The sequence below is a fragment of the Bufo bufo genome, chromosome 8 (assembly GCF_905171765.1).
Source record: "Bufo bufo chromosome 8, aBufBuf1.1, whole genome shotgun sequence".
Lineage (NCBI taxonomy): Eukaryota > Metazoa > Chordata > Amphibia > Anura > Bufonidae > Bufo > Bufo bufo.
Window position 1 is genome coordinate 24,610,984 of NC_053396.1, and position 139,537 is coordinate 24,750,520.

A 139,537-nucleotide genomic window follows, 5' to 3' on the forward strand; every position below is an offset into this window, starting at 1 on the left:
CTCTCATGTCTCCTGGCGCATTGTTATCTCGGTACATGTCGCCCAGCACTTATTTACAAGGCGCTGTCAGGGCTCAGACATCAGAGCTCTCGTCCCCAGAGCTGACTTCATTCCTGACATTCCTGCGACTCGTTCTCCTGCTGCGTCACCGCTTCATGTTTGTGCCATCTCCTCAGGACGCCATGTCCGCCCTCCTGCTCTGACGTAAATAAATTGGTGTCAGACAGCATAGCAGCCTCCACAGATGTAAAACCGGTACTACCAGTGCTATAGAACAAGAAAGGAATGCTGCGACTTGTAGTTCGTCACCGCAGGCCGCTCTCTGGGGTAATTACAGGCAGCGGCCGCTAGATGGCGCAGAGTGTATTGAGAACGCAGGTCACCCTGAATGGGGGGCAGGTTTATGGCGGGAATTATTAGTGGCCCTCTGAGGTAATGTATGTATGTGAAATATATACCAATGACCTAGTATACATGATGGATAATGCCAGAATACCCTGCTATCAATGAGGTAAGTTGACAGAGTTGGCATTGTTTGGGTGTGTCCCATTGAAATCCTGATATATTTGATTTACATCACTTCCGATATTTTACCTTCCAGGTTGTATAAATGAAGAACAGGAATGGTAGAGGCACGCTGCAGATTTTCAGATACCACAGTGCCCCCATAGCAGAGCCATAATGGGACAGAAGCCTCAAAAACACTAACCTGTGCCAACAGTGCCCGCCATAGTGCCTCATGAGGGCAAGTTCACAAAAGCCACCATCGTATGACGTGGTCACATGTGACTGCTGCAACCTGTGATTGGTTGAGCAGCTACTTCCTGTGTGTCGAGATGGACAAGGAAGTAGAGGGCGGCGGGGGAAGTGTAGGAACGGGAGCTGCGGGGGAATCGGGAAGTGTAGGAACGGGAGCTGCGGGGGAATCGGGAAGTGTAGGAACGGGAGCTGCGGGGGAATCGGGAAGTGTAGGAACGGGAGCTGCGGGGGAATCGGGAAGTGTAGGAACGGGAGCTGCGGGGGAATCGGGAAGTGTAGGAACGGGAGCTGCGGGGGAATCGGGAAGTGTAGGAACGGGAGCTGCGGGGGAATCGGGAAGTGTAGGAACGGGAGCTGCGGGGGAATCGGGAAGTGTAGGAACGGGAGCTGCGGGGGAATCGGGAAGTGTAGGAAAGGGAGCTGCGGGGGAATCGGGAAGTGTAGGAACGGGAGCTGCGGGGGAATCGGGAAGTGTAGAAATGGGAGCTCAGGTAAAGTGGAATGGGGGTCATAAATGTGGGCTGCCGCCTCTCCATTCAACTCTATGGGGCTGCCGGAGATAGCCCAGTCCTTGTATTCTGCTGTCTCCAGCAGTCCTATAGAGTTGAATGGCGCTGGGGAGCATGGGCCCCCTTTCTTGTAATTGGCCCCTGCCGATCAGACACTGAGGGGATAAGTGGTCTTAAAGGGACAGCCGCTTTAACTGCAACGTAATCGTGCAACTGTATAGCTGTAGCCTAAGAGCAGGGGCGGATTTGGAATGTCTGGGGCCCCAAGCAAAGTTATGAATGTGGGACCCCTCACAGTGGCGTACATAGAGAAATAAGGGCCCCATAGCAAGGATCAAACCAGGCCCACCACACAGGACAGAAGGGTTTCCGCCTAAACCCCTTTCAGTGACCCTTGGGCCATTTTTCTACTGCCTCATTTGCTAAAAGTTGTTCCTTTTAGACCAGGCATCCTCAAACTGCGGCCCTCCAGCTGTTGCAAAACTACAACTCCCAGCATGCCCGAACAGCCTACAGGTATCATCAGCCTACAGCAGGGCATTGTGGGAGTTGTAGTTTTACAACAGCTGGAGGGCCGCAGGTTGAGCATCCCTGCTTTAGAGGGTAGAGTCCTGACCAAGTTTTCACCTCCAGTAGAAGAGGAGATATTCCCAACACTTTCACACTTGTGTTATTCTTTTCCGGCGCTGAGTTCCGTCCTAGGAGCTCAATATCGTATAAGAACTGATCAGTTTTATCCTAATGCATTCTGAATGGAGAGTAATCCGTTCAGGATGCATCAGGATGTCTTCAGTTCAGTCGTTTTGACTGATCAGGCAAAAGATAAAACCGTAGCATGCTGCAGTTTTATCTCCGGCGAAAAAAAACCTGAAGACTTGCCTGAATGCCGGATCCGTCATTTTTTTCCATAGGAATAGATCCGTCCTTCCGGTCTGCGCATGCGCAGACTGAAAAGAAGGTGAAAAAAGTCAATGCCGGATCCGTTTTGCTGGATGACAACAGAAAGACGGATCCGGCATTTCAATGCATTTTTTTTCACTGATCAGGCATTTTTAAGACTGATCAGGATCCTGATCAGTCTTACTAATGCCATCAGTTGGCATACGTTTTGCCGGATCCGACAGGCAGTTCCGGCGACATTGCGGGATCACTCTGCTGCAAGTGTGAAAGTAGCCTAAGGCCCCATTCACACGTCTGCAATTCCGTTCCGCATTTTGCAGAACGGAATTGCGGACCCATTCATTTCTATGGGGCCGCACAATGTGCCGCCAGGATACGGAATTGCGGACCCGCACTTCCGGGTACGCAATTCCGTTCCCGAAAAAAAATAGACCATGTCCTATTCTTGTCCGCAATTGCGGACAAGAATAGGCATATTCTATTAGTGCCGGCAATGTGCGGTCCGCAAAATGCGGAACACACATTGCCGGTGTCTGTGTTTTGCGGATCCGTGGATCCGCAAAACACGCTACGGACGTGTGAATGGACCCTTAGACTGGTCCCCCTCTTGTCCTGGGCCCCATAGCAGTCGCATGGTCTGCCGCTATGGTAGTTCCGCCCCTGGCCCTCACATCTGTAAGCTGTCACATGGCTAATCCCCACTTTCATTATCAGTGCAGCCCTGGCACTTCTGCTCCTGTCCTACAGCTGGGCCCCTGCAACTGAACCAGCCCCACAGGCCGTACATCCGCCCAGCCTGATCTCAGGGGCCCCAAGCATTTGCCTGGCTTGTATGGTGGTAATGTCGGAGGGGGAGTCCTCTGCGGGTTCACATAGACAATAACAAAGGGGATGCGTGGAGCCCCCTTTTCTCATGGGGCCCCGTGGCAGCTGTCTCTATGGTTCACAGACAAAGACCATAAAGTGCTGCAAAATGTCACATAATGTCAGCGTGTAGGGGCAGCCTGGGAGAACCGAAAAAGTTTCAGAAGGGTTTGTGGTGAGGAACAGGGAGGGGAGAAGGACTGAAGGAGTGTCGGCACAGGGAGGAGGCAGCCAGGGGGCGAGAGGAGCGAGACTGCTGGGTGTGTCACAGTGCACTGCGAGAGGCAGCCAGAGAGACAGGCTCCCCGTGCTAGGTAGGTACTGCGGGCTACTTACTGATGGGGGGATACAAGGACGCTATGGTGGAGGTGTTATAGACAGTGGGTATGGTGGCGGCAGCACGCAGTATACCGGACGTGGGACTGTACAGAGTTGCGTCCAGTGTCTGTGATTCACCTCCAGTCTAATGGCTTTGTGGACGGGGAAGAGTCGGGGATTGTCCCGTACGGACTGCGTGATGTAAAGACTGTGCGTACGGAGCCCAGGAAAGAGTCAGACAATGAATGAGACAGCCTGGGTGTGGAGGTCAGACACATACTGCTCTCAGCCTGTCTCTGGGAGGCAGCCAGACCCGTCTCCCCCCTGACTCCCAATTGCAAGCCATGCTAGCTCACGTTAACCCTGTGAATTGCACGCTCGGCCCTCGCCATCCCGGCGCTAGATCTAGGTTTATTATTTCTGTGCCTACGTTTGGCTAGTAGGGGGTTAATTACTTGCATATTGCAAAACTAACCTAGCACATGTAGCATGCAGGGGATATAAGGGGCGTTCCCCTCGGCATTGGTGCCTCCTTCATGGATTTAGCTTTAAAAATGTTTTAATAAAAGGCTGTCACCATAGCGCAGCTATTTAGAAAATGATGGACACCATTGAAAACAATGGAGTCAGGCATCGACGATGGATCCGCCACGTCCACGTTCTGCTCCTGTAAGGGTGCCCGATTTCCAGTCGCAGAAAATTCAGCAATTTCAGAACAGCAGAAATGATTCGCGGAAGCGTGCGGCCAATGTGAATGAACCCTGAGGCTGTGTGTACGCGGTATTTCGCCGGATTTTCGTGCAGAAGATGAGATTTTCAAAATTTTGTGTACTCGGTGCAGAGGCTTTTTATATCCGCAGCATGTACGGATTGTCAGCGCAGGTTTCACCCTTTGCAATATAGATGATGAAATCTGCGGTTAATGTGCAGAAATGCGGCAAAATCGGCACAGAAAATAAGCTTAAACCGCACTGCGGTGTGCCCGTCTGTCTGGCATGGCCCGAGTGCCGTTCTCCTGATGCATTCCTGTATAGAAGTACTGGACGGAGAAGGGTGCCATGTCTGGAGCGGTCATCAGCTTGGGCGAGCCTCCCGCAACCATCTGAACCTCTAGCTCCCAAGGGATGGGACCAGGGAACCAGTAGTGGCCCCTGGCTCGCTCATAGCAGATAAGATGGCTCCGGTTATCACTAATTCCTCTGTATTTGCCCATGTGATATATTTAACTCTCTAACGCCTGTCTTCTTCTTCTGTTTATTTCCCTGAAAATCTGCGATTCACTTTCCCCTTGCCATCTTTTCGTCTTCAGTGCCATGACAACTCGCTCTTCTCTCCCATTCACACCCACTTCTCACCACCGTCCTCTGCTAATCCCACCTCTCCGCACACCCTCTGATCTCAGCACTGGTGCCTCCTCTAAATCTCAGCTTGTCTCTCCTAGGCAGGACCTGCGGTGATCACTGATAGTAGGCCATGGGGGATGTAATATCAAGTCACCTGGATGAAGGAAGACGCCAGTACATTGCAGGTAGGTAACTCTGAAGAGGGTAGCCATGCCAGCATGGAAAGCGGAGGAGGATGCCTCCCTGCGTCTCACCAGACTCTTGCACAACTCTTTCCTGCTTTGCATGGGTTCCTTGTGGGAAGTAGTGCTGTCTTGTAAGAACATCTTTCCTTAGGGAATGAGTGGGTGCTGGCTGTCTTCAGAGATTCATTAGCTGAACGTCTTCAGAAGAGCAGGTGGCTCTATGTATGCGAAAGCTTGTCCTTGATTTTGTGGCACAAAGCTTTCCAGCTGATTTGCTTTATGTTAAAAAATGAGGGATTTAAAGGTGTTGTCAACCCTCACCTCGGGTAACCTCAAGTAAGCATCCAATTGGATGTGTCCAGCGTGGAAATGTCCATTAGGCCTCCTGCACATGACCCTATGTATTTTACGTTCTGCAGAATACGGATACCGTCCACGTTTTTGGTGGATCATTGGGTTGGTGGTTCACATTTTGCGGCCAATTACCTTTTTACAGATGCAGAAAGCATCGGGATCATCTGTGTGCTTTTCACATCCGTATGTCCGCCCCGCAAAATGAGAACCATGGACCCAATGAAGTCAATGGATCCGCAAAATGCAGACTGCTCATGGACCATATCTGTACTTTGCGCTGTCCTTTTTTTAAAAAAAAAATTAAATTTTAAAAAGTTTTGTGCACCCATAGAAATGAATGGGTTTGTGTGCAATCCCAAAAAATGCAGATCGGACACGGATACAAAATAGGGTCTTGTGCATGAAGCTAGGCTGAAAATTAGTTTCCAGCTCATCTCCTACCAGTGGTCCGTGAAAATCACTGATAGAACCCGGATGCTATCCAGGTTGTGTCCACAGTTTTCACTGACCCATAGACTATAATGTGCATGAGGGATCCGTAATAACGGACAAAAACAGGACATGTTTCCGTGGTGTCACCACGGTCCATGGACAATCACCAATGTATGAAAACGCACATTAAGGGCTCATGCACACGACTGTATGTATTTTGCGGTCTTCAAAAAATGGATCCACCAAAAATACGGATGACGTCCATGTGCATTCCATATTTTGTGAAACGGAACAGCTGGCCCCTAATAGAGCAGTACTATCCTTGTCCATAATGCGGACAATAATAGGAGATGTTCTATCTGTTTGCGGCACGGACATACGGAAACGGAATGCACATGGAGTAACTTCCGTTTTTTCCCCGGACCCATTAAAATGAATAAAATACGTTCGTGTGCATGAGCCCTAAAGTCAGTGGGTAAGGGGACCATGTACAGCACACTATGCGATTCACTGACGTGTGAAAGCGGCCTTAGGCTAGGGCTACACGACAACCTATGTCGCGCAACATATTTTGTAATGCAACATACTGCGACACATAGACTAGCATTACAAAATAAGTTGCACGATACATGTTGCAGTGTAGTTGGACGCTATATGTCACGCGACACATGTCGTCGTGTAGCCATAGCCTTGAGCCTCATTCACATGTCTGTGTCCATGCTTAAATCCGTGAAAAAATGGTCAGTGATGCAGAACCGTGTGTCCGTTTTTTTGCTGTCCGTGTGCCGTCCGTGTTTCACTGAATTTTAGTTTGGCATACGCCATACAGTTACATCGTATGGCGGTAAGAATGTCAGTGCAGGTCATTTCGCTGCTGGTTTTCTTCTCCAAGCCAATAATGGCGAGGCTGGTGGCGGTGTAATGAGGCCTGACATCGGAGAACAAGGCTCATCCTGTGAACTGAGGGGCAAGAGCGTTCTTGGAGACTTTGAAACAAATCTTGGGATGGGAGGATTATGTGTCGTAATTACTTGGTGCCATTTCCCACGTGGGAACCTATTACAAGCGGAGAGGTTTTGATGGCTGTGTGTCATCCGCCTACAGGGAATATTTCATGACGAATGTAATCATTTCAGGAAAAGAGTAGGTGAGCGCTTAGAAGTTACAGCAGAGCTAGTGCTGGTCGGAAGTACCCATGTATATGTCATTCATATTACCTGAGGAGGAGCTGCCTCAAATTAAAAATGATCCCTACATCTATACGCACCGCTAGAAGGGTATATTTGTCTTGCAGCCGATGAATGAGGTATGCATAGTAAATGTCTCTAAGGCCCTGTTCACACTTGCGTTGGTTTATTTCTGATTCCCAGAATAGGGCTGTGCCCAGTGGAAGGGTATGTTCATATGACGCAGGGATGCCCAACCTGCGGCCCTCCAGCTGTGGGGAAACTTCAACTCCCAGCGTGCACCATTCACTTCTATGGGAGTACCGAGAACAGCCAAGTAAGTTTGCATGGTAGTTTCACCACAGCTGGAGGTTGCTGATTTCTGGCCTACAGCTATAAGGACATGCTAGGAATTGTAGTTTTGCAACAGCTGGAGGGCAGCAGGTTGAGCATCCCTGACCTGATGGCTTTTGAGTCAAAATTTTTCAGCGGTTTCTGCCGTGGGTTTTCAGGTGCGGTCCCGAAACTCAGTTTGAATTGAATGGCGCCAAACGATGAGCAGGCTCCCGCTGCAGCTTTCTGAGGCTTCTGTGCGGTTACTGCGCCAAGAATGGAGAATGGATGTGTACATTTTTGCCGCAGTCCAAAAAACTGCACGGGAAAAATACTCAGCCACATGAACTGCGGCGTGGCCTCCCATTGAAAACAACGGGAGGCGGTTTGAGCGCTGATTCGCCGCGGTTTTCAGCAGGTCTTGTTCTTGTCCGTGTCTGCAGATGTGAAAAGCTCTTTCTATTGATGGGAATGTATTAATTTTTCGTAGAGCAGAAATCAGACCCGTTGTGTGCATGAGGCCTAATTTTGTATGGTTTTAGCAAGACGACCAAGGTGTGTGAACCCGAGCCAATACAAAAAACAGCCCAAAACCAGACACACAGTCTATGCACGGTCTCTCCTGTCATACGTTTGCTCTATATGGGTGTATTCACATAGAGCAGTGTTGTGACGTTTCGTTGCTGTGGTATCTGGCAGAACTGTAGAAACTCCAATGTGATTTTGAGAATGTTTGCCTCGGTTTATCAAAATTGGGGCAAAATATTGTGTTTTAAGCTCTTAGGGTACTTTCACACTTGCAGCAGAGGATTCCGGCAATCCAGACACAAACTGATGGCATTTGTCAGACGGATCTGGATGCAGATCTGTCAGACAAATGCATTGCAATACCGGATCCGTCTCTCCGGTGTCATCCGGTATTATTATTTTTTGCATTTTTAAAGGTCTGCGCATGCCAGATCCGTTAGCACTTAATAACGGATTCGGCACTAATACACTTCAATGTAAATTTGTGCCGGATCCGGCATTCTGGCAGGTGATCAGTATTTTTGGCTGGAGATAAAACTGCAGCATGCTGCGGTATTTTCTCTGTCTAAAAAAACGTAAGAGGGACTGAACTGAGGAATCCTGCACGGAATGCTCTCCATTCAGAATGCATTAGGATAAAACTGATCAGTTTTTTTTTTTCCGGTATAGAGCTCCTGTGACGGAACTCAATACTGGAAAACAAAAACGCTAGTGTAAAAGTACCCTTAGGCCCGTTTCACACGGGTGAGTATTCCGCGTTGATGCGATGCGTGAGTTGAACGCATTGCACCCGCACTGAATCCTGACCCATTCATTTCTATGGCGCTGTGCACACAAGCGGTGATTTTCACGCATCACTTGTGCGTTGCGTGAAATTCGCAGCATGCTCCTCTTTGTGCGTTTTTCACGTAACGCAGGCCCCATAGAAATTAATGGGGTTGCGTGAAAATCGCAAGCATCCGCAAGCAAGTGCGGATGCGGTGCGATTTTCACGCACGGTTGCTAGGAGACGATCGGGATGGGGACCCGATCATTATTATTTCCCCTTATAACATGGTTATAAGGGAAAATAATAGCATTCTGAATACAGAATGCATAGTACAATAGGGCTGGAGGGGTTAAAAATAAATAAATATATAATTTAACTCACCTTAATCCACTTGTTCGTGCAGCCGGCATCTCTTCTGTCTTCATCTGTGCTGTGAGCAATAGGACCTTTGATGACGTCACTGCGCTCATCACATGATCCATCACCATGGTGATGGATCATGTGATGGACCATGTGATGAACGCAGTGACATCATCAAAGGTCCTATTGCTCACAGATGAAGACAGAAGAGATGCCGGATGTGCGAACAAGTGGATTAAGGTGAGTTAAAAAAAAAAATTAACCCCTCCAGCCCTATTGTACTATGCATTCTGGATTCGGAATGCTATTATTTTCCCTTATAACCATGTTATAAGGGGAAATAATGCAATCTACACTACAACTAACCCAAACCTGAACTTCTGTGAAGAAATTCGGGTCTGGGTACCACAGTCGGTTTTTTATCACGCGCGTGCAAAACACATTGCACCCGCGCGATAAAAAACGAACATCGGAACGCAATCGCAGTCAAAACTGACTGCAATTGCGTTGCTACTCGCGCGGGTTTGCCGCAATGACCGGGACGCATCCGGACCTAATCCGGACACGCCCGTGTGAAAGAGGCCTTAGCCCTCTTTCAGACGGGTGTTGCGGGGAAATGTGCTGGTGCGTTACGGGAACACCCGCGATTTTTCCGCGCGAGTGCAAAACATTGTAATGCGTTTTGCTCTCGCGTGAGAAAAATCGCGCGTGTTTGGTACCCAAACCTGAACTTCTTCACAGAAGTTCGGGCTTGGGATCGGTGTTCTGTAGATTGAATTATTTTCCCTTATAACATGGTTATAAGGGAAAATAATAGCATTCTGAATACAGAATGCATAGTAAAACATCGCTGGAGGGGTTAAAAAAAAGAAAAAATTGAACTCACCTTAGTCCACTTGATCGCGTAGCCCGGCATCTCTGTGCAGCAATAGGACCTGTGGTGACGTCATTCCGGTCATCACATGATCCATCACCATGGTAAAAGATCATGTGATGACCGAAGTGACGTCACCACAGGTCCTATTGCTGCACAGAGATCAGATGAAGACAGAAGGAGATGCCGGGCTACGCGATCAAGTGGACTAAGGTGAGTTAAATTATTATTATTTTTTTAACCCCTCCAGCGCTATTTTACTGTGCATTCTGTATTCAGAATGCTATTATTTTATTTTCCCTTATAACCATGTTATAAGGGAAAATAATAATGATCGGGTCTCCATCCCGATCGTCTCCTAGCAACCGTGCGTGAAAATCGCACCGCATCCGCACTTGCTTGCGGATGCTTGCGATTTTCACGCAGTCCCATTCACTTCTATGGGGCCTGCGTTACATGAAAAACGCTGAATATAGAACATGCTGCGATTTTCACGCAACGCACAAGTGATGCGTGAAAATCACCGCTCATGTGCACAGCCCCATAGAAATGAATGGGTCGGTATTCAGTGCGGGTGCAATGCGTTCAACTCGCGCATCGCATCCGCGCGGAATACTCGCCCGTGTGAAAGGGGCCTTAGAGTCTACCTTTTAGAGAGTAGTTACACAAGTCTTTTTTATGCAGTTTTCCTAAGCCTGTCAAAACCGCAATATTTTTTTACGGCGCTATGCTCGGTAGCTGTGAGGAGACGGCGTGGGACCCCCACCAATCTGACATTTTGTCATCCTGGGTAACCCCTTTAAGGCTACATGTACACAGCAGTGTAGTTCATGTCGATTTTCGTGCAGATTTCTCTCAGTTTCCGCACCAGATCTGCACCAAAATCTGAAAGTGCTACTTGCGCATTTGCCCCAGATCTGAACCTTTGTATCACAAAGGGTAAATCTGTGCTGAAAATCTGCACAAATCCCCACCGCCTGTCAATTCTCATGTGGGAACTTTCCACCCCATGTAGATGAGGTTTTGAAATCTCTGTATATTTCTGTATTATGCTGTGAATTTTCTGCACGTAATACCATGTACATGGAGCCTAAAAATCACTGCGGTATTGCCGTGATCGAGTCAAACGCGCTATTTGTGTCTCTTTAAATCTTTTATTTTTATTTTTTTAACCTATTGGCCCATGACCACAATGGGAGTCTGCTTACTTGTTTTTCTAATGATGCTTTGTACCTTTTTATCAGCACGATAGCGTAACAGCATAAAAAAACAACATAAAGATCCCGTCTGCGGCAGGTGAGAAGGGAAATAATATGCTATACCGAAAATTCTGCTTTCATACACATGGCTGATCAAAAGCCGACCTTTATGTTCTCATGCTCGTGTTAATGGTGGGCAGTGGATTCTGGGAATGTGCATTGAAGAGCGTTCTCAGCAGGTTTGATCAAAGAGGTTACATGTATACAAGTCCTGTCTTTCATCAGGTTTCGTGAGATCACCCGTCTTTCTTCTTATTTACCTAGTGCTGTACAAGTTGTGTATCCGGCTCGTGCCGAACTATGTTTCCCAGCATGCCTTCACAGTTGAAGTCTGGTTATGCTTCATCTGAAGTATTCTAGGACCCAGGGAAAGAGTGATATATATGTGTAATTGTTATTACAATTTCCTTGCAAGACTGGAAACCTTATAATTGACCATCACGAGGAATGACTTTTTCATTCAAAACGTACTTGTACTTTCAAAAACTTTTCATGTGTCATAAGGACCTAGCAAAGGTTTTGGTCAGGGGGGGGGGGGTCCTAGTGCTTAGACCCTTGCCAGTCACTAAAACAAGCGATCACATAGAGCGCGGTCTCTCCTCGCTGCTGATGACTGGCGCACTACAAAGTCTACGAGCCCGTCTTCAGCTGCGAGGAAACTCAGCTCTCCATCTCTTTGTTTTAGCGATCACCGGGGGTCTCCGCACCCCGACCTCTCACAAATCACAGCCTTTGACATATCTACTGGGTATAGTATGGTTGTATATTATCCACAATCACGGCTAGATTTTTCACAAGGGGGAATTTTTGAAGTCCGTTTTTGCGCTGCCATAATTTACGCCAGTTTTAACAAACATCGTGATTTTATTTTTTATCGGAAGATATCATTCCAGTTTTTACTCCACCCCCTTACTGGGGTGCGATTGTGACCTTTTTTTTTGCCATTTTCCTCTTGAGAAATCAGGTATACACCTAATTAAAGGGGTTGTCCAGCTTTGGGGGTGGGAGAGGGACACTTTCTGCCAGACCCCAGCCGCCTCCTTGCTGGACCCGCGGAGGGAAGCATACTTACCCATTCTCCGCCGCTGGGTTATGACTTCTTGGGTCCGCCGCTGCCTTTGGCGCATTCTTGTCCCGGATCATAAACTTCCCATTGGACGGGGGGTCACTTGTGCCGCTGCAGCCAGTGACTGAACACCTATGCATGACACAAGAAGGACATGTCACCATGACTGGCTGCAGCTGCACGTGACTCCCATCAAACTGGGATTTTATGATTGGGACTGGAGTGAGGCAATGGCAGCGGGGTACCGAAGGAGCAGGTAAGTATGCTTCCCTCTAGAGGTCCAGAGAGGGGTGGACGTCTGGCAGAACGGCCCCAACCCCTTTAACAGAGCTAATGATGCCTGCATTTGCACCCACTTTCCAAAACTGGCAAGCGTGGCGTAAAATCGGAAAAAGAGGAATCTTCTGCCGAAGATAATCAATGTTACGCTGCTGTACAAATGACTGCAAGATTTTGGAGCTGAATATACCCCAGGGTGTGTGTCTATTAGAGATGGGGCTCGTTGAAGTATTGAAGAGTACCACGTAGTCAGGGAGAGATTTGTAAGGAGGGAAGGGGAGGGAAGGAGCCAGACGTTTCCATGGGTTAGGGCAGGATGCAGGGGACGGAAATTCCAGGGTATGGATGGGGAGGGGGAGGTGACTGCGTGCAGACTAAAGTAAAGTCTAGGCATCCCCAGCACTTTTGCCCCTTAATACTTGTCAGTCGAGGAGTTTGTGCAGCTGCAGAGTCCTCGGCCCCTGTGTAGGTGTCTAGGATTATCACATTTACATCTTGCATACTAAAAGAAGGAAACCTGTTTATGCAACATTAAGATTTGGAAGGAAAGTAAAAGGTTCCCACATTAAGGCTAGGGCTACATGGCGACCCTGGGCGCGGCCAGGATCGCCGAGTAGAAATGGGATCACCCTGGCAGTCGCGATAAATCCAGCCGCGACTGCCGCGGCTAGCCCATGTATTTCTATGAGATCACTGCTACACTCGGCGATCCTGGCCGCGACCAGTGTCGCCGTGTAGCCCTAGCCTAAGGGCTCATGCACACAACCGTATTTTGCATCTGTATCTGATCCGTGTTTCTTCTATGGGTCCACAAAGAGAAAAAGGACACGCATGTCATCTGCGTGCAGTCCACATCTGTATGTTTCTCCGATTATAAAAAATATCCTATTGTACGTATCGCGGACATGAATAGCCATTTCTATTGATGGGAGCGGGAAAATTGTGCAATACCCAGGGAAGGTATCCGCATTTTGTGGATCTGTAGTTTGCGGACCGCAGTAGGGACGCGGTTGTGAGAATGATGCCTAAGAATGTGTCACAGAGGCAGATACCTGTCAGGTGCCCTAATTACCCAGACAGAGCAACAGTGATGCCCCAAACCACAGATTAGGGGCGTCCGTTATTCTTCAGGTATGCTGACGGACCCCTAATGAAGCTGTCAGCATGATGGGAGTTATGATTTCTCAGCGGCTGGGGATTCACAGGTAGGACCCCTGACTTTAATGAATAAGATCCCTGTCGGCCTGTCCTGCTGACATCCACCCCCTTATACATGCGAGTGTGTATGTGTTCTCACTTGGGAGGAGGAAATCAGCTGCTGCCAGACTCCTGTGGAGGTGGCTTAGCTCCCGTGCAAAATAAATAAAGGGGTTTTCTGTCCTCAGGATAGGGCATCAATATCTGATCAGTGGGGATCCGACTACTGGAACCCCTGTACTCCGGTGAACACTGCGGCCTCCTCACAGCTTACCAAGCACAGCGCCGTACATTGTATAGTGGCTGTTCTTGGTATTGCAGCCCAGGCCCATTGATTTGAATGGCACTGAGCTGCAAATAGGGCATGTGACCGATGAACGTTATGTCACTGGTCTAGGTAAAGGCCACAGAGCTCACAGGACTGCTGTGAGCTAATCAGCAGAGGTACTGGGAGTTGGACCCCCACCAATCAGCTATTGGTGGCCTATCCTGAGGATAGTCCATCAATATTGTACTGCCGGAAAACTCTATTAAAGGGCATCTGTCAGCAGATTTGTACCTAATAACCTGGCCGCCCTGTTACGTGTGCACTTGGTAGCTGAAGGCATCTGCACTTTGACAGGATCAGGCAGTGTAAACATCATCACACCCGGCCCTGTCAATCAAAGTGCAGAGGGCGCGGCAGTTGCAGAGAGAGCAGAGTCTCTAGGTGTAATGGTAACGCCCCCGTTGCGCCTAGAGGCTCATTTGCATATAATAAAACATAATATTTCTCAGCAATGAGGGCACATATGAACATGGGACCAACACAGATGCCTTCAGCTGCCGAGCGCACGTGTAACAGGTCAGCCAGCGTCAAAACTGCTGACAGATGCCCTTTAAAGAGGAATTACTTGCATAATTCTGGAGCATCTTTTGATGTATCTATCTGTTGTGAGGTCAGGGGTCCTCTTTAACATGTCCAATCCTTCTTCAGCAGGCGTCAGGGAAGTCTCGGGGCTCCTTTACACACATTAAATAGTTGGGGCAGTTCCCCAGGTTTGTCCGGCATTCTTTGAACGGGTCACCTTTACGATTTTAGCCCAATCAGAGCCGTGTCCTCGACAGTGTCACTTGTCACAGGCTTTTGGAAGGCACTGATTCTCCAGCTAGTCGGGCGTCATTTTTTGCAGTTCTGCCTGGGGAAAAAAATTATGCAAAAATGCTCTTCTCGAGAAGGGAGTAACGTCTGTTTACACAGACTGATGAAATCAGGAGATCAGTCATTCCCATCATCGCAGAATAAAGCCTTCTATTCCCGGCACTGGTGTGTCACCGTTTTATTACCCCCCTTCTAATACCACAACTATAGCAGTAAGAGTGATAAGAAGATTGTAAAGCTTCTTATCACCTAAAGTCACCTATCACATTGTACATTTACATATAGCGATGTTTAGTCCCATCATACTGAAGCTCATTGATAGCATATTGCTAGGATATGCCATCAATGTCAGATAGGTGCGGGTCCCACATCTATCTCTAAAACGGGGCCCCTGAAGTGAAAGAGAGAGCACAGTGCATGCACGGAAGCCCTCCATTCACCGCTATGGGAGTGCTGGAAATAGCTGACCCAGTGCAGGTAAACGGCGGGTGGCCGCGCATGCGCAGCTTCTCTCCCTTTACTTCGGGTGCCCAGTTCTGGAAATAGGTGCAGGTCCCAGAGGTGGGCCCCACACCTGTCTGATATTGATGGCATATAATAGTGATATACCATCAATGTCCAGATGGGAATACCCCCATTTAAATAAATCTGTTGCACCTTCTGCTGTCCAAGTGCCAGAAACGGAAGTCTGCTCCACCTAGGAGGAGCAGGAGGAGATCTTCATTATAATTTATGCCAGTTTTGTGGCATAAATTATTGTAAATATGCCCTGCAGAAAACTTAGGGGGTCATTTATTAAACCGGTGTAAAGTAGAACGGGCTTAGTTGCGCATAGGTGGCATCTGATTGGTTGCTCTGGGCAACTAAGCCCGTTCTACTTTACAGCAGTTTAATAAATGACCCCGTTGTAAACATTCTTCTGTAGAAATTTGGGGATTTAATTTTTTTTATGAAAAAAAAACAAAAAAAAACGGGCATGAACCGTTTGTTAATGACCTTAGTTAACTCTTTTGAGTATTTAATTTTGCTACTAGTATTTGATACGGCTCGTATCATATGTCCCATCATTGCTCTGTTAATTAGTAATGAAACTGTTACTGCTGTTCCTATGGTAACGACACAAGCTCAGAAAAAAAGAGACAAGTTAATTGCCCTCTTCCTTTCATGTTTTCATTTTCCTTTGATTGAAAGCAACGTGGTAGATTGTGCTTTAAGTCGGTACCAGAATTTCCAGGGGTCCGGTACAATGCATGACCTACTCTGTGATCGCTGTATATACAGACCCTGTGGGGCAGTGCATTGCCCCTTAGACTCTCCCTACTGTACCACCATATGCATTCTTCATGAGGGACCTAGCAGAGGGGTAGAGAGGTTTCTCTTCACCTGGAGCGAGCATTCAGCTTATTGCCCATTCAGCAGATAGATACATAATAAGATGCTCCAGAATTATGCAAGTAGTTCCTAAAACAGACGTGTCAGCAGAGGAGACAGGTCCTCTTTAAAGGGCATCTGTCAGCAGTTTTGTACCTATGACACTGGCTGACCTGTTACATGTGCACTTGGCAGCTGGAGGCATCTGTGTTGGTCCATATGCTGAGAAAAATGTATTTTTTATATATGTAAATGAGCCTCTAGGAGCAATGGAGGCGTAACCATTACACCTAGAGGCTCAGCAACTGCCGCGCCCCCTGCACTGTGATTGACAAGTCCTGGCAGGCGTGATGACGTTTACACTGCCTGGCCCTGTTAAAGGGAACCTGTCACCGGGATTTTGTGTATAGAGCTGTGGACATGGGCTGCTAGACGGCCACTAGCACATCCGCAATACCCAGTCCCCATAGCTCTGTGTGCTTTTATTGTGTAAAAAAACCGATTTGATACATATGCAAATTAACCTGAGATGAGTCCTGTCCCTGACTCATCTCACATACAGGACTCATCTCACGTACAGGACACATCTCAGGTTAATTTGCATATGTATCAAATTGTTTTTTTTTACACAATAAAAGCACACAGAGCTATGGGGACTGGGTATTGCGGATATGCTAGCGGCCATCTAGCAACCCATGTCCTCAGCTCTATACACAAAATCCCGGTGACAGGTTCCCTTTAATCGAAGTGCAGAGGTCACAGCAGTTGCAGAGAGAGCAATGCCTCTAGGTGTAATGGCAACGCCCCCGTTGCTCCTAACACATCATTTTTCTCAGCAATGCGGACACACATGGACATGGGACCAACACGGATGTCTTCAGCTGTCAAGCGCACATACAAAAAATCTGCCAATTTCATAGGTGCAAAACTGCTGGCAGATGCCCTTTAACAGCCAGGCCAAGACAGATTGTGGCGCATTCCCTGGCACCTATCAACCAGTACATGTCCCACCATCCCCCTTCCCAAGCCCCAAAACATACCTGTAATGCAGTGTGCATGAGGCCTGGGCTAGGGGCACATTCTGCTGTGAAGAGGATCATGAAAGGGGTTGACTCCTGCGCTGTGATGTTCATATGCCCTGACAGAGCACATGGACAGGGGCTGTGCGGATGAGGCAACCCCTTTTTAACTTGCTATACGTTCTGAAAATTGCCTCCAGATTTGGTGGTTTGGCGTTAAAGTCCAGCAGATGCTTTCAAAATTTTTACGGATGGTTCCTAGTACAAGAAAAAATTAAAACCCTCTGTGTGGCAGGATAATGTGATTCTTCTGGAGATGATTCTCACAGTAGTGCTCTTTACACTTTCCTCGGATGCATCTGCCATTGATGCCACTGAAGCGCTGTTTTTGCAGTTGACAGTCCTCCGTTGTATGATGGTAGTACTGATTTTACAGGATTTGTCCATCGGGGTTTGAGCAGTGGGGGTCCAGCCCTCTCTGTGGCCCTTTGGTGGGGGCCCATGGAAGATAGACCCCCATAGATTATAGACTGGATTCTGGCTATATCCATACTTGACAAAAATTCTGCAGATTTTTCGTTGGCAGACCTGCAGCGTTGTACAGTCCCGGCAAAGGGAATGAGGCTTCAAGAAATATCATCCACACGTTGCGTAAAAAAAAATACAACGCAGCGTAAATGGACTTTCCGTGCGGATTTCAGATCATGTCAACCTATGCTGCGGATCTCCACCACAGATTTCACTCTTTGCAGTGGAGAGGGTTAAATCCACCGCCATGTCCGCAGCAAAAAATGTGCGTTGAAATGCCACTTGTGGACATGGCCTTAAAGGGATTGTCTCATCAACTGAGCGCAGTGGGCAAGTATAAAGTTGTCAGCTGATGGAACAGGTTCATCTGGGACCTACTAGTTTGAAGGTTATATTCACACAGTGCAGTCAAATCACGGTTTGACTACTGGTCACGCTTGCTTATGGGACAGACTGGCCAAATTATCAGCAAGAAGGAAAACGTGTTTGCAGAGCACATGTTCTCCTTGCAAGCCAGAATGCACCCCCACCACTAATACCGCCGTATCTTTGAATGCCCCCCCCCCCCCCCATGGCATTCTGTATCTACTGTACGTGTACATAAAATCTGCTGCATATTCTGTATTGAAGACATCTGCTCGTGTTTGTGAAACGCTTGGCGGCGACTGAATTCCAGTGAGCCACGCTGTCAGATGAAATGTCAGCGCACACAAAGAACATTAACCTTCAGACATCCAGAGTGACACTGCTGTGCCATGACATTGCTGAATACTGAGGGTTGTATTCCTTTGTACCTCTCTGATATGACCTGTTACCCAATGGGTTTTGCAGATTTTAGGTTTTGCAGATTTCGATTATTGCAAAATTAGACTACTCTCGACACAAAATATATCACCTATTTGGCTCTCTTGCTATGAGGACACTTGTGGTTCCCCAGTGAAGACGAACTGGTGGATAACACCCAGTAGGCACCCTCATTATAGACTGGTCTGTAAGATGAGAATCCTGGCCGCTAAAACGAAGGACCCCGTTAGACTGCATGATTTTTGGTTCAGTTACTGGGAACCATATGATCAATCAGCCCATGAACAACCGAAGGCAGTGGCCAGGAAACCTCAGTGCCACTTAACATCCTAATGGCGCCACACAGCATTTTCGGCTTAAAGGGGTTCTCCAGGAATGGAAAAAAATGAAAATGCTTAAATATTACTTTATAATAAATATATTTCCAAATACCTTTCATTATTTATTATGGCTCGTTTTGTCGGGGGAGCAATCATCAGGGAAAACAAAATGGCCGCTGTCCTATTAATACACACAGAACCTGTCCTAATCACACAGCAGTACAAGTTACTTCACAACACTGAGGTAAAGAGCTGCCTCATCCTCCTCTCTACTTGTCAGGGATCATGATCCTGAATACAGATGATAAGAACTTTAGCCAAATCTCTGGGAAATTTAGTTCAGAGGAGACGAAGTACAGAGAGGAGGGACAGGACAGACTGTGATGATATGGAGCTGGGGTAATGGAGACTGCCTACAAGAGCTGCTGCTCATTACCCCCACCTCTTCTCTCCTCATAATTTCCATTCCCACAGAGCAGAGAGGAGGATGAGGCAGCTCTTTACCTCAGTGTTGTGAAGTAACTTGTCCTCCTGTGTGGTTAGGACAGGTTCTGTGTGTACTGGTAGGACGGCGGCCATTTTATTTCTCCTAGTGATTGCTCCGCAGACATAGCCATTCTAAGTAATGAAAGGTATTTGGGAATATAATTATTAAAGTAATATTTAAGTATTACAATTTTCTTAATTCCTGGAGAACCCCTTTAAGGCAAAGTCGTGCAACATTTTTTGTGATGATAGTCAATGGTGTTGCCCTGCAACGCGACAGCCAAACGTTCTGTTCGTATTTCTGTTCGCAGGGAGCTTCCGTCAGAAACTACGCTATTCTTCCATTTGATATCATGATGGAAGCCCAATGGACCAATTATAAGTCAGTGGGTCTGTTGGGCGTTACTAGTGTTCGTCATAGGACAGATCCAGCACTCCCGTTATTTTTGTTTTTGCGCTCTTGTAGCGGGTAAGTGTTCCTGTAAGCGTTGCAATCTCTTCAAACAGCTAATTGACGGGGATGCCAGTATTCGGACCCCGGCCATTCTGATATTGATGACCTATCCTCAGGACAGATCATCAGTGTAGGAAAGTGGACAACCCCTTTAATTTGTCCCTCTCTGGTGTGAGATGCGTCACAATTATTGAGAGGCGCATGTCGGGCCACCCATGTGCCAGCGGAGCTGTAGTAGATTTCTGGTGTAATGTGTGTCAGTATTCTGGCACACATGTTGTTAAATGAGTAAGACCACGGAGGTCACACCCGCCTCCTCCCCTCCCATTTTTGGAAAAGTGGCGAGGGTGCCGCCCTTGTCTATAGCTGTGCAACTCAGCTCCATTCAGTTGAGACTTTGTTGGTCGGCTGCGTAGTGGGGAATGGCCGCCCATAAGATCGCCCTAAACATTAGATGTTGGCGGAACCTGTTTTCAGCTGGACGGACCGAACAGCTACTTGTATGGGGGCCTCCTGACTTTGCCTCAAGTGGATTGGGCTTGTGGAGTTCTACTTGCCTGATCCGTTTGTTCTGTGGAGGTAGATAAGCTGCCTGGAAGCAGGTTATTCTCCTGTCCTGATTTAGCACACTTGGCTTGGCCAAGCATGCATCTATATGGAGGGGAGGGAGGAATAGCTGGAGCTTGTGGTGAGATGTAGGCTGTAGTCAGATCTTATCTAAAACTCTCTCTGTATATTGAAGGCAGTGGTCAGTGATTGACCTGTGTAGCCAAACAGAGTAGTCAGGAGACCTTCAGGAGACCTTCAGGAGGCCTTGAGGAGACCTTCAGGAGGCCTTGAGGAGACCTTCAGGAGGCCTTGAGGAGACCTTCAGGAGGCCTTGAGGAGACTTGTTGCCGTAACCCAATAGTCTGTGGCTGACCATATAACTGCCAGGAAAAGCTGATGTGACAACCTCTTTAAGACCATTTTTCTTGGTTAATCACACTAACGGCCAAACACTCTCTTCATATTTTCGTCCGGAGGGAGTTTCCATCAGAAACTGCGTCTTCCAGTCAATATGACGGACCCCTGATGGAAGCTCAACGGACCAATTATAAGTCAGTGGGGTCTGTTGGGCGCTACTAGTGTCCGACATAGGACAGATCCAGCACTCCCATTATTTTTGCGCTCTTGTGACGGAGCAGGAAAACAGAAATTTTAGCGGACCTGTGAACAGAGCCTTGGGTAGCAGCTGGCCTGCCAGGGTCACGGAGAAACAGTTTTCTGCATTTATTTAACTTTTAGCATTTTTCTTCCTATACCTATACGATCTTCTGGGCAGACTCCACGGATGCGCTTTATGAGCAGCTACATCCATGCTTTATAGATATACACGCCGGCATTCATAACCTGTACACAGACGCTCCTGTATGCACAGATCCCGGCCAGCGAAGAGGTTAACTGTAGAGCCGGTGTTTGGTGTAAACTGGTTATGTTTGTTTTATGAGTGCTTCAGATATCTGGAGGAGGTGGCCGTGTCCCCGGGTCCTGCCCACTGGGCCCGTCACAAGTTCCCTTGTACACGGCGTCACAATGACACCTCTGTTGCACAGAGCAGCTCCCTGTTTGTGTATGTTTGGTATAAGACGATGAAGACATTTTGGGGAGTGGTGGAAATATTTAGTAATAGAGTCATTTTTTTTTTTTCCCCCCTGGAACTCAAGGTGTAGCTGAGATTGCTGCTCGGTGAGATTTTGTTGACTGGTAACATGAAAGAAAGATAATGGGAGATCTGTACGGGGAAAGCAGGCGGGCGGCCTGTGTATTCAATGAACTGTGCCCGGGTCTCTGCCCATGACATGATTCCAGGGAATCGCGGTGGCGCGGGGACCACTGAAGGTGTTACGCAGCGAGGTGGTGGTCACGTCCTGAGAACGCCATAACATTCCGTGCATGATATCACGCTTTCTTATTGTTGGATTTTGGCCATCACCCTTTTGAATATCTCTGCGGATTAGCACGGGTGAAGCAAAGGGCTGAATTTTGTGGTGCCGTTCCTGTAAAGGAGTGGATTGTTCAATTTTGGCATTCGCATACCATCGGCGTCTTATTACGGTAAAACTCAGGGCGTCAGTCTGAGCAAGTACTGCAAAACTAAATTTAAAAGGGGTGTCTCCAGATCAGCATTGATCGCCTATCCATCTGGGACCCCCACTAGTCACGCCTCCTTTTTTTTTGGCGCAATACCTTGGGGTCATCTAACGCACATAAAATAAGATTTCATCAGCTTTCACTGGAAAATGTCTACACTTGTTCTCATTTGCCTAATATAGCCAAGCCCAGCTGGGCAGTGCTTATTGGCGCCAGGATTTGCTCGATCATCAATTTTCTTGACCGGTTTCATCAAACTAATATTAATTCTAAACGGCACATGCACTGGGACACTGTGGGCATATATATATGCCAGCTTTCTGCTGTGTGCCAACTCACATAGCAGGTGCCAAGAACTGAGCTTTGACCTTGAACCGATACTGATTTCCAGCCTGGATAGTGATCCAGAGTAGAGATGAGTGAATCAATTCATTCACCAAAAACAGTCCCTGAGCTGATTGATTGACCGGGCCGGACATCTTGCGCTTGCACCTCTTCTCTGGGTAGCTGTGCAAGCGCAGAGGCGCTGCTGCTGCTACTGAGCAGCTGCTGTGCTTGAAATGGGCAGGTGTGATCTCCGGCCCTGTCAATCAAGCAGCAGCAGAGGGCAGCCTCAAGCCTCGGGGACAGCCCCTCGCTGCTGAAGAACTCTTTTCGATAAATGATTTGATTTTCTCTCATCTCTAGTCAAGAGGTAAAGCTCTTGGGATGTGTGTACTTTAAATATGGAGCATCTTTTCTTATAACTTGTTGTGCTGTTCCTCTGATATTCCTCCTAGAAATGTATGAGAAAGTCAACCCCAGTGGCACTGGCAGCACTGATTGGACTATGTCAGACTGTATAGGAACACATTCCCCCCCCCCCCCCCCCAGCTGGCAACACACCAAAGATAATTCATTCATAAATTTTTTTTTTGGAATAGTAGATGAACGGTGCAATGTGGAGTTTAAGAGAAGATGCTCTGGAATGGATCACCACATCAGGAGAGTTTATAGGTCCAGGTCAAAGCTGTCGGCCTAGCTGTATTAAAGGGGTTGTCCGCGTTAATAAATAAAGTCATAAAATAAAAAAAATCCGCCTGTTTCTCCCCCGCTGAATCCAATACCACTGCTCCAGTTCTCCTCGCGGTGTCTACAAGGCTGCAGCGGTGACGTAGCCATATATTGTATGTGACGGCTGCAGCCAATCACTGGCCTCAGTGGTATATGTCACTTGAACGTGTAAAAGGACCCAGTTATCGGCCTTCCGATTAATGGATTGATGTCCGTTAGATGGAGCCGCTCAGTTTTTTACCATACAGGACATCATTGGATAGTATGAGGCACCACGTTTACAATGACTGGCGTCACCATGCCGGTCTGTTTCCCCTTGCGCTGCTGGAGGCGTAACCTAATTTATGATGAGGCACATAAATGTACGTCTCTTTCCAGGGCTGCATGTTAGTAAATTTGCCACGGATGGAGTCACGACCCGGCTCCGCCCCTGTGCCACCCATCCGTCGAAAACTGTACGACACTGCCCGTACAGCTTAATATTGTCGCATGGCTGGTCAGAAAAGGGACTTGCGACTGTTTTTACGACTAAAATAGTCGCAAGACCCTTTTTAAATGACCCCCTATGTGTGTAGACATTTCGAGAGGGCTGAATTACAATGTGGATTAGGCCTCATGCACACAACCATATTTTTGGTCTGCATGCGATCCGCTTTTTTTTTTTTTTTTTGTGGGGCTGCAAAACATACGGACAGCTGACCGTGTACTGTCCGCCTACTTATGTCCAGAACATGTCCTGTTCTCGTCCATTTTGAGGACAGGATAGGACATTTCTACAAAAATTTAAAAAAATGGCACCATGCACTCGCCCGGGATCCGCGATTTGTGGACGACAAATGTGTGCACGAGCCCTTAGGATGAGGAGCAGGTAAGGGAGGAGCTCAGCATTTTAGGAAGGAATCGCAGGTCACCTTGATTTCATAAGGAGTTGTGGGAAATCATATGAGAATGAATCCGCTGTAGGAAGTAGGGATTATATCGGAAATTGCTCTGAGAACAGAGAAATGAGGGGTATTTTTTCATCATGATTTCGGTTTTCTCCCCAGGAACTGGGCGTGGACAATAATTGAGGGCTGTCGTCATTTAATGAGCAGGCGTGTGGTCGGGTATTGGCACAGAATGTGCTTTTCATCTCCCGGTGACAGGATTCAGGGTGGAGAGCTGATCTTGGCTCAGGGTTTATTTGTTTGCATCCAGGTCTGGTTGGGCAGGATTCCTGTGCTGCATCTGGGCAGCAGCGCCGTGAGGTGCCAGCCCTGCTGGGCAGCGGATGCGCAGGGTTTCCTGGACACTTAGTAATAATGACTTGTGGAGTTTATTTGATTGCACTTCACTTGTCCATGCCAATCAGCCCAATTCGGTGCTATGTGAGGAATCTAGTAAGGTTGCTTCAAATATGATGCAATATCTACAAGGGCAGTATCAACCTCCTCCTAGTCATCAGCGGCCGAGGGCATGAAAAGCCACCACCCCAAAATGCACATGCTAGTTCAGACCTAGGAATGGACAGAGAGCGGTCGTGTCGGCGTCAATTACCTGTGGGGTCAAATGAGCATGCGCTGATGTCACCCTGTGCAATCCAGAGGATGAGATCTGGGACGAATCTGCGTCAAAATCCGCAAGTAACACACTTGGTTATTGATGTGGATTCTGTTCAGAAAAGCAGCTGAAAATGAGCATAAACGGCACCGCTGTGAGCATGCGCCCTAAGGGTATATGCACACAGCAGTGTAGTTTATGCTGATTTTCATGCATTTTTTGCATGCATTTCCACACCAAAATCCACGTTACTTATGTCTTTTGTCGCATGAACAAATGACATGCTGTGGACGTCAATATTCACTCCGCGTGGTCATTTTGAACACGGAAAATTTGCGTATATGAGATTTTGAAAAACTTATGCATTTAGTTGATCTGTATTTTTTGCGGTTTGCACGCGGGCATATTTCCATGGGTCCGCCTCCGTGTGACCATTCCACAAGATATAGAACATGTCCTATTGTCTGCTTAGTCTAGTAGAAAATTGCGTAATGCAAGTGGCCAGTATCTGTATCTTTTTTTTTTTCTGGATCCACGGTTTGCGGACAGCAGAAAAGATGCAGTCGTGTGCACGAGGCCTTATGCGGTGGATTTTCCACATGAAAATCTGCACACTAAAAATCCATGGGTATTAAGGGTCTATTTACACTGATTTTCTGAGCGTAGTGAGCGCCGTTCGAGGTTGAGTGACGCTCGTTTTTACTCTTCTTTTTCTTCACTGCGCAGTGATTGGAAAGCGGTGAACGAACAATTGTTAATGCGCTCGCTCGTACACACATCCTCTCAGGTCCTGATGACGTAGTAAGTCGATCTGGACTAGCTTGGACCTTTTGCTCCAGCTGATGAAAACTGAACAGGAAACAAACAACCGTAGTACGATCATTCGTCCCCATTCATTTTGCAGCACATGCCCTATTTACAGATATGTTCATGGAGAGAAAGCATTTTTATGCCCACATAAAAGACTCGAGCCAACAAGCAATCGTTGTCCTGTTTAGGGTACGACCACATGGGGCATTTGGGACGCGGCCACGCTGTTTAAGTCAGTCTGCATTGTTAATGGCCACTAACAATGTAGACCAGCTAAACAATACAGTTTAATTAGTGCCTGTTCGGCCACGCGGTTGCACTAGACAATTGAGACAGGTCTGGACCTGTGACAGAAGCCTGTGGCAAGTTATTCTCCTTCACTAGTGACAGAGGACGCCTCACAATGGAGCTACTTTACCGTGACAAGGACGTTTGTCTTTAGTAGTTACACACAATGGGATTTGCTTGGCTTCCAGAATTGTACCTTGTAGTCGCTTGTCCTGTGCAGCATAAAGAACATAAAGCCGGGGGCCCCACAGCCCACGATTTTCACTAGTGTTACCCTATGGGGGCAATATTTAAGATTGCACAATAGCATTGGTACAAAAGGGTATATTCTGGGAATATGCCACGTACTCTAGATGTCCACACCAGGACGGTGATCAAGATGTGCGGTTAATTATGTGCGACCAAAACGATTGGTTCCAACAGATGGAAATTTCATCCCTTGGCCGTTACTGATTGAGAACTTGCTTTTAATTTTTTTCTTGACCATTCCAAATTAAGGGGGTTTTGAAATGCTAGGAAAAAAAAAAAAAATCTGAAAAACTTTGCAGGACACTAATGCACACAGTCATATTTTGTATGGGTCTATAACAGGGCTGCCGTAGAAGTACATGAGCTTTCTACTGTACCTCTGTATGGCTGAGATGTCCTAGGTCCGGAGGCTTACGGTCCTTTTACACAGATCGATATATATCGGGCCATTATTAGGAACCAACCAAGCGTTCCTGATAATGGCTCTAATCGACAGCGGTGATGAAGCTGCATTTATATACAGCGATTAACTGTGCAGTTTATGGACGAGCGTCCGCTGCAGAGATCTCTCATCCTAATAGAAAATCATTGTTCCTGGGCCGCAGAGAAATAATGACTTTTAGGTGCCGGCCGAAAGACATAATCACCCAATCGCCAGCACCTTTTACACAGGGCAGTTATTGGGAACGAGCATTTCTATGAACTTTCATCCCCTTTAATCGGCAAGATTTTTTTCCCCTATGTAAATAGTTTTTTTTATGTCAGATTTCGTACAAATATAAAAGACAAAAACGCGTCACCCTACACTAGAATGTGGAATGTATGTATGGAGGTATTTTCACCTATGAGCATTGGGGTTCATTCACAAAGACCGGCTCTTTACACCTCTGCGCCGCCGTCATAAATTAGGCGCACCTCCGGCAGTCCTGCGCCTGGAGTAAAAACTTCTCCAGCCCCTGACAGTAGTAGTTTTTATTCCTCTTTTACGTTTTCAGGATGCAAAAAAGTCACACTAAAAACAGACAAAGAAAATTACCCCAGTCCTGGGGTGGAGTATAAATTAGATTGTTTTTGCGACAAATTTAGGTGCAAAAAAAGGCGCACCTGCATAAATAGGTCAGAAAAAAGTAGCAATAATTAGTCAAAAAAATCAAAATAGGCAAACAAGATGCAAAAGCCTCCAAAACAGGAGCAAAGTCTAAGGCTACTTTCACACTAGCGTTAGGTTTGTCCTGCAGGGGAGCAGCCTGCTGGATCGGTACTAATGCTTGCACACATGTGCTGCCGGAAGTTTGACCCGGCCCCATTCACTATAATGGGGATGCAAACATGCCGAGAGGCGGCTGGACAAATATCGCAGCGTGTGAGTGCAAGCGTTAGTACGGATCCGTCAGGCTGTTCCCCTGCCGAACTAACCTAATGCTAGTGTGAAACTTTAGTGAAAGTAGCCTAAAAAAGCCGTTATTACACTAAAAACAAGCCCAAACACTTTAGTAAATGTGCCCCAATGTACTACATTAATTTTTTTTGCTGTGGATTGCACCCTCTCCATTGCAAAGGGGGAAATCCGCAGCTTCAATTAACATGCTACAGATTTCAGGTCAGACTCCACTGTGGTTTTCTTACACAGCGTGCGGATGAGATTTCTGGGTCTGCGATCCGGCCGTTCCGCAAAAAGATAGGACATGTTCTATCTTTTTGCAGAACGGAAGTACGGGACGAAACCCCACGGAAGCACTCCGCAGTGCTTCCGTAGGGTTCTGTTCCGTGCTTCCATTCTGCACCATTCCGCATCTCCGGATTTGCAGACCCATTTGAAGTGAATGAGTCTACATCCGTGATGCGGAATGCCCACGGAACGGTGTCCGTGTATTGCGGATATGCAAATGCGGTCTGCAATACGGCAACGGGACACCTACGGTCGTGTGCAGGAGGCCTAAAAGAGATCCATCCCTGGGGGGGAAAAATGAATTGAAAGGAGCAATCATACGGCGGTATATTCTGTCCACATCTGATATGAATTTTGTGTGGATCGTACACGCAGACCCATTCATTTCTACGGGGCTGCGAAAATGCAGACAGATAGAACGTGTCCTATTCTTGTCCATTTTGCGGACATTTTTATCAACTGGATGCACACGGACCGCATCCGTATTGTGCAGATCTGTGATTTGCGGATGGTCGTGTGAACGTAGCCTTATGACGAAGTATGGTTTCCTGTTGCCAATCGGTTTCACCATACATACCCAGCTTTCCGGACAGACATCTAGTTGGACAGCAGTTTACTATAGGCCACCTATGGGTGCATTCAGAGGCTGTGGTTGTGTTTTACCTGTAAAAAACGCATCCAGAACCAGTTTTAGCCACACCTGTCTGAATACGCCTTGTCAGATCAGCCACCCTCATGTGTCAGCCTTGCAATGTGAACGAGTCCTTAGAGAAGAGGAAGTGACCTCAGAAGTGACTGTGATTTGCCCATTAGGTAGCCGTCAGATCTGTACACATGTCTGTATTATGTCTGACGGACAGGCGCTCCGCGTTTCCTCTGACCACTCGATAATCCGCTTCTTGGCAATTCTGCCCTGTGTGTGTTTGTATTTCATTATGTGTTTGCGTTGGCGTGTCTGTTTGTGGAGTGCATCCGCACAATTTATAGTATTTTAGTGATCTGTGCAGCGGATACAGAATGTCACGATGTAAAAGACGGCACACCAGCCATATCGCATGTCAGAAGGATTAGGGGTTTTCCTTAAAGATGACCTCTTGTTTTAGTGACTACTTGCATTCTCCGTGTAATAACCGCTCTAGAGCCTCTATTCTTATGGCTTTGTGTTGTGCTATTCCTCGGTTATTGCAGTTTGTTCTTGAATTACAAGCAGCTCCAGCTGGGTGATACCAGTAGGGGTGTGTGTCCCTGCACAGTCTGGCACTATCCAATTAGTGCTGCCAGTGTAAGGGCTCATTCACACAGCCGTATCCGTTTTTGCTGTCTGCAAATTGCGGATCCACAAAACAGATACCGGCCGTGTGTGCGTTCCGCATTTTGCGGATCAGAACGTCCTTCTCCTCATAGGAATGCCTATTCTTGTCCGCAATTACGGACAAGAATAGGACATGTTCAATCTTTTTTGCTGGGCCCTGCAACAGAAGTACGGATGCGGGTCCGCACATCTGACCTGGATGCAGACAGAAATGTACGGTCGTGTGAATGAGCCCTAAGACTGTACAGGGACATGCCGCCAATGGGTCAAACCCGGTTGTACCTTCTGGCAGTTCATTCATTGACTTCTAAAAGGAATAATAGAGGAATGACACAACATAGTCATAAGAATAGATGCTCCAGAATTGTTACACTACATGGGGAACGCAAATAGTTAATAAATCTGACATGTCAGGAGAGGGGACAGGTGCTCGTCAAAGGGATGTGAAGCCTAGAATTGAATGAGGAGGAAAAAACTAAAAACACCTTATTTGTTAGTCTGCAAGACCTCTGAATCAGACTAGTCAGTGGAAGGTCTCTTGCACACGACCGTATGGCTTTTTCAGTATTTTGTGGTCCGCAAAAAACGGATTCGCAAAAAATACAGAGGAGTCCATGTGCATTCTGTTTTTTGCGGAACGGAACAGCTGGCCCCTGATAGAACAGTCCTATCCTTGTCCGTTATGCGGACAATAATAGGACATGTTCTATCTTTGAATGGAAATACGGAAAAACAGAAATACGGAAGGCATACGGAGTAACTTCCGTTTTTTTTTTTGCGGATCCATTGAAATGAATGGTTCCGTATACGGAACGCAAAAAACGGAATGTAAACTAAAAAAATAAGTTTGTGTGCAAGAGGCCTTAGTGTTAGGGCTCGTGATGCCCGTTGGCGTATTGCGGACCGCATTTGCGGATCCGCATCACACTTGCACCATTCCGTTGCCATTTCGCATCACTGAGGCGGACCCATTCATTTGAATAGGTCCGCAAATCCGGAGATACGGAACGGAAAACTACGGAGTGCTTTCTGGGGTTTTGTTCCGTGCTTCAGCACCGCAAAAAGCTAGAACTTGGTCTATCTTTTTGCGGAACGGAAGGATCATGATCGTCCCATTGAAGTAAATGGGTCTGCGATCCCCATGCGCCTGCGCCACAAACGGTGCCCGCGCATTGCGGACCGCAGCACGGGCATGGGCTTCACACCTTCGTGCGAACGAGCCCTTATCAAAAAAAAGATGGGCCATGGGAGGATGCGGCAGCCGGGCCTGAGCACATTCAGCTATGGCGCATTCGCCTGCCGAGCCTCCTGCTGGGAGATGTCCTTTAGTTCACTAGGTGGGGCTCTCTGTGGTTTGTGTCCTGAGGTGGGAATCTGTCAGATCTGAAAAACCCTCCAGCGGTGTATAGTGTAAGTGACGCCGAGTCCGGTTATGTGACGTTAATCTTCATACTCGCTTGTGTTTCGATAAACCAGCAGTAAAATGCATTGAGAGCATGCATCTCTGAGCTCACGCACATAAAGGAGACGACTCAAGGAGTCCAAACTGTTTGCATAGACACGTCGCTGTGATTCACCTGATTAAAATGCTTGATCTCAGGCTCCGTTCTAGAGTTAGGATAATTTTTCGCAAATTAAGCCTTTGGTGCCACATGGGCGTCACTGTTGCTCTTGTTGCACCGAAGCTCTGCCCATTTCTTTGGCCAGACCCTCCCTCGCTGCTTTGATTGACAGGGGCCGGCAGAGGCAGGGACTGGCCATAGAAAGGAGCGGAGCTTGTGTTCATCAAGAGCAAAGGCGACACCCGCATTGCACCAAAGACCTAATTTGCATATTAATAAAAAGTATCATAACTCTGGAACGGAGTCTCGGATCAACAGAAGAAAACCCTCGCTTTAATCAGGTGAAGCACAGCTACGTGTCTATGTGTCTAAGCAGGTCGCCGTAGACAGGTCCCCTTTAAGTACCTGCCTCCGCTACCTAGCAATGAATGGGGAGATCTCTGGAGCCATGTGAGGTACAGGACTTGTTAAAAATAGATTAATCATGAAAAATAGACTATGATTTCTGGATTTCATTATTTTTTTTACATCCGCAGCAAGCCCAGGAGAGAGGAGATGATACTCTGATGCTCCCCTGGGCTGTGCAGTAACGGGAAGGGCTCGCCTTTCTACCCTTTGGGGCACACCCTAGTTTTGGGGTTCTGCTGCCTTGTGTTAGATGGAGTGCCCTTGGTGGAGATGAGTTTTGAGGTGCAAGGCAGGGGTCATAGTGCCGTAAAAGACAAGGTGGTACCGTGATAATGCAGGGGTTGATGCCCACAATGATGAGGCCTGCGGGAGTACAGACCGTTCCCTGTGCAGTCAGGTAGGTGATTCACACAGGCACTGTCTTTATAGGTGGCTTTAGGCAGTTTTCTCCAAAGTTGTGTGTATGGGAGGATGGGCAGTTCACTCATCTCTTCCGAGTCCTTTCTCTTGTACAGCCTCTCTTCTCCTGCGTAAAGGAGGCACCTTCTCAGCCTTCAGATCTATATAACCACAGTACCCTCAATAGTGTGCAGTCTTTTGGCCAATCTCTACTTTCAATGCTCAAGGGTCCTGAGGTTTATCGTCCCATAGCCCACAATGCAGGCAAATATTTCCAGCACTCTCCCATTGTAATGGCCGCTGTTATCTCCCGCAGGTCTCTCTGCCGGCTTTTATCCTGTAGCTCACTCGGCTTCTTGCTGCTTTTTTCCCCTCTGACTACTCACAGCTGGACTACTTCCCCCTCTAGATGAAGGGGGTGGAGGAGCCACCATAGTACTGGTACTAAGGGTCTGGGCTGGCAAGTTAACCCCCTACTCCCCACACACAACCTTTGGGATGCAAGGTGCAGAATGCCACTAGATTAGCCCCTTATGCAGTGGGTTGCCAGCACATTGCACATCAATCATGGCATAACCCCTGGACGGACCTGTAAAGGAAAGATTACTTACCTGCTTCCTGGCGTTGGCTCCCCGCTCCTTCTCTTCCTGGCCTGCAATGCTCTGCTGGACTCCCTTCATGTCCTCATCCGATTTTACTTTGCCGCAGCCAATCACTGGCCACGGCGGTGACCGGCTCCCCTTACGTTATGACAAATGGTCACATGACACAAGGGGATCCGGTCTTTGCGGTGGCCAGTGATCGGCTGCGGCAATGTCAAACCGGATGTTGATATCAAGGGATGCCTGGAGGGGAAGGAGCGGGGATCCAGTGCCAGGAAGCAGGTAAGTACTCTTTACAGGTCTGGGCAAATGGGGGGGGGGAAGGGGGAGTTGCCAAACCCTTCCCCCAATTCTTGGACAACCCCTTTAAGCCACATATGTTTAGGATTCCTGTTTTGATCACTTTAGTCCTCTCATTAACAGATGGATCACACAGGATCCACCATTCACAATAGGTGATGTCAGTTTATCTACTCCCCCTCCCTGCACAACGACCTTTGCACAGATCATACCCACAGCACTCTCCCACAGAAGTCAATGAACATCATCTGATGTCTATTGTGTCTACGGTCTATCTGGCTGCTAACAACAATGGTTAAGGCAAGATGGCTGCCCCCATAATCGGGTACTAAAAATGTAATAAAAAAATAAAAAATAGACTTAAATTGTATTCTTCTGTTTCCGAGAAAGCTGGGTGTCTGTGCAGGGTTTGCTCGTTAGCTTTCCTGGACGCAAAATCTCCCTAGTAAAGGCCTCATACCCAACGCTATGTATTAGGCCTCTTTCACACGGCCGTTGTGGTTCCGTTCCTTGCGGTCCCCGAGGCCGTGCGGCCGCCAGGACGGATCCAGACCCATTCAACTTGAATGGGTCCATGATCCGTCCGCAAAAAGATAGAACAAGTTCTACGTTTTTGCAGAACGGAAGCACAGATTGGAAGCACTCCTTACTGCTTCCCTGGGGTTCCGTTCCGTGCTTCCGCACCGCATCTCCGGATTTGCGGACTCATTCAAGTGAATGGGTCCGCATCCGTGATGCCTGGCGCCCTGTGTATTGCAGCCCGCAATACAGCCACGGGACCACAACGGCCGTGTGAAAGAGGCCTTACAGAGAAGAACAGACTTGTACGCACCCCCTTGACTGAAATATTCTGAATTTTTACCAGAGGAGGGTTCTTCAAGGACTTACATGTAATGTTTTTTTTTTCCTTAAATGATTATGCGCCTCCTGGTAGGTATACTGTAAAGATATCGGAGGACTCGAGAGGAGTAAACAGAAGTTATCTTAGGAATGTCGGACACTGACAGGGTACAGGAGTCGCCTGCAGTCACTTTCTGTTATGTATTATTCCTATTGTCAAACATTCGGCAGTCCTGCGCAGTCTCCGTGATGTATGACCGCTTCTGTAGAGACGCTCTCTGTGCCTGCGCTGATTATCTGGATGAACGCGACACCAGTAATTCCAGTCCAAGAGATCTGTAAGATGTAGAGTTCTTGACATACTTCTTCACACTTTTATTTGAAGTTGCATTCTTGTGTAAGTGTCATTTACTCAGATAAGCTCACGTTGACACAAAAAACCCCATGAAAAGATGATTAAATCGGTCACGTGTAGCGTCTTTCCGATACATTTAGATATGTGACTACTCCTTAACCCCTTACTGACCAAGCGTTTTTCTTCTTTTCTTTTTATAGTCACGTTCCAAGAGCTATAACTTTTTTATTTTTCAGTCTATAGAACTTTATGAGGGCTTGTTTTTTGTGGGACAAGTTGTACTTTTTAATGGCGCCATTTTGGGGTACACATACCTTTCTGATTAACTTTTATTAACTCTTGCTGGGTGGGAGATGGGGGAAAAAGAGCAATACTGCCACTGCGTTTTTGCATTATAAATTTTACGGCGTTCATTTTTTGCTATAAATAACAGAATATCTTTATTCTCTGGGTCAGTACGATTACAGTGATACCAAATACATATAGTTGTTGTTTTTTTTTTACGTTTTACTACTTTTTTGCAATAAAACACATTTTTTAAAGAGAAAAATGTTTTTGCTTTGCCACTTCCCAAGACCCATAACTTTTTTCTTTTTCTTTATATGGAGTTGTGTGAGGGCTTGATTTTTGGGGGACGACTTGTATTTTTCATTGGTATCATTTCGGAGTAAATGGCGCTTTTTGATTAATTTGTTATGACGTTTTTTCAGTGGCAACTAAGAATAAATTAGCAATTCGTAAAAAAGCGGCAGCCCAGCCTAAGGCTCCTATGGGTGGTCACTAAGGGGTTAAAGGGGTTATTCCATAATTTATGTAAAAAAAGAAAATCAGACCACATATAGTACATGACAATACCTTTCTAACAAAGCTAGAACCAGCTGGCAGTGCATGGGTGTGCTCTTTTTGCAGCAGCTCTCTCCCTATTACAGCTCCTTGATCCTTTCATTGCAGGTCTCCCCGTCACCACTCAAGGGGCATGTCCTTTACTTCTGCAGTTCTCTCCCTATTACAGCTCAGGGGGCATGTCCTTTCTGCTGCAGCTGTCTCTCCATCACAGCTCAAGAGTCATGCCCGCCCTGCTGAAGCTCTCTTTCTATCACTGCTCAGTGGGGCATGTCCTTTCTGCAGCAGCTCTCTCCCTATCACAGCTCAAGGGCGTGTCTTTTTTTCGCTGCATCTCTCTCCCTGCAACTGTCACAGCTTCTAACAATAGTGGCAGTTGCTGGACGAAACTGAGCATGTGTGACCACCTTAGTAGGTGGACATGCATATTAATATACAGATTAAACACCAGGGGGCACCATTCTACTGAACTAAAGGGGATCTCTCACAACTGGAGCATTTTTGTAACAGAAAGTAAATGACAAATGTAACAAGTTCATGCTAAATTATATTAAAATAACATTTAATGGCGGCACAACCCCTTTAAGGAGCATTTCCATATAAAATAAGCAACCAATTGACAACCAATATGGTCGGCATTACAGTTACCAGAGAGGCCGTCACAGACTCCTAAATGGCAAAGCTACCTAATGCTAATTATGGCGCTCGTCGTAACCATAATATGGTTGTCAGATTAGCTGGGTGACCCTGACAACCCCTGGCTGCTGTAACATAAGTCATATTGGTTGTCACTGTGCTCTCATAGTAATGGATTTAACTTGGAGGCCAGTGAAGAGATTGTACTGGTGCATCTGGGATTGGCTGAGGATGCATTCGTTTGTCAGTAGGATCGGACCTCTGGTGAATCCAGCATGCCCCCCGATGTATTAGATTGTGGCTACTGGGGGACATTCTCATACATGGCCATGGTTTACAGTCCAGCCTCTAAGTTAGTAGTGGACTAGTGAAATGTTTTCCCAGCGCTTAATGCTCCGTCCCGCTCAGTCCATGACCTGTCTTCAGCAAGGTTACATTCCTAGCATGCCTGCTCCATCTCATTAGTACTGCCTCTACCTGTCCATGCGCCTGCAGTGCAAGACTGTAGAAAGGTGCCCGGCCGTTTCCCATGTGCAGGTCTGCAGGAGCAACCTAAAGTTTCCATTGTACATGTTTATCTCAATGGGTCAGACGGGAATAAGCTGCCACGAGACCCCCCTGGCAGTGGCTTGCCCCTCGTGAGCACATAGCATGGGGCATATCGAAGTTCAACATGCCCGATCTGCCATCAAGAGACCCCATACACATTAAGATGGTTGGCCAAAATCCACACATTTGAATGACTTCCATGAAATTTGGTACAGATATATTACGAATATTTTGTACTGTTTGGCTCCCCCACGCTGGCACCATGGCTGGACTGACCACCAGAGGATCCTTCGGAGGTCCCATGGGCCCCAAAGATTCAGGAGAAAAAAAAACCCATTAGGCTGCCTTTGGAGCCAATCTCCGGCCATAATGGTCTGTTTCTGTGATTCAAAACGCATTAAACTTTATTGATGATATAGGGGTTGGGCCTTGAGAATCATTTCTTCTGGTGGGCTCCAGAGACCCCAGTCGGACAGTCACTGGCACTGGGTAGACTCTGGGCTACAGGGGTAAGTTCACACATGGCAGATTTGTTTCAGAAATGTCGGTAACTGATTTCCATTGATTTGAATTGGGCTGTTTAGGCGGCAAACGCATGGATTTCTGCAAGCTCCATTGAGTTAAATGGGACAATCGCAGACATTTCTGAAATGAATCTGCTGCGTGGGAACTCAGCCTGATACAGATTGGGACAATTAATAAAGAGGACCACTGGGTATTTACTAATGTACTCAGCTTTTCCGTAGATAAATCCTATATTTACAGGTAAAACACGACCACGCGGCTGTGCGTCCTCCTGACATGCGGCACCCTTACAGAAGTAAATAAACACGCTATCAGCACGCCTGCACAGAGAGAAGTAAATAACCGGCGGCGGGCGCGTCAGTAAATAGGTACAAGACGTTATGCACATGCTGAGGAGTAAATATCCAGCCTTTCCCCATACACATAAAGTGCACGTCTGGATTTCACATTACTGCAGCCTCTGTACGGATTGGTCATGGGACTAGGAGCAGATGTCTGTATGAGTCAGATGGGGGTGGTAGTGAATCACACATTACTCCCTCTTCCTGCCTACTACATACCCAGCTTCCATCACTGCAGACAAAAAACACCATTTCTGTCCGTCTATCTCATATCTATCTATTGTCTGTCTGTCTATCTCCTATCTCTCTCTCTCTCTCTCTCTCTCTCTCTCTCTCTCTCTCTCTCTCTCTCTCATATCTATATCTGTTTATCTTATGTCTGTCTATCTGTCTAATATCTATCGATCATCTCTATCTCATATATATGTCTATCTATCTGCCTGTTTCATATCTATCTCGTATCGGTCTATCTATCTCGTATCGGTCTATCTATCTATCTCGTATCGGTCTATCTATCTCGTATCGGTCTATCTATCTCGTATCGGTCTATCTATCTCGTATCGGTCTATCTATCTCGTATCGGTCTATCTATCTCGTATCGGTCTATCTATCTCGTATCGGTCTATCTATCTCGTATCGGTCTATCTATCTCGTATCGGTCTATCTATCTCGTATCGGTCTATCTATCTCGTATCGGTCTATCTCTCATATATATCTGTCTATCTATCTATCTCGTATCGGTCTATCTATCTCGTATCGGTCTATCTATCTCGTATCGGTCTATCTATCTCGTATCGGTCTATCTCTCATATATATCTGTCTATCTATCTATCTCGTATCGGTCTATCTCGTATCGGTCTATCTCGTATCGGTCTATCTCGTATCGGTCTATCTATCTCGTATCGGTCTATCTATCTCGTATCGGTCTATCTATCTCGTATCGGTCTATCTCTCATATATATCTGTCTATCTATCTATCTCGTATCGGTCTATCTATCTCGTATCGGTCTATCTATCTCGTATCGGTCTATCTATCTCGTATCGGTCTATCTATCTCGTATCGGTCTATCTATCTCGTATCGGTCTATCTCTCATATATATCTGTCTATCTATCTATCTCGTATCGGTCTATCTATCTCGTATCGGTCTATCGATCTCGTATCGGTCTATCTATCTATCTCGTATCGGTCTATCTATCTATCTCGTATCGGTCTATCTCTCATATATATCTGTCTACCTATCTATCTCGTATCTATCTTGTTGTGATTTTTTTTCATTTTTCTCTCTTGTCCATGTTTCTCGGTTTTTCTATCGCCAAGTGATTCCCCCCCCCCCCCCTCAAAGACACAAAATAAAGTGATGATGATGTGAGTCACTGTCAGTGCGCTATAAATACGTAATCTGAATGCCTGAGCGTCAGTCCTAAATATCCATTTCCCGTGAATGGATCATCCTGTGGGTTTGCTGCTTGTATTCATTATAGTTATTATTTCACGCTTGACTGTCCCATAAAGCGGATATCGAGCCACTGAAACATTTGGAAAAACCACTTGGAGGTGTGAAATAATAACAGAAGTAGTACTCCCATTACCCATCCCCCGGCAGCACCATGCAGACACTGACTACATGGATACTGCTGTATTCACTATATGAATGAATATGAGCTACTTGGCAAATGCAAAATAAATGAGCCCATCCACCCCGGCAAGGTGAGCACTTAGATGGGACCCTACACTATAATGACTCGCCTGTCCTTGGGGTTAGGCTGGAAGTACTGTAGGATTAGATCACCACTGTGGCCAGTGATTGGCTGCAGTGGTCACATGTCTAGGTGCTTGAAGGTCATTATATTATTTTATACCATGGTAATGTTTTTTGTAAGGGCTTTAACCACTGGTTCTATCAGTTTGTAGTACAGCTGTTAACACTACTTTGTTGGTAGGTTATCTCCCAGGAGAACAAAAGGAAGGGGAGCACAAAAATTCCACTTGCTCCAATCCTTCTATCCCCGAAAAATATCAGGGAGGGTCTCCCTGACCCTTACACATAAGAGTAAATTCAGCTGAACCCAGGAGCAGCCTTCTCTCCCCCATTAGATGTCAAAGGGAAAGAAGGCTCATGCATATATCTGGATAATAAAACTATTTCTCTGACCGCAACAAACTGCGACATGACCGCTGTGTCTGAATATACCTTTGTGTATTCAGTCCGGGAAACACGCTCTGTGTGACGTCTGTATTTCCCGGACTGAACGCCGCTCCTCTGAAGTGAGCTTACAGCATCATAATGACTTGATACTGTGTGTTCCTGCCTAACCTATGGCCGCTTGAGTTTTCCACAAACCTGTGCAGCCATTGATTGCCGATGGTGGGCATGACTTGTTACATGGGGCCATCTGCACCATAGGGTCACACCCTAAACTTTATTCTTGTTTGCTGATTGCCATTGCTACCATCATAGTGTTTAACACTGGCCTATGTGTTAAAACCTTGCAGATTTACCCCCAGCAATACTGCTTAGTGTGTTATCTCTGCAAGTATGTGATTAAGGCCTCTTGCACACGAACGTTGTGCATCCGTTCTGTGCATTGGGGACCTCAATGCGGCATCCGTTTTTTTTGGGGAGGATCCGTTTTTTTCCACAGATGCCTTGTAATAAATGCCTATCCTTGTCCGCAAATGTGAAAAAAGTAGGACATGCACTATTTTTTTGGCTGAAGGAAAACACGGACAACGGACGTGGAACACAAACGGATGAACTATCAGCATTTTTTGCTGACCCATTGAAATGAATGGGTCCCAATCCTATCAGCAAAAAAAAACAGAACGGAGGCCGAGAAAAACTGTTGTGTGCATGAGGCCTCTGTGTGTGTGTATGTATGTGTGTGTATGTATATATATAATATATATATTAAAAAAATTACCCCAGAAGCAGCGCCACCCTTGTCCCTGGGTTGTGTCTGGTATTGAACTCAATCCTGTTCAAGTGAATACCAAACATGGGTTGTTGGCTATTTTAGAGACAAAAATTTGCAATATGTGAATGCAGCCATCCGAACCTGGGTGATTCCTAATATACGTCACTCTCACCCTGCGGTGGAGCGCGCCGTTTCCTGCAGGAAACTGGACGGAGAAGAATTGCAGAAGACCAAAGGAGTCTGACAACTTTTTTAGCATCACTAGAAATCTCGGGCCTGAATGTGGGTGTCGCCACCGTCTATATCACAGGAGATCTTCACAGCTGCATTTCTGTTTAGGCGTATAGAGAATCCGAAAATGAAAGAACGTGCTGCTTGTGGTTAAACTGCAGGTGTAACCGCACTGAGGACGCCCTCCCCATCCCCTCCTAGCTCCAGGGGTCCCCCATCTTGCTGTCTTGAAACTGTTTTTTTTTTCTTTCTGATGCATTGAAAATAGTAACACAAAAATCATCGGGGGGGGGGGGGGGGCACTTTACATCTCACATTAGGGATATCCATGATCAACAATCTCAAGAATTGAGGAGCATGAGCTTGAGGTAATTAAAGGGGTAACATGAGGCTGCTATTTCGGCTGAGAGGAAGGAGCTAGGAGCAGCAATACCTGGCTCATCCATGGGAAAGTTCTGCAGCAAAATCTGCAGCATGTTAAGGCACCCTTAAAGGAGATGTCTAGCATTTTTTATTTTATTTACACTCCCAACCAGCTGCACCTATGTTATGTTATGCTCCAGGGTTCTTCTGTCGGGGTGGACGGGGTTACTTGTGTAACATCCCAGAGTATGTCACTAAAACTCTGCCACCCTGCTATATGATGTTAAAGTGTGAATGTGTTAATATCCTGTGTAATCTGACATTGCATTTGTATTATATGGACTTACTGTGACTTTTCATGTAATTTGCTGTAATTCTCAATGTACACCAGCAGGTGGCAGCAATATGTAGTCAGTCTACAGTTAGTTAGTTAGTATACCTAGACTGGAAGATACCATTCCAGGCTAGCTCCCCCCTATCTGAGGAGGAGTGGAATGTTCCCACACCCTACTCCAGAGGGAGGAAAGAAAGTTCTAGGCAGTGTGAGCCACCCCCCTGTTGGGGTAGGCTGTGTCAGTAGGAGCTCCCAGAAACAGGGACCCCAACCAAGGATCCAAGCCTCTGCTGAGGCCCAAGATGAACTCTTCCCAGCCTGAGCCCCTTACCTCAGCTGGATGACCAAGAAAGCAGCCATCTTCAGAACTATCAGATCTCCAGGAAGAAACCACCATACCCTGCGAGCAGTCCTGTAAGTAAAGATCCCAATACAAGGAGAAGATAAGTACCTCCACAGCTAGTCAGACCCAAACTAAGCAGACCACAGACAGAGCAGAAGATAGATACCTGCCAGTTTCTATAGGCGTATGTACCAGAAGCAGAATACATATAGATTCCTGCCACATATTGCCAACACCTGCTGGGATCCTAGACTAAAGCTGTACATTTGTATGGATCAAGAGCTGCATATTATAACATCAGTAAAGACGAGTTGGACCCTATTCTCTGTGTGGAATTCCATCATTCCTCAGTTACTCCTATTGACCGCACTCAATTTTGTTGCATGTGAGCCGGGATACAGGAGTCCAGCCGTACTACAGGTAGGAGACACCGTTGACACAATGCAGAGACAATATCCCCCTCTGGCATTCCTGACCTGGTACGTGAGCTCATTACCATCTTAAAGGGCCCTGCTACAGTACCTGCGCAAGCTGCAACTGGCGTCACGAACTTATACACCTATACGGACCCACTGCATAGCATGCCCACTGACCCAGTGTCCTGCTCATTGCACTTGCGCCACTGCAGCCAATGAGTGAACTCGGCGGTGATTTGTCCCAAGCAGCAGATCAATGCTGGGTCACGTGCTGGTTGGAGACCAGGACTTGGCTGCAGTGGTGCACATGACCCCTGCCTGTGCAGAAGTTGACAGGTGGGAACTGGAAGACTAGTGAAGACATCCTGGGAGCCTGAAGGGAGCAGGTGAATATAAAAAAAAAAAAGTGGACAGCCCCTTTAAGAGTATGTTTTCATGTGGAAGTTTCTTGTGGTTTCCCAGAATAGATCAGAGCCGGGTGTATAAGAAGCGCACACCTCCTCCTTCTAACAGTTATTTTTGATGTAACCACAGAAGGTAAACATCTGAGAATATTGCATTTCTTAAGGCTCGTTTACATTTTCGTGTCAGTTCGACATCCATAGAAAACCTGTTCGTCTTTTAGCCGCTAAGATGTCCGTAAAGGACCCGTGTTTAGTCCGTTTTTTGCCCATTATGTCGCATATAAATTAAGTTACAGTGGTCATTTTTGAGAAGAGCGCTTGTGGTACCAAATTCTGGACGACCAAATTAAGGGTGGTTTCGCGCACAGCTTGTTGTCAGAAAAAAATCTGCTATTTTTGTGGCAGTTTTTCATACAGTGTTCTGAGCCAAAGCCACAAGTCGATCTGGGAAGAAAGATTCATTTTTCCTTTTATTAACTATGCCTTTTGGATCCACGCCTGGCCTTTGGCTCAAATAACTGTATAAAAACATGCAGTTGTCTTTTCCCCAAAAAATGTCTGTGAAACCAACCTCAGAGCGATACTAGGTAAGTGCTATTTAAAGGGGTTGTCCAGTTTTAAGAGGAGACTAGACGGCTCACGTGAACGACCTCTAATAAAGAATAGACGAGTACTAAGGCTAGTTTCAGACTGGCGCTTGCACATCTGGCGGGCTGCCCAATCTTTCTGTAGTCCGGCATGGCCGGAAGCTACAGTGTTGCTGTCCGGCCTCATTAACTATAATGCGGACATCTGGCAAATATACTGAGAATCTGTCGGACGTCATGCAGGAAAGACATGACCGCTGCAGCCAATCAGTGGCCTCTTCAGTGCACGTCTTAGGCCATTGATTGGCTGTTGTTAACGTGACTTCACTGATGGAGCCAGAAAATGGAGCCCTACCAGGAGAAGTGGAGCGGTGGCATGGATCTGCCAGGCAAATAATCCTCTCCTTTATAACTGAGTTGTCCGGTTCACTCTTGAAGGTGGACAACCTCTTTAAACATACATCCTAGATAATCAGGACCGCAGCATCTGTTTGGGGACTCTGGTAGGGCAGCTACTGTTGGGCCACATCCACGACAAAATCCATGCTGGATTTTTCCATCAGGTGTGGTCCTACGGACAGTTGGTGAGGATTTTCCATGGAAGAGTTTGCAACATGCGGATTTTGCTGCAGAATATTGTGTGCAGGTCAGTTCCACTTGGGAATAACCCTTTAGGCTGATCACCTGGTCACCTTCATTGATAACTGCTCAAAATATCGGCCATTTTGATTGCCGATATTAATTTTAAATGCTCCCGAGGGCACACCACAGCTTACATTCAAAAACACCCTTGATTTGCCGACCGCATACTATTTTTCCAGCGCGTGTCACACGCAAACCGGTCTTAATGGTTGTCTGAACAATAGTGGGACTGCTGCTAAATGATGGATGACAGCGCAGGTGCAATTACAAAACAATTTCGGGACCTAGTTGTTGGCTATGGCACAAGGCTACAGGTTCTTTTTGAGTCTGAGCTTGCATTTAGTCTGAAAATGTGTCATGCGGGTAGGGCGGGGAGTCTTTAAAGTGTTGTAATTTCCAAAATACTTGGGATGTTTGTGTATTTCATTCGCAACCTCATTGGGTTATTAGTCAGCTAAAAAATACTAAAATATATCTCCCATCATGGGCAGAAAGGGATGTTTTTTATGGGGCTCTCATGTCTTCAGGTGTTAGGATTTTCAGTGAGTCGTTTCATGACTTTTTAGAATTAGTTGTCATGTACATTATATGATTTCATCCTGCATTTATTACTAGTTTCCCCCTCTGTAAACCCCATATCGAAGTGGGCAGAGACTAGCTGCCATAAGGTCCTGCCATGCTTTGTCTCTGCGTCAGAAGCAGCAGCATGGAAGACACTGTACAGCTGTACTGAGCAGTGTAGCTGTGAATCCAGCACTGGGGAACCATTGGCAGCATCCTGCGAGTGTTTTTCTCACTTTCTCCGTAGCTCTTCCCTTTTCAATAGACTTCTATGGACAGCAGCTGTAACCTAGTCCCTCAGTGAAGCTGAAAATCCATCTAGTCCAGGGATCAGCAACCTTTGGCACTCCAGGTGCTATGAAACTACAACTCCCATGCTCGGCTGTTCTCACAACTCCCATAGAAGTGAATGGTGCATTCTGGGAGTTGTAGTTTCAGAACATCTGGAGAGCCGGAGCGGATCCCTGATGTAGCCTATGCCACTCTTAATTGTGAGTAAGTGATCAGTACGGGGGGGGGGGAAGGTATTTTTCTCTAAAAAGTATATTACAAAGTTTCTTCTTTTGTACTGTTGAGTTTTGTAAACTTTATTGAAATGCCAGTGCCCATCTAAACCATTACCAGCAAATACTGGTGGTTTGTCTATAGAAGTCACTATTGCCTGGTTATTCGGTCTGATTCCTTGAGTGATCGGTCTCCTTAAAGTTTATGGTCCTTTTGAGTCATCTTCATTTCTCATTTTGTACAAATGTAAGTAGTTTCAGAAAAATCTTGGGGTAACAAACCATATGCCCATTTTCCCAGTTCCCACAAGGATTTTCACCCAGGTTTCACAATGGTAAATCTGGTCAGTGGCTGATCCATCACTCCATGAAAAAGCATATTTGCAGTTCAGGACTCCATCTGTGACTCGGACAGGATGAATGGTGGGCTTACATGATGGTGAGGAACTGCTGGACATAATGGATGATTCCTGCAGACTGCGGGCAGTGTCAGTCTCCTAGTGAAAAAACAAAAACGGATATGTCACAGTTACATCTCAATGCTTCAGATGGGTGTGGGTCCGAGTGCAGAGACCTCCACCGATCACTAGAATGAGGAGAGAGAGGCTCTCGCGTAGAGTGTTCTCCTCGCTGCAGGAGACAGGCACCATAGAAAGTCTATGAGCCTGTCTTAAAGGGGCTCTGCAGTCTGTTTAAACTGATGATCTATCCTCTGGATAGATTATCAGCATCTGATCGGCGGAGGTCCGACACCCGGGAGCCCCGCCAATCAGCTGTTTGAGAATTCAGCAGTGCTGGCAGGAGCGCCGCGGCCTTCTCACTGTTTACCGCTGGCCCAGTGACGTCACGACTAGTATCAATGGCCTGGGCGGGGCTAAGCTCTGTTCACTTGAATGGAGCTTAGCCCCGCCCAGGCCAGTTGATACTAGTCGTGACGTCACTGGGCCTGCGGTAAACAGTGAGAAGGCCGCGGCGCTCCTGTAGCGCCGCTGCCTTCTCAAACAGGTGATCAGAAGCTGATGATCTATCCAGAGGATAGATCAGTTTAAACAAACTCCAGAAAATGGCATTTATTGTGTAGAGAAAGTTAATACAAGGCACTTACTAATGTATTGTGATTGGCCATATTGCTTCCTTTGCTGGCTGGATTAATTTTTCCATCACATTAGAATTATATGCTGCTTGTTTCCATGGTTACGACCACCCTGCAATCCATCAGTGGTGGTCGTACTTGCACACTATAGGAAAAAGTGTCGGCCTATTTGGTGGCCCGGACCGTGGGAGCGCACATAGGCTAGTGTTTTTTCTTATAGTGTGCAAGCACGACCACCACTGATGGATTGCAGGGTGGTCGTAACCATGGAAAACGAGCAGTGTATAATGTGATGGAAAAATGAATCCAGCCAGCGAAGGAAGCAATATGGACAATCACAACACATTAGTAACTTTCTCTACATGATAAATGCCATTTTCTGAAGTGACTCAACCCTTTTAAGTCCATTTACTCCAATGACTTTCTCCTCACGATCGTTGGGGGGGCACTCGGCACTAAGACTACCCCCCCATTAAAAAATCTTTGATATGTTTCTATGACATATCAAAAGTTTTTTGTTTTGTTTTTTATGTACAAGTACGCTGTAAAAGGTTAAAGCTAGTCCTACGCATGAGCTAATTGTGACAGTCATCTCCCCCCATCTCCCCAGACACATGCATGCTCAGCTTCAATCCAGAACAGAAACTTGCTCTAACTTGAACGCCTTCTTTGACAGTGAGCGTTTTTTCCTGTCCTCCACATGTAATAATACTAAAGCTATATCAGGATGCTTCTCTGGTTCTAATTATATTCCATCTTCGACTGTATGCGTGGGCGGGAGTTCATCACGAAAAAGCTTCCGTTAAGACCATTCTTTCTTATTTCTCCAGACGTTCTGGTCTTCTGGTGGTCTCGGATGATGGCCCCACTGGCCTCAGCTTAAGGCCTCATGCGTACAACCACATTCGGTTTGTGGTCTGCAGCTACCAAAACACGGATACCGTCCGCGTGTGCCCCATACTTTCCCATTCCGCATTATTGTAGAAATGCCTTTATTTTGTCCACGATACGGACAAGAATAGGATTTTATTTTTTTTTTTACTTTTGCGGCTTCATGAAAATGAATGAGTCCGCATCCGATCTGAAAAAAATACGGATCGGATGCGGACCAAAAATACGGTTGTGTGCATGGGGCCTAAGTGTACTGCACTAAGTGCTGTCTGAAACGAGGGGCTTGTATCACTCGGGGTGAAATGTTTACTGGTGGAGGTTCATGAGATGATGGTGGCACCCGCTAAAAAGACCAGTGCGCGAACCTTCTGCACTATAGAAGTCTCATTCCAGTTTGTGAAACTGACCAAATTAAAATCTTTCGCCTCCAAACAGTTGTTATGAAGATCCTGTATCCTGAGGACATAACTGGGGCATGAGGTTTCCGGTGCCTTAGAACCAACCTGATGTCCATGGGCACCTGGTACTAGCTGTGTCCATAGACTGGCATTAAGGACTCGGGAGCAAGAAAACGTCCTGAATGATTTGCATTGTGCTCTCCTGAGTCATGGTACACTGAAACCCAAGGCCTGCTACAAATAATATGATCGGGGTGGGGAGGTGGATGAGGTGTTGCATAACCGGATAAGGCTCTATTCACACTGTGTTTTTGTGAACAGGTTCGGCGTATGATCTGGGGAAGTTCCCGGCCGCAGTAACCCCATGGAGGCGATTTATCAATACCTGAGCACTAGGGCGAGAGTTATAATGAAGTTTTCCGTAGCAGCCAACTATTATTTACGAATGAGTCTCAGTTGGTTACTATGGGCAACTGCTCAAATTTTCCTTTGCACCAGTTTTGTGAGCTTCTGAAGAGTGTCCCCCCCACCCCACCCTCCGGAGGACTCGGTGTGTCCTTACAGTACACCGATTTTAACTTTCTGCCGGTCCCCTATAGTTTATAGCTGATAGGTGGGGGTCCTGGCAGCATGACACGCTACAGTAAACTTAACACTAGACTAGAGGAACCCTTTTAAGATGGGTATTGTCCAAAGTCAAGGACCACCGTAAAGGGATTCTCCAGGATTTTCATATTGATGGCCTGTCCTCAGGATAGGTTATCAATATGAGAGCAGTTGGGGTCCCCACCGATCAGCTGCCTGAGAAAGCCCCCGCTGCTCACAGGATCTCTAGTGAGCGCCACGGCCCCCTTGCAGCTTCCCAAGCACAGCGCCGTACACTGTATAGTGGCTGTGCTTGGTATTGCAGCTCAGGCCCATTCACTTGAATGGGACTGAGTTGCGCCTAGGCCACGTGACCGATAAACGTGATGTCACATGGTCTAGGAAAAAATATAAAATCTCTAAAATCCTATTTACTAGCATTAGCAGCACCTGTAAGCAACTCCCAACTTCAAGGTGTGAACAGGGCTCTACCGTATCTCTAGTTCTGCAGCCTGTCTTGCTGCAGCTCATGTTCAGTAGTCATACATTTCTCATAGTATCGGCTATTTAGGATATACATCATACAACGTGTCAGACACTGGGAGCAGACCTGCAATACAGCGCGCGTGACTCTGGTAAATGACAGGTAGTGCCTAAATATAGCACCAATGAACATGTTAATGATCATGTAGCCATATAATCAGGGATCATTACTAGTGTTACGTGTCCGGGGTGCCTACAATGCCGTCTTTAGCATATAAAGGACTTGTAAAGGGTTTCTTCTGGTCTCCTTTTAGTCTGCAGTCTTGCAGAAATGTTCTAGGGCTGGAAATGGGGTTCTCCTACTAACTGGGGGCAAGGTAGATGCATTGTCGTAATAGCCGCATGGTACACCATCGGACATTGACGGGCAGCTTACGTGTAATTTCTTCACTTGCATCTGAAATCAGGCTTTTTTTTTTTTTTTTTTTTTTAAAGGAATGTTCCATGCATGTAATGTTTATTAAAGTATACGCGGTGCATGACATACGGATTGAAAGACCACCAAAGATAGAATCCCTGTCTTCCACAATACATGCACTATGCATAACACAATCCATCAGTTCTGCCTATGGTTTTCCATAGTTATGTATGCTCTATAAAGTGGATGCGAGAGCCGCACCTAGAGATGGATTCTCTGCCCATGGAGCTGCGTCTATGGACCGGATGCATAACTAGATAGACTGCGCACAGGCTGTCACCCTGATAGCAGAGGTAACCTCGTGTAATCCTGGCCTAAAAGGTGAGATGCAGAGTCGCCGAAAGCCGAACACCCCTCTGTGATTAATGAAAAGCAGGATGAATTCTCTAATCCCCTGTTTTTCTGGCAAATACCATAGCTGCTCGTCTTCCTTATTCATGTAATCGGAATACTTTTTGGATGTTGTGTGCATCTTATTCACAGCGAGGACCCGTGACACACCATGAAACGCCCATCCACGTCCCTTAGGTGACACATGGACAGTGTGAGCTCACACGTCGCCCCCGTTTCGGTCAGCTGCTGTTGGGATTAATGCGTTTTTGCTTACGTTAGTCAAAAAGATAAGCTAAGATCTATGCTAAGCCCCCATCCCCATGTATGAATCATTTCCGTCTCACTCCAGCGCTGGGTGCCCGTCTGGGCTCATACACAGGGGACATTCACGATTCCTGTACTGCAGACAATAATAATAAATGACAATATAAAGAGTTCATGTGTTTTCCATTTGGAAATGGTCCTATTGTCATGACTTATTCGAATACATCGCGGTGAAGACTACCCCAGTGGTAGAGGATCTGCATCTTCACGTCTCCATACAGTGTGACTGGTCAGAGACCCATGTGCAGTTTGCTGTTCTAAGTTTGTAAAATACGGCTATTTTATTTGAGAGGATATAATGTGTTTTTTAGATGCTGACCTCTGTCTTTGTTTCATGTTACAGAACGGACAGGAAAATCGCTGGCAGAATTTGGGAAGTTATATGAGGAGCAGTATGGCGTTGCCTTGTTCAATAGCGTCCGTTATGAGATTGAAGGCAATGGAGGCCCACAGACACAACTACTGCATCGGAAGGTATGAATGGAAAAATATTAATCTATCATCTTGGTTTGTCAAGAACTTTCCTCCTTCATATGAATACAAGGTCTGATATACAGGTAAGGCTACTTTCACACCAGCGTTTTTGCTAGATCCGTCATGGATCAGCAAAAACGCTTCCGTCCTCATAATACAACCATCTGCATCCGTTATGAATGGACCCGGTTGTATTATCTCTAACAATGCCATGACTGATCCGTCACTAAAACCAATGCAAGTCAATCGGGGACGTATCCTTTTTCTTTTGTGTCAGAGAAAACTGATCCGTCACCATTGAGTTACATTGTGAGTCATGACGGATCCGTCTTGCTCCGCATCCCAGGAAGCACTGAAAAACGCTGCTTGTAGCGCTTTTGTGTGCGTCATGGGAACGCAATGCATTCCAGTTCACTTTTGTCCCCATTGACAAAGAATGGGGACAAAACTGAGGCGTTTTCCTCCGCTATTGAGATCCTATGACGGATCTCAATAGCGGAAAGGGAAAGCGCAGATGTGAAAGAAGCCTGACTGTGATGGTACAACTCTTAAAGGGGAGTCTGTCACCAGCGACCTCCCTATCAAGCAGTTCTTGCTATGGTTCAGCTGATTAAAACGCAGTTTTCTTTTTTTTGTTGATCTGAGGCTCCGTTCCAGAGTTATGATACTTTTTCTTAATATGCAAATAAGGCCTTTGGTGCAAAGAGGGTGTCATTATTGCTCTTGTTGCACCCAAGTGCTCCACTCATTCCTGTGGCTAGCCCCTCTGTCAGCTTCGATTGGTAGGCCCAGACAGTGGTAAATTGGCCAGGGAAGGGCTAGTCACAAAAAGAAGTGGCGTTGGGTGCAACAAGAGCAATGGTAATGCCTTTATTGCACCAAAGGCCTAATTTTTATATTAAGAAAAAGTATATTTCGGAAAACGGAGCCTTGGATTGCAAAAAAAATAAAAAATACAGCGTTTTAATCAGGTGATGCACAGCTATTTGTCTATGTAAACTATTTGATAAGGAGGTTGCTGATGACAGATTCCCTTTTAAGGATGTTAGTTGTTCATATATTTTTTTTCATTTTCTCCATTTAAGATCCCACTGAAAGACAGGGTGATCTTTTCTGGTAACCTGTTCCAGTATCTGGATGACACAAAAAAGTGGAGGAACCGTTTCTGCCTTGTTCCTCACCACTATGGACCAGTGCTTTACGATAACAAAATCGTAAGTGTCGCCAATTGTTCCACTAAGCAACCTACAGTCTGATCTAGCAACTTTTAAAATGTTATTTATCATGTTAGGCTTATGAGCGTGGCCTGCAGCCCCGAGCTGGCCTCAACTGTGCTGGGTACAGAGTCCTCACCAACCTGGATCAGTACACAGAGTTGCTTAATAACACAATTTCAGGTACGTACTGTCAGTAGTGGTCTTAGTAGGTATGGACTGTGCGGTGCTTTGGCTTGAGTAATTATATAAAGCCGTCTTAAAAATAGTGCATCTGACATAAACCCTATTTTCCAACAAAAATTTGATTCTGAAATGTGGTGATGTCCCACATGAGATCTATCGCTGTGTATGGCCGGTGCTTCACAGAGTATTCACATAATGCCTCCCTATTGTGTGAAAGAGGTTGTAAAGTCACTTAAAGGAGTGAATACCAGCTGTGGGCCAATTTAATTTCCACTTTCTTTTGTCACTTGCAGGTGTTAAAGTGAAGGCGGGCAGTGCACCGATGAAATGTGCAACACCGTTCCCTGTAATCCTGTGGCATCCATACTGCCGTCACTACCACTTCTGTTTTATGACCGAGCGCGAGCAGCAGCGATGGAGTGCCGTATTCCAGGACTGTGTACGTCACTGCAACAATGGTAAGTGTGGAACCAGAACGGATACAAGATTTCACAGTACAAACTGCATACATTATTAAAGGGGTTATCTAATTCCACAAATACCCCACACAACACCTGGGCCCCTCCTACAGATCATACTTACTCCGCTATCCGCGACCCACGTCACACCAGATCCCTGCAAGGCCACCGTTGCATCTCCCTGTGGCGTGGATCAAAACATCCGGCGACGGGGGTGCAGCCAATAGCAGGCCACAACGGTGACTAGCCTCCCTAGCATCACGGGTGACGGGATCCGGAGTGACGCAGGTAAATATGATCTATAGGAGGGGCCCGGGCATTGTGGGGGGCATTTTTAGAATTGGATAACCCCCTTTTAAGGGCTCGTTCACACAAACGTTTTTTGCGTTCCGTATACGGACCATATTGATTTTAATGGTTCCGCAAAAAAAAACTGAATGTACTCCGTATGCATTCCGTTTCCGTATTTTCGTTCCGATGAAAGATAGAGTATGTCCTATTATTTCCCGCAAATCACGTTCCGTGGCTCCATTCAAGTCAATGGATCCGCAAAAAAAAACGGAACACATACGGAATGTACTCCATATGTCTTCCGTAACCGTTCCGTTTTTGAGGAACCATCTATTTAAATTTTATGCCCAGCCCAATTTTTTCTATGTAATTACTGTATACTGTATATGCCATACAGAAAAACAGAAAAAACGGAACCGGAAACACTACAAAAAAAAAACGGATCTGGGAAAAACGGCCCGCAAAACACTGAAAAAGACATACGGTCGTGTGAACGAGCCCTAAGGCTCATGCACACGACCGTATGTATTTTCCAGTGCGCAAAAAATACGGATAACGTCCGTGTGCATTACGTATTTTGCGGAACGGAACAGCTGGCCCCTAATAGAACAGTCCTATCCTTGTCCGTAATGTGGACAATAATAGGACATGTTCTATTTTTTGCGGAACAGACATAAGGAAATGGAATGCATACGGAGAAACTTCTGTTTATTTTTTTATTTTTTTTGGGCGACCCATTGAAATGAATGGTTCTGCCTACAGTCCGCAAAAAAACTGAATGGACACGGAAAGAAAATGCGTTCATGTGCATGAGCTCTTAAAGGTGTTCTCCAGGATTTTCATATTAATGGCCTATTCTCAGGATAGGTAATCAATATCAGATCGGTAGTTTTCTGGTTTTCTGGCACCCCACCGATCAGCTGTTTGAGAAAGCCGTGGGGCCCTACTCACAGCTGACCAATCACAGGGCCGTCCATTTGATAGTGGCTGTGCTTGGTATCGCATGTTCAGCTCCATTCACTTGAATGGGACCGAGTTGTGCTTAGGCCATGTGACAGATGAACATGACGTCACATGGCCTAGAAAGAGGCCTGAGCACCGCGGCCTGTTCGCACTGCTGATCGATGGGTGTTCCGGGAGTGGGACCCCCACTGATCTGATATTGTTGACCCATCCTGAGGAAGATCTCTTAGATCTGATGAGGCAGATGGACTTACTGGCTGTATAATCCAGTTTTAATATCAGACGGGTAAACTTTCAAGAAGGATTAAGCAGCCATGGATTTTCAAAGCAATTACACCAGCCTCATCAGGTCTAAGAGAATCCATTTAATAGATGCAGTTTGTATTCTAAAACCTGGTGACAAATTTATTAACCGAAAATGCAAAGGCATGGCAATGAAGCAGAAAAATGGTTCTGGTGGAAGTTCCTTTGTTATCTCAGTAGACGTCTTTTTACTATTATCTTTCATCTCTCACTTGTTCTGCCGTGTCCTCCGTAGTCGTGTACTGTGCTGTATACTTAGATACGCACAATTGCACTTCTATAGTGCACACCTGTAGGTACAAATCCACTGTCTGCAGGGAGAACTGTGTACTGTCGTTCGGTTATATGGAAGAGAATGACACACGGGGGTAGTAATGCCAGATTTTTCTGTTCTTTGTTTTTGTTTAATGTAAATGTCAGAATTTTTAGGGGGCTAAACAGTTGAATTTGTAGAACCTATTGTCTGGGCCAAGACTATTCATGCATTTCTCCTTTACAGTCTCATTGTCTGCATGAAACGTCTTTTACAGTACAATGTCTGGGCATAGCCTGTTGAGAACTATAGGTGACATTACTGTCAGGGATGGACTAAAGGTGTCATTACTGGAGGCGGATGGACTACGGGTGACATTACTGGAAGGATATGGACTACGGGTGACATTACTGGAAGGATATGGACTACGGGTGACATTACTGGAAGGATATGGACTACGGGTGACATTACTGGAAGGATATGGACTACGGGTGACATTACTGGAAGGATATGGACTACGGGTGACATTACTGGAAGGATATGGACTACGGGTGACATTACTGGAAGGATATGGACTGCGGGTGACATTACTGGAAGGATATGGACTGCGGGTGACATTACTGGAAGGATATGGACTGCGGGTGACATTACTGGAAGGATATGGACTGCGGGTGACATTACTGGAAGGATATGGACTACGGGTGACATTACTATAAGGGAATGGACTACGGGTGACATTACTGGAGGGGGGTGGACTATAGGTGACATTACTGGAAGGATGTGGACTATAGGTGACATTACTGGAAGGGGGTGGACTATAGGTGACATTACTGGAAGGATGTGGACTATAGGTGACATTACTGGAGGGGGGTGGACTATAGGTGACATTACTGGAAGGATGTGGACTATAGGTGACATTACTGGAAGGGGGTGGACTATAGGTGACATTACTGGAAGGATGTGGACTATAGGTGACATTACTGGAAGGGGGTGGACTATAGGTGACATTACTGGAAGGATGTGGACTATAGGTGACATTACTGGAAGGGGGTGGACTATAGGTGACATTACTGGAAGGATGTGGACTATAGGTGACATTACTGGAAGGGGGTGGACTATAGGTGACATTACTGGAAGGATGTGGACTATAGGTGACATTACTGGAAGGGGGTGGACTATAGGTGACATTACTGGAGGGGGGTGGACTATAGGTGACATTACTGGAAGGATGTGGACTATAGGTGACATTACTGGAAGGGGGTGGACTATAGGTGACATTACTGGAGGGGGGTGGACTATAGGTGACATTACTGGAAGGGGGTGGACTATAGGTGACATTACTGGAAGGGGGTGGACTATAGGTGACATTACTGGAAGGATATGGACTACGGGTGACATTACTGGAAGGATATGGACTGCGGGTGACATTACTGGAAGGATATGGACTGCGGGTGACATTACTGGAAGGATATGGACTGCGGGTGACATTACTGGAAGGATATGGACTGCGGGTGACATTACTGGAAGGATATGGACTGCGGGTGACATTACTGGAAGGATATGGACTGCGGGTGACATTACTGGAAGGATATGGACTACGGGTGACATTACTATAAGGGAATGGACTACGGGTGACATTACTGGAGGGGGGTGGACTATAGGTGACATTACTGGAAGGATGTGGACTATAGGTGACATTACTGGAAGGGGGTGGACTATAGGTGACATTACTGGAAGGATGTGGACTATAGGTGACATTACTGGAGGGGGGTGGACTATAGGTGACATTACTGGAAGGATGTGGACTATAGGTGACATTACTGGAAGGGGGTGGACTATAGGTGACATTACTGGAAGGATGTGGACTATAGGTGACATTACTGGAAGGGGGTGGACTATAGGTGACATTACTGGAAGGATGTGGACTATAGGTGACATTACTGGAAGGGGGTGGACTATAGGTGACATTACTGGAAGGATGTGGACTATAGGTGACATTACTGGAAGGGGGTGGACTATAGGTGACATTACTGGAGGGGGGTGGACTATAGGTGACATTACTGGAAGGATGTGGACTATAGGTGACATTACTGGAAGGGGGTGGACTATAGGTGACATTACTGGAGGGGGGTGGACTATAGGTGACATTACTGGAAGGGGGTGGACTATAGGTGACATTACTGGAAGGGGGTGGACTATAGGTGACATTACTGAAAGGGGGTGGACTATAGGTGACATTACTGGAGGGGGTGGACTATAGGTGACATTACTGGAAGGGGGTGGACTATAGGTGACATTACTGGAAGGGGGTGGACTATAGGTGACATTACTGGAAGGGGGTGGACTATAGGTGACATTACTGGAAGGGGGTGGACTATAGGTGACATTACTGGAAGGGGGTGGACTATAGGTGACAAAATCTGGTGCTTACCCCCTCCCTTTCCATACTGCATTCTTGGCAGTATGCAGGGTGCTAGTGGGCTTTACGTCACAGCCTTGCTTACCTACAGTGCCTTGCAAAAGTATTCACCCCCTTTGACTTTTTTCATATTTTGGTACATTACAGACTTAAGTTCAATGTTTTGTTAATCTGAATTTTATGTGATGGATCAGATGTGAAATTAGAAAAATATGTAAATAAAACTATTGTTTACAAATAAAAAACAGAAAATTGCCATGTGCGTATGTATTCACCCCCTTTGTTAGGAAGCCCATATAAAGCTCTGGTGCAACCAATTACCTTCAGAAGTCACATAATTAGTGAAATGATGTCCACCTGTGTGCAATCTAAGTGTCACATGATCTGTCATTACATAGACACACTTTTTATGAAAGGCCCCAGAGGCTGCAGCACCTAAGCAAGAGGCATCACTAACCAAACACTGCCATGAAGACCAAGGAACTCTCCAAACAAGTAAGGGACAATGCTGTTGAGAAGTACAAGTCAGGGTTAAGTTATAAAAAAAAAAATCTAAATCTTTGATGATGCCCAGGGGCACCATCTAATCTATCATAACCAAATACAAAGAACATGGCACAACAGCAAACCTGCCAAGAGACTGACGCCCACCAAAACTCACGGACCGGGCAAGGAGGGCATTGATCAGAGAGGCAGCACAGAGACCTAAGGTAACCCTGGAGGAGCTGCAGAGTTCCACAGCAGAGACTGGAGTATCTGTACATAGGACGACAATAAGCCGTACGCTCCATAGAGTTGGGCTTTATGGCAGGGTGGCCAGAAGAAGTGGCCATTACTTTCAGCTAAAAACAAAAAGGCACGTTGTCAGTTTGTGAAAAGGCATGTGGGAGACTCCCAAAATGTATGGAGGAAGGTGCTCTGGTCTGATAAGACGAAAATTGAACTTTTCGGCCATCAAAAAAAAAAGCTATGTCTGGCGCAAACCCAACACATCACATTACCCAAAAAACACCATCCCCACAGTGAGACATGGTGGTGGCAGCATCATGCTGGGGGGATGGGAAACTGGTCAGAGTTGAGGGAAAGATGGATGGTGCTAAATACAGGGATATTCTTGAGCAGAACCTGCCCCACTCTGTGCGTGATTTGAGGCTAGGACGGAGGTTCACCTTCCAGCAGGACAATGACCCCAAACAGACAGCTAAAGCAACACTTGACTGGTTTAAGGGGAACATGTAAATGTGTTGGAATGGCCGAGTCACAGCCCAGATCTCAATCCAATAGAAAATCTGTGGTCAGACTTAAGGATTGCTGTTCACAAGCGCAAACATCCAACCTGAAGGAGCTGGAGCCGTTCTGCAAGGAGGAACGGGCAAAAATCCCAGAGGTAAGATGTGGCGACTGCTCCTAGAGACTCATCCAAAGCGACTTGGAGCTGTGATTGCCACAAAAGGTGGCTCTACAAAGTACTGACTTTAGGGGGTGAATAGTTCTGCACATTGACTTTTTCTGTTATTTTGTCCTATTTGTTGTTTGCCTCACAATAATAAAAAAAATACCATCTTCAAAGTTGTGGACATGTTCTGTAAATTACATGATGCAAATCCTTAAACAATCCATGTTAATTACAGCTTGTGAGGCACCAAAATACGAAAAAGTCAAGGGGGGTGAATACTTTTGCAAGGCACTGTATGTACTTTGGAATTGTCATTAGGTCAGAGCCCCATGATATCTTCACACTGCCTGTAGGCCAGTAGCTAGGACCAACCTCCTACCTAAAACATCTTCACATGGCTGCAGTTTTCATATAGCCCTAGATTGAAGATCTAAAACATAAGCGAGAAAAACTACAATATCTTGTCAAATCTCTTCTTAACTAGGAGGAATCCTACAAGATCCTTCCATCCAAGGGTGGGTACATGGGGGCTATGTACCTTCATTAGCGATTGGCCACCTAATACACAATATGGGCAGGGACTGTGAAAAAGTTTTTTTTTTTTTTTTTTTTTTTTGCAGTTGGCATTAGTCATCTCTCAGGACATCCAGTCCAACTTAGGATTGTCCATGTTATAGGTGTAACGCCCCCGTTGCTCCTAGAGGCTCATTTACATATATAAAAACGTCATTTTTCGGCACATATGAACATGGGACCAACACAGATGCCTTCAGCTGCCAAGTGCACATGTAACAGGTCAGCCAGTGTCATAGGTACAAAACTGCTGACAGATGCCCTTTAAAAAAAAAAATATTTTAAGGGAAAATGTAGCTTAAATTAATCCATTGTAAATAACACACTTGTCTGGTTTTAAGGAAATAAAGAGTAATTATACATTTCTCTCTCACTGTCAGCTATTCCTGAAGAAGCTCGAGTGGAATCGGCAGCTTTTACAGATTCTGTGAGGCTCTATAGGCAAGCACGCGATCAGTATGGCACCTGGGACATGCTGTGCGGAAACCAAGTGCAGGTACATCGCTCCTGACACCTCGTTATATCCTGTTCTCTGTACGCCATTGGCAGACCTTCTGATGCCAGATACAAATAGTAAAAGATTTTCCATTATTGTGCAGGTCCTCAGTAATCTAGTGATGGAGGACCTTATTCCTGACCTGAAAAACATCATCGCACCCAAACTACGGGGCAAACCCCAAGAACGGCAGAGGGCCTGGTTGATGGTAAGTCATCAAATCAATTCCTGGCATCTAAATGTGATGGAGAAATCAAACACCCGAGTTATGTATTTCATAGGCATTTTAGTTCCTAGCAGCCATATGGCTACTTGTCTTTGCGACTGTATCTGTACAGCACACATTCGGTTGGTAGTGACAGGAAGCTGTATCCCTGATAAGGCCGCACCGCAGCGCCGTGATCCACAAGGCTCAAGCAATAGTAAGAATCCGAGAACTCGTCATGTCTCAGGATAACAACATGGAAGGCCCGGAGGAAAGGTTCAGCAAGCCTGGATAAACCCACACAGGCAGAAAACGTCCATTACTGTCTGCACAGATATTTATTCAAGCTTTCCAGGAACTAGTTTAGACATTCAGATATTTGGTATGGTCTTTGTTCTACGGTTCAGTGTACAATAGAGTTCCCCTGTGAAAATCAATTGGAGGAAATTGCAGACAATGATATAAGATAGAGCGCTGCAGCTTGTGATTTCACATTTCAGCAAAGGTCAGTAAACCTACAATACAGCAAGAAAGCAAAACAGCGTTCCAAATTACCAGACTACAGGGTGGTATAATAATAATCATACAAAAGTAATGCAACATATGCCTCTGCGGAACAGGGCATGTCCGTAAGGGCTGAGCAATGTTCCTTTTTTGTTTTAAATAAAAAAAAAATTTTTTACTTCCGGCCTTAACAAGGCCATAACTTTTTTATTTTTTATTTCCCTTCACCCGTATCATTTTTTTTTGTTGTACTTTACAGTGGCACCATTCATACGATGTAGTGAGAAACTGGACCAAATTTTTTAATGGGATTGAATTGGGAAAAAATTATCACTTACCCGTATTTTTCGCGCTATAAGACGCATCGGCTCATAAGACGCACCTAGGTTTTAGAGGAGGACAATAAGAAAAAAATATTTTTCATTACACCTCAGGTCAGACCTCAGGCCCTCTGAGTGCACCAAGTCTTCTCATTGCCCCTGTACTAGGCATGATTTTTACTTTGACGCCCTATTTAACAAGACTTCTCAGTCCTGTTATGCACCAGACAACCATACTCCCTCCGCCATGGGCAGGTTGTTGGCTATCATGCTAGGTTTGTTCTTTGCCACCCCTATAAAGTACTACTGTATTCCGCACAGCCACGTTACCCCATTTCATGGATGGAGTACTCGCGTTGTTGTTACTTCCTCTCTGCTTTGTTTTCATAGTTACATGGCCCAGTCCTGGCAGAGTACCTGGATCTCCCTGCAGGATAGAGCATTCAGTGAATACGCAGCATTGTGAGCACCAGCCGCTACTGCAGTTTTCGGGTCATCGCTGGACGTCCTCTCTGATATGGCTGTGACAGTAATAGTGAGCGCCACACACCTACTTGGTGGGTGGAATTTTCAAGGGCCTTGCCGATGTCTGCACCTGTCAGTTTCTTTCCCCTTCCTTGGGGGTTTCATTGTGCTCTGCTGGTTTCTACATGTCAGTGTAGTCTCTCCCGGCTTCCCCTGGCAAATTTTGCATCTTTTTCTGATATATGGATGTCTGGCGATTCTTTTACAAAATCCAGGGTGCTGTACAGTGTTATACAGTATGCTAGTCACTGCGCTTGGGATGGTTGGTTAACCATGGCTAATGTTTTTTTTCCCTGTGGTTGCTACATTTAATTTTTCCTTTGATAATCTGGCTATTATTGTCCTCATGTGGTCCAGTTCTGAGGACCCTACCTGAGCCTTTGACTGGGTAATCCTGCTTGGATTCCCTGCCCCAATGATTCTTAGACCATCTAGATGGCCGGTTCCCTCTGGGGAAGCTACTCATGGCACCTCTGACCGCACATGCTCTGTATGACAGCTGCTTCTTTGGGCCCGGTTTGGTTCTTTTTCCTCCTGGGTCCCCATAGGCTTGTTTTCCTCTTGAGATTCTAACCTCTCTTCTCATCTCCCCAGGTTCAGGTCCTGGTACCTGGGAGTTTGTTGCTCCGGTTTGCAATTTACATCGGTATTGGCCACTTCTGGGATGGAGCTTTCCCTCGATTTGAGAACTGTTCCTCCTTAGGCTGTTTGGAGTCCTTTCTCTTCTACTCCAATATCTCTCAGATTAGTGTGTCTCCACTTGCAATTACCAGGGCCTGCAACTGATTCCTTTTTTCCTGAGACTTCATGTGGCCAGGGATTTCTCTGCTCTTACATTTCACAGTGATATTTTGTTCCAGTTTTTCTGAGGCTCGATTCTCACCTTTTTTGTGTGGGAACCATGTCTTTACGTTCCCTTCCCCTGGCCATTACCAAGGACCCCCTTTTTCCCCAGAGGTTGGCTGCTTTTCCTGGCAGGATGGGGTTTCCACCTTCTCATATGGTGTTTCTCTTTTCCGACCTGCCTTGCAGTGGAAGGAGGCTTGCTCCCTTCCCATGTCTTTGCTATTCTTTCTCTGCAGTTTTTTCCTTGCCAGGTCCTCTTACTGGTCGGGTTCATTTGCTTCCAGGCCTTATGGAATCGCCTTCCTTTTGCTGAGGGGTGGTCCACAGGGTCTTCCTTTAGTTTGTCTCTAGGAAGTTTTTTTCCTTGGTTCAGGACTGCTCCTGTCCTTAGGCATTTTCTCTTCTGCCAGGTTCTCTCATAGTCTATTTTTTCTTGTTGGGCCTGTCCTCTTATAGATCCTCCTCCTGGAGCATCCTTCTATATGCAGAGCGCTAGGCCATGACCAACAGACGCCTTCCAGTTGTGCTGCTCTCCTGTTTCTTCAGGGGGAGCCCTGGTTCTTCCAGATCCTTCCTCTGGCTCTCTAGTGCGCACTTGTTCAACTCTTGGTTCTTGCGCAGGACATCTAGCCCTGCTCCCTATACTCTAGCTTCTTTATTTTTCCCACCTTGGGTGGAGCTGGGTGTTCCCTTTGTTCCTTTCTTGCATATGGTCTTTTTTCCCAGGCACTTGTCCTTGGGATCCTGGCGGTCTCCCACATTTTTTTTTCCTTGGACTCTTCCTGGTCCTGGAGCCTCTCGGCTCACTGCCTTAGTTTTCTATCTACCATTTCATGCTATGGCCTCTCCTGGTCCTGTTGGGTCACATGGTTCTCATGCACATGTGACCCAAATTTTTTGCATTAGATTTCCTTCCCACCCTTGGGGACTGCTTTGGGACGTCCCATGGTGCGGTGTTCCCCAATGACATGAACGAGAAAATTGGATTTTTGTACTCCACCGTAAAATCTCTTTGTCGTTCAATTCTTCGGTGGACACAGATCCCACCCTTTGTTTTAATTTCTCTTTCTGTCACCAAGCTGCTGTTCTTCCTTCCCCGGTCCAGGACATGTTGGTTCTTTGCTTTTATTTCTCTCTCCTAACTGCTATTGGTACAAACTGATTAGCCTAGTGTCTGTGGAGAGGGTACAGCCCGCCTGGGCGAAGCCAACCTTTTTATATCTAGTGTTGCCTTCTAGTGGTAGCTGGTCGTATACCCACGGTGCTGTGTCCCCCCAATGAATTGAACGAGAAAGGGATTTTACGGTAAGTACAAAAATCCTATTTTTTAAAAAAAAAAATTTGCTCTGATCCTTCAGAGGGCCCAGGGCTGCAATAGCAACTGAACGGCCCCCTCCCAGGATTGCGGTGCTTACGGGCAAAGCCCTCTCAGATGCCATGGTCCATATAGACCATGGCATTTTTGGGCTTAAATGTAATCCTGATATTGCTGATCATGAACACAGAAGCCCTTTTCACAGCAGGCACCCAGTGGCTACGGCGCCCACTCCGCTTTGGAGCTGGCGCCATCTTTAAAAAGATGACTTGCTCCGAACATGTATGGCTCTTTTCCTCAAAGGGTTATCCATCATTTTACGGTATATAAATAGGCGTTTTTAAAGGCTTTGTTCGTATTTGTGTCGAAGGTTTTTGGAGCAGATTCAGTCATCGCAGCTCTATTTTCCCTTTCACAATGATGGACACCTTGTAGGGCCCATTATGCAACAGATCCAGCAGAGCGTTGTGGCTTTCATTAAGCCTGTATTACATTGATTGATGGTCGGCCTGATCATCGCTGAGAAGCATTCCTAGTAACGCTTGTTAGCGCTGATCTAGCAGTGTAATACTTGTTTTCCGGCGGCAGACCGTGCCGTCTAACCACGATCTGCTGCTGGCAAACAATGATTCTGTGTGGGGGCAAGCAATGGCATTAGTAATCACTACTCCCCATACTCTGGAGGAGATCGCTGCATGTAATAGCAGCACTCTCCTCCAATGTGGAGCAGGCAATTGTCGGTAAGGAACGCTTCCTTCCCGACAATCATCTGCCTGATCTGCTGTCTAATACCAGCCTTATAAACCAAAGCCTTAACACTGATATGAACACAGCCTAAATTATATTACTTACATTTTACTGAACGTAAGTTTCAGCCTGTATTTACTATTCTGCCAGGTGGTATTGAAACCATCAACAAGTTTGTCGTCACACACCCTTAACAGCTTAGCTGCGCTGCTATAGTGCAGTGGTACAGTTAGGGTCCATTCACACGTCCGCAATTCTGTTCCGCATTTTGCGGAACGGAATTGCGGACCCATTCATTTCTTCAAGCTGCAGGATGTGCTGCCTGGATCCGGAAATGCGGACCCGCACTTCCGGGTACGCATTTCCGTTCCCGAAAAAGATAGAACATGTCCTATTCTTATCTGCAATTGCGGACAAGATTAGGCATATTGTATTATAGTGCCGGCGATGTGCGGTCCGCAAAATGTGGAACATACATTGCCGGTGTCCGTGTTTTGCGGATCCGCAAAACACACACTGATGTGTGAATGGACCCTTAGGGTGTTGTGACACAGGCTGATACCTGGCCCCAACCGAGGATATATCAAATCGACTGACAATGACCCTTCACACTGGCCGACAGCTGCTGTATGGGGGATCATCTGCTCTGTACTGGGGGGAGATGTGCTGCAAGATAGTGAGCGGTTTTCTGCTCTCATAAACAATCTGATCATCTGATGAGTGTTTTTGTTTGTCGGGCGATTGCTGCTCTGTTAATTTCCCACGAGTCATTGAGAACAAGCATTTAAATGTACTGAGGATATGTGAACTTCATATGCATGGTCCTGTAAAATGAGTTAAATCATGTAGCATTTTCTATTTAAGTCAGTTGTGAAGTAACATTTGCGGCCGTCACTTGATTTCCTGGGACGGCTCCCTTCTCTCTGATATTTGCCAGTTATTATCTCTAACCAAAGTGGTCAGGGAGATAAGTAGAGAGAAAACACTTCACTGACATGAGAGCCCTTTTTCACAAGATATAATGTGAGTTAAATCATACGGGAAAGAAAAGGCTGTGCACTCGTATCGGCCATTCATGTATCGTTCGTATGAAAAATCCCACCACCAGCTGGCCGTCCAGAGAGTCTGCTTTTGAGCATAGTTGTGGTCCTTGAGCACAATGGCAAATGATCACCCTGTACACTTAGTTACGGCCGGCAGAGGACCAAATTTTCCATTTACTTTAATAGGGCTGAGCTGCAATACCAAGCATAACCGCTATACAATGTATGACACCTTGCTCACAGGAGGCTTCTTAAACAGCTGATTGGCGGGGGTCCTTGGTGTCGGTGTCCACCGATCAGATACTGATGACCTATCCCAGGGATCAGCAACCTCTGGCACTCCAGCTGTTGTGAAACTACAACTCCCAGCATGCTCCATTCACTTCTTTGGGAGTTCTTAGGACAGCCAAGCAAGTGTGCAGCTGGAGTGCCAGAGGTCGCTGACCCCTGACCTAACCTGAGGATATGCCATCAGTATAAAAATCTCGGAAAACCCCCTTTAGGGCATCTGTCAGCAGTTTTGTACCTACGACACTGGCTGACCTGTTACATGTGCACTTGGCAGCTGAAGGCATCTGTGTTGGTCCAATGTTCATATGTGCCCGCATTGCTGAGAAAAATAATATTGTAATATATGCAAATGAGCCTCTAGGAGCAATGGGGGAGTTACCATTACACCTAGAGGCTTAGCTCTCTCTGCAACTGCTGCTCCCTCTCTACTTTGATTGACAGGGCCAGGTAGTGAAAACATGCCAAGCTTACATGCAACAGGTCAGCCAGTGTCATAGGTACAAATCTGCTGACAGATGCCCTTTAAAGGGGTTGGTCACCTTTTTGTTTGTTTTTTCTTGGCAGCCCTCCCCTTCACATCCGGGCCAGACCTGCAAAGGGAAGCATACTTACCTGTTCTATGCCGCTGGATCCTAGATCCTTCGGTCTCTGGCCTCAGCTACCTCGCTCCGATCCTGTCAACATCTACTTTGACACCGATGCATCCAAAGACTGGTTATGGTGGTGACCTGCACCCCTTGTCTCATATTGGGATCAGGTCTCCGCTGCAGCCAGTTATTGATTGCAGCCGAATCAAAGCAGATGTTGACAGCATAGAACCCAACTGAGGGGGCCAGGGAGTGAAGGAGCCAGGACCAAGTGGTGGGGAGCAGGTAAGTATGCTTCCCTTTGCAGCTCTGGCCAAGAGGGGAGGGTTTGTCAAAAAAAAAACTCCAAAAAGGTGGCCTACCCCTTTAACAACAAAGGATGAAATTCAACATACACCCCCATACACATTCGATGTTCGACCAGGTGTTTGGTGTCCGTCTGACGAAACTGAGCCAAACGGATCCGTCCTGACACAATGTAAGTCAATGGGGACGGATCCATTTTCTATGATACAATAGAAAACGGATCCTTCCCGAATTGACTTTCAATGGTGTTCAAGACGAATCCGTTTTAGCTATGTTAAAGATAATAAAAAACGGATCTGTTCTGAAGGAATGCATGCGGTTGTATTATCTGAACGGATGCGTTTGTGCACGTCCATGACAGATCCGGCACCAAACGCGAGTGTGAAAGTAGCCTAAAGTGAACCGTTTTTTAAGGCTATTTCTCAGAAAGGCATAAATGAAAAAAAATGCCCAAGAAAAAACAATTTTTAAACTTTTTTTCTTTTATTGTCGCGTGAATGTAGCTTTGGTCATTTTCTGATGACACAGTGACACATTCCCTTTAAATGATTGTAGCCCGGCTTCTCTTTAGTGGTCGTTATGGGTGCTGCCAGTCTGACACCCCTGTCAACCTCTTCCGGGGTAATATGAGGGCTTTCTTTACAACCCTTGTTTCTCCCTGATAAGCAGGCTATATTTGTCTGGCTGTGCTCCACCCTATTGTCTGCATGTAGGCTTAGGGGAAATATAGGCGGCCTAGAAAAAGATTAAGCAAAATGTATCACACCCTGCACTCCAAAACTCTGGTTTCAAACAGTCGCAACATAGCGCTATGTGAATGTTTGAGCTTATTTGCACTAATATTTAGCGTTTTCTTTTTGCCCTTTTTTATTTTTTCATACATCACTCAAGTTTTAAACGGTGGGTAGGAAGTGGACATGGTTAGCTAGTAATGTTCATTAATTTCACTCCAGATTTATCACTATGACTTTTTTTTAAAGTCATAAGCTCGCTGCAGTAGGGGGCGGTGTGAATAAACTGGAGTAGCATTTCTAGACAAAAGTGTGGGGTTTAAAGACGAGCCAAATTTAACAAACAATGCTTGATTTGGCACAAAGTACGCCGACGCTGAGTCAAGCAAAACTGACTTCAAATATTATCCTCGTGAGAAATTCAACCCTTGGTTGTTAAACAATTTATTCTTTACAGATTTCCGACACAGTGTACCGGATGGTGCATGAGCAGGCACGTCAGTTTTATGAGGGACTGGAAAAGAGATGTGGCGACAGGAGAGCACAGATGGAGAGTCAGATACGAACGGACATGGACCAGATCATCGCCTGCAAGGAGCATGTGTCTAACAAGATCCGAGGTAAAGGAGGGGTCATTGAGGATTATTTAAGTTTCTGGCGTGAAAAAAGCCACAAGACGTGATTTTGCGACTTTTTAAACGCTTGTGCGACATCATTCTGACACACAGGTGTCTTTACACTGTCCCCGACAAATTCAGTAACACATAAATGATGACAGAATACTGGGCTCATGGACTCCCGGCGGATATGCCTAATTTTTGACGAGGTGTGTCTCTCGTCATAAATTAAGCACATTGTCTGGCAGCGCAGGGGCTACCAAAGACTAGCACAAGACGCTAGTCTTTGATAAATAACCTCTATTGTTTTGTATCCAACGCTTAAAGGGGTTATCCAACCCCTATAATTCCCCTCCAAAATGCCTGGGCCCCTCATATAGGTTATACTTGCCTCGCTCCCTGGCACTCACATCACTCCTGATGCCCGTATCTTAAAGTCGCGCGGATCAAAACATCCGGTAATGGGGGGGGGGGGCCACCAAATAGCGATGCTAAGGAGGCTCGTTCCCAGCTGCCGAGGAACCTGTGGGTAGGTGATAAATTACATTTTGGGATAACCCCTTGAATGTTCTTCAGGATCACTAAACTCTTGCTAGTTTCTGAATCACACGTGTTTTATATAACAGCTGCAGTGCTGCCGAAAGCCGAACTGTGCGTGAGAAACCATGTCCAGTCCCACATCCCATCTATCCTGGAAGCTCTGATGGTGCCAACAAGTCAAGGTTTTTCTGAAGTACGAGAACTGGTCTTCACCGAGGCCACAGAAATGAACAAGAACCTGGTGAATGAGGGAGGACAGGACAAGCTGGGCGAGGTAAGGTTTCACAAAGTGGGAGACAGGTGGTGGCAGTTTACAGCGCACATGATGGCTCTATAAATCTTTAACTTTTATTTCTATACGTCTACCAGCATATGGAGAAAATATCCCAGCTGGCCTATCATCCGATCAAAATGCAGCAGTGCTATGAGAAGATGGATCATCTGAACCTGGAAGGTCTGCAGCAGAGGTTTGATGTGGGGAGTCCGTCTGTTTTCAAGCAGAGGGCCCAGATTCTCATGAGAGAGGTGAGTAAACGTCTAACACAACAGACAGTGTCAATTAAAAGGGCACATTTATATGCAGCGGATTGGGCAGGCAATTATCAGGAAGGGACCCTTCCTTCCCAATAATTGCCTGCTCGTCATACAGGGTCATTGTTTCCGGGCAGCAGATCCCTGTTCACATAGTGCAATCTACTGCTGAGAAACTATGACTACAGTGTCCATGTGAACAATCGTTCACGAGTGTTTCCTTGTTCATCGGGTGATCCGCTGCACCTTTACACAACTGTTTGTACTAACGTTCCTTCCCAATAATCCGTCTGACAGTTGCCGCATGTAAACCCGCCTTAAAGGGGTTATCAGAGACTAACAAATGCTCCCCTATATGCCGGGCCCCTCACCCTGAATCTACTTACCTGGCTCCCTGCGCCGCTCCTGGTCCCCGCACTGCTGCACCTGATTCTCCCCGTGCACGGATGAAAACATCCGGTTTTCGAGGGTACAGCTAATGGCAGGCGGGGGCGAGCCTCCCTAGCATCGCGGGTGAGGCTTGTCACCGCCTGCTATTGGCTGCTCCCCCTGACACCGGATGTTTTCATCCGTGCACGGGGAGAAGCAGCTGCAGGGAGCCAGGTAAGTAAATTCAGTGGGAGGGGCCTGGCATATGGGGGAGCTTTTCTTAGTCTCGGATAACCTTCTTTAAAAAAAAAAAACCAAAAAATGTTTAATTGTTTGTGTAAATAAGGATACATATCTCTGTATTAAAAGGCACGGTTCAGCAATTTAAAGGGGTTATCTTAGATGATACAGATCTGCAGTGGGGATGATACTCACCTGATCCCCGCCACTTGATTCGGTCTGTGTGGCTCCCAGACCGTCCACGCAGACCAAATCCAGTGGCGGGGACCAGGTGAGTATCATCCACACTGCAGGTCTGCCATGTCTGGAGGTCTCTTCAGCTGGATAACCCCTTGTCCTTATCAAGAAGAAAATGTACAACGCTCCTTTACATGTAGTGACTATTTAATATAACAGTGAACTTGTAATCCTGGTCACATGGTATCAAGATGTGCAAAAAAGTCAAAATTGTGCCCGCTACTAGACTGTTTTGCATGGCAACACCCTTGTTTACTGCAAGACCATCATGTGATTGCATCTTATGTTTGAAATATTACACACTCCTAAAGATCTGCCATTACAACTGTGATCTGAGAGTCTTTACATAGAGATGAATGTAATCTACTAAAATTAGTCAAGAACTAGGGAATTGTGGGCATTATCAAAGCCGTCCTAAAGACCCCTTTACTCAGGATGCAAAGACAGTTATTGCAATTGCCTGATGGTGAGCGGAGGTGATAGCTGCATGTAGATGCAGCAGTCAGGTCCTCTGTATGGAGATGAATGATCACTACTGCGATCAGTCGTCCCCACACATTTATTGTTTCTGAGCAGCAGTTCCTTATTTACACACAATGATTTTGCATGCTGCATTTCCTCATTTATCAGCTGATTAATTGCTTAATGTAAATGTGCCACCATTAGGAGTGAGCGTTTGTCCCCCATAATTGCCCAATGTAAGAGAGCCTTTACTGTCCATTTACATGGCTCGATTCTAGGCCATAATGAGAGCCCATTTAAAAGGCCGATGTAAAGTGAGTGGGGGACGATCATTTGTGCCCAATAATTGGCCCGATTGTCTGCCGGTGTAAATAGGACAAAGGACATGGCAAAAAATGGTGTATATTAGTTGATGGGCTCCTCAGTCTAGTCTGTGGTAAAATAAGAAACTCCTTGTTTTGTACATTGTGTTGGAAGGGATCACACAGGAATGCCTTCTTTTAATAGTCAGTGCTGCCCTTTCCAATACCCCAGCGGAGGCGCTTCTCTATTCTTACTAATGGCTCTGTCTATTGAAAGCATGAAACAATGGCTCCCCCTAATGGTCACTGGTAATAGTGTCTCATTTTGCTAGTGACACCGCACCTAGATCACTTTCAACATGTCATACAAGAAGCAGAGCTCCAAGGGATTTTATGTGTGGCTGGGACATACGAAATAATGCACCTTAACCTGTGCCACGTATAAAGCACTAAATAATAATTATACAGAGCTATAAAATCTATAGAAATGTATTCATGTAGCATTATATTACAGACTGAGGGTTGTCAGGTCCAGCCAGTTACAGTTGTATCAATCTCACCCTGATCTGCCAGCAGATACCCAACGCCTATGGTCAGCCTTACTGTACAACTGAGCGTTTTCTGCATGATATTAAAGCGATATCTTTCTTTTCTAGCAAACAGACAACGCAGTTTTCACCTTTGAGCAGCTTATCCATCAGGAGCTGGCCAAGTCTGAAGGAACAGAGAACCTGTGCAGAGACATCCAGCGTATATTAGAACGCGTCCTCAAGGTAAGAGGATTCATCCTGGCAGTTTTTAATCAGAATTACCAAATCAGTGACCTGTGCATGTGGGGACAATGATTTATTTCGTCATTTGGATCTATAGGAGGTCTTCATAAGAACAGTGCACCCGATGGAAATCAGAACGTAGAGTTATCAAAGTGTCTTCATGGTGCAGCTGTAGGGCTTGGGCCTGTAAATGTACAGAAATAAGATTTTTCATACATTACATTTGTATTTAATTACTACTCTTTCCCCCAACATCCCCATACGCATTGGGGGAGGGAGGAGAAAGCCGCTGCTGCTGCACACCTCTGGTGGTGGCTTCTCTCCAAAGTATTGACATTTAGTCCATCTCTGCCCTGACATCATCTGTCGTTGAGAGTCAGGAGCTCTCCGTGCCCATTAGCTGGTCAGTCCTGCTGACAATAGTCAAATGTGTATGGGGCCTTTAGTCACAGACGGCAAAAACGATTACTGTTTTGGAACAAAAAAAAAAAAAAACGGGTCCCCCCCATGATGAAAGTTTATGGAAGCTCTTGTGACATCTGTTCCATGACAGAATTTCCCTTGTGGGTTTGTCTCACTGGGATACCTTTGGGTCCAGATCGTTACAGTTTCTATTTCACCAATAAATATAATATCTTATTGTCTTCTTGCATAAACTTCCACAAAGCATGACAACCCCTTTAAAGGGGCTCTCCCGTTTCATAATGACTTTTTTTCTAATCTACCCCAAACACTGCACATTTTGCCCCATATACTGGTTTTTCATGTCGCCACTTTCCTTCCCCAGTATCACTGCATGCTGGCAGGATGTTGACATGCAGAACTTCCTTATTTTTTTTCATCAGCTTCCTGCTGGCTTTTCTAACTAAACCCACCATGCTTTGCTTTGTAATATTTTTGACTGGAAAAGCAAGCATTTGGGCAAAAATATGAAGTACTCTGAGCAGATAAAAAATAATTAATTACGGAACTAGAGATCCCCTTTAAGCTGGCCATACACATTACATTAATGTCAGTCAAACTAGGGGTGGGCGATATGGCCTAAAATCTATATTGCGATATAATTTTAAGCATGTGCGATATGCGATATATATTGCGATATATTGTTTTCTATATTTGGGGGGGCGTTTAAACTTTTTTTTACTTTTTATTTAATAACTATTAGTCTCCTTAACCCCTTAAGGACCGGGCTCATTTTCACCTTAAGGACCAGGCTCATTTTCACCTTAAGGACCAGGCCATTTTTTGCAAATCTGACCAGTGTCACTTTAAGTGCTCATAACTTTAAAACGCTTTGACTTACCCAGGCCGTTCTGAGATTGTTTTTTCGTCACATATTGTACTTCATGACACTGCTAAAATTGGGTCAAAAAAGTTAATTTTTTTGCATAAAAAAATACAATTTTTACCGTAAATTTTGAAAAATTAGCAAATTTCAAATTTTCAGTTTCTCTACCTCTGTAATACATAGTAATACCCCCAAAAATTGTGATGACTTTACATTCCCCATATGTCTACTTCATGCTTGAATTGTTTTGGGAATGATATTTTATTTTTTGGGGATGTTATAAGGCTTAGAAGTTTAGAAGCAAATCTTGAAATTTTTCAGAAATTTACAAAAACTCAATTTTTAGCGACCAGTTCAGGTCTGAAGTCACTTTGCGAGGCTTACATAATAGAAACCACCCAAAAATGACCCCATCTAAGAAACTACACCCCTCAAGGTATTCAAAACTGATTTTGCATACATTGTTAACCCTTTAGGTGTTGCACAAGAGTTATTGGCAAATGGGGAGGAAATTTGAGAATTTCATATTTTTGTCAAATTTTTCATTTTAACCCATTTTTTCCACTAACAAACCAAGGGTTAACAGCCAAACAAGACTGTATCTTTATTGCCCTGACTCTGCCGTTTACAGAAACACCCAATATGTGGCCGTAAACTACTGTACGGCCACACAGCGGGGCGTAGAGTGAAAGGTGCACCATATGGTTTTTGGAAGGCTGATTTTTATGGACTGGTTTTTTGACACCATGTCCCATTTGAAGCCCCCTGATGCACCCCAAGAGGAGAAACTCCCTAAAAGTGACCCCATCTAAGAAACTACACCCCTCAAGGTATTCAAAACTGATTTTACATACGTCGTTAACCCTTTAGGTGTTGCACAAGAGTTATTGGCAAATGGGGATGAAATTTGAGAATTTCATTTTTTTGCCTAATTTTCAATTTTAACCCATTTTGTCCACTAACAAAGCAAGGGTTAACAGCCAAACAAGATTGTATCTTTATTGCCCTGACTCTGCCGTTTACAGAAACACCCCATATGTGGCCGTAAACTACTGTACGGCCACACAGCGGGGCGTAGAGTGAAAGGTGCACCATATGGTTTTTGGAAGGCTGATTTTTATGGACTGTTTTTTTGACACCATGTCCCATTTGAAGCCCCCTGATGCACCCCAAGAGGAGAAACTCCCTAAAAGTGACCCCATCTAAGAAACTACACCCCTCAAGGTATTCAAAACTGATTTTACATACGTCGTTAACCCTTTAGGTGTTGCACAAGAGTTATTGGCAAATGGGGATGAAATTTGAGAATTTCATTTTTTTGCCTAATTTTCAATTTTAACCCATTTTTTCCACTAACAAAGCAAGGGTTAACAGCCAAACAAGATTGTATCTTTATTGCCCTGACTCTGCCGTTTACAGAAACACCCCATATGTGGCCGTAAACTACTGTACGGGCACACAGTAGGGCGTAGAGTGAAAGGTGCGCGGTTTGGTTTTTGGAAGCCAGATTTTGCTGGACTGGTTTTTTGACACCATGTCCCATTTGAAGCCCCCCTGATGCACCCCTAGAGTAGAAACTCCATAAAAGTGACCCCATCTAAGAAACTACACCCCTCAAGCTATTCAAAACTGATTTTACAAACTTTGTTAACCCTTTAGGTGTTGCACAAGATTTAATGGAAAATAGAGACACAATTTCAAAATTTCACATTTTTGGCAGATTTTCCATTTTAATATTTTTTTTCCAGTTACAAAGCAAGGGTTAACAGCCAAACAAAACTCAATATTTATGGCCCTAATTCTGTAGTTTACAGAAACACCCCATATGTGGTCGTAAACCGCTGTACGGGCACACGGCAGGGCGCAGAAGGAAAGGAATTCCATACGGTTTTTGGAAGGCAGGTTTTGCTGGACTGTTTTTTTTGACACCATGTCCCATTTGAAGCCCCCCTGATGCACCCCTAGAGTAGAAACTCCAAAAAAGTGACCCCATTTTAGAAACTACGGGATAGGGTGGCAGTTTTGTTGGTACTAGTTTAGGGTACATATGATTTTTGGTTGCTCTATATTACACTTTTTGTGCAGCAAGGTAACAAGAAATAGCTTTTTTGGCACGTTTTTTTTTTTTGTTATTTACAACATTCATCTGACAGGTTAGATTATGTGGTATTTTTATAGAGCAGGTTGTCGCGGACGCGGCGATACCTAATATGTATACATTTTTTTTTATTTATGTAAGTAAAAAATGTTTTAGTGTCTCCATATTCTAAGAGCCATAGTTTTTTCAGTTTTTGGGCGATTATCTTGAGTAGGGTCTCATTTTTTGCGGGATGAGATGACGGTTTGATTGGCACTATTTTGGGGTGCATATGATTTTTTGATCGCTTGCTATTACACTTTTTGTGACGTAAGATGGCAAAAAATGGCTTTTTTTACACTGTTTTTATTTTTATTTTTTTACGGTGGTTATCTGAGGGGTTAGGTCATGTGATATTTTTATAGAGCCGGTCGATACGGACGCGGCGATACCTAATATGTATACTTTTTTTTTATTTATGTAAGTTTTACAGAATGAGTTCATTTTTGAAAAAAAAAAAAATCATGTTTTAGTGTCTCCATAGTCTAAGAGCCATAGTTTTTTCAGCTTTTGGGCGATTATCTTGAGTAGGGTCTCATTTTTTGCGGGATGAGATGACGGTTTGATTGGTACTATTTTGGCGTACATGCGACTTTTTTGATCACTTTTATTACTTTTTTTGGGAAGTAAGGTGGGCAAAATTTCAATTTTCTCATAGTTTTTATTTTTTTATTTTTATGGCGTTCACCGTGCGGGGAAAGTAACATGACCATTTTATAGATCAGGTCGTTACGGACGCGGCGATACCTAATATGTGTAGTTTATTTTATTTTTTTAATTTTTATTCAGTGATAAATGTTTTTTTTTTTATCTTAACTTTTTTCACTTTTTTTTACATTTTTGTGACCCAGACCCACTTGGTTCTGGAAGATCCAGTGGGTCTGGTGTCTGTATAATACAGTACAGAACAATATATATTGTTCTGTACTGTATTTTACTTACACTGAACAGATCTGTGCTTTTAGCACAGATCTGTTCAGCACCATGGACAGCAGGACGCCTGAGCAGGCGTCCTGTTGCCATGGGAACCTTCCCCGTCTGCTCAGAACTTCGCAGACGGGGAAGGGTAAGGACGGGGCTGAGGGGGGCTCTCTGGGGGCTCTCTCCCTCTCCATCGGGGGGCTGCAAAGCCACAGCAGCCCCCCGATGGAGAGGGAGGGAGCTCCCTGACCGATGACAGTTAACTTTTTCCATACAGCGGTCCGTACGGACCGCGGTATGGAAAGGGTTAAACGGCTGACATCTTCACAGATGTCAGCCGTTTATACCAGGGTGCCAGCAATGTGCTGGCACCCTGGTATACCCACTAGAAGCCAACGATCGTTCATGGGGAGGCGGGCGGGGGATCGCGATCCCGCCTGCCGCACCGCCCGCCTCCCGCAACGCCCCCACCGCCTGCGACACCCCCCCCGCACCACCCTCCGGCATAAAATCGTGCAGGGGTGCAGGGGGGGGTGAAAAATAATGATTTTAGCCACTCTAAAGTTTCTGATCCCCGCGGTCAGGGACCGCGGCGATCAGAAACTGCAAAAAGCGCAGCAAACCGCAGGTCTGAATTGACCTGCGGTTTTCTGCGATCGCCGATACGGGGGGGTCAAATGACCCCCCCCTGCATTGTTACGGGATGCCGGCTGAATGATTTCAGCCGAAATCCCGTTCCGATTAACCCCTGCGGCGCCGGAGTTCCGATTTTAAGTCAGGACGTACCGGTACGTCCTCGGTCCTTAAGGACTCGGGAAATAGGGCGTACCGGTACGTCCTAGGTCCTTAAGGACTCGGGAAATAGGGCGTACCGGTACGTCCTAGGTCCTTAAGGGGTTAAGGGCTAGAACGTAGAACCCTTGTCATATTCACCCTAATAGAGCTCTATTAGGGTGAATAGGACTTTACACTCTCCCTGCTGCCCTGTGCTTTGTGCTCACAGCAGCAGGGAGCTGATCCCCGTCCCTTAAATGGTGCCATCCACAGATACCCCCCTCCCCTAAACGGTGCCATCCACAGATCCCTCCCTCCCCTAAACGGTGCCATCCACAGATCCCCCCCCTCCCCTAAACGGTGCCATCCACAGATTCCCCCCCTAAACGGTGCCATCCACAGATCCCCCCCCCCCAAACGGTGCCATCCACAGATCCCCCCCCTCCCCTAAACGGTGCCATCCACAGATTCCCCCCCCCCCCATAAACGGTGCCATCCACAGATTCCCCCCCCCCCATAAACGGTGCCATCCACAGATTCCCCCCCCCTCCCCTAAACGGTGCCATCCACAGATTCCCCCCCCCCTCCCCTAAACGGTGCCATCCACAGATCTCCCCCCCCCCTCCCCTAAACGGTGCCATCCACAGATCTCCCCCCCCCCCTCCCCTAAACGGTGCCATCCACAGATTCCCCCCCCCCCCCCCCTAAACGGTGCCATCCACAGATCTCCCCCCCCCTCCCCTAAACGGTGCCATCCACAGATCTCCCCCCCCCCTCCCCTAAACGGTGCCATCCACAGATCTCCCCCCCCCTCCCCTAAACGGTGCCATCCACAGATCTCCCCCCCCCTCCCCTAAACGGTGCCATCCACAGATCTCCCCCCCCCTCCCCTAAACGGTGCCATCCACAGATCTCCCCCCCCCCCCCCTCCCCTAAACGATGCCATCCACAGATCTCCCCCCCCCCCCCCCCTCCCCTAAACGATGCCATCCACAGATCCCCCCCCCCCCGACGCTCACAGGAATACATTTAAAAACTAATCAGTAACTTTAACTTTATTCATTGGTGATCTCTTTACTGTATACCTTACTAGGTCTTAGCTCCGATAACAGCAGGCAGTGCGGGGGGCGGCGCTCACTCACTGACGTCACGCGCCTGCGCCGCCTAGTGGGAGGAGCAGGCTCGTGACGTCAGTGAGTGAGCGCCGCCCGCCCGCACTGCCTGCTGTTACCGGAGCTAAGACCTAGTAAGGTATACAGTAAAGAGATCACCAATGAATAAAGTTACAGTTACTGATTAGTTTTTAAATGTTCTACTGTCAGCGGCGTGGCCCTGTATGTTCTAACCCCCAGGCAAGCGTCCCTGTCACCATGGGAACGCCTGGGGGTTAGAATATACCATCGGATTTGAGTTTTCACGCGCTCACTGAGATCGTGAAAACTTACTCAATGATTTACTGTCAGTCCCTCCCCTCCTCCTCTTTTGTCATTGGTGGTCAGCGGCAGCCGCGCACAGTGGGGAGGGAGGGACTCTCTCCTTCTCCACTGTGCCGGCTCAGGATCATATCGCGGTCCGGCGATATAGGCGATATGCTCAAAATCCATATCGTGGCACAAATTTATATCGCATATCGCCTATATCGTCTATATCGCCCACCCCTAAGTCAAACCCACAGTTTTTGACACCTTTGGTTTTATCTTAACTCTCGTCTAATTGGAAAACACATTAGTAAGTGTTTTACTACCCCTTATAGTCACATGGAAAAAAACATTGAGTAATTATGGAAGATTAAATTCATAGGACGAGAACACTAATATCAGTAATGTATTTTACAGAAATACGATTACGACAGCAGCACTGTCCGGAAGAAATTCTTCCAAGAAGCGTTACTACAGATCATCATCCCGTTTCTACTGAAGAAGCTGGCTCCAACCTGCAAATCCGTGAGTGTGTAAAGGAGGGAGGAAATAGGAGTGCGAAGGAAGTGAGGTGACTGGGTTCACAATGTGGAAGGGAAGCAGCTGCCAGTAATGATAAGAAGGCTGTGAGGACCACAACAGCAGGGATAGCCATAGAAAGCAGAAGTGCAGAACTATCTGATATTACCAGAGTGACTCTAAACGACATTACTCTTCCCATTGTATTATGACCGTTGTCTGCCATAAATGCATTGAAAAACAAGGCATTTGGGCCAAAGTCACTTTTTCAGATTCATACAAATATCAGAAAAAGTAGATGGATTAGAGCCACGCTGTGTGACTGTACAGCAGAATTTCCAGCATAAGCCGAGGCGCCTCCTTACAGAGACCAGTCCGGTATGGAGACTTACTGGCAATGCTCCATGGAGTTAAAAAAAATATATGAAAAGGGGTATCCCCCCAATGGAAGAGAACTCTCTCTAGCGCCACCTTGTGGACGTGGCTCCCTATGAGTCAAAATTCTACTTTTTAACAAGCCTTGGGATTTGGCAAGCCAAATATCCATCCGTAGACAGTGGTTTCGGGGTGCTTGCCCCCTCGTCATTAAGGAGCAGGATTCTAGCTGGCTGGGTGCGATCCTACTCCGTACTGACAAGGGGCGAGCACTCCAAAAGGGATTTTGACTCCCAGGGAGCCACTTTCACAAGGAGGCGCTATCTAGATGGCACCCTTCCTTGGGACATTCCCAAATACATAGATGTAACAGCACTTCCACTCTCCAAAAATAAATGATTTAGTTCAATACCGCAGCACTCCGCGTCTTCCTTTAGTAATTGTTTAGGTTTTATTCACCAAAACAAGTGAGAGGTTTCAACTTCCTACATTCTTTATCAAGTCGAAACTTCGCAATAAACATTGAAGCGTTGGTGAATAAACCTGAACAATTACTAAAGGAAGACACAGAGTGCTGCGGTATTCTTTTTCTTCATATTCTCTTCCTTGGAAGATACCAGTTTGCATACAACATAAGCCTAGAAAACAAGCACCTGTCATTACATGGGCTGCTCGTACATTACTGACCGTATACAAGCTTTAACCCTAATTTTGCTCCGTCCCCTCTGCAGGAGTTACCCCGTTACCAGGAGCTTATATTTGAGGAGCTGTCCCGGTTTGTGCTGGTGGAAAATGTTTATGAAGAAGTTGTGCTACAGACCATAATGAGAGATATTATGCAAGGTAAGGATGGGGCAGTCATGGGATACGCTAGTGGTGGGGATGAGATTGTATAAACCCCTTCTAAATGTATGTATTTGATATCATTTACAGCGGTTAAGGATGCTGCCACTCAGCGCAAACACAACTTGTACCGGGATAGTATGGTGATGCACAACAGTGACCCCAACCTTCACCTTCTTGGTGAGGGGCCTCCCATTAATTGGACTGATGAATATGCCGATGGTACAGAACATGCAGGAGAACGCCATGGCAGGTCTCGCCAAGTGGTCTCTATTATTCAAGACGATGACGCGCCAGAATACTTAGAATCCTGCCAGGAGGCTCCAGCCCACGAAGGCATCCCCGAGGAACCAGCAGCTAGTGACGTGTACGCAATCCGCAGCATGCTGGTCAAAGAGTTTGACGTTAAAGTTCCAGCCAAGGACACTGCAGAAAGTTCTGAAGAAGAGGTAACACCCGCAATCCAGTCACACACACAGCAAGCGAAACAGGCCGAGCATCAGGGGCCACAAACAGAAAGGTATGCTTCACCTCACGAGCAATACGAAGACAAGCCGGATCACAGTCACGCAGAGGAGATGTCGTCACACCACTGTGTGCCAGCTGACCACAGTGTAGAGACAGCTCCAGAAAATGAGCAAGTGCAAGAATATCACAGAGTGACAGAAGTCTTAGACAAGGATGAGCACGAAGATGTTCAGCCTGAACAGGAGGAACGGCCACAGGCGACAAGTGACCATTTCGTCGTAGACCAACATAAAAATGTCCAGGAGGAGCAATCTGAAGTTCATGAGAACATGGCCTCTCATCAGGAGCCGGTAGTAGCACATGACGGGATTAAAGCAGAAGACCACACACAATGGCTATCCCATCCCCAGACGTCACAGGAGGTAACTTCATCCCTCGTCAGCCCTACAGAAGAAAGCTTAGCACAGGCGATACAGTCTCCTACAACACATTTAGTACATTCCACTCCTGACGATAGTGGATTCCAGTCACCCATGAGCGAGGAGGAAGAGGAAGGCGAAGGGTACCGAGAAATCCCTATACCTGCCCCAAGAAAGCGTGATGAAATCATCACCCCATTCTAAGTACCAGTGATATGGGACTGAGGCTGTAAAATGAACTTCTATGGAGGGCAGAAGCAGCACCTAGCTCTCCTTCCTTTTGGCACAAAACTACTTATTTAAATGCTTTTTGGCTCTGCTCCTCTCTGTTGTGCCAGGGCTGGTATTTTTTTTATTTTTTTTGCTCCCCCCCCACCCCTACCTTTTAGAACTTATTCACCAGCACACGTCACTGCACCTCAACATTACACTGCAGCTGTATACTGACCTATCTGATCACCAAGCCAGCCGCTAAACCTCACACCCACCATGATGGTCATAGCCCTAGAACGCTCTCTCTAACGTGGTGTCCCCTTGTGCACACGTCCATTACTGCCACCTATCGTTTACACGTTCTTCTCAGACTGCACAGACTTGTATTAACACTAACCCAAACGGCAGCTTCAGGGTCTCCCTCTTATGCTGCAATGGTTTTACACAGATTGGGAAAGTCACATCCACTTAGTTTTGCCAAGAAGAGATACCTAGGTATAAAAAAAAGGTTTTCCCGGACATCCTATGGCAGCACAGCTGTGCGAGTCCCATGTGTGATTGTGCTGCCTACGGACTACAGGAGGTTAAAATTTCAGGTAGCTAAATTTTCATTTTCCTGGACGTCCTACGGCAGTACAGTCACAAATGGGACCTATAAAGAGGTGCTGCCTGCGGACTACAGGAAATGAATATTTCAGGGAAATAAATTTTCGTTACACTTCACAAGTCCTTACCTCCTGAGTCTTTATCCTTGAGGTATCTTTACTGGTTCCCATTTCGTCACGCTGGCCGAGGATCCTGTTGCAATCTTAAACAATCTAGTAATCCACACATCACTGAGTGGGATAACAGTGATTATACTAGTTAATGACAGTATTCAGACCCGGCAGGACACACACAGACTAGGGGAGCATTCCCGCTCCCTCTTCATCATATGTATGGGGAAACCCACCGTTTTACGCCGAGCAGTGCCTTTTTTATCTCACTCCAGACCTGCGGATTTTCCTCTCTGAATATATTTTATTAAAACTTTTAAATGTTTTAAAGATAAAAAAAAAGCTTCTAATTAATAATAAATAAAAACTTTATTATAAGAAATTCAGAAAAGCCTGAAACATTTTTGTGTAATTTCATAGAGGGGGGGGGGGGGTTCCCCATTGCCTGAGAGATGCACACATTTCAGTCCAGTGTAAAATATTAATAGACAAATGTCCCATACACAACCATAAACCGAGCAGAATGACGACGTTGGAGAATACCAGTAAGGCAGGTTTCAGACCAGCACGTGCGGTATGTGTGACGGGCACATTCCCCAAACTGTACGCAGCTCGGCTGATTTATTACTCTATTATCCCGCACCCACCGCATACGGGATCTCGCAGCATCATAAATCACTATGATGCAGTGAGTTTCCCTCTGACGAGCCACGTTTGTGTTTTACAGACCACGCGTGCATATTTGAAACTGGCCTTAACCAATACATCTAGTGGTACCTGAGCCATCTAAGCCACATTGCGAACGTGGAGCAGAGCAACCATCAAAAACCTCACTGTTTTTCAGCAAGATCTTTATAGCCCAAGTATACAGAACTGCACCTGAAGAAAAAAATTAAGTAAGGGTACTTTCACACTAGCTTTATTCTTTTCCGGCATAGAGTTCCGTCCTAGGGGCTCTATACCGGAAAAGGAACGGATCAGTTTTATCCTAATGCATTCTGAATGGAGAGCAATCCTTTCTGGATGTCTTTAGTTCAGTCACTGTACGGTTTTTGGACAGAGAAAATACCGCAGCTGCGGTCTGCGCAGACCTTTAAAAATGTGAAAATAATAAATACCGGATCCGAATACTGGATGACAACCGGAGAGACAGATCCAGTATTGCAATGCATTTGTGAGACGGATCCACATCCGGATCCATCTACAAATGTGATCCGTTTGCATACAGATTGCGATGGAACTGCCTGCCGGAATCCAGCACAGCAAGTGTGAAAGTACCCTTACTTCACAATCTTTTCATTAAAAATTTCATTTGGGGTGTAAATCTCTAAATCTCTCCATGGTAACAGACACCCGACAAACCCTATGTAGTTATTCTGCAGCCATACTTCCATCTGAGCCCAACTCTATGCTAACATACATTCAAGTAGGCAACTAGAAAGGAAGGGGACTGATGGAGGAAAGCATGAATGCACAGAGTTAACATGGACACACATAGGTTTGCATGGGAGCTGTATACACAGATTAGGAAGTTTAGGCCTATTGCAAAGTTGCTTTATTTTTCACTTCAGATGCATTGGCACAAAAATATTGATTGCAATGGTGTGAAAAATGGGAAAGCAACCTAACTAGAGGACATTCCCAAAAATTTTCTCTGGGCTCCATTCCAAATTATTTAATTAAAGGGGTATTCCACGTTTAGGCAATATTTACTTGCTATACCTAAAGAAAGGTATACACTCACCTGCTCCCAGTCGCTCGCTTCCAGCACAGAGGCTCCTCTTTTCCATACCCTTGCATGTACACATCCAGAGAGGGTCATGTGCACCTCTGCAGCCAAGTACTGGCCCCTGCGGTGCTGTCCCCAAGTGGCGTGCTGGTTGGGGACATGTCACCACTAGGCACAGTGATTGGCTGCAGTGGCACACGTGACCCCATCCAATAGGTACAGCGCAGTACTAGCCAAAAATAAAAAGTTGCCTAAAGTTGGAATAACCCTTTAAGGATTGACGGGAGAATGAAAACCCTGAACCCAAGTGACGATGCAGCTTTACGGCTTTTGCACGGAGCAGTAAGTCTACGGGCCCACACTGTACCTCTATATGCTGCCATGTTAGGGTGACCGCCAAGTGCCGTATGGCTGCAAACTCTGCTGTGTGCATGAGTCCTTAGGATGCTTTTTCACTAGCAGCAACAGGATCGTCTTGCAAAAGGTTTGGGACATTTTTCCTCTTCCCATTTTTGGAAACGGATCTCGACTGTGCAAGTGTCAAAGCAGCTCAGTAAAAAAAAAAAAATATCTTGCACAAATTATTTTCTATATATAGGTAATCCCTGCACCACATATGGAAGTATATAAGGAACTTAGCCAAGTAAAACTACTTGTTTTTATGAGGCAACCAGTACGCTTGAAATATGGAAGGCCACCACACCTGAGGTATCCTACCCCAGTAGTTAGAAGTGTGCAGGTAAAACATTTAACTGGTAATACTGGTTACTGCCAAGGAGTGGTGGATTATCTGGCAGTGAAGGAGTGTGTGTGACGGAAACTGTAGCTCAAGAACATGTATAAAAGCTGTGGCCAACACGTGCCACCTTAGGTACAGTATATGGAGAAGTAATTGTCCATAACAGCTTCTGTAGCCATGTTTGGAAGACATACCCCATTCAGCAGGGCTCATGACGCTGGGAAGTCCTCTATAAAATGTGAGGCTTTGGGTATTTAGCAAGAAGAGGGAACGCCACGTAGTATCCAAGACCGGAGCCAAGAACCACAGCTATGAAGATGGCGGCATTGTAGGACATGACACACAACATCAACAAGTATCCAAGAGAGACCTGGGCGGAGTGCAGGAGGGCAACGGAAGAGTGCAGGAGCCACCACCTGTGTGCAGAAAGAGCAGTGAGTGCGGGTGGCATGCTACACGGAATGTGACAGGACAAACATTTCTATAAGGTCCAGGCCCACGGGCTCTTACCGACAGTTAGAAGAGGAAGAGAACTGCACAGGAGGAACAGAGTCCTCCCCAGAAGACGAGGGATCAGGGGGGATCAAGGAGTCAGAAGCCGCTGGGAAGTTAGCCTCTGAGTCTGAGATGAGTCGGGGGCAAAAATCTGAATCTGGTGTCACCGGTAGCGTCTGGAGAACCCTGCCGAGAAGGTTGGATTTCCATACCTTGGAAAGTTCATAGAGAATGGTGAGGAACAGGACGACCACGAATGAGAGTATAAGACCTGGAGGGAGAAGACAAGATATAACACTGTTATACGCGCTTCAAGATTTTGAAAATAAAATTGCAAGTCTAGGACACATTTTATGGGTAATGATGCGTCCCTGTGGCCGCCAGTATTTTAACCCGGTCTGGTTTGAGAAAGGTTAGTGTAAAGAGTGTGTCCAACCCTGAATACAGTTTTTTTTTATCTCATTCATTTCTTAACATAAATTTAGAAGTGTTTTTTTTTTATTATTGATTTTCAGAATATCTATTAGTTATGAAGTGTAACATGTTTGCTACCCGCAGCCACCACTAGAGGGAGCTTACTGCATACAGGTATACATCAGTGATAACAGGTTTCAGTAGTGGTGGCAGCAGGCACACAACACGTTATCTTTTATTTGAAACTCTATCTATTAGCACAAAATTTTAGATCTACCTGCAACATGGTGAAAAATGGAAGATTCATTTAAGGCCCCTTTCACACGAGCGAGTTTTCCGCGCGGGTGTAATGCATGGCGTGAACGCATAGCACCCACATTGAATCCGGACCCATTAATTTCAATGGGTCTGTGTACATGACCGTTTTTTTCACGCATTAGTTTTGCGTTGCGTGAAAAATGCAGCATGTTCTATATTCATGTGTTTTTTCCTCCGCGGAAGCAAGTGCGGATGCAATGCGCTCGGCAGCTGAAGGCATCTGTGTTGGTCCCTTGTTCATACGTGCTAACAATGCTGAGAAAAATGATGTTTTAATATAAGCAAATGAGCCTCTAGGAGCAACGGAGGCGTTACCATTACACCTAGAGACTCTGCTCTCTCTGCACCTGCCACACCCTCTAAACTTTGACAGGGCCAGGCAGTGAAAACGTCATTATGCCTGTCACTGTAAATCAAAGTACAGAGGGCGCGGCAGTTACAGAGAGAGCAGAGCCTCTAGGTGTAATGACAACGCCCCCGTTGCTCCTAGAGGCTCATTTGCATATATTAAAACAGCAATGCGGGCACATATGTACATGGGACCAACACAGATGTCTTCAGCAGCCGAGCGCACATTAAAACAACAGAGAATAATACAATTTCATATGAAAAGCAGAAATTCACAGAAGAGAAAAGAAAGTGATTCATGAAATCATAAGACTGCAGCCCTGAGCGACACCGGAGACGTCTGCAGTGGATTTGCAGAAGTATTTAACAGAAGCGTTCTGCGTCTCCAGTACTCATCACCCATCAATGAGTCACTATCAGTCATGGCTGTGTATGAGGCAACAGACTATTGACAGTCCAGAAATCCAGACCACAACGGTCCAGGCAAAGCTAGAACCAGCCCTGTACCTCACATGGATCCAAATATCTCCCCATTCATTGCTCCAACTGTTCTGCTAGATTTATTTCAGGCTGGCAGCTTTATTTCAGGGGTTGTGTCCTTTCTGCTGCAGCTCTCTCCCTATCACAGCTCAAAGGGCTTCTTTCTGCTACAGCTCTCTCCCTATCACAGCTCAGAGGGCTTGTCCTTTCTGCTGCAGCTTTTTCCCTATCACAGCTTAGAGGGCTTCTTTCTGCTGCAGCTCTCTCCCTATCACAGCTCAGGGGTTGTGTACTTTCTGCTGCAGCTCTCTCCCTATCACAGCTCACAGGGCTTGTCCTTTCTGCTGCAGCTTTTTCCCTATCACAGCTTAGAAGGCTTGTCCATTTTTCTGTAGCTCTCTCCCTATCACAGCTCAGACAGTGCTCCAGACAAAAAAATTCCTAGTAGCCATTGGCTCCTGAACTGAAAAATTTAGGAGCCAAATTACATTTTTAGTCGCCAAATCGAAACCTAATTAAAATTTTGGTATCGTGACAACGCTACGCCGATCAGATCGGCGTAGGGTTGTTTCGATACCAAAATTTTGATTCGCTTTCGTCACCATAAAAAAGTATTGCGATACTCAATACCACGCAAAAAAGAAAAAAAAACACCAAAAAAAGCTGCGTGCATTTCGCATTTTATGAAACGTTCGGCCCATAATAGAACAGTCCTATCCTATTTTTTGGGGTGACAAGGTGACTAAAAAATGACGAATCGCATGGTTTTTATTTATTTATTTCTGTTACGGCGCTCACCGCATAGGAGATATTTTTTAATGAATTAATAGTTTGGACTTTTCGGACGCAGCGCTATGTAATATGTTTATTTATTTATTGTTTATATATTTTATATTGGGAAAGGGAGGATTTAAACTTAATATTTTAGGCTACTTTCACACTAGAGTTTTTCTTTTCCGGCATAGAGTTCCGTCCTAGGGGCTCTATACCGGAAAAGAACTGATCAGGCATATCCCCATGCATTCTGAATGGAGAGTAATCTGTTCAGGATGTATCAGGATGTCTTCAGTTCAGTCATTTTGACTGATCAGGCAAAAGATAAAACTGAAGACCTGCCTGAATGCCGGATCCGGCATTTTTCCCCATAGGAATGTATTAGTGCCGGATCTGGCATTCAAAATACCAGAAAGCCGGATCCGCGACATGCGCAGACCGGTAAAAATGTGTAAAAAGATACAAGACTGATCCGTCTGTCCGCATGACAAGTGGAGAGACGGATTCGTTCTTGCAATGCATTTGTGAGATGGATCCGCATCCGGATGCGTCTCACAAATGCTTTAAGTCACATCCAGATCGGCGGATCCGGCAGGCAGTTCCGACGACGGAACACACTGCCGCAAGTGTGAAAGTAGCCTTAGGCCTCTTTCACACGGGCGTCACATTTTGGCTCCAGATGCGTCCCGGCTGCATTGCGGCAGGTACGCAATTGCAGTCAGTTTTGAATGCGATTGCGTTCCGTTGTTCAGTTTTTATTACGCGGGTGCAATGTGTTTTGCACGCGCGTGATAAAAAACTGACTGTGGTACCCAGACCCGAACTTCTTCACAGAGGTTCGGGTTTGGGTTAGGTGTTGTGTAGATGTAATTATTTTCCCTTATAACATGGTTATAAGGGAAAATAATAGCATTCTTAATACAGAATGCATAGTACAATAGGACTGGAGGGGTTAAAAAAATAAAATAAAAAATTTAACTCCCCTTAATCCACTTGTTCGAGCAGCCCGGCTTCTCTTCTGTCTTCATCTGTGAGGAAAAGGACCTGTGGTGACGTCACTGCGCTCATCACATGGTCCATCACATGATCCATCACCATGGTAATGGACCATGTGATGAGCTCAGTGACATCACCACAGGTCCTGAAGAAAGAACAGGAGACTGGCAGCTATGCAATCAATTGGAGGAGGTGAGTAAATTATATATATATATTTTTTTAACCCTCATTGGCACTGCGCCACCAATGTTTATTATACTGGGGTGTTGTGGGGGGGGGGCGCACTGCGTAACCAATGTTTATTATACTGGGGTGTTCGGGGGGGGCGCACTGCGCCACCAATGAAGATAAATGACCTGTTAATACAAATAAAGGAGGCGGGTGCCGGAATCAAATAGCCGACACCCGACCTCTATGACAGGGAGCTGCGATCTGCTGCAGTTAACCCCTCAGGTACCGCACCTGAGGGGTTAACTGCAGCGGATCGCAGCTCCCTGTCATAGAGGTCGGGTGTCGGCTATTTGATTCCGGCACCCGCCTCCTTTATTTGTATTAACAGGTCAGTTCTCTTCATTGGTGGCGCAGTGGCCATAGCCCCTCCCTTCTTCCTACGGTCTCTCTTCTTATTGGCAGCAGCACAGGGGGGGAGGGAGAGACTCCTTCTCCACTGCGCTGCTGAGAAGAACATCGGCGGTGGGGCAGAGAACCATCATCTACGGTGCCCCGCTGCTGTATTCAATTGCAGAGCTGCGGGTCTAGTCGCAAATGGCGACAAGACTAAAAAGTCTTGTCGCCATTTGTAAATTCTAAGTCGCATTGGCAACCATTTTGGTCACCATCTGGAGCCCTGTCAGATGGTGTGTTCTTTCTGCTGCAGCTCTCTCCCTATCACAGCTCAGAGGGCTTGTCCTTTCTGCTGCAGCTCTCTCCCTATCACAGCTCAGAGGGCTTGTCCTTTCTGCTGCAGCTCTCTCCCTATCACAGCTCAGGGGATGTGTCTTTCTGCTCCAGCTCTCTCCCTATCACAGCTCAGAGGGCTTGTCCTTTCTGCTGCAGCTCTCTCCCTCTCACAGCTCAGAGGGCTTGTCCTTTCTGCTGCAGCTCTCTCCCTATCACAGCTCAGAGGGCTTGTCCTTTCTGCTGCAGCTCTCTCCCTATCACAGCTCAGAGGGCTTGTCCTTTCTGCTGCAGCTCTCTCCCTATCACAGCTCAGAGGGCTTGTCCTTTCTGCTGCAGCTCTCTCCCTATCACAGCTCAGGGGATGTGTCTTTCTGCGGCAGCTCTCTCCCTATCACAGCTCAGAGGGCTTGTCCTTTCTGCTGCAGCTCTCTCCCTATCACAGCTCAGAGGGCTTGTCCTTTCTGCTGCAGCTCTCTCCCTATCACAGCTCAGAGGGCTTGTCCTTTCTGCTGCAGCTCTCTCCCTATCACAGCTCAGAGGGCTTGTCCTTTCTGCTGCAGCTATCTCCCTATCACAGCTCAGAGGGCTTGTCCTTTCTGCTGCAGCTATCTCCCTATCACAGCTCAGAGGGCTTGTCCTTTCTGCTGCAGCTATCTCCCTATCACAGCTCAGAGGGCTTGTCCTTTCTGCTGCAGCTATCTCCCTATCACAGCTCAGAGGGCTTGTCCTTTCTGCTGCAGCTATCTCCCTATCACAGCTCAGGGGATGTGTCTTTCTGCTGCAGCTCTCTCCCTATCACAGCTCAGGGGATGTGTCTTTCTGCAGCAGCTCTCTCCCTATCACAGCTCAGAGGGCTTGTCCTTTCTGCTGCAGCTCTCTCCCTATCACAGCTCAGAGGGCTTGTCCTTTCTGCTGCAGCTCTCTCCCTATCACAGCTCAGGGGGGCTGTTCTTTCTGCCGTAGCTCTTTCCCTGTAACTGCCACCTTTTCTAAAAGAAAGTGACAGTTAAAGATTTAAACTGAGTATGTGCGACCACCTCAGTGAGGTGGACAAGAAATAAGGGGAAAAACAAAAAGGTGGCTCTAAACATATACATTTTATAAAATTGCTAAAATTTTTAATTACATGCAATTCAGATCCAGGTATTGGTTTAAAAAAGATAGAATAATTTTTGTGGCTCAAGCCCTTTGAATGCCCCCATATAATGCCTGTCGAACCCACCGATAACACGGATACAGCCGACACTCTAATGTGTGTGGGGAGCTCCTGACTCTCCCCCGGCAGATAACATCCTCCTGGGATATGAGCCACAACCAGAAGTGTATGACGGCCACTCCATAGAATACAGGGAGAGTGGAGAATATGGGGGAGTCCACCCCAATCATTGCAGATGATCAGCCCTCGAGAACAGGCTCAGAGGCAATGCTGGAAAAAAATAAATCCTGTGCCCTGTGATTAGCATATATACGTTAAAGGGGTTGTCCAAGATTTTGATATTGATGGCCTATCCTCACTATAGGTAATCAATATCTGATCGGGGGAGGTCCAACTCCGGGCACCCCCGCTAATCAGCTGTTTGAAGAGGCAGTCACATTCATTGGTCTTGTGGCCTATTTGCAGTTCAATCCCATTCAAGTGAATTAGCTGCAATACCTAGCACAGCCACTAGACAATCTAGGGCGCTGTGCTTGGTAAGCCGTGTGGAGGCCACAGCGATCCCCGTAGCCTCTTTAACAGCTGATCGGGAGTCCTGAAAATGGAACATCAATATTAAAATCCAAGACAACCCCTTTAAACATATCCATAGGGCTCCATTAACTTTTTGGCCTCAGCCTGGGTGGCACTCCTCAGTACCTCTTTCTTTCAACTGTATATGAAAATGCAGCAGGCTACACTTTAAAACATACAGAGCTCCAGTGCAAAAAAAACTATAGCATACATTATACAGGATGCTAGAGGTGACACGGGAGGCTTCAACAACCTCTGGTACGCCTGCCATGGAGGAACTACAATTCCCAGCATGCACACCTGCTCAGCTATTCTCATCAGTGAATGGAGCATGCTGGAGGTTGTAGTTTGACAGCAGGTGGCGTGCCGGGGGTTGCTGACCCCTGCCCTAGTGTGTGCGTGTACCTGGTAAAACCCTGTACACTTCGTAAATGAGCAGCAATGACTTACTCAGGAGGACCCGGGGCGTAGCTAACAATCTTCTATCAAAACATATACATGGCACATGCCAACCCCTACCTGCCAGGGTCTGCACCGTCCAGAATTCAAACAACAGGGTCACATTGTCCGAGAAAATGAAATGCATCTGAGGAAGGAAAATGAGAAATGGTGTGAATACGTGAATGCTGAGGGAGAGCGACCGATGCATAGAAGCTCATGCACTGTAATCCGACTAGGAAGAGGACAGCATTGCGCCACGTTTTCTAACCAAGCCCAGAAGAACACATGAGAATAGGGATTCATAAACCTCCACAGCCCAGCAGCAGAAAATATCCACTGTGTGTGCACATGGACTAAAAAAATAAAATAAAATACAGCACAAAGCTACGGCAAGAATAGGAGTCTTATACACTGCTCAAAAAAATAAAGGGAACACTTAAACAACACAATGTAACTCCAAGTCAATCACACTTCTGTGAAATCAAACTGTCCACTTAGGAAGCAACACTGAGTGACAATCAATTTCACATGCTGTTGTGCAAATGGGATAGACAACAGGTGGAAATTATAGGCAATTAGCAAGACACCCCCCAATAAAGGAGTGGTTCTGCAGGTGGTGACCACAGACCACTTCTCAGTTCCTATGCTTCCTGGCTGATGTTTTGGTCACCTTTGAATGCTGGCGGTGCTTTCACTCTAGTGGTAGCATGAGACGGAGTCTACAACCCACACATGTGGCTCAGGTAGTGCAGCTTATCCAGGATGGCACATCAATGCGAGCTGTGGCAAGAAGGTTTGCTGTGTCTGTCAGCGTAGTGTCCAGAGCATGGAGGCGCTACCAGGAGACAGGCCAGTACATCAGGAGACGTGGAGGAGGCCGTAGGAGGGCAACAACCCAGCAGCAGGACCGCTACCTCCGCCTTTGTGCAAGGAGGAACAGGAGGAGCACTGCCAGAGCCCTGCAAAATGACCTCCAGCAGGCCACAAATGTGCATGTGTCTGCTCAAACGGTCAAAAACAGACTCTATGAGGGCCAGACGTCCACAGGTGGGGGTTGTGCTTACAGCCCAACACCGTGCAGGACGTTTGCCATTTGCCAGAGAACACCAAGATTGGCAAATTCGCCACTGGCGCCCTGTGCTCTTCACAGATGAAAGCAGGTTCACACTGAGCACATGTGACAGTCTTGAGACGCCGTGGAGAACGTTCTGCTGCCTGCAACATTACCGGTTTGGCATTGGGTCAGTAATGGTGTGGGGTGGCATTTCTTTGGAGGGCCGCACAGCCCTCCATGTGCTCGCCAGAGGTAGCCTGACTGCCATTAGGTACCGAGATGAGATCCTCAGACCCCTTGTGAGACCATATGCTGGTGCGGTTGGCCCTGGGTTCCTCCTAATGCAAGACAATGCTAGACCTCATGTGGCTGGAGTGTGTCAGCAGTTCCTGCAAGACGAAGGCATTGATGCTATGGACTGGCCCGCCCGTTCCCCAGACCTGAATCCAATTGAGCACATCTGGGACATCATGTCTCGCTCTATCCACCAACGTCACGTTGCACCACAGACTGTCCAGGAGTTGGCAGATGCTTTAGTCCAGGTCTGGGAGGAGATCCCTCAGGAGACCGTCCGCCACCTCATCAGGAGCATGCACAGGCGTTGTAGGGAGGTCATACAGGCACGTGGAGGCCACACACACTACCGAGCCTCATTTTGACTTGTTTTAAGGACATTACATCAAAGTTGGATCAGCCTGTAGTGTGTTTTTCCACTTTAATTTTGAGTGTGACTCCAAATCCAGACCTCCATGGGTTGAAAAATTTGATTTCCATTTTTTTATGATTTTGTTGTCAGCACATTCAACTATGTAAAGAACAAAGTATTTCAGAAGAATATTTCATTAACTCAAATTTAGGATGTGTTATTTTTGTGTTCCCTTTATTTTTTTGAGCAGTGTAGTTCTCTCAATGAAACAATCCTCAATAGCTCGGCCTGATCATAGAGAGAACTGTGCAGTCATACAGTTACAGCTGCACAGTTCTCTCTATTACCTCCCTGCTGTGCACCGAAACAATCCTCAAAACGCATGTCCACCACCCAGCAACTTTAAAGCTAATAGTTCACACAGAACACACAAAAAAAGCCCAAAAGTCCCCATAAAGGCACACTTTCCGTCATCATGTGAGGCCCTCTCATGTGACCTAAATTTCCTGGGAGCCCATACGCTCTATTCTATATCCTCTGGTAAAAGCCTAGACAGGGTAGTAACCGCTGGACATCAGGTACACAGTATTGACCCTTCCACTGCCCTCCACCAAGAATCCTAAAGTAACCATTTCCCTACCCTAGACCACCAGGGACTCACTTCACTTGACGGGATCCTATTTAATACTATTTGTCTGGACGCTATGTGGCCCTCCCTGTAGCTTTAGCTCCTTAATAGTCAATTATTAGGGGGCGCACATTAATATTTATTTGATGCAGTTCTGTATTATCCGCTGTGAATGGAGACGGGGCTGCACATGAAGGGGACGCAGCGTTAATCCAGCACAGGACCCCTCAGGATTCACTTTATGGTCGGACTCCACCAACCATAAAGTGATCACATATCCTAGCAATGTGCCATCACCCTTTAATTGGACTATCCCTTTAATATTTTTTTCTGTTCTGTTTTTGCTAAATTGACAACCCTAAGTGCAGCCAGATTGGTACTTGGTAAATTGTCACTTTCTTACTGAAGAGGACCATGTATAGAGACGTTGTCCATCCTCCACCCCGAGGTGCGTGTAAAGCATCCCAACCAATCTGTGCAACCCCTGAGGGTCAGGAACCTCAAACAGCTGTCCTCCGCTTCCTTTTGGAGGATTCTGTTTTGGCTGCTATGAGGGGATTTTTACACTTTCTTTCTAGTAATCTTCCACACTCATCATTGTATAAACCTTTCAACCAGCTCGTAAACAAGTTTTATATTATACACAGCAGCTATAGACCGTGTTCACACATCACCCACATAAACTGGGAACAACAAAGAAAATGTGACTTTTTATATACCTACAGTGACCTGGGGTTCACATAACAGCAGCAATCGGGTGACCGAGAGGTAAGTATAACCTAAGCAGTACAGCAAGTACAGTACAATATACTGCCTCCTTGTATATATTGTAGGTACAGATGGTACTGCCTCCCTGTCTCTCCCTGTATATAATGCTGGTAGGGATAGTACTGCCTCCCATCTCTCCCTGTATATAATGCTGGTACGTATAGTAATGCCTCATATTTCTCCCTGTATATAATGTAGGTACAGATAGTACTGCCTCCTGTCTTTCCGTTTATAATGTAGGTACAGATAGTACTGCCTCCCTGTATATAATGCTCGCACAGATAGTACTGCCTCCCTGTCTCTCCCTGTATATAATGTAGGTACAGATAGTACTGCCTCCTGTCTCTCTCTGTATAGAATATAAGTACTGTAGGGTTTTGCTCTGGTAGATAGGGTAAGCGGGCACAGTACAGAGGCAAAATACAAGATCTTAACTCGTGCGGCTCTCAGCTCTCCAGCACGGCACAAAGCCTCAGATCCCAAAAACAGAGACATCTCTGCTGAGCCCAGCTGCCTATTTAAAAACAGCCAGGTGCTGCCAAAACCCGGACCGGCACTTAAACTCCGGACCGGTATTTTACCTCACCTGGCTGGAAATCAGCCCAGCTGCACATGCTGGAAAGAAAATACCTGCTTTGCCAGACACAACCCCCTTTGTGCTACCCTGAGGGGGTGGACACACGCCAGACAATGCACCCGGGACAGGGCATCCGCGTTTCCCTGCAACCGTCCTGCTCTGTGTTCTACCGAGAACTTAAAGTTCTGCAGAGACAAAAAACATCGGGTGACCTGGGCATTTCTGTCCTTGGCCTGGTTCTTCCACTTGAGAGAGGGGAGTGATCGGTCACCAGGCGGAACTTTCTCCCCAACAAATAGTAGCGGAGAGACTCGAGTGCCCACTTGATGGCCAGGCACTCTCTCTCGACTATACTGTACCTGGTTTCGGCTGGGGTGAGCTTGTGGCTCAGGAAGACAATGGGATGCTCCTCCTCGTTGACTTCCTCAGACAGTACAGCACCGAGGCCTACTTCGGAGGCATCAGTTCGGAGGCACGAACTCCCTCTTGAAGTCGGGCATCACCAAAACCGGTGACCCGCACAGGGCCGACTTCAAAGTGGCAAAAGCCTCTCTTCTGCCCGATCATCCCAACGAATCATCACTGATTTTCGTCCCTTCAAGAGTCCTGTCAAGGGCGCGGCTAGAGTAGCAAAGTGGGGAACAAACCTCATGTAATAGCCCACCATTCCCAGGAATGACTTTATTTGCCTAGAGGTGACAGGTCGGGGCTAATTCCGTATCGCCTCTATTTTGTTCACTTGGGGTTTGATGACTCCGTGCCCAGTGACATACCCCAGGTACTTAGTCTCTTCTAATCCTATCGCACATTTTTTTGGGTTAGCGGTTAGGCCAGCTTTCTGAAGGGAGTCCACTACAGCCTGCACTTTGGGCAAGTGACTTTCCCAGTCGGTACCGTGGATGACAACATCGTCCAGGTAAGCCGAAGCGTACCGACGATGTGGACGAAGCACGATGTCCATTCGCTGAAAAGTGGCGGGGGCGCCATGCAGACCAAAGGGTAAGACCTTATACTGATACAGTCCCTCAGGCGTGATGAAGGCAGTTTTCTCTTTGGCCGCCTCCGTTAAGGGCACCTGCCAGTACCCTTTGGTGAGGTCTGCTGAGCCCAGCTGCCTATTTAACCACTTCCTGACCAGGCCTAATTTTGCAAATCTGACATGTGTCACTTTATGTGGTAATAGCTTTAAAACATTTGTATTTATCCAAGCCATTCTGAGATTGTTTTCTCGTGACACATTGTACTTCATGATCGTCATAAATTTGAGTCAATATATTTCACCTTTATTTATGAAAAAAATCCCAAATTTACCAAAAATTTTGAAAAATGCGCAATTTTCAAAATTTCAATTTCTCTGCTTTTAAAACAGAAATTGATACCTCATAAAATATTCATTGCTTAACATTCCCCATATGTCTACTTTATGTTGGCATCATTTTGTAAATGTCATTTTATTTTTTTTAAGAACTTAAAAATTTTAAGAATTGCTTCTAAGCTTTCTAAGAAAATTTCCAAAACCCACTTTTTGAGGACCAGTTCAGGTCTGAAGTCACGTTGCGGGGTTTACACAGTGGAAACCCCCCATTAATGACCCTATTGTAGAAACTACACCCCCCAAGTCAAAACTGATTTTACAAACTTTGTTAACCCTTTAGGTGTTACACAAGAATTAAAGGAAAAATGGAGATTACATTTCTAAATTTCAATTTTTTGGCAGCTTTTACATTTTAATCCATCGAGGGTTAACAGCCAAACAAAACTTAAAGGGGTTCTGCACTTTGTTTTAACTGATGATCTATCCTTCTCACTGTTGTCCGCCGGCCCAGTGACATCACGATTAGTATCAACTAGTGTGGGCGGGGCTAAGCTGCATTCAAGTGAACAGAGCTTAGCCCCGCCCATGCTAGTTGTGATGTCACTGGGCCGGCGGTAAACAGTGAGAAGGCCGCGGCGCTGCTGGAGCGCCGCTGCCTTCTCAAACAGCTGATCGGTGGGGGTCCCGGGTGTCGGACCCCCGCTGATCAGATGCTGATGATCCATCCAGAGGATAGATTATCAGTTAAAACAAAGTGCAGAACCCCTTTAATATTTATTACCCTGATTCTGCGGTTTACATAAACACCCCCCATGTGGTCGTAAACTGATGTAAGGGCGCACGGCAGGGCGCAGAAGAAAAGGAGCACCATATGGTTTTTGGAAAGCAGATTTTGCTGGACTGGTTTTTAGATGCCATGTCCCATTTGAAGCCCCCCTGAGTCACCCTTACAGTAGAAACTCCCAAAAGTTAACCCCATTTTGGAAACTAGAGGATAAGGTGCCAGTTTTATTGGTACCATTTTAGGGTACATATTATTTTTAATTGCTCTATATTACGTTTTTTTTGTGAGGCAAGGTAACCAAAAATAAATAAACAAATAAAAACCGTGCTTAAACAACCAATTTTTTGGTCACCTTGCCCCATAAATTGTAATAATGAATGATCAAAAAATCATATGTACCCAAAAATGGTACCCATAAAAACATCAACTCTTCCTGCAAAAAACAAGCCCCTGCACAAGACGATTGGCAGAAAAAATTAAAATAATATGCCGTTCAGAAAATGGACACAAAAACATAATTTTTTTTGTCAAAAATGCTTTATTATGTAAAACTGAAACAAACAACCAAAGAAAGTACATATATTTTATATCATTGAGTCCGTAACAACCTGCTCTATAAAAATAGCACATGATCTACCCTGTCAGATGAATGTTGTAAAAAATAAAAACAGTGCCAAAACAGCCATTTTCACCTGAGGGGTTAAGTAAGTTGATATTTTTTAGAGCAGGTTGTTACGGATGCGGCTAGCTATACCTAATTTGTATACTTTTTCTTATTTAAGTTTTACGCAATAATAGCATTTTTGAAACCAAAAAAATGATGTTTTAGTGTCTCCATAGTCTGAGATTTATAGCTTTTTTTTTTCTTTTTTTTGACCGATTGTCTTAGTTAAGGTCTCATTTTTTGCGGGATGAGGTGATGGTTTGATTGGTCCTATTTTGGTGGGCATACGCCTTTTTGATCGCTTGGTGTTGCACTTTATGTGATGCTAGGTGACAAAAAATGGCTTTTTTGGCACTGTTTTTATTTTCATTACGGTGTTCACGTGAGTGGTTAGGTCATGTGATATTTTTATAGGGCTGGTTGTTACGGACGCGGCGACACCTAATATGTCTACTTTTTTAACATTTATTTCACTTTACCACAATAATAGCATTTTTTAAACAAAAAATGATGTTTTAATGTCTCCATGTTCTGAGAGCTATAGTATTTTTTTTATCTTTTTAGCGGGGCTCATTTTTTGCGGGATGAGGTGACTGTTTTATTAGTACTATTTTGTGGGACATACGCCTTTTTGATCACTTGGTGTTGCACTTTTTGTGATGTAAGGTGACAAAAATTGCTTTTTTTGACACAGTTTTAATTTATCGGACGGGGGTAGATCATGTGATATATTTATAGAGCCGGCCGTCAAGGACACGGCAATACCAAATATGTCTATTTTATTTTTTTCTAGGTTTAACATTTTTTTTAATTACTTAATTGGGGATTTTTTTTAATTAATTTTTTTACATGTGAAACCTTTTTTCTTTTTTTTAAACACTATTTTTTATTTTACACTTTGCATCCCCCATAAGGTCATACAAGACATCTTGGGGACACTTAACTTAACTTTTTTTTTTTCTTTTTCCCCACCATTAATTTCTCCTGTAACTGGGGCTGACAGGCCGTACAGCCTCAGTGCAGGGCTGATCGAGGTCTGTAAAAGACCCGACAGCTCCTGCACTCCCCCGGCGGTCACATGATCACCGGGCTGGGACAGGAAGCGATCTAGAAGGCAGGGACACCTGGGAACTGTCCCTGCCTTCTCTCTGGGTTGCCCTGCTGTCACTGACAGCGGGGCCCCCCCTCCGCTCGGCAGCTGCACGATTAGCGTGCAGCTGCCATCTCTGAATGGACGTTTTAGAATGTCCATTTAGAGATAAACAACCACCCAAAGGACGTTTATAGCCTATGGGCGGTCAGGAAGTGGTTAAAGACAGATGCTTTCAAAACCCGGACCGGCACTTACCGGTAATTCGTGTAAAAAAAATATATTTATTTTAGAAAAGGTGTCTATATCCTTTAAAGGTGCGCCCCTATTGCTATTACTGGGGGCACCAATAGGGGCATTATTACTGGGGGCACTAATGAGGGCATTACTATTATTGGGGAGCACTAATGGGGGCTCAATGCCCCCATTAGTGCCCCCGTGATAGCAATGCCCCCAATAATACCAATGCCCCCATTAGTGCCCCATTCTCTGTGCAAAAAAAAATAAAAAACTCACCTCCTGCATTTGATGGTGCTGCTGACGGGATGTGCAAGACAGGACCTCCGCTCCAATGTGATGACGTCCCACAGGTCCTGTCCTCCAGTCTGCAGCACCGTCAAATGGAGGAGTTCTTTTTTTTTTTTTTTTTAACACAAAAGGTGGGGGGGGGGAGCCCCTTTTAAACCCCATTTATCACACTGTCTAAATGCCTTATTCACACAGGAGTGAAGCCTACAAAGAGAAATGGTATAAATGGTTCTGCGTATAAACCCGCACCTGGCTTTGTAGCATTAGACCGCGTGATAAACACTATAACCTCTAATGAAACAGCGACCAATCACAGCGCAGCTCTTATTGCGCAGGCTGTCAAGTCAAAATGACAGCAGTGCTGTGATTGGTCGCTGTGAGTAATGCCCACCTACTCGTCACCATTTTGGACGACAACTCATACAATTCTATATGTACTTTTTTTGTGAAAGTAATGGCAGAACCTGAAGGGTGTGAACGAGCCTGAGATATCACTGCCTGCTCCAATTTTTTTTTTTTTTTAAAGCTACAGCAGTGAAGGGGTAAACAGTTCCCTCTTTGGGGATGGAATTAGGGGCTGTACCACACCCGCAAGTCATGCTGGGAATTGTAGTTCACAGGTTCCGTCCGCTCAGCAGTTTTAGGCTGGCAGCGCCGTCACACTGAGGGCGGGCAGGAGCGGGGCACTTACCTGCATGGCAACGGCTCTCCGCGCTACCAGTCTACAGCACCGACAACCAGAGTAGCTGCTAGAATGGAGTTGTTAGAAGAAGGTTGGTGACGTCACTAGTCACATGCTCCTTCATAGTCACATGACCAAACGTACTAGGAAGTGCTGGCAAACACGTCCTGAAGCAGGAGGGGCCGTGTGTGCCTCTGTGAGGGAGGATGTGGTGCCGTCCTGGAGCACACAGAGCTTTATGGGGGGCAGTGGGGTTCATGGGGTGGAGGGTGCGCTTACAGGGGGTTTACACTACAGATTCTGGGGATTCTGTCAGTGGTCACATGGTACGGTGGTCACGTGACTCCCTTTTTCACAGGAAGATATTGTGTCAGGGAGCGTTCAGTGAAACTCGCACCATTTTGCAAGCAAGTTCAGTCCGTTTTGTCTGCGATTGCGTTCAGTGTTTCAGTTTTTTCCGCGCAAGTACAATCCGTTTTGATGCATTTTTCACACGCGTGTGATAAAAAAGCGGAAGATTTACAAACAACATCTCCTAGCAACCATCAGTGAGGAAAAACGCATCGCACCCGCACTTGCTTCCGGATGCAATGCGTTTTTTTCACTAAAGCCCCGTTCGCTTCTATGGGGCCAGGGCTACGCAGAATATAGAACATGCTGCAATTCTCACGCAGTTGAAATTAATGGGACAGGATTCGGTGCGGGTGCTATGCGTTCACGTCACGTATTGCACCCGCTCGTGTGAAAGGGGCCTTAAAGAAAAGCAAAGCATTTATTACATTAAAAAATTCCAATAAAAAAAATATGCTTTATTTTCTGTTGAAAAAAAACAAAAACATTTTTCAATGGAAAAATTGCAATATAAAATCTACCCCACATGTTTGGTATCGCCACATCTGTAACCACCCGCACTGCACAAGTATTGTGTATTATGTAAATGATCCTGTACCGGTGAACGGCATAAAAAAATCAAAATGGCAGAATCGTTGCTTTTTGCTTAGTCACAACCAATAAAATTGTAATAAGCAATAAAAAATCAAGCCCTCACACAGAAAAATAGAAAGAAAATACAAAAAGTTCTGGGTCTTGGGATACGGTGATGCAAAAAGATTTTCTTATTAAAAAAGTTTTTTTTTTATTACAAAAGTAGTAAAATGTAAAACATATATATATATTGTGGGGATTCGCTCTGGTAGGCAGATTAGCGGACACAGTACAGAGGCAAGAACAAAGTCTTTGACTTAAAGGGAACCTGTCACCTGGATTTTGGGTATAGAGCTGAGGACATGGGCTGCTAGATCACCGCTAGCACATCTGTAATATCCAGTCCCCATAGCTCTCTGCGCTTTTATTGTGTAAAAAAACCGATTTGATACATATGCAAATTAACCTGAGATGAGTCAGAGCTTGAAAATATGACTCTTCTCTGTTCAATCAAGTAAGATATGACTCTTTTATGTTAATTTGCATATGTATCAAATCGGTTTTTTTACACAATAAAAGCACACAGAGCTATGGGGACTGGATATTGCAGATGTGCTAGCGGCCATCTAGCAACCCATGTCCTCAGCTCTATACCCAAAATCCCGGTGACAGGTTCCCTTTAAAGGGTTTCTACCACTTCGTTTTCACATAATTAGCTTTCAGACACTAGCGATCCGCTAGTGTCTGCTCTACCGAATCATCCTAATATAATTGCTTTTTGTGCAGCCGTTTCGCTAAAAAACGAACTTATATCAATATGCTAATGAGCCTCTAGGTGCTATGCGGGCGTCTTTTCAGCACCTAGAGGCTCGGTCTACCTTCACAAAATGCCGCCCAGCGCGTCCCTCCAGCCCGCCTATCTCCTCCGGAATGCGATCCTCCCTGTGAGTCAGCGGACGAATTCTCGCGCATGCGCCGTGCGCGTCTGTCTTCGGCGCAGGCAATGTCTGACCGCTTTCTGCACAGACATCTCCACTGCGCCTGTTCCTCGGAGCACTATGACGTCATCGGCGCAGGCGCAGTGGAGATGTCTGAGCAGGGAGCGGTCAGACATTCACTGCGCATGCGCCGAATACAGACGCGCACGGCGCATTTTTTGAGCAGTGTATATATCTATATATATTAGTGAAAAAATAGCAGCACTCCAGGGGCCCGGGTGCAACCCCACAGTAGAATCCTGGACTAAGATCCTCAATGCAGTAAAAAGGTAAAATGAGGCATCACTCCGGATATAGTGAAGAAAAAGTGGATCCCTTTATTTATGCATTTGGTGAATAAAGAGATCCATATATTTTTTTTACTATATCCGGAGTGCTGCCTCATTTTACCTTTTAACTATATATATAGTGTGAGAGAGAGAGAGTTGTAAAATTCTTGTTTTAGCTTATTCCTAAACTAGGGGAAAAAGGCTAAGTAAGCAGTGCAATACTATCCAGGTACGCAGAAAGAGAAGCTGATTACTGGCACTACTCCTCCTCCCAGGGGTGCTCCTAGCCTTTCTGCTGCCTGAGGCGAAAACTGAAATGACGCCCCAACCCCTCTATGCCAAGCTCTTAACCTAACCCTTCTTCCCTTCAGCCCATGGCCCTTTGGCTGCCCCCCTCTTGCCCCTACCTGGTGCTGCCTGAGGCGATCGCCTCACCTCGCCTCATTGGTGGTGCGCCCCTGCCTCCTCCCAGGTATAATACAGTTCAATGAATGGGTGAAAATTGAACCAAGCCCCTCTTATTGCTCTGAGGGTAGTGGAAAGTAGTCGATTATAGATGTGAATGGTGTCTCTAAAATAGTAGCCATGGGATTGCATGGCAAAACACACACTTGTAGCCTGCAAGGCACTGCCATGTGTTATGTTTGTAATTGCATGTAATGAAAAATTTAGCATAGCCACTGAGTTATTCAGTAAAATGTATCTGTATAGCGCCACCTGCTGTTTGTTTTTTTCTTATTGCTTTGTCCTGCTCACTGAGATGGCCGCACATGCTCAGTTTCATCCTTCAACTGCCCCCTGAGCTGTGATGGGGAGAGGTAATGGGATCAGCAGTGGCGCGGCCAGAATAATCCAGACAGGAGGGTTACCTGGTAAACTCTATTTTTATTATGGTGGGTTCATATCACGTTTTATGCCTACTTTTGACTTATACAGTACAGACCAAAAGTTTGGACACACCTCATTCAAAGACTTTTCTTTATTTTCATGACTATGAAGGCATCAAAACTATGAATTAACACATGTGGAATTATATACATAACAAACAAGTGTGAAACAACTGAAAATATGTCATATTCTAGGTTCTTCAAAGTAGCCACCTTTTGCTTTGATTACTGCTTTGCACACTCTTGGCATTCTCTTGATGAGCTTCAAGAGGTAGTCCCCTGAAATGGTTTTCACTTCACAGGTGTGCCCTGTCAGGTTTAATAAGTGGGATTTCTTGCCTTATAAATGGGGTTGGGACCATCAGTTGCGTTGAGGAGAAGTCAGGTGGATACACAGCTGATAGTCCTACTGAATAGACTGTTAGAATTTGTATTATGGCAAGAAAAAAGCAGCTAAGTAAAGAAAAACGAGTGGCCATCAATACTTTAAGAAATGAAGGTCAGTCAGTCAGCCGAAAAATTGGGAAAACTTTGAAAGTAAGGCCTATTTGACCATGAAGGAGAGTGATGGGGTGCTGCGCCAGATGACCTGGCCTCCACAGTCACCGGACCTGAACCCAATCGAGATGGTTTGGGGTGAGCTGGACCGCAGAGTAAAGGCAAAAGGGCAAACAAGTTCTAGGCATCTCTGGGAACTCCTTCAAGACTGTTGGAAGACTATTTCAGGGGACTACCTCTTGAAGCTCATCAAGAGAATGCCAAGAGTGTGCAAAGCAGTAATCAAAGCAAAAGGTGGCTACTTTGAAGAACCTAGAATATGACATATTTTCAGTTGTTTCACACTTGTTTGTTATGTATATAATTCCACATGTGTTAATTCATAGTTTTGATGCCTTCATAGTCATGAAAATAAAGAAAACTCTTTGAATGAGAAGGTGTGTCCAAACTTTTGGTCTGTACTGTACGTTAGAAAAAAAGGATACAAAAACGCAGCACACCACGTTCTTATATCCTGCAGAGTCCAGTAAAAATAAAAAGCTATGTTTTGTTTTTTTACAATGGAACTCTATGGTGAACGGATGCCACTGTAAGGCATCAGTCTGAGGCATTCGTTTAATGTATACGTTTTTTTGTATGCATTCAATGGATAGGAAAGACTTGATATGAGCCCACCCTTAATATCTCATAAGCTACACGTTTCAGGGTCAGACCAAAAGGAGGTAAGTATACAGAATTTAAGGGAGTTTTGGTGGGAGGGGGGGGGATAGGCAAATTAAGGCAAGTGCATAAATGGATATTTAATCATCACATGATTGGAATAAATACATACATCAATAAATATAAATTTGACATTTGGAGAGTAAAATGAAAATACAATAAAAAATATTAAAATTCACATGAGCAACGCTAAAAACTAAAAAATACACATTATTTATAAAAGGATAATGCTGTTACTCACAGGCTATGTCATTTCTAAGAGTAGCCACTAGGTGTCAGTGGAGTGAAAACAAATGAATGAAATGTTACCTGACTGTTTCCACTACCTCATTTTTATTTTTATGGTCCAAGGTGCAGGGTTTTTATAGACCTTGTTTCAGGTGGCCTCTTTTTATATTGTATCTGTGTTGGTTAACCCTTTCATGACCGGGCCTAAAAAAGGCCTGTATGTCCAGGCAGTTTTTCAAAATTTTGTGCACGTGGTGATTTAGTGACCCTAACTTTTTTATTTCTTTGACTACCAAAATAATTTTTGTGATGTTTTCTACTTGACACTTATGACTTTTTATTAGCATGCTTTTTTTTTTAGATTTTGCCCCCCTTTTTTTAGGTTTTATTTGGGGAAAACTGCTAATTGTAATAAAAAAAATAAAAAATTAAATTATAACTCTATTTCTTAAATATTAAAAAAAATTATTGCAATTACTTCCCTACTTTGTGACGATAGTTTTGATATATAACATCTATAGGTTTGAGTGGGGGCATTACACACAGGCAGAGCTGATCAGGGTCCTGCAGCTCTGCTCCGCGAAACCCGGCGGGACCAATAGAGGAAGCAGCTCGGCCACTTCCTGCTCTCCCTCCCTGCGCTCAGGTACCGCTCTCCTGCCGACACCGGAGATGGCAACAGCTGTAATAAACCGCTCCTGTCTTCTTCTTAGGGTCCCTGCTGTGTCTGACAGCCAGGACCTGACCTGCTCCCGCTAGATTGCAGGAGCAGGAGTTTTAATCCCAGTGCTGTTCAGTGCTAGGATTAAAGAGCTGCCTGAGCGTTTATATACGTGCTTCGGGGTATGTGCAGATAGGACGTAAATAGTCAGTGGGCAGTCAGGAAGGGGTTAATGCCATTGTGAAGCTGCTGTGTGGTACAGCCAATGTATTGCATTCCACAAGAGCAATGTACAAGATATATTACATGGTCTGTTTTACAGTTAAAGGGGTTGTCCCACAAAAAATATTCTACCATTTTTGAACCAGCACCTGGATCTGAATACTTTTGTAATTGCATGTAATTCAAAATTTAGCATAGCCACTGAGTTATTCAATAAAATGTATCTGTATAGCGCCATCTTCTGTTTGTTTTTTTTCTTATTTCTTTGACCTGCTCACTGAGATGGCCGCACATGCTCAGTTTCCTCCTTCAACTGCCCCCATTCATAGAAGAGCCCTCCAGTATTAATAATGCCCTTATAGAGCCCCCAGTAGAAATAAGACAAGTAGAAATAAGGCACCCCATTGTTCCCCCAGTGGTAATAAAGCTCTCTACAGACCCCTCAGTAGTAATAAAGGCTCCCAGAATGCTCTTAGTAGAAATAATGCGGATCCCTTCTATAAAGCCCCCAGTAGTAATAAGAACGCCTAATGTTCCCTGAATTTAAAATGCCCCCACAGTGCTCCCAGTATTTATATCGCCCACTACTGTTATAATGCTCACCCTGAAGCGCCCCCCGGTATTTATAATGCCCCCTGCAGTGCCCCTGTAGTTATATTCCTCCGATTAGTGTTCTCAGAAATTATAATTCCTCAGCCCCTCCACCATACAGTCCCATGTAAATAACATTATTTCCCTCCCTCCACCATAGAGTCCCATGTAAATACCATCACACCATCTCTCCAGTCCCCTCCAATATACAGACCCACGTAAATAACATCACCCCCTTCCCAGCCGCCTTCAACATACAGTCCCATGTAAATAACATCACCCCCTCAATATTCAGTCCCATGTAAATAACATCACTCCCTCACCCAGACACCTTCAACATACAGTCCCATGTAAATAAAATCGCCCCTCAACATTCAGTCCCATGTAAATAATATCACTCCTTCCTACACCCGCCTTCAACATACAGTCCCATGCAGGCTCGGACTGGCCCACCGGGGAGGCGGGGGGTTCCTCGGTAGGCCCCCAGTCTCCTGCGCCCAGAGATAAGACGGAGTAGTAATTATTTCTCTTGTTTCTCAGGAGAGATAATTATTGTAACCACTAGGTGGCAGTATCACACAGTAATGCAGCCTCCTACTGGTGTACATTGTACAGGAAGCCCCCCAGTATCTTCTAAACTTCTGGGGCTGCTGGCTGTGAAGGAGGAGAGAAAGTGTCTGCCTCCTCCTGCCCTCCCTGCTGTCAGGAAACTGTGACTGCTGGAGAGAAGGACTCCTCTGCGGTGCTGGGCTGATTTCTCAGGGGTGTGACAGTATTGAGCTGTAGGAGACTGTAGGGGGGAAAATAGGGGATTTGTTTATAGCAGACACAGATCTATGAATGTGTGCTGCTCTCTGCAGAGTTCAGAGTGGCATTGGGGGGACTCTGCCCTAGGTCCCCCCAATGTCTCTGCTTTAGGTGCACCCCCCATAAGTGCCCCAGCTCCAGATGCCCCCACTCTAAATGCACCCCTAATATTGCCTCTTCTCCAGTTGCCCCCCTAATACCCCTGCTTCAGTATCACCACTATTACCCTGCCTCAGACGACCCTAATGCCTCTGCTTTAGGTGCACCCCCATAAGTGCCCCAGCTCCAGATGCCCCCACTCTAAATGCACCCCTAATATTGCCTCTTCTCCAGTTGCCCCCCTAATACCCCTGCTTCAGTATCACCACTATTACCCTGCCTCAGACGACCCTAATGCCTCTGCTTTAGGTGCACCCCCATAAGTGCCCCAGCTCCAGATGCCCCCACTCTAAATGCACCCCTAATATTGCCTCTTCTCCAGTTGCCCCCCTAATACCCCTGCTTCAGTATCACCACTATTACCCTGCCTCAGACGACCCTAATGCCTCTGCTTTAGGTGCACCCCCATAAGTGCCCCAGCTCCAGATGCCCCCACTCTAAATGCACCCCTAATGATGCCTCTTCTCCAGTTGCCCCCCTAATACCCCTGCTTCAGTATCACCACTATTACCCTGCCTCAGACGACCCTAATGCCTCTGCTTTAGGTGCACCCCCCATAAGTTCCCCAGCTCCAGATGCCCCCACTCTAAATGCACGTCTAATATTGAATCTTCTCCAGTTTCCCCCCCCTAATACCCGTGCAGCTGCTCCAGTATCACCACTATTACCCTGCCTCAGACGACCCTAATGCCTCTGCTTTAGGTGCACCTCCATAAATGCCCCAGCTCCAGATGCCCCCACTCTAAATGCACCCCTAATATTGCCTCTTCTCCAGTTACCCCTGCTCCAGGATCACCACTATTACCCTGCTTCAGGTGACCCTAATTTCTCTGCTTCAGTTATGACCCTCCGTTTGTGCCCTTCGCTCACGTTGCTCCTCTAGCACTTTTGCTTGGGCTTTGTTAAAGGTTATGACCTGCAAAGGGGGTTGGACTTATGCCCGAAAAATTCTGCACAGTTCTCTCATGTTCTATCATTTTGCAGAACGGCCATGTGTACATACAGACACAGAATGCACAAGGAGTCTTTTTTTTTTTTTTTTTGGTGGCCCCATTGAAGTGAACAGTACAGCCATGGAAAAAAACTAAGTTAGTCTGCAGGAGCCCTAAGCTGGGCCCCCAGAATCAGTTACACTGGTGGACCCTAAGTACCCCAGTTCGACACTGGTCCCATGTAAATAACATCACCCTGCCCCAGCCACCTCCAACTTTCAGTCCCATGTAAATAACATCACTCCACCCCACTGTCCCATGTAAATAACTTCCCTCCCTTCAGCCCTAACATACAGTCCCAGTTAAATAACTACAACTCCCAGCATTGCTCTGCCTCTCCCTTCACTTACCTCTCTTCATGTAGCAGACCTCACCACAGCTTCTTCCCAGGACTTCTCTTCACTGCTGAGTAGTATTGATTGAGCACCAAAGTGCTCGGGTGCTCGAAAGTCAATGGGAAAACCCGAGCATTAAACCAGGTACCCCCTGCTCTGAAGAAGGGAGGGTGTCTGGTTCATAGGAAAAGGTCATAAATTGTTGGAAACACCAACGAAATGGTTGGGGAACAGCAATGGGAGGATCTCTGGATGCATCTTGGACTCCCAGGTCGCTGCTGGGAACGATGTTGTCCGAGTAGTACGCCACTTTTACAGACTGACAATAATACACACAAAACCGAAGATAAAATCGATTTTAGAGGAAAAATTGTTAGGAAACATTCTTTCCTGTATATTTACTTGTATATAAAGTGCAAGTGCTGCCAAAAATTACAAGGAAGAGGCACTCCGATACAACCTGTATATCACATAAAGGAGGGCCTCATTCACGTTGTGGTACAATTGTTCAGGTAGTGGGACGCCTACACTCATAAAGCCTATACACTAAGGGAAAGGGCTGCCAAACATTACAAAGAACCGGCGCTCCAATACACCCTTTATTACACATAAAGGAGGGCATCATACACACCCTTGAAAAATTATGATTGATGGCCTGCTGGTGACCCTCAAAAACATTAGTAGCAAGGGCCTGCTGGTGACCCTCTAAAACATTAGGGGCGAGGTCCTGCTGCTGATCTGACCATCTAAAAAATTTGGGTTGAGGGTCTGCTGCTGATCTGACCATCTAAAAAATTTGGGTTGAGGGTCTGCTGCTGATTTGACCTTCTAAAACATTAGGGTGAGGGTCTGCTGCTGATCTGACCTTCTAAAAAATTAGGGGTGAGAGTCTGCTGCTGATCTGACCATCTAAAACATTAGGCATGCGGGTCTGCTGTTGAGCTGACCATCTAAAACATTATGGGCGAGGGCCTGCTGGTGACCCTCTGAAACATTAGGAGCGAGGGCAGCCTAATAAGCATGTTGATATGATAGAGGAGGACGACGAGAAAAGGAAGATTGAACCATATACCATTTTTGTGGTGGAAGGGGTGCACGGGAACACAGTGTATTCAATACCCCATAAAAGCCACATTTAAAGTGCCTTTATGTTCAGCCGCTTTCCTCTGATGGAGTAGAGAAGTCAGGGGCAATCCAGGCCTTGTTCATTTTGATAAGAGTCAACCTGTCAGCATTTTCAGTTGACAGGCGGATGCGCGTATCAGTTATTATGCCCCCAGCAGCACTAAATACCCGCTCTGACAAAACGCTGGCGGCAGGGCAGGCCAGAACCTCCAAGGCGTAGAGCGCCAGTTCGTGCCACGTGTCCAGCTTGGACACCCAATAGTTGTAAGGCACACAGGGATCACTGAGGACGCTGACACGGTCTGCTATGTACTTCTTCACCATCTTCCAAAACTTTTCTCTCCTTGTGACACTAGGCCAAACATCAGGGTGCTGGCGGGGTGTCATGAAACTGTCCCAGGCCTTGGAGAGTGTTGCTCTGCCTCTGTTGGAACTGCTGTGTGTTCCTCTCCTCTCCCCTCCTTGGTTGCCCAAGGAACTACGTACTCTGCCGCCACCATTGTCAGATGGAAATTAATTTTTGGAGCAATTTTTCCACAAGGACCTTCTGGTAATGCACCATTTTGTTAGTCCTCTCCACCACAGGAATGAGAGATGAGAAGTTCTGTAGCAGGGGTCGAGATGGGTGAACAACCAGTAATCTGTGTTGGCCAAAATGCGTATAACGCGAAGGTCACAGGAAAGGCAGCCTAACATAAAGTCAGCCATGTGTGCCAGAGTCCTAACAGACAAGACTTTACTGTCCTAGTCAGGAGGATGACTCTCAATCTCCCCATCCTCTTTCTCCTCTTCGGCCCATCTACGCTGAATAGATGGAATAATCCTGCTATGGGTACTACCCTCTGTAGCGAAGGCAACCGTCTCCAGCTCCTCCTCCTCCTCCTCATCATCATCATCCAATTCGCGCTGAGAAGATGAACTGAGGGTGGTCTGGCTATCACCCTGTGTACTGTGTTCCCCCTTTTCCACCTCTTCCACATGCAAAGCGTCTGCCTTCATTGTGAGCAGCGAGCGTTTCAGTAGACACAGAAGTGGGATAATTACGCTGATAGTAGCGGCATCGCCGCTCACAATCTGTGTTGATTCCTCAAATTTGTGTAAAACCTCACTGGAAAGGTGACGACCATGTTGTAGCGGGTATTCCACTACTGCCCTCTGCTGCTCACAAAGCCTGGCCAACATGTAGAACGTGGAGTTCCAGCGCGTGATCACGTCGCATAACAGTCTGTGAGCTGGCAATTGTAATCGCTGCTGCGGTGTTGCCAGACTGGCGGCAGCTGAAGATGACTTTCGGAAATGGACACACACGCGGCGCACCTACGCCAGTAGCTCAGGCAAATTGGGGTAGGTTTTGAGAAACCGCTGAACCACTGAGTTGAACACGTGGGCTAGGCATGGTATGTGTGTGAGCTTGCCGAGCTCCAAAGCCGCCACCAAGTTACGGCCATTATCAGACACAACCATGACTGGTTGTAGGTTGAGTGGCGAGAGCCACAGCTTAGTCCGATCCCTTATATCCTGCCACGGCTCTGTGGTGGTGTGCTGTTTGTCACCTAAGCAAATTAGTTTCAGCACGGCCTGTTGCCGCTTCCCCACTGCAGTGCTACACTGCTTCCAGCTACTGACTGATGGCTGACTGGTGCGCCAAGATGAGAATTCAGAGGTGGAAGTGGAGGAGAAGGGGAAGGGGGGGGGGGGGGGGGTTTGCAGCCACTAATGTAGGTGGTGGCGGAAATCCTGATGGAATTAGGGCCCGCAATCCTTGGCGTCGGTAGCACCTGTGCCATCCCAGGGAACGACTCGCTCCCGGCCTCCACAACATTCACCCAGTGTGCCGTCAGGGAAATGTAGCGTCCCTAACTAAAAGCACTTGTCCATGTGTCAATCGTTAAGTGGACCTTCCCAATAACTGCATTGGTCAGGGCACGGGTGATGTTACGGGACACATGCTGGTGTAAGGCAGGGACGGAAAAATAGTGGCGGCTGGGGACTGAGTAACGAGGGACCGCTGCCACCATCAGGCTACGGAAAGCCTCAGTGTCCACAAGCCTAAATGGCAACCTTTCCAGGGCCAGCAATTTGGAAAGGTGCGCATTTAGTGCTATGGCCTGTGGGTGGGTGGCTGGGTATTTGCGCTTTCGTTCAAAGGCCTGGGGTATGGACATCTGTACGCTGCGCTGGGACACAGAAGTGGATGTGCTAGCTGATGGTGCTTGCGAAGGTTCAGGTGCATGGTGGGAGGCGTCCGGGCCTGCGTCTTGGACAGGGGATTGGCCAGCACGTAACAGGGGAAGAGGAGGCAGTGGTCTGACCCACAGACACTAGTTGTGGACCCAGGCCTTCGGCCCACCTATTAGGGTGCTTTGATGCCATGTGGCGGATCATGCTGGTGGTGGTGAGGTTGCTAGTGTTCACGCCCCTGCTTATTTTGGTACGGCACAGGTTGCAAGTGACAATTATTTTATCGTCCGCACTTTCCTCAAAAAAGCGCCAGACTGCGGAACACCTACCCCTTGCCGCAAGGGGGTGCTCCGGGGAACAGTTGTGGGTCTGTTTAGTGTGGCCCACCTTCTCCCTTTTGCCACCCCACTGCCTCTTCCAGCCTGTTGCGGTGCTGCGGATCCCTCCCCCTCTGTACTGCTGTCCTCGCTCGGCTTGCCACCTTCCCAGGTTGGGTCAGTGATTTCGTCGTCCACCACCTCCTTTTCCACTTCCTCACTCTGGTCATCCTCCTGACTTGTTGGCCTAACAAGAACCTCACTTATTGACAACTGTGTCTCATCCTCATCATGAACCTCTTGAGACACTAATTGTGGTTGACTTATTGGCAACTGTGTCTCATCATCATCATCCACCTCGTGAAACACTAATTGCCGTTCCCCACCGTCATCTTTTTCTGACTGTGGATGCTCAAGAGTTTTGGAATCAGTGCACACGATCTCCTCATGTCCCTCTTCAAGCGGGCTTGGCGAGAGGGCCAAATCAAGGAATGGCGATGAAAAGAGCTCCTCGAAATATCTGAGTGTGGGATCACTTGTTTGCCAAGACTCTCCATGGTGGGAGGAAGGAGGATCAGGGTGAGGATTCTGTTGACCAGACTCTTGGCTACTGAGAATGGACTTTGTGGAATACAGGGTGGAGCTTAATCAACTGGAAGCATTATCTGCTGCAATCCAACCGACCACCTGGTCGCACTGGTGTGACTTCGAGAGTGGTGTCCTGCGCCGCCCTGCAAACTGGGACATGAAGCACGGCCACTTCCCGTCCCTTACTGCTCGCCTTCTTCATATTAAATGGTATATATGCTTGCAAGTATGTCACACGTACAGTAGCGCAGGTTTTGTAGGTGTATGCGCAAATAAATTAAACTGAATTTCACAGATATTTAGGATGTTCAAACGTTATACAGGAGGTATAGCGCAGGTAATGTCACTGTCACCAGCAGCAAAAAAATTAAACAGAATGTCACTGATATTTATGATACGCAAACGTTATACAGGAGATGTAGCACAGGTAATGTCGCTGCTGTTACCAGCAGCTAACGTTATACAGGAGATGTAGCGCAGGTAATGTTGCTGCTGTTACCAGCAGCCAAACAATTGCACGCAATTTGGTGCACGTTGCTCTAATATATTTCGCAGCCAGATAAAACAATAGTCCTTAAAAGCACTGTTGGGTCTCTAATACCTTTCAACACTCAAAACTCCCTAAAAAAAAAAACACACAATTCCTCTCCCTACACTATCTGTCCCTTCTGGTGCAGCTCGCCCTGGTATAGCACCCAATGACGCGTTCCGGCCAGCCAATCACTGTAATGCCAGTAACCAACATGGCTACGGCATTACAGTGAGTGGCACTACTTCCCCGCACTTTTATTGGCTGCGTAGCAGCAAACAAACGTGCGGGGAGGAAACTCGAGCATCGCGATGCTCGGCACATCGCGGTGTTCGGCCGAAAAAGGTGTTCGGCCGAGCATGCTTGCCCAACACTACTGCTGAGCTGTCCTCTCCTGCACTGGTCATATGATGGTGACATAATCGCAGGTCCTTTTGAGCTACTGCACTTAGAACTCATCACATGGACTGTGATGTCATCACAGGTCCTTCAGCTCTCGCAGGGCATTAAATTCAATTGTATTGCTGTCCTGAGGATGGCAATACAGTTGTATCTAGCAGGCAGGACATTTGGGTCCTGGGACAAAACATCAGGGGCCCAGGCCCCGAATGTTTTAACCTAGCAATGCCCCTGTGGACACCTGGTTTAACCTAGCAATGCCCCTGAGGCCACCTGAAGGTCTATCAAAACCCAGCACCTTGGACCATATAAATAAAAATTATTAGTTCCGCCTCACAGTTATACCTATTGATCATGTACCGGATCACACCTACAATAGTTTTGAAGTTCTCAAATGGAGAGCGATATCTTGGATGTACACGCTTGGCTGTATCAATCCGTATGGTCTAAATGAGGTAGTGGAAAAACAGTCTTGCCTATTTCTTGTGCCTTTTTGCAAAAAGCTCTAGCCAAAGATCTCAGTGACATTAAACAAGATATGAGGCAAATTGGGGCGAGAGTGGACACTTTGGAAAACACTCAAAAAGCTATTTGTGAGCACACAGTGGAAATCGCTAACCACTTTAAATTTTGCCAGAAATACCTTAATGTTGCATTTGATTACTTAGAAGACCAAGAAAACAGAGGCCACAGAAACAACTTGAGAGTTCAAGGTCTACCCGAAACAATTCCACCAGAATCAATAACGGATACTGTGAAACGCCTCTTCATGTCTCTACTAGGAGATGACTATCCGGAACAAATCATTATAGAAAGGGCCCACAGGTCTTTGCACCTGAGACCTAAACCTACTGAACCCCTGCGTGACATCATATGTAGATAACTGTACTTTAGAGTCAAAGAAGCAATTCTCCAATGTGCAAGGGATATTTCCGTTTTCCAAGATCTCGCTCCCAGTACTCTCAACAAAAGAAGGTCTCTCAAACCTTTGACAGATCTGCTACGTGAAAGAAGAATTCCTTATAGGTGGTTATTCCTGTTCGGGCTCACTTTGTCCATAGATGGTAAAAGATTCACTGTCCGAGATCATGCAGAACTACCACCGCTTCTTGACGTCTTAGAAGCATCTGCAGCGAGCCGGACCGCAGGGGAAAACACGTGAGGCTCACGGTGGGCCGATGGGGGTAGTAGTTATTTGTGCTCATGGTTAGCAGAGCCTCCCTGGGCCAGCAGTGCAGTGGATGGGAAGACAGCACTAAATCTTCCGGGGCACTCTCTATTGCAAGGGACACCAGCCAGATGGAAGTTGAGGTGCCCTTGATGGTGTAGGTGTTTAAGGTGCTTTGGTGTCTAGACCCCTGTGTTCGTGACGCCAGCCCCGAAAGTTGAAAATGTTGAGTATAGTAGTAGTAATGAAGAGATAGTTGTTGTAAAACAATTGAACATTTACTTGAATCAATAGTCTCAAGGCAGATGTTTACTGTCACGGATCAGAGTGGGGGTAACTCTAATCCGTGTGATGTTAAACGCATGGAAGCTGCTCGGCCAGGACAACAGAATAGGGAGCAGGTCACCTCCTAACACATCTCTAAATATGACCCTGACTCCTAGCTGAATGAGCCAACCCTGATGGTAGGAAGGCTCATCCTCAGGAACCTCGGGTCCCTACTAACCCTCAAGGGATCCCTGAACAAGGAGCTGGGTAAGACAACCTGTTCTTTCTAGATGCGGACGAACAGGAGTCTCACTGGCCAAGCTGCAAGAAAGGGGAAACATAAACAGCCTACGGATATGGCAGGTGAGTGAAAGCACTTCCACCCTTACCTGCCACAGACACACTGACTGGATCCCGTGCTCACAAGCTGATGTCCACACCAAACATAAAAGGACACAGCACACACACCTAAACACACAGGAACCCAGATCCATAGCTGCACTAAGAATAAACACCAACATAAAGCATAACATCACCACATGTTTTTATGACCGCAAGGGTGGCCCTCACTGGAGAGATGGTATAAGGATACCAGGAGGATGACTCCAGCAACATGCCTGGAGTACCCCTCAGCTACAGGCTTCCAGCAGAGGCTAGATAGCTCAAGTGGCCACACCCACACAGACACACACTGGAAAGGGACATTAACCCTTCCAAGACCAGACAGAGTGGTGAAGCCACTTAAAGGGAAAGTGCACACATACAGAAACCTCAAACAGGGAAAGTGCACACCACTCGTACAAAAGGCACACCTATAAAGACAGGTTGCCAGGTGCAACCGTATGCACTTCACAGCAAGCTGCCTAGCAACAGATCAGGCTGCTATACTGCGAATAAAATCATGTTGCCAGCGGCAACCACACGTGAGGCAAGAAACTAGCAGCCCTCACCATGTGGTTGACAAGAAAACCAAAACCGCAGGCAACTGCATGTGAGTCCAGGAGTCACGACCATGACCATGGTCGTGACAGTTACAGTCCATCTATAAAATGCATTCAAATGGCACCAGTAATGATTCAGATGTTAGGGTTATTGTATCCTTATATCAGGTTTAGGCTATTGTCAATGGAGGGATTTTTCTAATGCTGTTACTTGACAGGCAAAGACGGAGTATATTTACTTTAAGTCCCAACTATAGCACTCTGGTACTGAATATGCTGTTTTCTACTTATCTTGAGCTATCCAATAAGGGCGTTCTCCCTCTTGGCAGGCATCAGTCTTCTGCTACATTATTTTCAGGATGGTCTCCTGAAGTATTCAGGTTTTTAGGTTTTCACTATATCCCAGAAGGCTTCTAGTGAAGAAGGACAATTCTGTGCACTAATTATCCATTCGTGTCCCGGCACTTGGAAAGTTGCTCTCAGGCACTTGTGCTGGTGAGGTCCATAAGCTAGATTCAGCTGTAATCCTCACTAGGCTTGCTTCATATTCAGACATAGACTTATGGTCTTGTGCTTGGCTGCTGTAGATGAATGTTAGGTGCACTCCCTTAGCCTGGCCATGACCAAGGGGTATAAATAGCAGGACGATGCCTGTTTCTCTCCTCCATGAACTTGCTTCTCTTCTCACTAACTACTTCACTTCAACTCTACATTCTGCTCTCTCTCTCTCTCTCTCTAAGCTAGACACACCCCAGCTATATATATATTATGCGGTGCCAGCACCACCTAGGGGCGAATGGGTGAAATTACAATGCCAGCCTGATAATAGGAAATACCATACAATGCAAATAAATACATAAATAGGCAGATGTTTAAAGTGTCCCATTTACACACAGACGCTGGGACGCTGCATACCCCACTGCTAAAAGATAAGTCGTCCTTGACATTTGCAGTGATTGAAGCTGTGGATCTCTACATCGTCACCTGAAATACACAAAGTACACTCCACAAAAATACAAATATGGATACAAACATTGCAATGTACTATCATGACACTTTGATAACCTTCTGTAATAAAAAGAGTTATGCACTTTAGTGGATAAAGGAATTGGGCGTTGTCGTCTTCGAGGGGGATTTGGGGCAATGCAGTCTATGACATAGTCCTGAGACAAAGTCCATCCCTGATTTGGGGTATAAATAATTTGTAATCCAAAGGATTAATTAAAGTGCAAAGTTTTTGATTTAAGAGACTGTGCGTTGCATAGGATAAGGCACAGAAAAATCTCTTTCTGGGTACAGTTCTTGAACATTGCAGCAACTTTGGTTTTCAAAGTCCCAGACAACCTGAGAAGGGGGGAAAAAGGGAATAAAATGGCGCAAACACAAATAAAATGTGCGCAACTGGGAACTTTCTGAATGGTGGAGTCCATAGTAGAGTCTTTAGAAGATCAAAGGGCTCCATAATGGCTTGGAAGAACTGCCACCAAAACAGCAAACATCAGAGTCCCTTTAGCAACAGTGTCTCTTGCTGCACTTTTAGTAATGGTCAACCGGCCTACTTAGTCATAGGGATCCGGGCTTGAACGTACATCTGTTGGTACAGGGCTTCCAGAATCCCGTGAGTCAGGCGATAAGTCTTCAGGGGCTCCATCCATTCGTTGTTTGACAGGTATGATGGAAAGGCTTAAGTGTCTCCTAATTTCCTCAAAAGTTATTGACTTATCCTTGGGATTTAGAAAATTGGGCTCCAGCCCAAAAGGTTTCTTAAGCAGATTTTGTTCCTCTGTACATGCGGGTAGAACTAAAACCCTTGGTTTTACTTCAGAGAGAGGGGTGAACTTTACGTCAGGAGATGCAGACGGCTTCATCCCTTGAGGTTGGGTCACGATGGCTTGTTGTTGGACCACTAATTGTCGCAACAGTTGGGTACACTCTTGGAGTGGTTCAGGGACAGGAGTAGGCTATGGCTTGACTGTAAGCTGTGCCTTCATTTTAGAGACAGTCTCTGGATCCTTAGTGACGATTGCGGGCTGCCACGGGATGTTAGTCCCTACAAAGCCAGTGGCATATTCGTTCTGATCAGTCTAGGCAAATATCTGGCATCTGGCCACTTGGGGGCAGTAGAGAGGACTGGCCCTTCGTCCTCTTCTGACTCGGAGCTCTCTTCTAATTCCCAAGACTCTGGTTCCTGCATGGGTCACGTAACGCAAACAGCATAAGGTCCACGTGTACCCTCCACCGGGGTGAATTCCACAATCTCATCCTCATATAAACTGTGTAGGTGACTAGGCAAATCCTATTTTTTTACAGACCGCCTATTAACATAATAGTCTCGGCCATGTTCCAGCTCTTTAATAAACCCGAAACCCCTCTGCTTGCAGAAACTAAGTACTCGGCCTCTCTTCCGTATGGGTAAGGGGAAATTTTCCACTGGATCTTCTGTTAATCGGCGGGTAATGTCTTCATTATATTTTTTACAAGCATTAGTTCTAACCAGACGCGCAGTCTTTATGTCAGCGGATAATTCAGTCCATACCTTTGCATAAGATGGGGGCGGCCACTTGCAACGACTTGTAGCTTGGTACTGGCCGGACCTTTCGGCACTAAAGGTCCGTTCTAGTATTTCCTGGATGTGAACCTGCAGCTCCTCCTTATCATATGTCGTAGACAAAGTTGGTCCAATCACAATAGGAGCGGTCAAGTTCCTTCTGCTCGCTACCGTGATCGCGGCCTCAATTATAAAACACACGCTTGCCTCTGGTGCAGCAATAGCAGGCTGGTCCCTCATCATAGGTACAGCAAGGGAATCCTCTGGTGTAGAGATGACAGGGGTAGCTTCCCGCTCTGGCTCCGGTACAGACTCCATGTTCCCGTCAGTCATGCTGCTTGAATCTTTTTTTCCCTGCGTGCGCAGCATCCACTGGCGTGCTCAGCGTGCGTACGTACGTCATGCTCCTCTGTTGAGTGACCCCCCCCTAAGTCCTCCCTGCATAGGGGAGGCGCCGGCTCTTGGGCAATACAACATTGGAGGTAGGCACATTATCAATCACTTTGCATAAAGGGGTGGCACAACAGATTTTCCCGCTCTTGAGGGGGTGTAACTCAGTTTTCCCGCCGCTAGCAGGGTGTAACTCAAAGTAATGGCGCAGTAAACTAATCAAGAAGGCCTCCGGCGGCCATTTTAGTTTCAGGAACGACAGTCTATTCACTGACAGCAAACAGTGGTAGTGACACAGCAACATGCAATTTTTCCACCTTTAACACAGCAATTTGACTGCAGGTGAATTTAAACAGTTCTGTAGCCTAATAAAGTGTATGACGAACAAAAGTCTTTCAATAAAGCAAGTGGGGCTTATTCTTATAAGACTATGGCACTAAGGATTTTGGATCCTGTTCGTGATGCCAATTCTATGCAGAGAGCCGGACCGCAGGAAAAAACACGTGAGGCTCATGGTGGGCCGATGGGGGTAGTAGTTGTTTGTACTCACGGTTAGCAGAGCCTCCCTGGGCCGGCAGTGCAGTGGATGGAAAGACAGCACTAAATCCTCCGGGGCACTCTCTATTGTAGGGAACACCAGCCAGATGGAAGTTGAGGTGCCCTTGATGGTGTAGGTGTTTAAGGTGCTTTGGTGGCTGGGCCCCATAGAAATAACTGGGTCCGCAATTCCGTTCCGCAAAATGCGGAACGAAATTGCGGACGTCTGAATGGACCCTTACTCTGGTTTCATACTATGGCTGAATTTAAGGTTAATGTCCTTTAATGTTAAAGGACTTAAAGGGGTTGTCCGAGTTATAAAAAAAATATATATAGCACTGAAAATCTGATGGGCAACAATATATAACAAAGCTAAGCAAGTTTCAGGCAAAAAAATATATATATTTCCTCATTTCCCTGGTTCTCTTCTGGTCCTTTGTTTACATGCAATAACAACAACCTCTGCCCCTCCCCCCGCTCTGCTAAGGGAGTGAATACAAGAGCTGCCCTGAATGCTGGGAGAATCAGCAGCATCTTGTATGTGTAGAACTACAAGTCCCAGCTGTATAATGACACTGCTAAGGGAGTGGATACAAGAGCTGCCCTGAGTGCTGGGAGAATCAACAGCAACTTGTATGTGTAGAACTACAAGTCCCAGCTGTATAATGACACTGCTAATACACACAGGATCTTCCCCCTACCTTCTTGTGCAATGATCTCTCTATTCTGTCAGATCCAGTGCCCAGAATTGTCACTGCCTGCAGCTAGCCAGCCTGTGCAGCTGAAGGGGTTAAGAATCCTAGGAGAGAGCAGACAGCCCGGCAGTGAAGGGGGGCGTGGCCAGCACAGTGACGTCTCGTTTACAGGCTTGTAAAGGAACTTTATCAGAGCAGGGAGAGAAGCTGACATCACAGGTCATGTGACCCTCAGTCACATCTGATAAACCAGGCACTGCAGATAAAGTGAGTTAATTGTAAAGTTGTTATATTTGCCTAGTTAGGAACATAGAAAGAACAAAAAAATAACTCGGACAACCCCTTTAATATATCACAAAAAAGAAATCGAATCCTCCACTATCTGTGAACCCATAAAGTCTATTGCACTGTTACAGGAAACACACTTTAAGACATCTAAAATACCTGCTCTTCCCCACAAATACTTCTCTAAATGGTACCATAGCACGTACACTACAGCCTCTAGGGGAGTTTCTATTGCTATTAACGGTCATATTCCTTTGAGTTCCTCACAGAAATCACAGACCCGGAAGGTAGATACCTCTTCATCAAGGGGAAAATAGGTTACTCTGTATATTCTATTGCAAACCTATATGACCAAAACACACACCAAATAAAATGGCTCATGCAGACTTAGCAAAAATTTGGGCAATTTGCAGAAGGCATGAAGATAGTCGGTCGGTGATTTTAACCCAAACATTGACTCCACTGGTGCCTCTCATATCTCCTACCGGTCTCCGAGACGTCTTACCAGAATCCTGCAAGACTTACATTTAGTGGAGGTCTGGAGATTGTTATTCCCCCCCACAAACGATTATACCTTTTACTCAGATGCCCATGACACTTATCACAGATTAGATTACATCTTGCTTTCACAAACCTATACGTCTCATATTCGCAAAGCAGATATCGGTGACATTCTACTGACCATGCCCCCGTATCAACTACCTTGGCCTATCCTGATCTACCAAAAGGGGCTTGGTGTTGGAAATTGAACAAGCCTTTGTTAGAGGAACCAATAGAATCCAAGTCAATACAGGAATGTCTCACTAGCTATTTTTGAAACTCAGACACCACAACCTATTATCTGGGAGGCACATAAGGCCGTCATACGGGGAGAATTGATATCCATTGGAAGTCGACTTAAAAAACAAAGATCTGCCCTTCTTGACTCACTAATGTCACAGGCCTCTAAATTAGAAAACCCCCATAAAAAGTCTAGAGCCCAAGCCGGTAAACAGGAACTCTCTGAAATAAGAACTAAGATTAAAAACATTCTTAATATCTGCACTGCTAAGCTATTCCACATGTCCAAGTTCAAATACTATGCCCACGGAGATAAATGTAATAAAATTATGTCAGCCCTGGTAAAACAACAAAAAGAAAAATCATATATCACAAAAATTTGCATGCCATAAGGAATCCTATATCTACTGATTTAAAATCAATTGCCCAGGCATTTCAAGACTTCTATTCTAAATTGTATGATCTACATTCTGACCCAGCTTCCCTAGTGTCGACACCCTCCCCGAGAGCTATTGACCAGTTCCTGGACTCACTTAATCTTCCTTCCATCTCAGAGACAGATAAAAGTGCCTTGACGCAACCCTTTACTCCTTTAGAACTGGGTAAGGTACTGCAGTCTATCCCATCGGGTAAGTCACCGGGTCCAGATGGCTTTTCCATCAACTTTTATAAAAAGTTTAAATATTTTCTACTATCGCGATTCACCAAAGTATGTAATGCCCTGTTGGGAGGAGATACCTGGCCACCGCAATCTCTAGAAGTCCATATAACTATATTACCTAAGGAAGGCAAAGATCCAGCTCTCTGCAGCAGCTATAGGCCGATATCTCTTCTCAACACGGACCTGAAATGGTAGGCCAAAGCTTTAGCATATAGACTGAGTCCTATACTGCCCAGGATCATTGGTGCCGAACAAACCGGGTTCGTTAAACGTAGACAGGGGAAAGACAATACTGCTAGGGTTATACATATAATATCACATGCCAGGTCCACTAAAACACTTCTTCTTTTAAGCACAGACGCTGAGAAAGTGTTTGATAGGGTTAGTTGGCCATATATGATTGCAACCCTCCGGCGGTTCCAATTCCCTGATATATTCATTAATGCTATACTTACATTATACGACAAACCCAAGGCGAAAATAAAAATGAACGGAATCTATTCTTTGAACTTTCATATAAAAAATGGTACCAGACAGGGTTGTCCACTGTCCCCTTCACTGTATGTACTAGTAATGGAAACCTTAACTCAGACAATTAGACAGGACCCTCTGATACTCGAATATAAGGTGGGATCTTTCACACACACCACTGCAGCTTTCGCGGATGATTTGCTGATATTGACAACAAACCCTCTACCGTCTCCTCCACGTATCTCAGCATTGCTGGAACAATATGGAAGCCTGTCGAATTTTAAAGTTAACTTCAACAAATAGGAAATTCTGAATATAACGCTCCCACTACATCAGACTCGCCAACTTCAACATCAATCCAAGTACACCTGGCCAGCAGATTCCATTCAATATCTGGGTCTTAATCTAACACGAGACCCAGCTGCCTTGTATAAAGCCAACCATCTGCCAGCACTGCGAGACATAACTGATCAGCTTAAAAAACGGCATTTATCTTTCATTTCGTGGATAGGCAGCAAAAACTTCCTTAAAGCTTATATTGTGCCCAAATTACTTTACCTGCTACAAACCCTTCCTATTTGGCTCCCTGTCTCATTTTTCTCCAAAATACGGTCCATATTTAATTCATTTCTATGGAACAAAGCGCGCCCTAGACTTTCTTTTAGACTTCTGAAACGCAAACAAAGGTTTGGAGGTTTTGGGCTCCCAGACCTCCTCGCCTATTATAAAGCGAACCAGCTTAGTAGATGGATCACAATCACGTTAAACCCACCATCTAATCTATACGCCAACATTGAAAACCATCTTTTTTCGCCATGGCAGAACGTTGCTGCTGGTGGGGTGTCTCTAACCCTCATATTCTTCTCAGGGCCGTTGCAGATGTTTGGCAAAAGCCCAATAAACAAACAGTTCTGATCTCCTCCCCATCGCCTGTAATGCCTCTGATCCGCTTACCTAAATATGTTAATCCAGGTACAAGTACCCCCTCAGACTGTTGGAAACAACTTTCTAACATTACGGTAGGGGATATATTCTACACAGATACTGCATATCCCACATCAGACATGAATCCCCCCAACTTTATACAGCGACATGATTTCGACTCTATCTGTAAAATTGCCGACAAGGCACTGCCATCCACACGTCCGGATACATGGCTAGAATTGCACTTATTGAAACATTCGCCCCACTTATTGGGAAGCTATTGAAAACAGCATAAATGAAGTGTGTTCCAGCAAGATCCCATTAACTCCTCAATTGGTTCTCCTGTGGTGCCCAATCTCTTCCTTTACACCTCGTAAACACAATCTACCCACAATATTACTACCTGACGCTAAATTGTTAATCCCAACTTCCTGGCGGAACCCAAGGCCTCCATCCCTACAAGATTGGGCCAATAAGGTCAATCAAATACTCCGACTAGAGAAGCTAGCCCATTGGGGAGCTATGACCAGAACATCCTTCCTCAAAATCTGGGACCCCTGGAGGCAATCCAAATACATGGACGCATCCCACTTAGCTTCTGCACAACCTTAATTTTTTTTTTATTATTATTTTTTTTTTATTTCTTTCTTCTACAAATCACTGAATGCACCTTAAGAAGAACTAGTGCAATGCATACCCTTAATTCTCCCCCCCACCCCTTACCTTACCTTCCCAAACTTTTACCTTTTTCTCTTTCTTTCTTACTTTCTCTATCACTACATCTCTAATTGTTGATATGTTTTTCAATTTATTGATGCACTATAGAGGTAGGCATACAAATGTAGTCAATTGTAGACTAGCCTGTTCACTTTAGAGCAGGCATGCTCAACCTGCGGCCCTCCAGCTGTTGCAAAACTACAACTCCCATCATTTCCTAACAGCCTGCAGCTATCATCCTACAGAATGGCATCGTGGGAGTGGTAGTTTTGCAACAGCTGGAGGGCCGCAGGTTGAGCATCCCTGCTTAGAGCAATTTGTCAAGGGTGATATTCTAACCTCTAAACGATTGTGCTGTTCAGTGTGAGTAAATGATTCTCTTTGTACTTTGTATTGTTTGTACCGCACTATATCTTTGAATAATAAAAAGAGATTTGACACATTAATTTGTTTCCACGTTTCCCTACGCAGGACTCCACCGACACCTAGTGGCTACTCTTAGAAATGACATAGCTCCCAGTGCGTAACAGCATTATCCTTTTATGTATAATATACATTTTTTTTTTGTATATTTCATTGTATTGTATTTTCATTTTACTTTCCAAATGTCAAATGTATATTTATTGATGCATGTATGTATTTATTACAATCATGTGGCTATTTAATATCCATTTATGCACTTGCCTTAATTTAGATACCTCACCCAGCTGTACTTTGAACGTTAACGCCAAAACTCCCTTAAATTGTGTATACTTACCTCCTCTCGTTCTGAAGAAGGCACCGGTCTGCCTGTGAAACACGTAACCTATTAGATATTAATACCACGTAGCCCTCCTGTCTGGATTAATCTGGCTGCCCCGCTGCTGATCCCATTACCTCTACATTTACCTACCTGGCGCTGCGTGAAGTTTGGCTGCACCGGCTATCAATTGATTAATCGCTATCTTGGGTGTTGAGCACCTCCATCAGCGTTCTTCCATAAACATCATACGGTCCTACCAATCCCCTTTTCTTTTTTTTCTTTTTTTAAACTTTCTTTATTCGGATGTTTGAGGCATACAGTCATATACTATAGAAGGCCTATAATGCATGAGATATACAGCCATATTCCATGCTAACCACATTCAAATACATCCTTTTATATCTTTGGTTACAGCATACAAGGAACCATATAATCAAACACTTATTATATAAAGACCTACTACTTCATCTTTGGTAGGAATAGTGGGCACCAACCAATGTCGCAATAGACACTTTTTTACTGCCATAAGGGCAATGTGTATTCCAGGTTCCGCTACCCCTTTACCTTGCGAGACATCCTGGCCCACTGGAATATACTGGAATATACATTGCTGCGGATCTGTTTTCACCTCAATCTCCCAGACCTCTTTAATAAGAGAGATGATATCTTCCCACAGTGACCTAAGGTGTTGGCCGCTCCATAGACCATGTAGAAGGTCTGCTTTCGGTTGCGAGCACTTAGGACGCTCCCTCAGATAATGTGCTCGGGCGTTAGAATATGAAAGATTAAACGCATATGTAGCTTTATGCAGGATCCTCAATTGCGACCTTCTCCATTGCTCACTATGAACCGCCTTCCTGATATATTCCAAACCCTCTCTCATTTTAAGGGTCAAGTCTTCCACCTCAACATCCCTTTCCCAGTGCACGAAAACAGTTTTCGCTAAGCTTATAAAACTAATATCTCGTTTATATGTATCAGCAAGTGAGATCATAACCCCACCTCTCCCCAGAAGAGCTGCAAACCAGGTCATTCTGTCTGCTTCCCCAAAAGAAGCCGATTGGGCTTTGCAATAAGCCGAGAGCTGATAGAATGCTAATGGGTGAGAAGTCTCCATCCGATGCCCACTCGCAAATTGCTCCCATGACATCAAATTATGATCTGGTCCTATTAGTGTCACTTAGCGTGTGAATGTTTTTCTCCCTCCACTTCTTATACATCTTGTTTTCTCGCCCTTGCGGAAAAGCCGGTAAAGACCACAAGGGCATCTGGGGCGACAAATAAATCGGGAGCCTGTATATTTTCCTGATTGCTTTCCATGCCATGATAGTATCTTTGAGAAGAACAGACTGTCACACCCCATTCGGAAGATCTTTCAACCGGGTGTGAATAAGGGCAGCTAACTCCCACGGTTTCGCCAGTTCCTGCTCCACCTTTCCCGCAGAGAAATAATTAGTTTTCCAAACCCAGTCCCTCACATGATGAAAGAGGGCAGCTAAGTTATATAATCTAATGTCGGGCATATTTAACCCTCCCTCCCATTTCAGTAAGCAAAGCTTCTTGTAGGCTATGCGTGGCCTCTTTTTATTCCGGAGGAACTTCACAAATGCCAATTGCAGTTTCCCCACATCAGCCTGCTTGAGGAGCAAGGGAAGCGTCTGTAACGGATATAACATTTTCGGGAAGCTGATCATTTTTATTAAGCATGCTCTCCCCATCAGTGACAATGGAAGGTCTTTCCATTTATCAAGTTATTTGATAATTTTTGTGATAAGCGGCGGGTAATTTAATGTATAAATTGAAGAAGCTGTTTTGCCTATATTAACCCCCAAATATGTGATATAATCCTTACGCATCTCAACCCCAGTTTGGGAGATAGCTCGCATATCCCTATCCCCTAAAAAAAGTAGCTGACTCTTGGACACATTTATTTTGTAGCCCGTTACTCCACCGTAGTTATGGAATATTTCCAGTACCGCCTTCAGGTGTAAGCTCGGTGCATTCATAAAAATCAGCAGGTCATCAGCAAAACATGCGAGCTTTAGAACTTCCTTCCCCACCTTGATCCCTTCATACACATCCGACTTCCAGAGGAACAAAGCCAGCGGCTCCAGAGCAATGTCAAACAATAAGGGAGACAAGGGGCACCCTTGCCGTGTCCCTCTGTGAAGCCAAATGATATCTGACAGAAATCCTGGAACATGTATCCTTGCCTGTGGATCTGCATACACAGCTGACAAATAGTTCCTAAATGCTCCCTTTACAGCCATTGTGTTTAAGACGTCATTTAGCCATTGCCAGCTGACATTATCAAATGCCTTTTCGGCATCAATGGCAAGGAGAGCCTGTGTAGCATGGGATCCGTTCTGTCGCAAACTATCTGGTATTGCCAGTACTTTCCTGATATTAGTCACCGCAGAGCGGCCTTTGATAAATCCCACTTGATGTTCCCCAATCAGGTCCGGCATAAGTAATGCCAATCTATTGGCCAGTATCTTAGATGCCAACTTCAGATCTTGATTAATCAAGGAGATTGGCCTGAAAGATTCCGGTTGTGTCAGATCCTTTCCTGACTTTGGGATCAGCTTAATATAAGCCATATTACCAGATGGGGGAATCCTCCCTCCCCTGAGCACCGTATTAAACAGGGCGGTCAACGTCGATACTATTTCAGGTCCTAGTGCCTTGTAGAATTCTGCAGGGAACCCATCTGGGCCCGGCGACTTACCATTATGCAGGGCCTTAATTGTCTGCTGTACCTCAGTCTCTGTTATGTCAGAGTTAAGGCTCTCTAACATTTCTGCCGATAAGGTAGGAAGTTTCACTTTGCTTAAAAGCTCCCTAGCTTTCTGTGAGTCATAGGGCGCTTGGGAGTACATGGCTACAAAATATTTTTTCATAATGTCCAGCAGCTTTTTAGGGTGGGAATGCAAGACTCCCTTCTCATCCCGGAGGGGGTATAATTGCGAGCGCCTAACATACGGGCGCGTAAGGTTTGCAAGCAACTTTCCCGCCTTGTTGCCATATTTAAAGAGAGTAGCCTGTCTACAGTCAGCAAACCACTTGACCTTCCCTTCTTGATAATAATCATAGCTATGCTTGGCGGTGACCCATGCCACCTTATTTTCATCTGACGGATCATTAAGATATTTTGTGTACGCTAGCCTAACATTATGTATGGCATGATCATATTTCTTCTGTACATCTCTTCTCTTCCCTATATTGTATGATATAATGCGCCCCCTCAATACCGCCTTTGCGGTTTCCCAAAACAACTCAGTGTTTTGTTTGTGGGCTTCATTATCTTAGGAGTACTCCCACCACCAACCCCTCAGTCTGTCATTGAAATCTTCATCCAGCAGCAAATTACTTGGCATACTCCAAACCTGGTCTGTACCTCTGGGGATATTTTCCTCCAGTTCGATCCAGAGTGGAGCATGAGATCAGTATGTCCTCTAGTTCCGCCTTATGGACTCTCGAGACCAGATCTGGAGATACCAGTACATAATCAATTCTGGACCAAGATTTCTGAGAGAAGGAGTAATGGGAGTACTCCCTGTCAGCGGGGTGATGCCCGTCTGCTTTCTGTCCTCCGCACTCTTTCTTACCCTATTAAAGTCACCTGCTATTATCATGGATGGGCCTTTATCCTGTAACACTAAATTCTCCAGAGCTTGATAGAAGCCTGTTTGGGCCAGGTTAGGGGAATAAATATTATACAGGAGTAATTGCCTGCCCCCCAAGTTAAGCTCAACTCTCAGACTCCTCCCTTCCCTATCTGCATCACTATTATTTAGGGTATACTGAAGATTTTTATGAAAAAGTATCATCACCCCAGCCTTCCTACCAATTGATGATGAACCAATCACCTGTCCCACCCAATATTTACGCATCCTCCAGAAATCTTGTTCCTCCAGGTGTGTCTCCTGCAGCAAGGCCACATCCGCCTTCAGCTTTTTAAGGTGTCTAAGTACCATATTCCGTTTGGTCTGGGAACGCAGACCTTTCACGTTCCATGTCACTATTTTCATAAAATCCTTCCAGTCAGGGCTACCTCAGGAGACACACCTGGAGAAAATCCAGACTGTCTATATCTGAAAAGAAAGCACAAGTCAGCAATGAGCAGCAATACAAACATTTCCCAACTGAAAATCCTACCCCCCCCCCCCCCCCCCCCCCCATAAACAATAGAAACATCACTTAGGGCTCTTTCACACTTGCGTTGTTGTGTTCCGGCATAGAGTTCCGTCGTCGGGGCTCTATGCCGGAAGAATCCTGATCAGGATTATCCCCATGCATTCTGAATGGAGAGAAATCCGTTCAGGATGCATCAGGATGTCTTCAGTTCCGGAACGGAACGTTTTTTGGCCGGAGAAAATACCGCAGCATGCTGCGCTTTTTGCTCCGGTCAAAAATCCTGAACACTTGCCGCAAGGCCGGATCCGGAATTAATGCCCATTGAAAGGCATTAATCCGGATCCGGCCTTAAGCTAAACGTCGTTTCGGCGCATTACCGGATCCGGCGTTTAGCTTTTTCTGAATGGTTACCATGGCTGCCAGGACGCTAAAGTGTAGTGGGGAGCGGAGAGCAGTATACTTACCATTCGTGCGGCTCCCGGGGCGCTTCAGAGTGACGTCAGGGCGCCCCACGCGCATGGATGACGTGATCGCATGGATCACGTCATCCATGCGCATGGGGCGCCCTGACGTCATTCTGGAGCGCCCCGGGAGCCGCACGGACGGTAAGTATACTGCTCCCCTGCTCCCCACTACTACTATGGCAACCAGGACTTTAATAGCGTCCTGGCTGCCATAGTAACACTGAACGCATTTTGAAGACGGATCCGTCTTCAAATGCTTTCAGTTCACTTGCGGTGTTACGGATCTGGCGTGTAATTCCGGCAAATGGAGTACACGACGGATCCGGACAACGCAAGTGTGAAAGAGGCCTAAGCGATATCAGTCTCTTAGCATTGACTTCTCTTTTTTCGCGCATCATCCGGAGCTATCGCAATTCCGTGCTCCCACCTTCACACCACACTAATATTCTAGGAAAGGAAAAAACTCCTACCCCCAAAGCCCTCTGTAACATTCTGAACATTGAAATTCTTTTCCAACCTGTCATATACCCTCCACATTAATCAGCATTGCTGGTATCTCCTCTCTCTTCTCCCCTCCATTCTATATAACTAAACCTCATAGGACCCAATAATTCAAACTTCTGACTCAGCATCCAAGTGTCCCAGGGTCTCTAAAACAATCAACATTTCGCCCACCATACTTTACACTAGTCCTCAGGACCACTTCTCTTCAGCCTTTGGATTCATCTATAGCAGTGGTTCTCAACCTTTCTAAAGCCGTGACCCCTTAATTCAGTTCCTCATGTTGTGGTGACCCCCAACCATTACATTTTTTTCCTTGCTACGTCATAACTAATTTTGCTACTGTTATGAATTGTAATGTAAATATCTGATATGCAGGATGTATTTTTATTGCTACAAATTGAACATAATTAAAGCAGAGTAATTAATCACAAAGACATCCACAGATCCCCCTAAACAGTGCCATCCACAGATCCCCCCTAAACAGTGCCATCCACAGATCCCCCCTCCCCTAAACAGTGCCATCCACAGATCCCCCCATGATGGCACTGTTTAGGGGAGGGGGAATCTGTGGATGGCACTGTTTAGGGGGGGATCTGTGGATGGCACTGTTTAGGGGGGATCTGTGGATGGCACTGTTTAGGGGGGAGATCTGTGGATGGCACTGTTTAGGGGGGAGATCTGTGGATGGCACTGTTTAGGGGAGGGGGGATCTGTGGATGGCACTGTAGGCACTGCCATCCACAGAACCCCCTACAGTGCCATCCACAGATCTCCCTCCCCGACGCTCACAGCAGTATATTTATAAACTAATCAGTAACTACTTTAACTTTAATCATTGCTCATTGCTGAGCTCTTTACTTGGATTATAATTTATTTGGATATGGAATATCTTACTTTGTCTTAGCTCCGGTAATAGCAGGCAGTGCGGGGGGCGGCGCTCACTCACTGACGTCATGCGCCTGCGCCGCCTAGTGGGAGGAGCAGGCGCGTGACGTCAGTGAGTGAGCGCCGCCCCCCGCACTGCCTGCTATTACCGGAGCTAAGACAAAGTAAGATATCCCATATCCAAATAAATTATAATCCAAGTAAAGAGCTCAGCAATGAGCAATGATTAAAGTTAAAGTAGTTACTGATTAGTTTATAAATATACTGCTGTGAGTGGCGTGGCCTTGTATATTCTAACCCCCAGGCAAGCGTCCCTGTCACCATGGGAACGCCTGGGGGTTAGAATATACCATCGGATCTTCTGAGTTACTCAGCCGCAAAACAAGCACCGGCTCTGCTTGGCCCCGGGCCAGCTCGGGGCCCCAAGCAATTGCTTGTTTTGCCTGTCTGTTAGCGACGGGCCTGGACCCACAATAGGAAGCCTCAGACGACCCCCCGGAAAGGGCCGATCGACCCCCAAAGGGGTCGCGACCCCTAGGTTGAGAACCGCTGATCTATAGGCTCCCTGAACGTCGGGGATCTCCTATGGTATTGTGAGTCCTGAAGCCGCTCCTTTCTTCGGTTATACATAGCATCCGACATTCTTCCCTCTCTCTCTTGCCATGGTTCTCCTTCTATGTCTCCTCCTAGCGCCCTCATGGCCTCCCTCGGGTTGAGGTAAGTATCGATGTGGCCATCTTGGTGAAAGATCCGCAATGTGGCGGGAAACAACAGCGCAAATTTTTTTTTTTTTCTGACCAAGGCAGAACATACTTGTGAGAAGGCTCTCCTTCGTTTTGTAACTTCCATCGAGTAATCACTAAAAAGGAATACTTTCGAGCCTCTCAGCATCAGCGGGTGTTGCGCGCCTTTGTACTTCCTCAAAATCGCCTCTTTGGCGGCATAATTTAAATATTTCGCAATGGCTGGTCTCGGTCTCGCCTTTCCCCTGTCGGCGTCTGCGGGCCTCGCTGGACCCAACCTGTGGGCTCTTTCAACAGTGTACTTGCCTTGGAGCCCCAAGGCCTGAGGGAGTTCTATTGTGAATATTTGAAGCAATTGCGATTGGGGAATATCTTCTGGCAATCCCACCACCCGGAGATTACTTCTCCTGGAACGATTTTCCAGGTCTTCCAGCTTGTCTTTAAGCACCTGATTATTTGAGAGCACCTCTCTCACTTTTATTTGTGTCTGCTCCAGCTCTTCCTCCACCATAGTCATTCTCTGCTCCAGCTCCGTTATTTGCGTGGAGTGCTGGGACACTTCTGTTTGTAACTGGAGGAGCGCAGCCGTGACCGTAGCCTCCAGTGTGGATTTAATATCAGGCGCTAACAACTTCGCCACTTCAAGCGCCATGGTCCGGCAGGATATAGTAATGTCCTGATCCGGGGTTAAACTAACCTCGGAGCCCTCCGATTCCACATCTGAGCTTCTGACAGGTGGCTGTGCTGCCAACCGAGTGAGCCTCTGTGTCTTTTCTGCCGCCGCCATTTTACCCTTCGGCTGGCGCTCCTCACCCTGTGAGGGACGTGCTGGAGTGCTCGACATGCCGTCTTTTCTCAGAAATTTCTCCATCAACTTGTTCTCCGATTCACGCAGAGGATCGAGGATGACAAATTTACCTCCCAAGGGTTTTATATGTCGATTTGCGGGCTTTGGGTATCGGAGCTCCGGTCTTCTTCGCCCTCACATGCGCGCGCCGGAACCGGAAGTCCCCCTTCTTTTCTTATCCTGAGTTGTGACAGCGAGAGCATAGACGCCTCCAGAGCTGCAGCAGAAAGGACACTCACCTTGAGCTGTCAGCTTGATATAAATCTAGCAGAGCAATGAATGGGGAGATCTCTGGATTCATGCGAGGTACAGGGCTGGTTCTAGCTTTGTTAGAGATTATCATGTACTATATGATGTCTGATTTTCATTTTTTACATTGGGATAACCCCTTTAAGCTAGAATCCCCGCTGGAATGATCCAGGATTGTACGATTTTGATGTAATTTGCAGGAAGCTCAGGAGGGAATCGGGTAAAGTGGTTAGATAAGTCCTGGATGTGTGATTAGCACATGTCAATGTACCGCCTGAGTGATTTATGAGAGAAGCCAATATGAACTCCATCTTGTCTCTTCCTTTAGCAAAACATTCTGTTGAAAGAGCACCCCATGCATGGACTTCCTTTGGAATGTGTTATCTTGGTATGCTAAGGCCTTAGACCTGTGATAGCTAACCTCCGGCACTCCAGTTGTGGTAAAACTACAACTCCCAAGATGCACACTTGCATAGCTGTTCTCAGAACTCCATAGAAATGAAAGGAGCATGTATAGAAACGAGTGCCAGAGGTTAGCCATCACTGCCTTAGACCAAGGTCTTCTATGTTGTGCCAAGAGCTTAGATTTGCTGCCAACTGGGATAAAGGTAAAGAGCAACCTGCTTGAAGATGTGCTTCTCTACTGAGGTTGTGCAGCCTGCACCCTTTCTCTTTAGGCTCCGCCTAAACTTATGCACAGCCCTAAATGTTATTTGAAGAAGTATTTATGCTACTTTAACACTCGCGGTGTTGGTTTACGGTATTGAGATCCGGCAGAGGATCTTAATACAGGAAAAAAAACGTTTTAGTTTGGTCCTCATGCATTCTGAATGAAAAGATGAAAAGAGATCCGATCATGATGCATCAGGATGTCTTCCGTTCCGGGAGCATTCCGCTGCAAGCTGCAGTTTTATCATGGACGTTCGCGCGACAGCTGGCAGGAGATCGGTGAGACTGGCAACACGTGGTTTGATCTGACATGTTTTCCGTTTGGATCAAATGACGTCTGTGTTGTTTCTGGTGTTTGCCACACTTTCTTTCCCCAGGTGTGGCTATTAGGGTAATTTTTTCTCTATTTATAGTTGCTTCTCCCACAATGCTGTGCGGTTTATAGCTTCTGTTTGGACCTTTGGATAGACTGTGGTTGGATCTCGGCTGAGTTCCTGGTGCTTCCATTGCTCCTTTGAAGTTAAGTCTTTCCTTTCCCTTTTGTATTTTGTTTGGGTTCGGGCGGTTGCATTTCCCTATTGTTTGTATTAGGCCTAAAGGAGACTCCTGTTCATCCTTCATTTTGGAGGAACAGGTAGTCTCGTCCCTGCCATTAGTACCAGGGTCCTATAGGGCTTTGATAGGTATTCCTGCTATGATCTCATCTACCTTTGGGGTCTGTTCATACTGGTAGTCAGTCAGAATTTTGATTAGGGTTTTCACTAGGAGGTGTCCATTTTCCTTCCCTAGTTCTCAGGCCTGATTCCCTGTTCCCTCTTCTCTCCCTGTTCTTGTTTCCCTCCCACACCAAAGCGTGACATTATAAATCGCCAAAACAGTAATTTTTTTGCTTGTTTGTGTGCAGCCATGGATCCTATTGCTGCACTGGCAGGTCAGCTGGAAGCTGTCTTTGGAGGTAGCTGACCTCCGCATGACCGTCTCGCAAATGCAGAGATCACAGGTTGGTCCTGGTGGAGACCAGGCCTATCTGGAGCCTAAAGTTGCCCTCCCAGACAGATTTTCTGGGGGACGTGATAATTTCATTTTGTTTAGGGAGGCGTGCAAACTGTATTTTAGTCTACGTTCACACTCATCTGGGGATGAGAAACAGCGAGTTGGTGTGGTTATTTCCTTGCTTAAGGGGAATGCGTAGTCATGGGCTTTTTCTCTGCTGACCGGATCGCAGTCTGTCCGGTCAGTAGATTAATTTTTCGAAGCTTTCGGTCTTATGTATGATGATCCGGATCGGACCTCTCTAGCCAAAACCAAGCTGCGCGGCCTTTGTCAGGGTGATCGTTCCACTGAGATTTATTGCTCTGAGTTTAGGAGGTGGGCTACGCATACGGAGTGGAACGATCCTGCCCTCTGTAGTTAGATTTCTCAAGGGTTATCAGAGAGGCTGAAGGACGCTTTGGCCTTTCATGAAACCCCAGTGTCTCTGGAGGCTGCTATGTCTCTTGGTATACGCATTGATAGACGCCTGAGAGAGAGATCTAGGGGCCCCCACTCTCAGGACATACTATCACATGTTGTACCGTCCTCCTCTGACACTTTGGGTGAAGCTACTCCTGGGTTTATGTCTGGGGACGAACCCATGCAATTAGGGGGAGCTACTCCTGGATCCGCTTTTAAGCATACTGGTAATAGGAAGGGAGTGTGTTTTTTCTGCGGACAGAAGGGACATTTTATCAGAGTATGTCCATACATTCAACGGCAAAAAGAAAAAAGAGGGACATTTAATTCCCATCTGACTCTTGGAGGGGTGAGAGGAGAGTCAGAAAATGTGCATTTGTTTAACCAGATTGTTGGTGCCAAGGTGTTCTCCAAGTTGGTTTGAAGGGGGGCATATAATCTGGTTAGGATCAAGGAAGGGGATGAATGGAAACGGCTTTTAATACTCCTGAGGGGCACTTTGAGAACCTGGTCATGCCTTTTGGGATGATCAATGCTCCTGCGGTTTTCCAGCATTTTGTGAATTACATTTTTCATCACCTTGTGGGGAGGTTTGTAGTCGTGTATTTGGATGACATTCTAATTTATTCTCCAGACGTGGAGATACATCAGGACCACGTTAGACAGGTGTTACAGATCCTAAGAGATAATAAATTGTAAGCAAAATTAGAGAAGTGTTTTTGCTGTACACGAGGTGCAGATTTTGGGCTACCTGCTGTCATCTTCAGGTTTTCGAATGGATCCAGAGACAGTCCATGCTGTATTGGACTGGGATCGACCAGACAATCTGAAGGCTCTTATGCGGTTTTTGGGGTTCACCAACTATTACCGAAAATGTATTCAGAACTATTCGGCAATAGTAAAACCCTTAACTGACATGACTAAGAAAGGGACAGATGTTTCAGTGTGGTCTGATTCAACATTGCAAGCCTTTTCTGCGATTAAGGAATGCTTCTCTTCCGCCCCTATATTGGTGCAGCCGGATGTATCACAACCTTTTGTTGTGGAAGTGAACGCGTCCGAGGTGGGGGTAGGAGCATTTTTATCGCAGGGCCCTTCACCTGGTAAATGCCGTCCATGTGCCTTTTTCTCTAAAAAAAACTCTCCTCCGCAGAGAGAAATTATTATGTGGGCAACAGAGAGTTACAGGCCATAAGTTGGTTTTTGAGGAATGGCATCATTGGTTGGAAGGGGCGATTTATCTGATCACGGTGTTCACAGATCGCAAAAACCTGGCTTACCTGGAGTCGACTAAACGACTGAACCTGAGGCAGGCCTGATGGTCTTTGTTTTTCACCAGATTCAATTTCACTGTCACCTATCATCCTGGGGTTAAGAACGTCAAGGCAGATGCCTTGTCACATAGTTTTCCTGGAGGTGATGATTTTGAAAATCCGTGTCCTATACTGTCGGAAGGGGTGGTGATATCCGCTCTTTACCCTGACCTAGAGGTGAAGGTGTTCGAGGCCTAGGGAGATGCCCCAGATTTTTGTCCCTCTGGGAAACTGTTTGTGCCATCGGAATTGCGTCACAAGGTGTTTGAGGAACATCTCTGTACGTTTCTTACGGGACACCCTGGGAGCAGATCCAATGGTGACCTCATCTCTCGTAGATTCTTTTGGCTGGGGTTGCATAAGTGTGTTGAGGACTATGTGTCAGCCTGTAGTACCTGTGCACGCGCTAAGGTGACACATACTTGGCCTTCTGGATCTCTACTTCCATTGCCCATCCCGTCCAGACCATGGACCCACTTATCCATGGATTTTATCACTGATCTACCTAATTCTTCAGGAAAGACAGTTATTCTGGTGGTAGTTGATCACTTTAGTAAAATGGTGCACTTTATAGCGTTGCCGGGCCTACCTAATGCTAAAACACTTGCACAAGTGTTTGTTGACAACATTGTGAAACTAGATGGCATTCCCTCTGACGTGGTCTCGGATGGTGGGACTCAGTTTGGTTCCAGATTCTGGAAAGCGTTCTGTACTCAACTGGGGGTACAACTGTCCTTTTCTTTGGCTTTTCATCCTCAGTCGAATGGACAGACGGAGCGCACTAATCAGAGTCTGGAGACTTACTTGAGATGTTTTGTCTCTGAGAACCAGGAGGAGTGGTCTTCGTTTTTGTCTTTGGCAGAGTTTACCATAAATAATCGTAGACAGGAATCCACTGGGAAGTCGCCGTTTTTTGGGGCATATGGGTTTCACCCACAGTTTGGCACATTTTCTGGTTCAGATACTTCTGGTATCCCTGAGGAGGAATGTTTTTTTGTCATCATTGTCATCTATATGGCAGAAAATTCAAGATAACTTGATGAATATGGGCAACATGTATAAACATGTGGCTAACAGGAAACGTATGAAAGGTCCGGACCTAAGAGTGGGTGATTTTGTGTGGCTGTCCACAAGAAACATTAAGTTGAAGGTACCTTCTTGGAAGTTGGGTCCAAGATTTATTGGTCCATATAACATCACTGCCATTATTAATCCTGTAGCTTTTCGTCTTGAACTCCCTCAGGCCCTGAAAATTCAATGTGTTTCATAAATCTTTGTTGAAGAGATATGTTGAACCTTTGGAGCCGTCTTCCTTGCCACCCGCTCCTGTCATGATGGACGGTAGTTTGGAATTTCAGATTGCCAAGATAATTGACTCTCGAGTTCTCCGTAGATCTCTTCAGTATCTTGTAGTTGGTGTACGATTTCCAATCATCAACAAAACAACAGGGTAATTACTTGCCACTGGTGTTGCAGAGTCCGCGGACTTCACAAGGGTGGTAGCGCTGCTGTACTGAGAGTCTGTAATCTTCAGTTTTCTCTACTAGCGCGCGCGGTCCCGGCCGGTGACACATGCGTGCGAGGGAAACCACGCTGGAAAATCCTAGGGAGTGAGACTTCCGTGTGACGTCACACTGGGTACAGGTGCCTGCTTGGACCACAATTTCCTCTGACATGTTTCGGAATTAACGTATTCCTTCCTCAGGGATAGTTGTGGTTTATTCTGTTCACAAATAAATAGGCGTTCGTTCTCATGGTTACCGTTCCTACACTCAAGGGCCAGCCGAAGGCCCTTGTCAAAGCCCGCCTGGAGGAAAGACAAGACTCTGGGAATAGAAAGGTAGAGAGGGTGAAACTGAGCAGCCTCACACCAAGAAAAATAAGTCTTGTGGTACCTTGTGGTTGAGACAGGAGGCGAAAAGGTCTATGTCCGGCGTGCCCCAACATTTACACAGATGAAGAAACACCTCTGGGTGAAGAGACCACTCGGCGACTGAGTGGGTCTGCTGCCCAATTGTCGACCCCGGGAATGTAGACTGCGGAGAGGACCGGAACAAAGGACACCACCCACCGAAGTATGCGTGATGCCTCTTCCATGACCCTCACACTTCTGGTGCCCCCCTGATGATTCAGGTACACCACCGCAGTGGAGTTGTCCGTCTGGATTCGGACCGGAAGACCGGAGAGAAGGTGTGTCCAATGAGAGAGAGCCAGAAAGATCGCCCTGAGCTCCAGAATATTGATGTGCAGGGAGGATTCCGCTACTAACCATAGGGCCTGAGCAGAGAGGGACCCGAAGACGGCTCCCCACCCTGTCAGGCTGGCGTCCATGGAGATCACCCGCCAACGAGGGGGAAGAAAGGACTTGCCCAGAGATAGGGTGCGAGGTAGAAGCCACCAGCACAACTCCTTGCGGACGAGATGGGGAAGACGAACCAGACAGTCGAGGCCCAGCTGGGACTTGTCCCAGCTGGACAGGATCGCCAGCTAAAGAGGCCTGGAATGAAATTGCGCAAGTGGGATTCCCTCGAAGGAGGCAACCATCCGGCCAAAAACCCACATGCACGTCCGAAGAGGTAGAGGGGACGGCTTGCAAAGGCGAACGACTGCATCTCGGAGAGCCTCCACTTTGTCCTGGGGAAGGAACACTCGACAAAGGCGAGTGTCTAAGGTCATGCCCAGGAAATCCATTCTCTGGCGGGGAACCAGGGAGGACTTGGGATAGTTGACCAACCACCCGAACTGAGACAGGACAGACAGGGTGATACGGAGGCTGGCCAGGTTGTCCTCCAGAGATGGAGCCTTCACCAACAGGTCATCCAGGTAGGGAATCACTGCCACCCCCCCGAGTGCGGAGGAGAGCAATAAGAGGGGCCAGGACCTTAGTGTAGACCCTCGGGGCGGACGCTAAGCCAAAGGGCAGAGCCACAAACTGGAAATGCAGAGAACCCACTGCGTAGCGAAGGAACCGCTGATGGACCACGGCAATGGAAATATGGAGGTATGCGTCCTGTATGTCGATGGACGACAAAAATTCACCCTCCTCCAGGGAGGCAATCACCGACCTGAGCGACTCCATGCGAAAGTGCCGGGTCCGGACAAGGCGGTTGAGCGCCTTCAGATCCAGAATAGGGTGGAGGGAGCCGTCCTTCTTGGGTACCGTAAAAAGATTTGAATAAAATCTCTGGAAGAGTTTCGAATGGGGGACTGGAACGATCACGCCGAGGGATTGAAGGGAATGGATGGCCCAGAAAAAAATCTGCCGCCTTTACAGGAGACTTGGGGGGGCGTGACATGAAAAACCGACGAAGGAAGAGTGGAAAACTCTATCCTGTAACCGGAGGAAACGATCTCCAGGACCCATGCGTCGTGCACGCTTGCACGCCACGACTCCTGGAAGTCGAGCAATCGGCCCCCACATGTGGTAAAGCGCAGTCATGCAGAGGAAGTTTTTGCAGACTGGGGCTTTGAAGGCTTGGGGCGAGAATGCCAGGCAGGTCTGGCCTTGAAGGAAGGCCCCCCCAACTTCTTGTCCGAGCGGGTGACGGCGGCTAGGGCGGTTCTGGGGGAGGAGGGAGCTTTTTCCTCCCATGGCCTCTGAAATAAGCTCCACCAGGCGTTTCCCAAACAGCTTTTCACCCTGAAAAGGGAGAGAGATCAGCGCCTTTTTGGAAGCCACATCTGCCGCCCATGAACGGAGCCAGACCATACGGCGGATGGCCACGGAGTTAGCAGCCACCCTGCTAGACCGGCGAGCCGATTCCAGGGAGACATCACATAGGTACCGGGAAGTCTGGAGAAGCTGAGAGGCAAGAATGGAAATCTCACCTGGAGCAGAATCCGGCAGCAAACGGGTGAGCTGCTTGGCCCAGACCACGCAGGCTTTGGCGACCCAGGAGGCGGCAAAAGCAGGCTGCCTGCCGCTACAAAAACGGCCTTAGCCAAGGAATCAATCTTCTTGTCAGCGGGATCCGACAAGGAAGCCGCATCAGCCAAGGGAAGGGTGGTGGCCTTGGCCAAACTGGCCACCTGAGGATCAACCAGAGGTAGGACTAACCAGAGGTTCACGGATTCTGCACTGAAAGGAAACAGAGCGTCCGAACCCTTAGAGATCTGCAGGCGCCTATCAGGCTGATGCCACTCCTTGGCCAGGAGTGTGTCGAGGTCCGGGTGGTTAGGAAAAACCAACACGGAACGCTTGGAACGGCGGAAGGACACAGGATCCTGAGAAGAGGAGGGAGTACCCTCCTGCACATGGAGAGTGTCTCTAACCACCTTAATGAGGTCCTACATGGCCGCAGATAAAGTAGAACTCTGCTCTGATACAGAATCGGAGTCAGAGGTGTCCCCAGGAGCAGCAGAAGACGAGACTTCGCCTGCCTCAGACTTGTCCAGGGAGTGACCAGAGGACGCTGAGGATGAGCGGGACGCGGCTGAGATCACTCAAGGTTTTTTACGGGACCTGGTGTCACAGCGGGGGCGAGGCCGTTCAGCAACATGGTCCCTATGAAGGGCAGAGACTGCCGCAATTTGAGCAGGCAAGCGGTCCAGCGACTGCACCATGGACCGGGACAGGCTGGCAAGGTCGCCTATGGCCTGGGACAGTGAGGCGGCCCAATCAGGAGGGACCGCTACCGTAGGGGGGCCAGGGCGTCAGTAGGGGGCATGGGAGCAACGCACTGCGCGCAGAGTGAGTTAGGTTGCGGGGAAGCAAAAGCCTTACTGCACTTAGAGCAAGCATAAAAAATAGCCACCCCAATAGGCACCCGGGCTTTAGGGCCCGTACTAGCAGAGGACATAATGGCAAAAAGAGACCAACTACAGAAAAGAAGAGTATAGTCAGAGATGCTATCCTACCAGGCCCCAGGTGCTGTGTCCCACGATGCGCAGAAGCAGCGAAGGGAGGACAGGAACACTCTGAATGGCGATCAGGCCCTAAGCTACAAGATGGAGCCTCTTCTCCTTCTCAGCAGAAAAAGAAACCGCCCCTTCAGAGGAAAAGACCGTGCCTAGCCGTGATAGGAGGGAGCTAGGCTGGATATCCCTCCGAGTGAGAGGAGGAAGCCCGGGAAGAAAAAGGTGGCGGCGCTAGAAGCGGCCGGGGGGATGAAAATGAGGACCCCAGCAAGGAAGCGGCACCCAGGAGACCACCAAGAAAAAGGGGGACCGACCAGGAGGCAGGATTGTAGGCCCATATGTCCAGCACATGCGTCCCTGAACCCCAAGAACAGACGCCCTGGCCAAGGTAGAAGGGATCAGTGGTCCAGAGGGGGGAGAGGGGAAGCTGTACTTACCCTCTGACGTCTTCAGGCGCAGCATGGTCACCCCATCAGCAGACTCAACACGTGGGAATGCTGGCAAACCACTGCGGCGGCAGTAATGGGGACTGGGTGACCAGCGGTACTGAAGTACGTGCCCGCAGAGGGTGCAACTAAAGTGGCAGCCTACGATGGAGCACCCACCTGCAGCATGAGAAAAACCTGCATAAAGAGGAAAAGAAAGAAAAAATTAAACAACAAAATAGCAGCATGACCTGCAGGAAAAAAGCAGGTCGTGTCTGCCTCCTATAGACACTGGTTTGCTCCTGCAGTGGGTATAGCCCAGATAGGAGGAGCCAACACTTTTTACTTCTAGTGTCAGCCTCCTAGTGGCAGCTGGGCATATACCCATGGTGCTGTGTCCCCAAATGCATTCAAGAGAAATAGTGGATATAATGCTATGATTCTGGTATAGTTTGAAATGCCATATTTCAAACATGGTCAGGCCCATATTTCTAGCTGGTACCAATCCCAAGATATGAGCAACTAAAGCAGCCCTCCCCTCTTCAGTCTGGTTTGCTTTGGGCACTTGCAGCAGCAGAGCTTTTCCTGGACATGGAATACAGACACAAAGTGCAGACAGGTATGTTTGGTGTCTGCAATCTTCTATGGGGCAGTGCTCTTAGTTATATTGGTGAAAAACAGGTGATAGACTCCCTTTAATTTGCCAAAAGACAGACATTTGTCTCATTATCGCTATTACCTTAATTAACTTACCGTAATTTTCGCTTTATAAGGTGCCCTGGACTATAAGACACACCCCAGATTTAAACTACAGAAAATTAGAAAAAATATTTTCTAGGTCCTCCTAGAAGGGAATGTGGTTTACTGAAGTGGAAGAGTCAAGGTCAGTAACTTTAGGGTGTAGCGTTGGGGGCAGGGAGGGTGGATAGTTTTGGTCAGCATCTGTTACCCTTATTGTGTCATCTGCTGACCATGATAACAACCAGCAATGATGCATATGGTCACCTCATTAAAAGTACCTATCCAAATAAATGTGTCTCCTGTCATTGCTCGGTTGTGTCTTACTATGCTTTTTGTTCTGCTAGAATACTTTAAAAAATTTGTCTGCGACACACACACAGCACTGCCAAAAACAGATACAGCTCTGCTATACAAAAGCTCTATTACACACACACAGTTCTGTTACATACACACAAATAGCTTTGCTACACCTATACACACACACATACAGCACTGCTACACACACATATATCTTCAATAAAAGCTCACATTTCCCTGCTGTATAATTTTTCTGTTCTGGCTCCTCCCATTGATGACATCATCAAAGGTCCTTTAGCTGTACTTGGAGTTCTCATCTCCTTTCCGTACAGTGCAGGACCTTCCTCCCCATGTGCTGAATGGATCGTTCTTTTGCAAGACAGGTGTGCGCTCTGCTGGATCATGAAGGAAGTAGTCAGGGAGGTCTGGCCATGCTAGATCTCCCTGACTGCCGTATATAAGCTGCAGGCTGTTTTTAGCAAGATATTCGTCTTAGGGTCCATTCACACATCCGTAATTTGGGTCCGCATTTGTTCCGCAATTTGCGAACCCGTTCACTTTCAATGGGGCTGGAACGGATGCGAATCCGCATTTCCGGGATTCGCATCAGCATTTTCGGGATCCATTCGGACCAGAAAAGGCATTTTCTATTATAGTGTCTGTGATGTGCAGTCCGCAAATTGCGGATCACACATTGCAGGTGTCCGTGTTTTGCAGATCCGCAATTTGCGGATCCGCAAAACACTTACGGACGTGTGAATGGACCCTTATAAG

The 139,537-nt window shown here is 46.3% G+C and overlaps 2 protein-coding genes across 2 annotated transcripts; one reads left to right on the top strand and one right to left on the bottom strand.

Annotated features, from left to right (window-relative positions):
- The first annotated feature begins 3,247 nt into the window (after positions 1 to 3,247).
- On the top strand, positions 3,248 to 78,603 carry NIBAN2 (niban apoptosis regulator 2). The gene is made up of 15 exons (XM_040405158.1): positions 3,248 to 3,346; positions 4,792 to 4,878; positions 48,261 to 48,391; positions 49,477 to 49,605; positions 49,683 to 49,788; positions 50,085 to 50,249; positions 56,828 to 56,943; positions 57,047 to 57,151; positions 64,821 to 64,983; positions 65,607 to 65,794; positions 65,890 to 66,045; positions 68,318 to 68,434; positions 75,390 to 75,497; positions 76,598 to 76,709; positions 76,800 to 78,603. Exons 2-15 carry the CDS (start codon positions 4,824 to 4,826, stop codon positions 77,798 to 77,800), a joined length of 2,652 nt encoding a protein of 883 aa, XP_040261092.1. The 5' UTR covers positions 3,248 to 3,346; positions 4,792 to 4,823; the 3' UTR covers positions 77,801 to 78,603.
- Positions 78,604 to 79,760: 1,157 nt separating this feature from the next.
- SLC31A2 (solute carrier family 31 member 2) lies at positions 79,761 to 96,759 on the bottom strand. Its single transcript, XM_040405159.1, has 4 exons — positions 96,634 to 96,759; positions 87,967 to 88,033; positions 81,504 to 81,759; positions 79,761 to 81,409 (listed from the first exon to the last, which is right to left on the bottom strand). Exons 1-4 carry the CDS (start codon positions 96,637 to 96,639, stop codon positions 81,223 to 81,225), a joined length of 516 nt encoding a protein of 171 aa, XP_040261093.1. The 5' UTR covers positions 96,640 to 96,759; the 3' UTR covers positions 79,761 to 81,222.
- Positions 96,760 to 139,537: the final 42,778 nt, after the last annotated feature.

Coding starts and splice junctions, on each gene's coding strand:
- NIBAN2 (XM_040405158.1), top strand. CDS start 4,824: ATGGGGGATGTAATATCAAGTCACCTGGATGAAGGAAGACGCCAGTAC. Junction 4,879..48,260: donor AAGACGCCAGTACATTGCAG/GTAGGTAACTCT, acceptor TTCATGTTACAG/AACGGACAGGAAAATCGCTG. Junction 75,498..76,597: donor TGGCTCCAACCTGCAAATCC/GTGAGTGTGTAA, acceptor TCCCCTCTGCAG/GAGTTACCCCGTTACCAGGA.
- SLC31A2 (XM_040405159.1), bottom strand. Junction 81,760..87,966: donor GACGGTGCAGACCCTGGCAG/GTAGGGGTTGGC, acceptor TTCTCCCTCCAG/GTCTTATACTCTCATTCGTG. Junction 81,410..81,503: donor TCTTCCTCTTCTAACTGTCG/GTAAGAGCCCGT, acceptor TTCTGCACACAG/GTGGTGGCTCCTGCACTCTT.